At 49.2% G+C, this 138,674-nt stretch overlaps 5 protein-coding genes and 2 long non-coding RNA genes across 24 annotated transcripts; 4 read left to right on the plus strand and 3 right to left on the minus strand.

Annotated features, from left to right (window-relative positions):
* Positions 1-2,758: 2,758 nt before the first annotated feature.
* ZFHX2 (zinc finger homeobox 2) lies at positions 2,759-34,490 on the minus strand. 8 transcript variants are annotated; one of them, XM_042989428.1, is made up of 11 exons: positions 28,794-28,884; positions 14,436-16,525; positions 13,738-14,255; positions 12,952-13,192; positions 11,616-11,690; positions 11,157-11,215; positions 9,277-9,477; positions 8,784-8,910; positions 8,027-8,644; positions 5,186-7,258; positions 2,759-4,930 (listed from the first exon to the last, which is right to left on the minus strand). In XM_042989428.1, the coding sequence occupies exons 2-11, from the start codon at positions 16,474-16,476 to the stop codon at positions 3,951-3,953; spliced, it is 6,933 nt and encodes a 2,310-aa protein (XP_042845362.1). In that variant the 5' UTR covers positions 16,477-16,525; positions 28,794-28,884; the 3' UTR covers positions 2,759-3,950. The 8 variants fall into 8 exon arrangements, with proteins under 8 accessions (XP_042845362.1, XP_042845354.1, XP_042845359.1 ...); XM_042989420.1 differs by lacking the exon at positions 28,794-28,884 and adding an exon at positions 34,363-34,490 and having other exon boundaries at positions 5,186-8,644; XM_042989425.1 differs by lacking the exon at positions 28,794-28,884 and adding an exon at positions 31,818-32,107 and having other exon boundaries at positions 5,186-8,644.
* Positions 28,949-30,192, plus strand: LOC122239559. The gene is made up of 2 exons (XR_006218753.1): positions 28,949-29,028; positions 29,879-30,192. It is a non-coding gene; the product is annotated as an uncharacterized LOC122239559 (long non-coding RNA).
* Positions 34,491-34,585: 95 nt separating the features above from the next.
* On the plus strand, positions 34,586-37,828 carry THTPA (thiamine triphosphatase). Of its 2 annotated transcripts, none has more exons than XM_042989433.1 (3): positions 34,586-34,827; positions 35,315-35,887; positions 36,963-37,828. In XM_042989433.1, the coding sequence occupies exons 1-3, from the start codon at positions 34,767-34,769 to the stop codon at positions 37,106-37,108; spliced, it is 780 nt and encodes a 259-aa protein (XP_042845367.1). In that variant the 5' UTR covers positions 34,586-34,766; the 3' UTR covers positions 37,109-37,828. The 2 variants fall into 2 exon arrangements, with proteins under 2 accessions (XP_042845367.1, XP_042845368.1); XM_042989434.1 differs by having other exon boundaries at positions 35,315-35,866.
* A 165-nt stretch (positions 37,829-37,993) lies between these two features.
* Positions 37,994-46,361, minus strand: AP1G2 (adaptor related protein complex 1 subunit gamma 2). Of its 3 annotated transcripts, XM_007097996.3 has the most exons (22): positions 46,214-46,361; positions 45,648-45,852; positions 45,077-45,201; positions 44,794-44,935; positions 44,576-44,672; positions 44,329-44,405; positions 44,115-44,210; positions 43,623-43,703; positions 43,225-43,323; positions 42,994-43,049; positions 42,709-42,822; positions 42,372-42,512; positions 42,219-42,273; positions 42,013-42,135; positions 41,235-41,324; positions 41,020-41,147; positions 40,658-40,762; positions 40,205-40,325; positions 39,986-40,121; positions 38,512-38,675; positions 38,198-38,296; positions 37,994-38,095 (listed from the first exon to the last, which is right to left on the minus strand). In XM_007097996.3, the coding sequence occupies exons 2-22, from the start codon at positions 45,849-45,851 to the stop codon at positions 37,994-37,996; spliced, it is 2,355 nt and encodes a 784-aa protein (XP_007098058.2). In that variant the 5' UTR covers position 45,852; positions 46,214-46,361. The 3 variants fall into 3 exon arrangements, with proteins under 3 accessions (XP_007098058.2, XP_007098059.2, XP_042845363.1); XM_042989429.1 differs by lacking the exons at positions 37,994-38,095; positions 38,198-38,296; positions 39,986-40,121 and having other exon boundaries at positions 38,583-38,675; XM_007097997.3 differs by lacking the exons at positions 44,329-44,405; positions 44,794-44,935; positions 45,077-45,201; positions 45,648-45,852; positions 46,214-46,361.
* Positions 46,362-46,446: 85 nt separating this feature from the next.
* On the minus strand, positions 46,447-56,000 carry JPH4 (junctophilin 4). Of its 2 annotated transcripts, XM_042989431.1 has the most exons (6): positions 55,871-55,998; positions 54,791-55,340; positions 53,246-54,017; positions 50,089-50,207; positions 49,232-49,764; positions 46,447-48,303 (listed from the first exon to the last, which is right to left on the minus strand). In XM_042989431.1, exons 2-6 carry the CDS (start codon positions 55,167-55,169, stop codon positions 48,220-48,222), a joined length of 1,887 nt encoding a protein of 628 aa, XP_042845365.1. In that variant the 5' UTR covers positions 55,170-55,340; positions 55,871-55,998; the 3' UTR covers positions 46,447-48,219. The 2 variants fall into 2 exon arrangements, with proteins under 2 accessions (XP_042845365.1, XP_042845366.1); XM_042989432.1 differs by lacking the exons at positions 46,447-48,303; positions 49,232-49,764 and having other exon boundaries at positions 50,102-50,207; positions 53,202-54,017; positions 55,871-56,000.
* LOC102951063 lies at positions 55,651-74,316 on the plus strand. 3 transcript variants are annotated; one of them, XR_006218754.1, is made up of 5 exons: positions 55,651-55,760; positions 58,475-58,548; positions 62,643-62,889; positions 63,207-63,372; positions 73,647-74,316. It is a non-coding gene; the product is annotated as an uncharacterized LOC102951063 (long non-coding RNA). The 3 variants fall into 3 exon arrangements; XR_006218756.1 differs by lacking the exon at positions 58,475-58,548 and adding an exon at positions 61,034-61,101; XR_006218755.1 differs by lacking the exon at positions 58,475-58,548.
* Positions 74,317-84,021: 9,705 nt separating this feature from the next.
* DHRS2 (dehydrogenase/reductase 2) lies at positions 84,022-93,091 on the plus strand. Of its 5 annotated transcripts, none has more exons than XM_042987737.1 (10): positions 84,022-84,100; positions 84,626-84,756; positions 84,973-85,152; positions 85,321-85,498; positions 86,031-86,132; positions 88,975-89,045; positions 91,613-91,664; positions 92,172-92,306; positions 92,559-92,614; positions 92,861-93,091. In XM_042987737.1, the coding sequence occupies exons 2-10, from the start codon at positions 84,725-84,727 to the stop codon at positions 92,970-92,972; spliced, it is 918 nt and encodes a 305-aa protein (XP_042843671.1). In that variant the 5' UTR covers positions 84,022-84,100; positions 84,626-84,724; the 3' UTR covers positions 92,973-93,091. The 5 variants fall into 5 exon arrangements, with proteins under 5 accessions (XP_042843671.1, XP_042843674.1, XP_042843675.1 ...); XM_042987738.1 differs by having other exon boundaries at positions 84,027-84,180; XM_042987740.1 differs by lacking the exon at positions 84,973-85,152.
* Positions 93,092-138,674: the final 45,583 nt, after the last annotated feature.

The raw sequence follows: 138,674 nt of genomic DNA on the forward strand, positions 1-138,674 counted from the left end.
CCCTTTCTGATACTGGTTACATTTCCCCCTGACTGTTCATAAGCTTTTCAAACCCACTGTTTTTATGTGAAGAAAATGAGTATGTCCTGGAGGGTGGTTCTACTTATGTGAAGTGTAGGTGATAGGTCTGAAGGCATGTCCTTTGTGCCTCTGTGCCCATGGGGCCCTTCCTTAGGGCATGTATGTATCCCTGTAGCTCTCTCCGTGGTTTTGCTGCAGTTGCTGACAGTGTGTGTGCTTGTTCCATTGGTGCAGTTATACAGAGTTCTGTATTTCAGGTGCAAGTTCCTATATATATTTCTATTGGATGGAAAAATGCATCTTAAAACAGGCTGGTGGAGGTTTGGAGGATTGGTGATCTGATTGTTAAGCCCTGAAAGTGACTAAGGAACAAATAGAAGGAATTAAGTAGATGGGTGCTACCATGGCTGGAATGGTTGGCTTTCTTGGTTCTTGTGCATGCTTCTGTAAGTACACTCCAGGGGCTAGAGAGCTGGAGAAAGAATGTGTTTCTTTTAGTGGTCCTATTGCACATTCTACCCCATTTGGCTGCTGCAGCTTCAGATTTTGCCATATTCTTGCAGAAGACTTGGAGTTCTGTTCCTAGTTGAGAATGGGGTACCTTAAAGCCATCCCATAATGATTCTGGTTTAGAGCAAAAACAGCCAAGCTCATTTCCACCTCCTGTCTCCTGGTACTGATCCTAGCGGTAAGTAGGGTAGACCAGAATTTGGATGCCTTAGGACCCATGTGTGTCAGACCCTAGGCCTTTGCCCCAGGCCGTGGAAGACCAATCATAGGAGCCATGGATTGAAGCTCACTTTAGGGTTGTTGGGGTGGAGCCTATACTACAATATAGCTGTTGATGTGCCAGGTGCTTGAGTTGGGTCTACTGCTCCCCAGGAGAAGCAGCACGACCTGGTGCTCACCTCTAGCATTCTGCATAGGGCCTACTGACTTCTGTCTACCAGAGTGGCCCACTGCGCATTTCTGAAGCAGGAGCACTGCTCCTGTGGACTTCTGGTCTGAGAATGGGGTTAGGGAGGAATGCTTCCGGGCACTGGGAACATGGAATGGGAAACCTAACTCCACAGTCAGCCTTGCTCTTTTGTCTCAAACTGCAGGGTTCCTGGTTAGGACAGTTGCTTAGAGTCAGTTGCTGTCTACTGCTATGCATGTACATGGTGTCTCCAGACCAGGGTATCCAGGTGTAAGAGAACATGTTTGAGGGCAAGAGGAGGAGGAGGGATATCTGGCTCTCTTAACTCCCACTAAAAATATACACAGTTCGAACTGAAGCCAACCTGTCCTTGTTGTGAACTCATAAAATGCATGACACCACACCCCTAATCATCCCATACCAGGTGTTTGCCATGGTTTTCTTTAAAATGTTTCTTTTCCTTTTTTTTTTTTTTTTTTTTTTTGGTTTTCAACTTTTATACACAAGTCATATTCCCTGAAAGCACAGAGTGAAAAAGCTTCTTTCCTCACACATGCTGCTAAGAAAGTAGTTTTATACACAGAATCTCAACAGGAGAAGGTAAAGGATAGGGAAGGAGGGAGGTTGGGGTGCAAAAGAGATGCTGAGAGGTGGGAAGGTTGGCAGCAAGATTGAGACCACAGTAGGGCCTGCATTTATGCCTGACATCATCAGAGTGACTGGCTCTGCCCCACCCCAGTTTGCTAGAGTAGGAGCTTTTAATTTGAGAAATGGACCAGAAGTGCGATTCGCAGAACCTGTGGGCACTAGGGACTCAGCTGACTTTTCCCTCCCCCACTCTCCCCTCCCATCTTCTGGGCACATAAGCCACCGCTTTGGTATTAACCAGTTCACAGGGTGGAGTGACGGGCCAGGAAGTCAAAATTCTAGGGCTGACTGAATTGGTGTGTCTGCATATTAAATGGATGATGGTAGCGGAAGAAGCCTGAAGGGAGAAAGTTTGCAAAGAGACTCCCTTGAGAGGGGAAGTCTGGGGCAAGGGGAGTAGCAGAAATTACCTGGAGGACTAGGAGCTTTTGCAAGCTTTTCTTTGTTGAAATAAAGCACCTGCTTTTCTACCCTGTGCCAATTTAGCTGGGCTTTGGGGTGGCCAGTTACCACCTGATCCTGGCAGGAACAATGAGGTTAGAGGTGGGGGACTCTCTTCTAGCTCATTCCTCTTTCGTTGGTCCCCTTGGTGACAGCACCCTATCAGACATTCTTCACCTTGTGCTTCAGTCACCTCCTTGCCCACCCACCCCCTCATCTGTCATGAGCTCCAGAGCCGTGTGGGCCTCCCGGACAGCCTGACTCCTTTGGTGGCACCTCCAGCAGCTGCTGCTTGCCGGTGGGAAAAAAGGCAAGGGCAGAGGATGAGGGAAGAACACATATGGAGAGCAAGGGACCCCACAAAAGCAAGGAGTCCAAGAAGTGACCAGAAATGGAAAGGGAAATAGAAGGGTTTTGTGAAAGAAGCAAAAGGAAGTGGTGGTTAGCTGCACAAAAGAGAGGCTTACCCAACTGCCCTGTCCACCCCTTTCTTCCTTGGACCTCCAGGATACATCTGGTGGTACTGACTTTTCTAACTAGCAGCTAGGAATGAGGGGATGTTACCTGTCCTGATACTCAGTTCAGGGGCAAGGGTAGGTCTCCCCCGTGTCTGAGCCTGTCTCCCCATTACCAGCCCCCACCTCTGAGGCTGGGCATGGCCAAGGCCAGGCTGCATGGCTTTCCATCTTGAGGATCACCAAACCCACACAAGGACTTAAAGCCATTAGATCTTCCAAAGACCAGTGGTTTAAAGAAACCCTCAACACGGAGGGGAAGGTAACACAAACAGGAAAAAAACACTTGTTTGATGGGAGACTTTTCAGTTTTTTCTGTATTTTCCAAGCTTGTGTTTTACTTTAGTTCATTCCTCTGTCTCCATCTCTCTCCCGTGCACATGTGCGCGCGTGCTCTCTCTCGCTGTTTTTTTTTTTTTTGGTCGTGTATGTGTTTCAGTTTTTTTTTTTTGTTTTTTTTTTTTTAAATAAAAGAACTTTGGATTTGCCGTTGGTGGGCAGCGCCGGTCCCGGAGGCTGGACCCCCACGTGGCAGGGCTGGGACAAGGGGCAGGCCCACGGCTGCTGAGAGGATCTCTGTGTTTAAAGCCTTTGAGAATAAGTTACTGCAGTTCCCAGGGTGCAGGGTGGGGGTTGGCAGAGGGGTTCCTGGCGGCGGCTTCCCCTAGAGTCCAGGCCGCAGGGGCTCCCCTGTCAGGCGAGGAGAGGGTTAGGAGGGAGGGGTGTGGGGAGAGTGAGCTGCAAGCGCTTCTCCCCCTGCCAGCCTCCAGTTTGGTTCGAGTTTTGTGGGCTCCCTGCCCGTCCCAGGCTCCAACCTTGGGAGCCAACTGGGTATTTGGAAAGTTTGTGAGCTGTGTGACGCTCTAGACAAGGGGGTAAGGAGAAGGGGGAGTAGCAATGTTTGTTTTCCTTACCCCTTCTTTGCCTTGGGTTTTCTTTATTTTCTTCTTCTTCCTTTTTTTTTTTTTTTTTTTTGGTGTTTTCTCAGTCAGTAGAACAGCATGGGATAACATGTACTTGTGTGTTCGCGGGGGTTGACTGTGTTTTGTGGGGGGAGGGTGACTGGGAATTCAGTGGGGAAAAGGTTGTAGGAAGATGGACTCAAGGATAGATCTTGTGTGTGGTGGGCAGGGCAGAGATGAGTGGACCATCAGGATGACAAAGTGGGTGTGAAGATGGGCAATGAGCCGCAGAGGATCAGTGTGTGTCTGGGGGCAGGGGAGGAGGCAGGACTCTGCTGGAGGTGGGGTGTGTGAAGCCCACTGAGGGTGGGAATTTAAAGATTCCCGTGAGGTGGGCCGAGCTGAGGGTTGGGGTGAGGGATTTGAGCTCCCACCGAACACCCCTTGGAGTAAGGGAGGGAGCCCTGAGGCCCTCCCCTCTCCCCCCCATCTTGGTTTGTCTGTTTATAAAGCTAGAAGTGTAGAGGTAGTAGTAGTTTTTGGGTTGGAGTCCGTGTGAGGTAATCTTGCTTCCTCTTTGGCAAAAGCCACGGCAGCCGTGGCGGCAGTGGCGGCGTTGGTGACGGTGATGGGTGGGCCCCCTGGGGGTGGGGCCGCCTTGCGCCTGTGGGCCGAGGAGCGCAGGTGGGAGGCCAGGGCTTCGTGCCCACTCAGCAGCACCTCACATGCCAGGCAATGGTAGGTGCAGATGGGCACCCGCAGTGGGGGGGGCACAGAACCCCCCGAGCCCCGCCCAAAGAAGCAGAAGGATCTCTGATGAGCCGTGGCCGGGGCCTCCCCATCAAATGCCATCTTGCACTGGCGGCACAGATAGCGGTGGGTCACATCCACGGTGGAGATGCCGGTACTGCCTGACAGCAGCTCATCCGCCTCCCCGGCCTCCCCCTCCCCTGGAGCAGGCAGTTCGGGCGGCTTTGGAGGCGCTGTGGCTGTGGGCTCAGGGGGCTGGGGTGGTGGCTGGAGGAGGGCGTTGGGGAGCAGTCCGATGAGGGTCTGAGGTATCACGGGGTTCATGGGAAATAGCCCCTTCTTCATGCCATAGAGCTGTTGGAAGTAGGCCCCCTGTAACTGGGGGCCAAAGACAGCTGGTGGTGTTGCCCCCCCTGTGGGGGGCAATGTGAAGGGCAGAAATTGGCCCCCCAGCAGGGCTGGGACTGTAGCCTTCAGTGCTTTGAGGTTCTTGAGGGCGTCAGTGGAGGAGTTGGTGGGCGCTGCAACTGGCTTGCGCTCACCAGAGACCTTGTCCCCGGAGGGCTCAGTAGGGGGGCCTGGGGCAGGGTCAGTGGTGCCTGCTGTGGAGTTGTTAGTTTGTTCGGGCACAGGTCTCTGAGGTAAGGGGCAGCCTGGGCCAGCAGTCTGGACCACTGTGGTAGCAGGCAGGACTGAAGTGGCGAGGCTCAGGAGGCCCGAGGAGGCTGCAGGGCCTAGGAAGACGAAAGGAGGGGATGAAGGGTTAGCCACCTACTGGCCTGGTGTCCATCCTGCCACCTCCAGCCACACCCTCGCCCATTCCCACCGCCTAGCTGCCTTGCTCCCTTCCCTCCCTCCTCTCCCCCAAGAGCTTGAAACTAAGGAGGCGACAGGAGACTGGAGGTGGAAGAGTCCAGGAGGAAAAAGAGGGGCATGTCATTAGAGAGAGATGCTTTCTGAAGTCCAACCCCTCCCAAATGCCCACTCACCTGAATTGAAAGGAGCTAGGCTGCCCAGCGGGGGTTGGGCCAGAGCTGGACCAGACAAGAGGACCGGGGCCAGGCGAGGCAGGGCCGGGCCAGCCCCAAGGGGCACAGAGGCAGGTGTGGTGGCCGGTGGGGCCTTGGGAGCCGGGAGTGCCTCGGGTGCTGGGGCCAACTCGTAGCACTTGCTTTCACTCTTCAGTTGGGCTCGGACTGCCTCTTTGAGCTTGGCCAGGTGCTGGCGGGAAAAGAGATGGCCTCGGCAGGAGACATAGAAATCATACTTGACGTCACAGTAGGGACAGTCAGTGCGCTGGGCTCCCAAGGGGCCCTCACCGCTGCCCCCAGCCCCACCAACTACCGCCCCCTGCAGTTTGGCCTTCTTTTCCTTGGCACGAGCATTCTGGAACCAGACCTGGATGACTCTCTTGGGCAGCCCAATCTCCTCCCCCAGCACCTCGCACTCCTGCATGGTTGGGGTACGGTAGGCTTCATAGCAGGCTTTCATGATCTTCAACTGCAGGCTGCTCATCTGGGTCCTGTAGCGCCGCTGCCCCATTCCATCTGGAACCCCGACCCCACTTCCTGTTCCTCCACTGCTTCCCCCAGCCCCAGGAGACTCTGGTTCGGCCAGACTGGAAGCCGACGAATCGCTGAGATCCCCTGCAGATGGACTGCAAGCCTCGCTCTCTGGTGAAGCTTTAGAAGGTTCCTCTGTAGCCTCTTCCTCACTGGGTGGAGGGGGAGGTGGGAGAGGTAGAGGTGGCTCTGGTGTTGGGGTGGTGGCCTCCTTCCCAGGTGGTAGGAAAGCCAGGGGCCCGGCAGCAGGAGTAACTGGTGGGTAGGGAAAAGCAGGTGCTTCCCGCTTTGGGGCTTCCCTCCCAGATCCATCGTCTACCTTGCCCAACAAGAGGTTGAACTTGGGGAAGGCTGCAGGGGCAGGAGTGATGGGGGGCTTGACTGCTGAATTGGGCACCCCACCAGGGGTGCTTCGAAACTGGCCTTTCCTCTCCCGGGCCCTGGTGTTCTGGAACCAGACCTGCACCACCCGCTTTTTGAGTCCCACCTCCTCGGAGATGCAGTCAAGCATCTTGCGCGTTGGGTTGGAATCTTGCATGTACCAACGGTACAGGATCTCCAGCTGCTCGGGCAGGATGGTGGTACGTAGGCGCTTGTCCCTGGGGGGTTCGCCCTCCCCTCCACCCCCTGCTTCACTGCCCGTTGGGGACAGGCTGCCCTCCTCATGCTTCCGTTTCAGCAGTGGCCCTGGGGCCGGTTGAGCACCTGCCACCAGGGGGCTTCGCTCCCCAAACACCAGCAATGGCAGATCTAGGAGGTGGGGTGCAGCACCGGGCTGCAGGGATGGCAGGAAGTGTAGCCGGCGGTGACTGGTCAGGAGATCTTGGCTGGGGAAAGACATGGTGCACTGGTCACAAGTGTGGACTGGGGAAGGCGAGGGAGGGGCCCTCCCTTCAGGCTCTTTGCCTCCTGGGTTTGTTGCCTCTGCTTGGCTCAGCTCTTCCCTGTCTGCAGGTTCAGGTGACGGGCCCCCGGGCCGTGCGGGGGTTTCCAGGCTCTGTTCCTCCTCTGCATCCTCCTCCTCTACCTCTTCTTCTTCTTCCCCCCTCTCTGCCTCTTCCTCCTCCTCTTCAGGGGGCTGGTCATCATAGCATTTCTTGAGGTGCCGCACCAACTCAAAAACACAAGAGAAGGTGGCATGGCAGCGCCTGCAGCCAGAGGCTCCCCCGCTGCCCCCTCCGGTCGGCACAGGCCCCCCCTCGATGGCATTTTTGCGTGCTTTCTGGCGGGCATTCTGGAACCACACTACTACCACACGGGTAGCCAGGCCCAAGAGACTTGCAAGCCGCTCCACTTCTCCGTCCTTGGGGTAGGCACTGGTCTCGAAGAAAGACTGCAGGGCTTGGGTCTGGAACTCTGTGAACTTGGTTCTGGAGAACCTGCGGCCTGCAGGCAGTAGGGGAGGCAGATTCCCTCTGGAGCTTTCTTCCTCCTCTGGTGGCCAGCGTCCTCCTGCCCGGCTTCGCTCCTCAGAGGGATGGGCCCCCCCTGCCTCAGACTCTGGGACCAGGAAGGGAGGGCCCAGTTGGTGAGCTGCTGAATCCAGGGACCCATCAGGAGGTTTGGGGGGCTCTGCAGGGGGTGGGTATAGGCTATCGTAGCTCTTTCGAAACTGAGCAGCATAACGGCTCAGGGCCTCAAAGGGCAGAAATCGGCGGTGGACATGCTCCTCATGTGTCTTGAGGATAAGCATATTGGAGAAGAGTTTCCCACAGGCCCCACAGGCCAGCTTGTCTCCACCCCCCAGGGCCTCTGGTGGGGGTGGGGTCGGGGGAGGGGGCACAGCCTGCTTCCCCTCGTTGTACTGGATCACCAGCTCAAAGCCAAAGTTTTCTAGAAGGGCTTTGGCTGCAGTGCGGGCTGCTTCATTAGGCGTGGAGTTGGGGGGCGAGGCGGGCCCCGCCTCATTCCCCTCTTCCGCCATGGGGGGCCGCTCCCACTCCCGCTCAGCCATCTCAGCCTTAGAGGGCGGGGGAGGAGGAGTGGCAGGTGGCAGAGACAGCAGGGGTGTGGGCCCAGCCAATGCCAGCTTGGGCCCCACCTTGAGGTCATGGAGGTAGAAGGGCAGGAGCAGCTGTTGCTGCTGGAGCTTAAGCAGTGATTCCGGCACCAGAGGGAAAGGGGGCAAGACTGGTGGGGTGAAGAGGGGTGCTGGGAATCGGTGTAGGTCCAAGGGGGGTGGGGGAGGCGACAGGAAGGGCAACCCAGATACGAAGCCACCAGGGTCAGGGCCCTTCTTCTCAGTGCCAGTCTCCCCCTCAGTCTCACCCTCCTTGGGCTCTTCTTGGCCACGCTCTGGCCCCTCGGCCTTGGCGTCAGTCTTGGTCCCCCGAGAGCGAGTCTGGTGCAGAACTGAGCGCATATGGATCTCTAGGGTGGAGCTCTGGTTGTAGGAGACTCGGCAGACAGTGCACTTAAAGGGCTTGTCTGTGGCAGCAGCAGTGGGAGGCGCAGCACCTGCCTCTCCTCGAGCAGGGCCGGACGGGTCAATGGCAGCCTTCTTCATCTTGTGCAGGTGGGAGACAGAGTTGTAATGGACCAGAAGGATATTCTTCTGTGTGAAGGACTCCTTACACACAGTGCACTTATAGGGCCGGGCAGGGTCAAGAAACTTGTCCAGGGCAAAGTTGGTGGTCTTCCGATAGGTCAGAGGGTGGCGAGAGTCAGATGGAGCTGGCTCTGCAGGGCGGGGCTCCCCCACACGCCCCTCTTCCTCCTCAGCCATGGTGGGTGGAGGGGCCAATTCTTCCACCAGGACATCAGGCCGAGAGGCTGGCGATGGGGGTTGATCAGGGCTTCCTGGGGGCTTGTCTGGGGCCTCAGCTAAGGGCGGGGGAGGCTCAGGAAGAGGATCAGGACTGGCTTCTGGGGTCAGCTGAGGGCCTTCTGAAGGAAAGAGAAGGGTGCCATGAGAAGGTAACTGTCTGAAGTCAGACCCCACCCACCCCATATCAAGGACAACTGATCCCTGCCTCAGTTGTCTTCAGACCCTCTTGGTCCATGAAGCTCATGTCCCCTTTCTTACCTGCTCCTTGTTCTCTGCTGGGTTCAGGCTCTGGCCCCGGAGCAGGGGGCTCTGGGGCATCCCCCAGTGGGCATAGAGTGGGCCCAGGCAGCACTTTGGTTGTAAAGGTCATCTCTACAGTTGTTGCCTACAGTGGAAGAAAGCCCAGTGACTCCCCTGTGCTGACCCACCCTGCTACTCCTCACGCCCTGCTCTGCACCTGGGCTTGTGCCCAGATTCTGTCCAGGGCTCCAGTCTCCTCCTGGAAACACTCCCAGAACTTTGGCTTTTCCCCAGAGGGGAGGGCCTGGGCTGCTGCCTCTCCTGCTCCAAAGCCCATGCCTCCCCAGTCGAACAGCTCTTATCAGGACCTAATGGAAATGAAGGAAATGCTTAGCTTCCTCACCAACATTGTCCCCGCTAAACCCATACTTGCCTGGACGCCCCTGCCTCTTCTTCCCCTCCTGGCCCAAACAAGGCCTCCTGGATGGGTCCTCACCCAGCCAGTACTCACCACAAGCAGCAGCTTCTCAACGCACTCGGGCACCACATTGTGAAGGTGGCTAAGGTGGAAGTGCAAGGCAGGTCGGCCCACCAGCTGCTCCTGGCACAGCGGACACCTGTACTTGGGCTGCACTGCATGCTGGGAGAGGGTGTGAGCCCTCACCTGTTCGGGCTCGGGGCTCAGGAAGCTGCAGTATGGACAGCAGAATACCTGGGGGCACATGGGTCGGGGAGGAGGTGTCAGAGAATGATGGGGCCCACCATCACCCAGCCCTTTGTGTTCTTGGACACAGCATGATCCCCCACTCCCAATTTAGCAGTGAGCCGCATTCAGAGGCATCAAGGCATCACCACGGATCCAGCCAGAAGCAAGAAGCTGGCTCCTCCCTCATTTCCCTTCCACTGGGACAAAGGCCTAGGCTAGACTTTCCCCTTGCCTGCCTTCTTTGTCCGGCCCTCTCCCTCCATCCTGGCCTTTCCTTGGTCTTTGCCTCTCTCTGCTGCCTTGCTTAGTACTCCAGCTACAGTATGACCCTGTACCTATCTCCCCGGGATTTAGTTTTCTTACCCACCCACACCCTGCCCGTGTCTCCCCTGTGAGATGGCGCCCCTGCCCTCTGGCACATCTGGACCCAGAGGCTCCTTTATCCCTGCCCACTCTGCCTCCCCAAGGTCCCTAACCTGAGTGTCTCCTGAAGAGGGGCCCTCCCTACCTGTCTGCTCAGAAGCTGGCTCATCTCCCAGCGGCTCAGCAGCTCCCACTTTCTTTTCCTTTTCCCCTTCTTAATGTAAACAAACGCCACAGCTCCCCCAGCGGCCCATGAAAATTCTGTCCTGCTCTGCAGGCACATTCTCGCCCACACCTCTAGAGGGGTGGGGCCAAGGGAAGGCCCTGTCTCCACCTTAGTCACCTGACTGCCTGACCTCCAGCCTATCTTCATCTCCCTGGCTCAGTTCCTCTCCTGCCCCCTGTGCCACTGGTCCAGGCCTGCATACTGGGACAGGATGGCCATAAAGGAAGGGCATCCAGATGCTCATTTTAATGCACTTGGCCCTCGGAACAGACATCTGGAATCGGTCTGCAGGAGAAAACAGGAGTGAGGAGGGTCTGGCCAGCACTGCTGCAGTCTGTGGAAATGTAGTAATCCTGCCTGTTGAGGTCCCATTTGGAGAGCTGTGAGGGAGGGGCAGCATGGAGCCTCAGGGACCCAGTCTGGGAGTCCCCTCAGAATCCACACTCTCAGGCCACAAAGCTAAAACACACAGGTCCTGCCTAGGCCAGGCAGAGGCCCAAGGCTGGGAAACTTGGAGAGCTTCAGGGTTTGCTATCTGGGTCAGTCATCTGGGCTGGGGCCTCTACCCTCAGGAAGGAGGTGCCCAGATGGTTCCATGCAGGCTTGGGGCCTTCTGCAGGAGATGACCATCCGTGTCTAGTTGTCTTTCTGCTCCTGACAGGAATAGAGAGCTGGGCAGCGGGCTAGCCTTTTGGTTTGGGCTTTCTCTTTTCATTTCTTCACTTTTGTCTTCCCTCCTCCCCTCCTTCCTCCACCTGCTTCCAGCTTTTCCTACCTTGGGACAGCTTCTGTCTTCACTTTTCCCTCAAGTCCTGCCCTCCCTTCTTGTCTTCTCCCTCTGTGCTACACCCCTGGGGCCAGCTCTGCTCCCTGTATGGTGCTAAACATATAACTGGCCCTAGGTGGCATCTCTTAATGTGTTTTGAGACAAGTCACAAGCATGACAAAACTAGGTCTGCCATTAGTCTGAAATCTGGCTGTAAAGCTCTACTGATAAGAATTTCAGGCTTTAGAATATGAACAAATTTCAGTAAAACCAGGCCCTACCCCGCCCCCCACCCCCACCCCAGCTATTCCCAGTTATCCCAGTTCTGACCGTGGTCTGGTTGGCACTGTCTCCTCGAGAGCCAGACTTGTTCTCGACCTCTTCAGAAGCTGAAAGGAGAAGAGATTAAGAGACTCTGACAGCCTTCCCTCTTTCTTTCCAGACCCCCAGCCCTTAAGATTACCTGACTTGTAGCAAAGAGCCTCCAGGGTAGGGGGCTGGGCTGGGGGGAAAGGGCAGGAAAGCTGTACACAGTACAGGGAAAGGAGGCCCAGCAGGGCTGATCCCAGGTTAGCGGGATGGCCAGATTTAAGCCTTTTGTGGCTCCCCCTCCTCTCCCTCTGATGAGCCCTTTCTTGTATCAGTTTGGCTCCATGCACCTATGAGGCCTCACTGGGTGGCTGGATTACTGCAGAATCCCATGTGCACCTCAGAATGTATGAGGATGGGGCAGAGGGTGGGGGACAAGGGGCAGGGATAGAGGGAAAATGGACCAGATGAGCAACTCACCCAATTGCTCTGTCTTGTTCTGAGAGTCTTTTTCAGGGGTGGGCAGCTCAGCTAAGGGGGTGACAGGAGGCTTCCCTGTGTGGGATGAGGGGAGAGCCAACTTAGTGAAGCATCAGGAAAGGGAGGACATAGGGCAGAGGAAGCAGGACACGCAGCCAGAAGAAGGAGAAAATGGATGGAGGAGTCAAAAAGCTGCCAAAAAGAAACAGACGATGAAGAAGTGACAGGGTTGGAGGTGGGAGAGCCTAAGAGATTAACTCTAAGTACCCAGCCCCCATCATTTAAAGATGAGGAAACAAGTCTGGCCATAGACAGCGGAGACAGGCCAACTGGGCTCCCTGCCTACTGGTCCCAGAAACAGGGAGCCCAGAGACATAAAGGGAGGGGCACTGAAGAAGGAAAGTGAAGTTGAGTGGAGGCAGGTGCGGCAAGCAGGAGGCGGCAGGTCTAGCTGGGAGAGATTACCACTCAAGTAAGAATTGACAGATGTGTAGGAATTTATTTTCGGTGGCAGCCTAATTAAAGTGTTAAAGTTCCTTAACTCCATTCAGCCCTGCGCCAGGATCATTAGCTATTGATCTGGGCCCCTCCGGCACTTAACTCCAGCCAGCATATTGGCAATTCAATTAGCACCAGTCAATGCTGCCTGTTCCTGGTTCCTGCTGCCCGTACCCTCACCCTCGCCCACCGCCAGCCCCTACAAAGCCCCAATGCCCATGCCCACCTCTGACAGCCCCTTCCAGGCTCTTCTCCTGCACCCTCTGGATCAATGACGCCTGGCGGGCTGTTCCTGGTCTCTGCTGGTACAACCTCAGCTGCCTAAGGGGGACCCTAAGCCCAGCCTTCGGGCTGAAGACCTCCTAGGAGACAGGAAGAGGCTGGGGAACTTGTCAAGGGCTTCCTATCCCTGCAACCTTCGGGCCAGGCCCACAACTCCCATCTTCTTCTGACATACCCTAACCCAGCACGAAGTGGATTCCATTCTTCTGCTTTTCTAGTTCTCTCCTTCCTGACCAGCTCCTGCCACTCCCCACACCCAGTGTTGCTGGGACGCTGGTCACGATTCGGAATCAGCGGGTGATTCCTCCTTATCTACTTTCCTGTTCTCTGCTCTCCACCCAGCAAAGCCCTTGCCCTTCACTGCCTCCTCCCTCCAGCAGCCTCTTGCTCCTTGCTTCACTGGGCAGCCTCACTCTTCCCCAAGTCCGGTTTTATCTCCCCTTCACAGCTGGCCCCTTCCCACTTGCTCTTGACTGCCCACAGACTCACTGGTATCACCTCACCACCCCCAGCTCCCACACCTGCTGCCCGCCCTGCCCCGTCCCCTCTTCCTCACCGGGAGTCCGGAGCTGCCCATGGCTGAAGCTCAGGATGCTCTGAAGAGCCGAGAGCCCTTCCTCGGCTGCGGGGCCACTCTGCAGCAGCTGCAGACGCCGCTGGGCCTGGGCGTCGCGGTGGGCCGGTGCACGTAGGTGCTGCAGCACAGCCAGGCGGGACGGGGTCTCCCACGCACACAGCAGGCAGCGGAACAGCCCCAGCTCAGCCCCTGCCGCGGCCCCCTCCATCTCCAGCAAAAACTGGAAGCACAGAAAGAGGATGCTCAGGCCCAGAAGGGACAGACACCTCGAGATCTCACCTCCCCCAAGGGAGCCTGACCAGCAGCAGCCGCTCCCTACCCATCCCTTCCACCCTCTTCAGCCCCCTCCCCTTTCCCTCCTGTGGCCACCTGAATATTACTGCTTTTTCTCCCCTGTCTCCTTCTCTTCCTCCTACCAATACTGGACTCCACCCTAGTAGGTGAATGGAATCTGGTTCCAACCTCTTGAACGGATGACAAGATGGCCTGAGCAGACAGTCCCCTCCAGTCCCGAACATCAGAAAAGCCGAATAAAGTACTGGATTCATTTTATCAGAGTCCACCATCCTTTGGCCTCCCCTCCACGACTATCTCCAAAAAGTTGATTATCCCAGTACATACTTGCCACTATATCCAGTCCTGGGTCTTCCCATCGCTCTCCCACTCAGCATCTCTTTGATCCGTCCCCATCCCCTTCTCTTCTCTCCCCCCAGAGGCTCTGTGCTGCTCCCCTCAAGTCCCAGAGGCTCCCTGCCCCACTCTCACCTTATAGATCTGGCTATTTTCTTCATGGGCTGCGCCCCGGGCGTGCAGCTGCATCTTCTCCTTGCTGTTGGACTCAAAGTCACAGATGTTGCAGCGCAGGTGTAAGGGGGGAACGGAGCCATAAGGAGCCCCATCTCCCAGGGGCACTGGGGAGGGGGTGCCCACGGCCCCACCCCCCTCCCTCAGGTGGGCTGCCAGCTGGTACTTTTGAGCATGTTTGTCAGTCTTGAGGTGGAGTTGAAAGTTGGCCTTGAGCTGAGTGCCATAGCAGCAGAGCTTGCAGCGGTGGGTGTCACCAGCCACCTCCTTCCATTCAGCCTCCGGGAGGCTTCGGCCCACGCTGCAGTGGTAGAGCAGCAGCTCCAGGTTGTCTGTGCTGAAGGCCTGGCACACTAGGCAGCGGAACACCTTCAGGGACGGGCTTTCATCTGGGGGTGGTGAGGTGGGCAGGCTGTCAGACAAGGAGCCCAGGAGCTGACTTGGAGGCAGGTGGGTGTCCGGGGAGAGGCTGCCAGGGGCTGGGGGACAGAAGCAGGTTAGTGGCCCAAGGAAGGAATGGGGCAGTTAGGTAAATGGGGATAGCGCCGAGGGAGCTGGGGTTACCCAGTGGGGGGCTGGCCCTTAGGAGGGAGCAGAGGCTCGAGTCTGGCCCTGGGGAAGGGAGAAGGGGAAACAGGTGCAGACCCCAGGCTGCTTACCTGGTGGGGGGAACTTGCGAGCAGGCGCTCCGAGGTGGTGGAAGCCGTTGAGAAGCAGCTGGGCTTCCAGGGGCTTGTCTGGCCTCAGCCCGGGGCCAGGCAAGGGAGCCTGAGGCTGCCCCAGGGCCTGCGGTCCGAAGTACTGGAAGAGCTCAGGGGGGGTGGCGGGGGCAGCTCCTGCCGGGGGAGGGGGCCCCGGCCCTACCAGTCCAGGCGGCAGGCCCAGCGGCAGCCCCTGGTGCAGCATGAGGACATTCTGCATGTGCTTCTCAGAGGTCATGTGGATGCGCAGGTTGCGGGAGATGTTGGTCTCGTAGCTGCACACCTTGCACTGCCAGGATGATTTGGTCTTGGGCTCCTTGTCCCCGGCAGAGGACGGGAGTGGCGCCTCCGGGGGGCTGCCCTGCCCACCGGGGCCCGCCTGGAAGCCCTGCAGGTTGGCCAGGTGCTTGTCAGACTGCATGTGGATGCTGAGGTTGCCCTTGGTGGTGGTGGAGTAGTTGCAGACATCGCAGCGGTAGGGCTTGTAGCCACAGTTGTAGCTCTCTCCACGGGCGAGGCGGGGGTGGGCGCCCCCGGCACTGCAGTAGCTGCAGTGGCTATTGCTCTCCGGGTGCTTTTCCCGCATGTGCACATCCAGGGTCTGCTGGTACTTGTAGTGCCAGTTGCACTTGGGACACTTGAGCGTCTTGCAGGAGTTGCGAGAGTGTAACAGAGACATGTGGCTGGACAGGCTGAGGCCCTGGAAGGCCGCAGGGGCTGGGGTGTAGTCTTCAGCTAGGCGGTAGGGCTGTGGTGGGTCGCTGGGGTCTTCGGGGGAGCCGACTGGGGCAGAGAGAGCGCCCCCCTCCTTAGAGGCAGGTGAGCTTTGGTTCAGTGGGGGGCAGAGCCCTCCCTCCTCTTCTTGCCCCTCCGGGAACCAATCTGGCCCTGCCTCGCCAGCTGCCATTGGCGATTCTTTGGCTTGGGTTGGGCTGGGGTCCCAGGTGGCGGGAGTTGTTGCGGGGGAGGGTGGGCTAAGTGCCCTGACTTCTTCCGCAGGCAGTACAGGAGCTTCTGCCTCAGGGGGACCATCCTCAGTCTGGGCTACATTGGCCTCTGTGTTCACCATGCTGCTATTATCAAGGGGCATTTCTAAAGGGGGGCGAGCAGGTGGTTTTGGTTCCAGAAAGCTTAGGAGGGCCACGCGGTCCTCATCTCCCACCTGAAGCACAGCTGCATTACTGGGCAGGCCCAGATGTTGAGCAGGGGTTAGCTTCACCCCATGAGACTGTGTGTGACCCATAAAGGCCTGGGCCCTGCTGAAACCCAGGCGGCACAGGAGGCAGAGCCAGAAGAGTGCCCTGTGGTCTCCTCCCCTGCTCCCCATAGGGCCATCTTTGGGATCTCCGGGTGGGTTTGGAGCCAGCTGGTAGCTCCAGAAGGCTCCATCCCTTCCCTCACAGGTGGCCGGAGATGGCGCTGAGGTATCATGGGACAGAATTTGGTCAGAAGAGCTAAAGCCTTGGATTGGGTCAAAGCCATGTTGGATGTGAAGGGCAGTGAGGTGTGCAGAGGGTAGGTGGGCAAGGAGGGGCAAGCTGGGCTCCTCCTTGATTCCCACCTCGCCCTGGGGGAAGCCCTTTGGTAACAGGAGTTCACTGCCACCTGACAGGGACAGCTTGGCTACTAGGTAGGCCTCACCACCAGCTGCGAAGAATAAATGGTTGCTTAGGTCCACGGGAGGGAGCCCTCCTCCTTCCTCCTCCTGCTCCTTGTCTTCTTGCACTCCTAGGTCCTTTGGTGAGAAGCCACTACAGCCAGCCTCTTCTCGGGGCTCCCCAGTCTCCTGTGGTGGGACGAGGCCACAGCCTGACTCCAGGGCCTGTCCCCCTGGCTCTGAGGGCCTCATGCTCTCAGAGGTGGAGGGGGCAGCAGGGGGATCTTTGGTGACAGGATCAGCGGGGGTGCCAGGGGGGGAGGTGTCCGGAGGCGGAGACGGGGCATTGTGTCCAGGGGTGGGGGTGGTGCCAGTGGTAGAGGATGAGTTAAGGGTGGCCATGGCAGACGGAGGAGCGCTGGGGGTTCATTTCAGCGTGACGGCAAGTACCCTGCGGGGGAAACATGGAGAGAGCGGGGCTGTGAGGTGGCAGGAGACACCCAGACAGGCCCTTGACTCTCCAGGTACTCCAGCCCCACTCTCTTCCCTGAGCACCAGACTCAGCTACCCACCTGCCAACCTGAAGCTTCACCTTAGTGCTAACACACTTCAAACATAACATGTCCAAAATCAGAACTATTTCTCCCCCCGAGCTCGTTCTTCCCATCTTCCCTATCTCAGAACTTGGGACCACCATTTATCTGGTTGCTAGGCTAAAAACCTAGAAGCTTCCTCTAGCCCGCTCCCCACATACAACGGGACAGCAATCTCTCAGACAGACACGCGTCCTATCCCTCCCTTAGCATCGTCTCCAGTAGCATCGGCGTCACCCCAGCCACGGTCTTTCCTGAACCAGTGTGCCGAGCTCCACGGCGGCTTCCGTTTCCACTGCTGCCCCTACAGCCCAGTCTCCTTCCATCCAGCTGCCAGAATGACCTTTCATTTAATTCTCAATTATAAGAAATGCCAGACCTATATAAAAGTAGACCAAATAACATAAGGTACCCCTTTGTACTCATGACTCAGTTTCAACAGCCACCAACACATGGCCGATCTTGGTTCATCCATATCTTTACCCACTTTCCATTTTCCTGTATTGTTTTAAAGCAAATTTCAGATATCTTAAACGTCTTTTAAAAGGTAAATTGTGGGGCGCCTGGGTGGCTGAGTCGGTTAAGCGTCCAACTTCAGCTCAGGTCATGATCTCACGGTCCGTGAGTTTGAGCCCCGCATCGGGCTCTGTGCTGACAGCTCAGAGCCTGGAGCCTGCTTTGGGCTCTGTGTCTCCTTCTCTCTCTTTCTCACTGCCTCTCATGCTCTCTCTCTCTGTCTCTCTCAAAAATAAATAAACATTAAAAAAATTCTTTTAAAAAAAAGGTAAACTGTAGGGTGCCTGGGTGACTTAGTCGGTTAGGTGTCTGACTCTTGATTTCAGCTCAGATCATGATTTCGTGGTTTGTGAGATCAAGCCCCACATCAGGCTCTGTGCTGACATTGCGGAGCCTGCTTGGGATTCTCTCTCTATCCCTCCCCTCGCTCTCTCATAAATAAATAAACCAAAAAAAAAAAATGTCAATTGTACTATATCCTTAAGAACCCATCCATGATTTCTCACTGTACAATGAATAAGATCCAAAAGGATCCTGATCTACAAAAGGATCTATCTGATCTGATGCCGGCCTACTTCTGACACGTCTTAATACTCTCCACCCTGCCTGGCTGGCTGCCTCCAGCCCACTGGCCGCCTTTTTGTTCTTCAAACACACCAAGTCCATTCCCACCTTAGGGCCTTGCCTAAGCTAAACAGCTTACTCTGTCAGCCAGGAAGACTCTTCCCCAGACCTCTGCATGGTGGCAAATTCTCATTCAGGTGTCTGCTTAAATATCACCTCTTCCAACAGGCTTTCCCTTCCTATGGAAGCTAACATGCTCCGGGGGGTTACTTTCTTCAGAGATTTCTCACCACCTGATATTTCCTGGTTTACTTACTTCTCCCTTCTAGATGGTAAGTTCCATGAGAGTAGGAACCCTACTTTCTCTATCATTAGCACCAAGAAAAATGCCCGCCACATAGTCAGTGCATGTCTGTTGAATGAATGAACTCTAGGAAAGACCCTCAGATTTTCCACTCACTGAAGGGGTAATTTCCCTAAGTCAAGGTCCTTGAGCCAGAGAGGCCACAGTGAATTTCTGCTGGCCTGCAGGCCCGGTGCTGCTCTCACAGATGCCCTCCAGAGCCATCTCTGGTCACAAGCATGTGAAATAGGCGGAGGCTTCCCTGGCCAGTTGGAAGACAACCGATTCTATGTGATTAGCTTCCTCCCCCACAAAGAGATTAAAAAAAATAATAACAGTAATATTACTAAAAGCTATTAAGGTACATATGCCATGGTCCTGGCACTGTGCTAAATGCTTTCATCAATTATTTCATTTAATCTTATTTTGCAGATGAGGCAGCCAAGAAACAGGTTGAGTGAGCTGCTAACTGTCACACAACTCCAAGGAGGGGAAACCAGAGGACTGGCGGGGCACAGAGACCTGGGCCCTCCATCTACCTGGATCGTCCCTCAGACCCAGGAAAGGCCAAATGAGCCTCCAGAGGTCTAGCAGTCAGGATTCCAGGGCTCCCTCCAGCTACTAGAAACACCAGGCCTCCCACGCTGCTCCCAGCCTTTTTACCTTGATTACCACACCTTCCTCCCCCTCCGCACCCCCCCCCCGCCCCGCTTCCCGTCCCCACCAAACTCACCAGTTCCCCATGCTTCACCATCCCATACTTTTCCCAGTGTCCCAAGTGGCTTGCATCCACTCCAGGTCTTAATTATCAGCCAATCTCTAATGATTAAACCTTTAGCGTTCAAGCCCATGCTTCCAGAAGGGATGTGGTCTCTCCTTCCTTCCTTGGGCCACCTCTAATGCTCACCTTCAGATTCTTTGATTAGGAATGGGTCTTCGGCCTGGCCCCACCCAGCCTGCAGGCCCCCTTTCCCACTTCCCCCCCTCCTCCTAGGGGGCTAGCCAGGCGTGAAGTCAGAGCCATTAAGTAGCTCCGCGTGGGGCTGGATCAGCATGCTAATGAAAATGCAAATCAGCACCTGGGCAAGGGGTGGAGGGCTGGGGGGTGGGGGGAGGTAGCTGGAGAACCGGGAGGGAAGTAAAGGTATTAGATGGAGGGGTTATCCTAGATAACCAGAAAGCAGAAGCCCGAAACTGGGAGAAAGGTGTCTCTCCTACGGAATCCTTGGGGGTAGGGGGTAAATGTGCTGGCTCACGAGGGTCTGACAGTACACTGTTACCCCTCACAGTGGGGGCCCACCACCCTTTCGCTGCCCCACCTGGTGGGAAGAAGTGAGGCTGGGCAAGCCGGGCTTCTCCCGGGCCCTGCCACCGAGGGCTGACGCGGGTGGTGCTTCATCCCCGCTGGGCTACCGCGCCTACATCACATCGATCAGCTGCTTCCTCCTGGCTCCTGATTCACAACTCCAGATCTAACTTCAGAGGAGGTGCTAGAACGACCTAAGCCCCAAATCCTCTCTCCAAAGCTTCTACTTCCCAGGACTGGAAAAAAACCCAGCTGATTCTTAGAAACCAAAGGAGTTTAGCTCTGGGCTAGCTCGTGGGTGAGACCCAGACCGCCAAGGGTAGGTCGGCAGCTGTTTAAAATTGCAAATCTCTTCCCCACCTCCCTCCTCCTCCTCTACAGGAAAGAATTTCAATTGCAAATTTATCTCTGCCTCAGTGCACCCCCCAGCTCCCCCCCTTTTCTTCTCCACGCTTCTCCCATCACCCTCTATTTATTACAAACCTTTAACTGCAGCAATGATTTTTTTTTTCACCTTTTCTTTCCTCCTTCCATTTCCCTCCTCCTCAATCTTTTCCTCCTTCCCTCTCTGAATCTCTGTGTCCCTCTCTTTGCCCTTCCTACCTTGAACTCAGTTTTCAGCTCTTTCTGGAGATGATGCAGAGCCGGATGACAGACCAAGTCACCCTCCACCTACCACCTCCAGGCCAAGAGTCATGTTCACCCTCAGACCACTGCCATTCCTCCTGTAGTTCCGGGCTTTCCTTAAGGGCATCTCCTCTCCCTTGGGGCACATCTCAGAGGTGGGGAAGGGGAGAAGACCACCCTCAAGGGCCCTGGCACTCCCGCCTCTGGGGAAGGGAGGGAGGAAGAGGGCGGTCCAGGTGTAGGGTGGACGTGGGGGACAGTCAAAGGAGAGGTGGCTGCAAGGGCTGGGGCCCAGGAGGAGAGGGGTTGGGGAGACAGCAGGCAGTGGCGGCGGTGTGATTAGAGCGGAGATTGATGTGAAGGGGCGCCACAGACGGCAGAGAGAGTCAATAAAACGAGAGGATCACATTAGAGGCGACAGAGAGAGCTTTAAATTACAAGGCTGCTGCCACCGAGGGGGATGGGAGGAGGCAGGCCTGGAGCCAAGGGAGGGTGGAGAGTTCTGAGGGTGTAGTCATCCCCTGAGATGAATCTTCCAGCTCCAAAATGGCTCAGTCTCCAGAGCTCCCCTGCTGCCCCTTCATTCCATTTCCATCCCTAATGTTTCCTTCCCTCACAGGGGGAGGAGAGGAGTAAGGGGAAGATGGAGAGAAAGCTATGGAGGAATAGAAGAGTTTGTGTGTGTGTGTGTGTGTGTGTGTGTGTGTGTGTTTTGTTTTGTTTTGTTTTTACTATTGCCCTCTTCCTCTTTCCAGAGCCGGGTCCATGGTTATTGCTCAGGATGAGAAGAGAAGGCTGGAAGTGCTACTTTCAAAGCTCAGCTAGGGAGGAGTTGCCCCCCAAACATAATCACTGAACTGCAAACATTGTTCCATGGTAGGTGTGCAGAAATGCACCCAGTAAATAGCTGGACAAGAATTCCTCCTTCTTGATAAATGCTCCCTATTCGGGGGGCAGATCCACCGTGCTTAAAACAGGAAGAAGCCGGGGAGCTGGGAGGCTCCAAGACGGACAGTAGACCCAGAAAGTTACCGAGAGAGAGAAAGATGTTAAGAGATGGACTGAAAGGCTTGGATATGAAGTTACGGACGTCTGAAAAGGTGGGCTCTGAGACCGCACAAGGCAGGGAGAACACAGTGAGGCACAAGAGCCAAAGGAGCAAGGGCAAAGGAAGGACCGAAGAAACGCGGCCCGAGGACAGAGAGACTCTATCCCTCCCCGAGGAGGAACTAGGGCACGGGTGCAGCAAATGGAGGCAAAGCCAGCGACGGGAGCTCCCGTCTGGAGCCCGGCAAGACCAGGGCTACCCTTGGATGGCGCCCCCTTCCGCCCCAAGCAGGCCACCGAGAGGAGAAGAAACACTACTGCTCCCTAGTGGTTATGGAAGGAACATCACCAAGGAGAAAACATGCCAGGCTGGGCGAACAGATTGCCTTTCTCTTCCCCCTCCTCTCCTTAAACCAGAATCCCACTTAAAGCAAAATCCCACTCCCTTCTTTTCTCCAGACGCAAGGACATGGCAAAGACTTTCCCAGAAAGTCTACCAGATGCCACCAGCATATTTGCTTAAAATTTGCATACAATGATTTCCACATCAGAGCCTTCCAAACAGTTTTGCCTTTCACTTTTCCAACTGTTGGATCTATCCCCTCTCCCTTACTGAAGAGTCCATTTTTAGGACCTTTCCTCTTCTTCTTCCTCTGTCTGAAATTCTTGCCTAGGGCACTGCCCTCTTCCACACTCATTTTGCCTCTTGCCCCTTTTTGTCTCAACCTGTTGCTTTTAAGAGGCAGAAGCCTTGGAGAAGAGGGGAAAAGAAAAAGGAAATATAGAGTGCCCTGCCTAACAGGGATTGTTTGGTATAGACAATAAACTCTAACTTGATGAGCTTGATTTTTAAAGCAGTGTAAGAACATGGGCTATGGATTCATGCAGCCCCAGTTTCAGTGCTGGGCTGCTTCCCCCACTCACCAGCTATGCAACCTTGGTAAGTTACTTGCAACCTGGGAAAATGGGAAGAATGATCCCTTCCTTCCTGGCCTTCTGGGTGATCAGTCAGGCTGGTTCTTTTCCTTCTGTCTTGGCTAGCTCCTCCCACAGAGCAGAGTGAGGTGTTCCCAGGTGGGTGACAACTTTCCTTCTGCTTCGCTCCTTCTTGACCAGGACTCATCCTCTAATTTCTGCCCTTTTCAAAAACGGAGGGGAGAGTCTTCAGTGGCCAGGATTTAAAGCTAAGTCTGCCCAGCAGCAGAGTTCATTTCTCACTTGGCCCTCTCGATTGCCAGGCCTCGAGACACCCCATCATCTGAGAGCAGAGAATGGAAGCCTTGCCCAGGCTCACAGTTGGACCGGGTGCAAAAGCAGTTAATACCTGGATCAAAACTATATGGCCACTCCCTTCATTTAAAACTATCATTTTCTCAGGGCGCCTGGATGGTTCAGTCGATTAAATGTCCAACTCTTGAGTTTGTGGGTTCCTTGCTGACAGTGTGATGCCTGCTTGGGATTCTCTCTCTCTGCTCCCTCCCCTGCTCTCTCTCGCTCTCTCAAAATAAAAAAATAAACTATCATTTTCCCCCTCACACTCCCCCCCCAAAAAACCGAAAAACACTATCATTTTCTATCTCTAAATCTTCCCTTCCTATTCAAAAGGAAACAAGAGGTACTCCTATTCCTCCATTCTTTTTTTTCATATTTCAAGTTTTTATTTAAATTCTAGTAAATAAGAGAGGCGCCTGGGTGGCTCCATCGGTTGAGCGTCCGATCAGCTCAGGTCATGATCCCACAGTTTGTGGATTCAAGCCCCGTGTCAGGCTCTGTGCTGACAGCTCAGAGCCTGGAGCCTGCTTCGGATTCTGTCTCTCTCTCTCTCTCTCTCTCTGCTCTTCCCCCACTCATGCTCTGTCTCTCTCAAAAATAAAAAAATAAACATAAAAAAAATTTAAAAAATAAATTCTAGTAAATAACATATATTGTAATATTAGTTTCAGCAGTACCTATTCCTCCATTTCAATCCTACCTACCTCTCCTAGACCTCTCCATCTCCCCCCACCCCAAATATTTGGGAGTGTTTACTTTGTGAAATATGTTTGTCCAAAAGACAGAAAATGAGAGTTGGCAGGGAATGAAGCACTTAGGCAGGAGAAGGTGTGTCATAGAGGGTAAAGAAAGAGACAGCTAAGGTAGAGAGGAAGAGGGAAGAAGAAGGGAGGGAAAGGGAGAGGCAGGGAAGCTGGGGGATGGGGCCAAATCTTGATCCACAAGTGTGATTATTGAATCTCATGGAGGCCTCCCGGCTTTGTCATCAGATTGGGCAGGGGGCCTGTCCCCAGTGAGAGGGATGGAGCCCAGGAACTGTGTCTTACACCTTGCAAGATGCTTCGGGTGGGCATAATGGAACAATGTGAGGAGAAAGCAGAGGCAGAGAGGAGGAAGATGGGGATAGGCTGGGAGCAGACGGGTCAAAGGGAAGCTGTGGACTAAAACCACAACCAGCTAGTGGAACATCCATCCACATTTGCCTTACTTTGTTGAGTGGGCTGCAGGGTGTCTGCTGCTGGAGGGGTGGACGTGCTGGAGAGGAGTGGACCCTCTTGCCCATGCATCTCCTTTAATGACACCACAAGCGTTAGGACAGCCGTGTGGAGCTGTGTGATCTTGTAGGTGCCCCTGGGAGACTCAGGCTCGGACAACTCCACAAAGCCAGCTCTGAACCCTTTTATATGAGGGCAGGGAGTAGTGTTCTTGAGTTCAGATTCAGGAACCTATCTGCTCCTGGCATAGAGGACCTCTGTAGAAGGTCCCTGCACTTGAAAGGAATTACACACAATTCTTTAGAATTAATAGAAAGAATACCATTGTAATATAAATAAAACCTTCTGATTCTTGGAGTCTACGTGAACCTTGTCATAGTAATGGCTCCATTTAAATAGTGTTACAACAAGACAACTAATAATAATAGTATCCTTAAATGTTTACCATGTGCCAGCACTGTGCCGAGCCCTGGAAATTGCATCCCCTAATTCTCCACTACAATCTGATGAAATAGATACAGCCATTCATTCCCATTTTACAAACATGGAAACAGACATTGATGGGGAAAGGAATTTTCAAGGTCTCACACCTGGAAAGATGTGGAGTCTAGACTGGACTCCCATAGCCTGACCCCAGCACTCAGCTCTTGGGTTAATTTGCTAGCTTCTGAACTCTGGCTGCTGTGCATTTTGAATAAGGTCTTTGAGGTTTTTGTGTGTTACTCTGTCCTATGTGTGTCCCCTTGAGCATATAAGCTGTCAGGCTCCTCTTTGAGCTTGAAGGTGTTAGATGGCTGCTCTCAGTTTCTTAGTAAAAGATGAGCCAGAACAGGACCACTGCTTTGTGCAACTCCAGGGGGTGCTATTCACATTGCAGTCAATGAGGGGCTCTGGCCATTCCTTTTGTGTGTTTGTGTTTGGGGGGTGGCTGGAGATAGAAATCAAAAGGTAGGGGATATGCGTATTAATTTATGATAATGTCTCTTAAAGCTGGAGGTCTACACATATGCATCCATAATAACATATGAGCTTCAAGACAAGCAGCAGAGCATTGTTGTAGAACTTGGCCTTTAGGGTCAGACAGACCTGAAATCAAATTTTAGTTGTCTGCATTATGTAAATGACCTCAGGTGGGTTGCTTAAAAACTGTTTCGTTGTATACAGAATGGGGAATAGTTCCTCATGGAGTTGTGTCCGTTGAGATGATCATTATCCAGGCCAGCACTTTGGGATCAATAAATAGAAACGATAGTTATTCACTCACGTGCCTTATTTCCTGAGTTGGGGTGTACGTGTGTGTTCACTGCTTTCTGATTGCGTGCGTGGCTGAGGGCGTAGGTGTCTGTCCCGGCACATCTTCGGGGTTCGTTAAGGCGCTAGCTGTCAGACCTCCAGCTGGGGCTGGGTCTCCCCGGGCCCTAGTTCTTGCCCGCGTGGGCCCGGGGCTGCTCGCTGGGCCGCGGGCGGCGGGGCTGCCCGGTGCGGGTGTGTTGCCGCGTGTCTGTTTGTGCTCGGCGGCCCGGCTGGCGCGGGCGTGTTTGGGGTGGTGGTAATTACTGGGATGGCCCAGCCCTAATGAGTGTGATCCCGTTACACTCTCACCGCCTCTAATGGAGCTAACCTCATTTCACAGCCATTAGAGATGGAGATGAGGCCCCGCCCACTGGCCCCGCCAGCTGCAGCTCCCGCAGCCCCGGCCACGTTCTTTCCCTCCGGCTCGCCATTTCCCGGTGCCAGCTCTCCTTCTCCCGCCCGGTCTTCTGCTCCTCCTTCCAGGCTTCCCTGCCCTGTTCTCCATTGTTCTTTTCCCTCCCGTCTTGCCGCCGCTCTCTCCTCTCCCCTACTCTTGGCGCGTCCCCTTCCCTCGGCCTCCTCCCTGCCTGAGTTCCTCCTCCTCGCTCGGGTCCGCTCGGCCCCCGCGTCTCCACTTCCCGGTCCTCTCCTCCGCGCCCCTCCCCCGCCCTTCCCCGCCGATGGCCCTCCCCTCCCCCACGTTGCCCCGTCTGGCCAGAGGACAAATCTCAAGGGGAAACCAGCAAAGACAAACAAGGAGCAGTGACTTCATTATCGTCGTTAATTTGCCACTTCAGTTCCTCCCACAAGGGTCAAAGCCAGCACGGCTTGAACTCAGGACTGCCACAGAGGCTGAGCCAGAGCTGCCTTTTCCGCCTGAAGCCTCTCCCCAGCCACTCTCCTTCCCTCCTCCTCCCCACAGCCTTCGTTTCCCGGCAGGGGGTCAGGCTCCCGGTTTTGCTCTTCCCATTTCTTTACCCGGCCGCGCAGTCTACCGCCCTCCTTTCTTTTTCATTTAAATTGTGGCCTTCACGTCGGCTCCAAGTCACATGGTTTTTACCTCGGACTCCCTTCCTCGGTCATACTCAGCCTGCCCCCGCTTCTCCCACTCCTCCCTGCCCTTATCCCTCCCACACTCCTTTCTTGGCCTGCCTCGGTCTCTCTAACCTCAAGTGCACTCCTCTCCCGGAAGCACCAGGATTTACCTCTGGGTTTTGAAAATCCCGGGAGAAACAAGATGGAAGAAGGCATTCCGGCCCAAGTAGGCCAGTGGTCCAGAACCTGGAAGTGGCTGGACAGAAAGGAAGACAGTTGCCAGGGGGGGCGGACAGGCCCATGAGTCAGAGGAGGTAGCAGAATCTGGATTCAGACACCCCACACCCAAGACACACTGGGCCCCAGAGAAACAACCTCCCAGAGACCAGAGAGAAAAAGGAGGACAGAGCCGTAAGACTGAGCTGGGGGGGTGGTCACTGGCAAAACAAGGACTGAAAATTTTGAGGATAGAAAGGGCATGTATCCCATTCATTCCTCAGGGAAACCCCATCTAACACTTCTGTCCCACCCTCTGCCTTCCTTCACTGAGAAGCCAAATGACTGGCAATTGACTCCTAACCTTTTGTCCGATCCCAGCCCCAGAGGGAGAGGCTGAGGGTAGCAGGCTGTGACTGGAGGAGGCACTAGGGAAATGTCCACACATGAAGTAAAAATTTCTGACCCACACCCATCCTGCCCCACTGCCTGCAGGTCAACACACTACACTGAACTAGACACTGCATACATTTACCTTCTTCTCTGAGAAGAGAGCTCTTGCTACTATGTCCTCCTAATTGCACAGGCGCCTGTGCAAGCACCGTTCCAGTGTATGGCCCTGATGTGACTCCAAGGCTAGAAGCTTAGCTTTAATGTAATCCCTTATTCCTGTCCAAACACAGAGGCCGCTCCTGTTCTCTCACTTGACTTTGAAAGAAAAATTTTAAGGGATACCAAGCTGTGTCAGGAGGAATTAGTAAAAGATGTCTCCTTCCAGGGACATGCAGCCTGCACTTCAGTGGTATAGCTTGGTGACAGAACAGGTGGATCTTAGCCCTGTCCCCTCTTAACTGGGCATCCTGAACGACCTAACAGAGGCCCTGGTCTCTGGACTAGTTCCTACAAGAGGGGGCTACTGAGAGCCAATGGGATTACCTCGGTGGTGGGGGGGGAGGGAGTGGGGGTGCTGGAAGGCCCTCTAAATCTTTAACCCCTGTCACATGAGCCTGGGGTGGAGGAGGGGTGGGCAGGCAGTCCCCTGGGGCATTCCCCAGAGAGGCAAGGGGCTCTGGGAAAGTGAGTGGTGGGATGACTGAGAAGCCAGAGAAGAAAGATGGAAAAATCAATGAAATGAGTTTCTAACGGTGAGGTAAAGGACCGCCGTGTCGACAGCCTGTCGCCTGCTGCAAAATATGAGCTGCCCAAGTCCATGGTGGCGGCTGACAGTGCATCCAGCCGCCACTGCCCTCCCTTCGGGGTGCCCCCCTCCTCAGGACTCTCCAGTCACCCTAGCCTTTCTTATTATAGCCAGATTCTCTCCCCCAGGGCTCCCAGGTTGCTTGCTCCCTTCCAGGTCTTCTTTCCTAGAGTCCCAATCCATTCAGAGTCCTTCTGACTCTTCACCACAGAAACGGGACAGGTTATAATCCCTGACTAGTGCATCTTTCTCTAAACCTTCTGTGTATTGAGACCTCTCTGCAGATTTCATTCAGAGTTGTGGTGAGCTCTGCATCACTTGCCTCCCTCCCCACCTTCCAGATACCTCTGGACTCTTTCAACAGTGAGCAATCAGGCATCAAGGCCATCCCTCACCAGGTTCTTACATCCAGGTCTGTGCCTCCTGCTTGTTGGCCTACTTGGCCAATGCTGACTTCCTTGGAGTTGCCTGGATTGGGACAAGGTGTTTAGGATGGCCCTGGTGTTGCTTTATGAACTCTTTGTCACATGGCGGGAAGGGCAGGGGTATGATGGGTTCAATTGTGGTTTCATGATTGGGAATGCAGTCGGCCCGGGATGCCACTTCCAATTCAAATCCACCCACTCTGTCTTTGGAAACAGCTCCCAACCTTTTCTGGAAACCACCTCCTTTCTCCACCCTCCTCCACATCTTCCTCTTGGGCTCCTAAGATTGTTCATTCATGTTTTCTTCCTATTATCTCTACAAAGATTCCCTGGATCAGACCCTGGAGTCAACCCTCCAAGTGTGGCTGCCCTGAGCTGACTCCGGGTGTGCCCCTGACCTAGTCTCTCCTCTCTCTACCTGAGATCTCAGTGTTGATCAGAAAACTCCCCTCCAGACCTTTCCTTCAGTTTCTACTTTCCCGACTTGCCCACTTATGCAGACTTAGGCCTGAAGGTTGGGGTAAGAGGGAGGTGGGAAACTCTTTTCCCTAGCTTTTCCCTATTATTCAACATTCGATCAACAGATATGAAGCATCTTCTATGTGACAGACGCTGGGCGAGGTGCTGGGAAAACAGTCGGAAAGAAGATGGACAAGGCCCCTGCTCATAAGACCATCATGACTCACCCTGGGTCTCTCACCCAACAGCTTCATCTCTCCAACTTAAAGCAGCCCCAGCCAAATTCCACTGTGCCCGCTGCCATTTCAGAACCCTCCTCTTTATCCCTGCATCAGGTTACATTCACACAGCTCTGATCTCTTGTCTTTGCATTTACAGCTTCAGTCTCCACTCCTAAACCCAGAGCTAGGTTCATCTTACATTTTCAATAGCTCTCCTCCCTGCTCATAACGCCCGTCTCATGTTCTGTAACTGCCATTTCCAGTTTTCTTCCTTTTTTGCCTGTCTTTCAGTCCTACCACCCAGTCTTCAATGCCCCCTGTCTCCCAAGTTCCCTTCTCTTGCTCCTGCAGGATCTAGTGAACCTTGGGCAATCAAATACAAGATCTCACTCTGAGCTAAGACCCAGGAATCCTACAGATCAGATTCAGGCCCCGGCCCCATACGTGTACAGCTCCAGCAAAGCAGCAAGTTCTTCCTCTATGTGTTTCAAGGTAACACCAGCTGCTCTGACATCATGGAGGGAGGAACCCTGTCAGGTTGCCAAGGCAACACCAGCAATTTATGACATCAGAGGCTTGAGATCTTTGGTTCTCAGGGGGCTAGAAAGATTCAAGTTCCTGTCAGGTAAAGTAAATGGGATTTCTACTTTTTTCATCTCTTTGCTTGGGTCCCCCTGGCTTGGGAATGAAATGCAAAGGCCTCTGGTGGGGTAGTGAGGGATGTGCCCAGTGGAATGAATGCTCGGAAGCTTCTCTTTCTGTCTCTCTTCACCAGTATCTCTGAGGGCTCTCTGCCTCTCCTTTGGCATCTCTCTCTTGTGGGGCTTCACCCAGTGGTATTTCTGCTATGCCTTTTTCCAAATCACCCCTCCTGCAGCGCTCTCTTTGCACCGGTCACGCTGGGTCCCCTTCACACCAGAGGCATTTGTTTCCTTTGATACCTCATCCTCTCCTTTTTCCCCCTACCAAGCTCTGTGCAGCTCTGATCTGCTTCAGCACTCCTCCGCTTGCCTTCCATTTACCTTCTTTGTACCATACTCTTTTTCCACCTCATATTATTCTTCAGTTCCTCCCTTCCCCCACTTTACAATTGTATTCATTGCATATTGCCTTTTCTGTTGACCTCCTCTTGAGGAATACTCTATCATTTCTCTCCATCTTCTGTATCGCTATCAAGTCATGTTTTATTTCATTCTCCCAATCACCCCTCGGTTCCTTCCCTGCCCCCATTCCGCATGGATTTTCTTCCCTTCCTTTTGCACATCCCTCACGTCATGCATTTCTCTACCCCATACATTTATTGCACCCGGCCTCTCCTTCCTTTCTGGAACACTGTTCACCTCGGAAATCTTCCATCTTCTGCCCCTATCTACCTCCTCCTTTTACCCTTCCAAGCTCCAAGGGCTGGAAAACAATGATGGGCTTAACACAAGGTAAACTCCCCAGACTCTTTATCCACCTTTCCCATTCTTTAGGCTGAATGAACCTGGCCTCTTGCACAAGATAGCTTCTGTCATATGAATGAAAACGGCCACATAAAGGATCGTGCTGAATCCAAATATGATAATAACAGGGGGGCCAGGAAGAAGATGAACTAGAAAGTGAAGAAAAAGCCACTGATATCTAGAATGACCTGAAGGATGAGAGGCAACCAAGCAGGGTGGAGTTCAGAGTCCTAGAGAATGTCCCCTTACAAAATCAAAGTTGACAGTTAATGGACATAATGGCCCTGACTGATGAAGGGGTTATATGCCCCTGGAAGCCCATTAAATTGATTTCTTGGCCTGTTTATGTGCCTTCACAAACCATACTCCCTACCTCTCCCAGCCCCTTCCTCTCTGGTACCTTTTGCTGCTGAGGTTAAAATGCTCAGTGAGAGGATAAGGGATAAGAGGGAATTAGGGTGATCAAGGATAAAAGGTAGGCAGAGGGCAGGTTATGGGAACAAAGGTAAAGAATAGGCAAGGGAGACCACGGGAGATAGGAATGCAAAAAAGGGGGTGAAACAAAATGGGGAAATGAAAAAATATACAATGGCCAAGTGAGGGAAGGGAGGAAATCAAGTCAGCAAGGAAGAGGTTTGCGGTGGGAAGCTCCTGGAGAGGCAGATGACACACAGGAGACCAAAGGTCCTGGTGGGTGAGACAGGCACATGGCAAAGGAGACAGTCAACAATGCTAGAAGTTCCAAAGCTTCCCGGGTGAAGGTGGAAGAGGAGTCGGTCCTGGCTGTGCTGAAAGGGTACCTGAGTCCTTGGGAGAGATACATCTGCTCCATCCCTCAGACTCTTTGCAGGCCCCTGACCAGTGACTACCACAACCATAAGCATGAAAAAAGTAGCCTGAGAAGGCCAGAGATCTCATAAGGACCCCAAAAGAGAGGGCATGGAGTCCTAGATGGTCCTAGACAGACAAGTCAGGGAGCCAAGGCATGACAGTGACAGGGACACACTGCGAGAGGATCACTCGGATAGGAAGAGTCACATGCGGACACAGTGACACACAGACCCAGGGATGGATGGGTGGGGAGAATGAATGAGGTGAAAAAATGACAAAATCAAGAGGCAGGGACACATGGACAGAGATCAGCGGGGCTACAGGCACATCGAGACCACGCGTGGTCCAGCGCTCAAAAATGATAGGGTTACTCTGAGAGGGGGGCAGACAAGAGCGCATGGAGAGTTGGGGGGCCAGGAGAGACACACTTCACCTTGAATGGAGCAGTGGCCTCCCCTCACCTACTCGCACCTTTTTCCAAAAAAAAAAGGCAAACAAACAAACAAACAAACAAAAAAAACCCCAGCTCAACTTCAGGCAAAAACGAAGATCGAAGATTAAGAGTATCCATATCGCCTCCCACCCACCCCCACCCCCACCCCCACCCCCAGCACGCTAGCCCATCCATTAGCCCGTCCGCCTGCCGCGGTTCCCGATCCCGCAGCCGGCGCGGGGCGGCCGAGACCCAGGCCCCTCCGGGCTGACAGCTCCGAGCCCTCACTCACCCGGCCTCCCCTTCCCTCCGGGACCCTCGCTACCCGCACACCTCGGCGCGGTCCGTCTAGGCTCTCGTTACCCTCCGTCTGTCCGGCTGGCTCCTGGTCCAGCCTCGAAGCCTTTCCCTTCGGCGTCTCTCCCTCCACCCCTGCATCTCTATCACCCACCCACCACCATCCTCGCTCGCACGCCCCCTCCCCCCTACCCGTGCCCCTCCTCCTCAAGCTCTCGGTCTGTCTGTCCGTCCGTCCGTGTCCCCTCCCCCAGCCCCTTCCCGTCCCTCTCCGTGCCCTCCAGCGGCAGTCTCCGAGCGCCTCCTCTCCCCTCCGTCTTCAGCTTCCAAAGAGCAAGGAAAGGAAGAAGAGAGAGAGGGAGAGGAGAAAAAAACCAACCCAGCAGCATCGGAAATCGATGCACTTACACCTCAGCTGGAAGCAGGGACGGGAGTCGAACCGCGGCCGCCGAGCAGCGCGAGGCGGGGAGGGGAGGGGGCGGCTCTTGGAAGGGACTTCTCCGATGTGTTGATTCCTTTTTTTTTTCCCCTCCTCCTCCCTCCCTCCAGCGCTCACTCCGGGGCGTCGGGGACGGAGATGGAAAAAAATAAATAAATAAATTCACGGCGGTGAGGGAAGTGAAGGAAAATAATCAATGCTATTTGGCTGCGGCTGAAGTGTTTTCCCGGCTTCGTGAGGGGGTTTCCATTGATTCACCCTGGGCACTCGCTCGCTCCCTGCCTCCTCCTCCTCCTCGCCCTCCTCCTCCTCCTCCTCCTCGCCCTCCTCCTCCTCCTCCTCCTCCTCCTCGCCCTCCTCCTCCTCCTCCTCCTCCTCCTCGCCCTCACTCCTCCGCCTCATTCACTGGCTGGAGCCGAGGCGTCCCACACAATGGAATAATCAATACCCAGGCGCCCGGGGCGGCCCCACTGAGCAGGTGCAGCGGCCCGCCCGCCGCAGTGAATGCCGGTATTTGTAGTCCATCCTTCCCCGCTCCCACCCAGCGGCCAGCGAGCGCTGAGTGCCTGCGCTGGACCTGATACCCCAGGGCAGGCCAGCCGGCGGGCGGGGCCACTTTGCAAGATTGTGGCGCCGGGTCCAAGCCAGTGCTTGCAAAGGGGGCCGGAGCCTTTAAACTCTTTCTGGTGTTTTTCTCCTTTTTTTATCCTGCCTACAGAAACCATACATGTGTTTTGTTATTTTGTTTTAAATCAGCTCTAGAGCAAGCCCCGGCTTTTACCAGCCTCCCAAAGCCACCCCAGGCCTATCTCTCTTTTTTTTTTTTTTCCACTCCCTTCTTCCTGCCTTATTAGTCCCCCTCCTTTCCGGTTGGGTATTAGAAACTTCTCTTCCACAGCAGTTACTCTGAAGTCTCTGAGAGCTTGTCTCCACAGAGAGTTGGATGGGGGAAGGGGAGGTTCTGGCTCCTGGTCCTCATCTTCAGTTTATAAGCTCTTTTATATTGTAATAATAATAACTGCTAAGGTTTATTGAGTGCACAGAAACAGTTTCCAAGACCTTTTATGTATATTAACTTACTTAATCCTCACAACTAGTCCCATTTTACGGTTGAGGAAACCAGGACACAAACAAATTAATTAGGTGGCCCAAGGTCACATGGCCATTAAGTGACAGCTCCAGGATTCAAACCTCAATAGTCTGACTCTAGAGCTCACAATTGCTGCTATAACCTACTCCTCTTAAAAATAAAAAAATAAAAAGAACAGGAAGGAAGGAAAGAAAGGAGAGAAGGGAAAAGAAAAAGAATCCTTGAGTTCACAGGAAAAAAAGGAAGTAGAAAGAAAGTAACATTTTGAATCTCTAGGTTGTGACAGTTTATCATTGGATCCTCACACATAACTGTGGCAGTTCACATTTTACCATGGAGAAATGAGACGTTTAGGGAGGTGGAGTAGCTTGCCCAAGACAAAACAACTGGAAATCCAAGCTGGGAGTCAACCTCAGGTCTGTCTGGTTCCTGAGTCTGGTCTTTCAGTTAAACTGCTGCCTCTGCCCGACTGGACTGGACATTGTAACCCAGGGAAGAGGACCTTATAATTCAGGGGAAGGGGTCTTTTTCCCCAGGGAAGAAAACTGCAAAGCAAAGGATGCATGAAAAGTAGGCCAATGATTGGAGCTAGGGGCTGGAGGCCCTCCCCTCCCTGACTATTGGTGCCTGTTATGGGGTGGAGGAGGGATGCATCCAACACATCCCAAGTTCAAGATGTCATGTCTGTGAATCAGTGCCTTCCCTATAGTACTTCCCACAGGTCATTTGTTTCCGAAAAGATACTGGGAAGATGTCTGATGTTGAGAACCTGGCACTTCTCACCCATCGTAGGAGTTGACAAGAGCCACTGTTCCTCAGCAAGCTACCTGACCCAGAGTATCAGACACACAGTGACATCTCCAGGTTATCACAGTCCTCAGAGGGAGTAAGGAGAAGGAGCCTTCTCTATTTTGTCTCCCAAAGCAGTCAAAGGGTCACCCCAATGTCTTCCTGTATTTTAAGCGAACATGAGTATATTTCTCCCACTCCAGACCAAGCCTGCTCAGGGGCCACTGGCAACTCAGTGACAAATTCCTCAGTCTGGCTGGCACTCGAGGCCATTTCTAACCTACTCTTCAACTGTATTTCTAGCCTCATCTCCTTCTCCTTACACACTGGCCAGGTGCTCTCCAGCTTCTTGGTCTTTGCTCTTGCTGTTCCTGTCTCCATCCATGTCTCTAACTGTTGAAATCCCACAGTGTCTTTAGTTCCTATCCAAAATACTAGTTCTTCCTCTGACAGAACGTTTTCCACCCTTACCCTAAACTTTCATTCTAGGATGTATTATCCCCTCTAAACCTCCAGAGTAGTTAAACTGGCCTGAGTTATCCCCTTTTTCAACCCATTGCCACTGGCCTGTACTTGTGGGCCGCCATAATAGTCAATAAAATATCTGTTGGGACAGCAGCGTCTGAGTGAGTTACCTGGATTTCAGGCCCATCTGCCTAGGGAGTCAGGGGGAGGGAGACAGGACTTGGGCTCAGCTCCTTCCATCCGACTGTCCATACCGCCCCTTCTCAACTTTAGACAGTGTTGGGGCACTAATCACAGCTTTCCTGTCACCATAGCGACGAATGAGGCGAGAAAGCAAAATCTCCCTTTGGAACTACACCTCCCATCATGCACCTGGACCCCCCAGGGTGCCGGGCTCAGCCTGAGGCCTGAGACCTGGGCCGACCCACGGGAGCCGGGAGGGGTCGGACACGAGGAGCAGAGCGCGGGGGGAACCTCTGCGCTCCCGGCCCACCGCCGAGGTCGCGGCACCCCTATCACGTACCTAGCCTCTCAGGCCCCGGCCTGTCCTCGGCACCGCCACATCACGCCTAATATGGCCGCTCGTGCTGGGACCGGCCCGGTGCACAGAGAGCCGGGCCGAGGTCCGAGGCCAGGTACTGCTCCCGGCATTCCTCGCTGGCGTGGTGTGGGGTCCCCTCTCCATCTCCAGGTCCCGGGGGAGGGAGGCCCTCGGGCTTTGAGGTGAGACCCGGGGCTCCGCTACCCGGTGCTGTGGCGAAGGGCGGGGTTGTTCCGGGAAGTGAGCCACCGGCCACCCGGGGTAGCAAGGTATAGAAGACAAGTACTGAAAGGAGGACACCCACTACAGTTCTCTAGGAAGCCCTTTGAATTGACATCATGAACCGTGTAAGGGATTACCTGGAGATCTGTCACTGTTTCAGGGCTTTAGAACATCAGAGACAGAGGGGACCATCCATCACTAGGCAGGGAGAAAGGGCTGTAGCCCCAACAGAGAGCCCTGTGACAGTGTGTCCCTCATAAGTTCTTCCCCGGGGTGGGGGAGGGGGTGGTTACTGAATTGTCCCCCTGCAAGGCCAAGCATCCTTGGGAGCTCAGCAAATTGTTACTGACTGATTACAGGTATCATGGCCCACGCCTTGATTGAGGTGGAGCGAAAGTTCATTCCTGGGCCTGGCACAGAGAAGCGGCTGCAGGAGTTGGGGAGCACCTTAGAGCACCAGGTCACCTTCCGGGACAGATACTATGACACGCCTGAGCTGAGCCTCATGCAGGCTGACTACTGGCTGCGGCAGCGAGAGGGTAGTGGATGGGAGCTCAAATGTCCTGGAACAGCAGGTGTCTCAGGACCCCACCAGGAGTATGTGGAACTCACAGTTGAGCCTGCAGTTGTGGCCCAGCTCTGTGAGGTGCTGGGGACTGAGGTCCTGGGGGCAGGAGGTGTGGCAGCTGTGCTGGGCCCACTGGGGCTGCAGGAAGTAGCTAGTTTTGTGACTAAGCGTAGTGCCTGGAAGTTGGTGCTCTCTGGAACTGATGAAGAGGAGCCTCCGCTCAGGGTGGACCTGGATACAGCGGACTTTGGCTACACCGTGGGTGAGGTAGAGGCCCTGGTGCACGAGGAGGCTGAAGTCCCAGTTGCCCTGGAGAAGATCTACAGTCTCAGCAGCATGCTTGGTGAGGGAGACAGGCCCTTGTGTGCGTTCTTTGCCTTCATTATCTGTCTTCTGGGTGTACCCACTGAACGGGTTCATGGGGACGGTTCGTGGGGAGGGTCTCGGGGTTATTTCTGTACTGGATATTGTTTGAGCAGTTTTTTGGAAGACCCAGTTTGCTTTTATAGTAGCTGCCTAACCTGAGTCAAGTCCTTCCAGGTCTCTAATCTCTCTCAGTCCTTGCCTCATTTAGTTCACACACCTCCAGCCACTCCAAGTTTCCATCAGTTCTCTGCTTTAATCCATCCACCCATCCTTCTCTCCCCCAAATCCCGTCCTCTTATTTTTACAACTACCTGGAGCCCTCATTTAATTTGTCCTGTTGACTTTGACTAAAAGGCGAGAACAGTGTATTTATGTGACAGGCAGCAAGACAAGTGTTGGCTGATTTCTTTTTCTGTAGACAGTTCATCCACAGAAGTATGAGTTTGTGCATCCCATGAAGCCTTAAAGCCGTGGAATGCTGTTCTCGCTATCTCAACAAACATATGCTGAGTTCACCACTATATGCCCAGCATGCTGCCAGGCACTAACAATAAGATACTGACTTATTATGGTTCCATACCACCATTCTAGATGCTAGAATTCTATGTGAGTCCCACCCCACGGCTATAGCTACTTTTGTCATTTCTTCTATATCCCTTGGGTTCTCTGTGTGTATCTCTGCATGTGCTTCATTACCAACCCAATGAGCTTTGGCCTGCCTAGACGGGCTTTAATCTCAATTGAGGGACGGAGCAATAACTGAAATGAGTGGATATTGAGGCATCCTCTTGTCTTCATGGCACCTGAGCGCCTCCTCACCATTTCTCCTTGCTGGAGGAGAGGCTCACGCTTGGCTTCCCAGCCCCACTCCTACCTGAAGTGGTCCTTGTAGGCCCCACTTCCACAGGCCAGTCAGGGTGAGGGCTGGTGGGTTATAGAAGCTGGTCGGGTGGCATTCAGAATCCCAGTGCTGCCTTGGAAAGAATTCTGGGGTCTGGCTATCTGGACAGGGAGCAGAGTCAATGCATTTGAAGCTCTGTCTGGTTCTCTCCTCCTTCCCCTTTTGCCTGTAGGTGTGCCCGTACAGGAGACAGCACCTGCCAAGCTGATGGTATACCTACAGCGTTTCCAGCCTCAGGACTATCAGCGCCTGCTACAAGTACACAGACCCAGAGAGAAGCCACAGGGGACTAAAGATCCTGAAGGCAACTTGGGCTAGGGTGTCACTTCCTCAACAGGGAAGAGTCTGAATCTAATAGGGTTCCCTCCTGGGCTCACTATGCCTCTTCCCCTGGCCTCCTTCTCACACTGACTCCCCTCTCTCCAGCCCTTCCTGTTCCTTCACCTTACCCTCAGCTATCCTTCCTTGAGCCCTCCCTGGCTGCCTCCTCTCCCTCATCCGTCAGATGCAATCTGTGGGCCGCCCCTCTCCCCTGGCCGCTAAGCAGCCTCCATTGATTTCCGCTCGTGTTTATAGGATTTCCACTTAGCTGTGATCAGTAGTTAAGCACAGGAAAATCCCTTGCCACCCCCCTCCCTTGGTCGATGCCATTGATTCTGCCAGCGGCTCCTAAACCGCCTTACAGCTGAGTTAGAGACGAGGGGAGGGATTTCCCTGCCTTGGGGTATGGGAAATAGCAGCAGGTTGGGGAAGTGGGTGAGAATCTGTCAGAAATCTAGAAGTTCTGGTTTTACTTTTTGCTCCTGCGCCCTACTCTGGCCCAGATGGTAGAGTGTCTCCTATGGAGGTTTAGGGGCAAATTTGCTCCCCATCCTGGAAGGGGTAGAAAGAAAAGTCCTCAATTGTTAAAACAGGTTCCTAAGGCTCAAAGGAAGATACATACTTTAGTTTCTGGATAAGAAAACTCTTCCCTTCTATGATTCATAAACACTTTCTATCTCAAATATACCCAAATATGGCTTTTGCCCCTCAGGCTTTATTGGGCTTTCATTATTGGGAAGGCAGCCCCCACAGTTTTTGCAGGGGCAAGCACAGGCCCAGAGCACCACCTGCTGGTAGCCAATCACCAGGCTCCAAGTGGCTGGGACCCTAGGGGGGGTGTTCAGGACACAGGAGGATTTCAGACCGTGAGTAGAGGCTGAGTTACTGCCATGTCTCCACAGGCAAGTTGTTCACCTCAAAGATCTCCTGCACCGACTGGCCAAAGTGGTTGTAGGTGAGGCGCAGCTTTAGCCTCAAGGGGGCCTAGGAGTATGAGAGTGGAGACCAAGGTTAGCACCTGTGATTTGTCCTGTCCCTGGGCCTTATCAACAGGAAGGGGTTGTGGGTGGGTGCTCTTGAGCTCACCTTGTTAGGATTGAGGATTCTGAGGAGCTGGGTCACTGGAAGGCCACCTTGAGCTGGAAGTGTGTCCCCACTGGGGGCCTGTAGCTGCAGCTGGAAACTCTGAACACAGGAGATTGGGCAGAGCACAGTAAGGCAGCTAGCTGGGCTCAGGCAACCCCTCCACACCCGAGAGTCTCAAACCCTCTTCCCATAACTTCCCAAGTGCTTGTCCCTGCATTGTCATTTCCTTCTCGTTCTTCCTCCCACCCACCCCCTCTACTTAGCCTTTTCTCCTCAAGTGCCCAGGCCACCTCAAATCCTGGTCTTCCACAAACCTTGGGCACAGCAGCCTGGCAGATGAAGTGGGTGACATCAGCTCCTGAGGTGTTGGTAGCAGTGACCATGATTAAGAGCAAAGCAGGAGTTCCAGAGGGTCGAACAAAAGACAGATGCAGCTGTAGTCCTTCCCGCTCAAACACTCTGAGATTTGGGATGGAAGCTGGAATATGGAGAGACAAGCAGCTCAGTGTATGGGCGAAGATAACAAGCTCATTCATTCATTCAACAGAAATGAAGTGAACACCCACTGGGTGCAGGGCAGTGCTTGAGATGCTAGTGACAAAGTGGACAAGAAGATGAAACTCATAGTCCAGTGGGCAGAAAAAAACAATAAACAAGAAAACAACCAAGATAATCACAGACCAATTTGTGCTGTGAAGAAAATAAACGATGTCAGAATAACTGGGGAGAACTAACTTAAATAGGAGTGGTGGGGGAAGGCATCTGACATTGTGGCTGAGGCCTGAGAAATGAGAATGAGCCAGTCGTTTGGTGTGCTGGGCAAGAACATTCATGTAAAAGGAACACAAACTGCAAGGGCTTCAGATGAGAGGGTCTGAGATGCTGACGGGCCAGTGGAGGGGGTAGCGGGGAAAGAAGATGAGATGCGCTGGGAGGAAGGCGGGCCCCACAGGTGAGGGTAAGAAGTCTGGAACAAAGGGAAGGCATTGAGGGGTATCTGAGAGGGAACAGGCACAAGCTAATGAACACTTACCTATCAAGAGGGGATGTGATTTTGGCAAAGAAGGAGAACCAGCACATTTCCACCCCTCCTTTTCTTAAGATGTCTCCCATCTCCCCCTGCTTTCTTTTTTTAAAGTTTATGTATTTATTTTGAGAGAGAGCGTGTGTGCGTGCATGTGCAGGAGGGGTAGAGAGAGAGAGAATCCCAAGCAGGCTCCACTGTCAGAGCCTGACATGGGACTCCATCCTGTGAACCTCGAGATCATGACCTGAGCCGAAATCAGGAGTTGGACACTTGGGGCACCGGGTGGCTCAATCAGTTAAGCAACCAACTCTTGATTTCCACTCGGGTCATGATCTCACGGTTCATGGGATGGAGCCCTACGTGAGCCCCGCATCGGGCTCTGTGCTGACAGTGCAGAGACTGCTTGGGGATTCTGTCTCTCTCTCTCTCTCAAAATAAATAAATAAACACTTTTATTTATTTTTTTAATTAAAAAAAATTTTTTTTAACGTTTATTTATTTTTGAGACAGGGAGAGACAGAGCATGAACAGGGGAGGGTCAGAGAGAGGGAGACACAGAATATGAAGCAGGCTCCAGGCTGTCAGCACAGAGCCCGACGCGGGGCTAGAACTCACGGACTGCAAGATCATGACCTGAGCCGAAGTCGGCCGCCTAACTGACTGAGCCACCCAGGTGCCCCAATAAACACTTTAAAAAAAGAGAAGCTTAACTGACTGAGCCACCCAGGTGCCCCTCCCATCTCCCCTTTGCTGAGGCTTACGTGGGGGTGGAGGTGCACCGGGAAGGTTGAGGAGGTGTACTAAAGCGCCTCCTGGGGAGGGATCCAGAGGGGGTGGGGGCTGGGCATCCCCAGAAGTGCCATCCAGGAGATCTAAGAGATCCAAGAGCTTGGAGGCCTAGGGGAAAGGGCAGAAGGAGCAGGGCTGGGTGTGGAAGCCCGACCAAGTCCTCATCCCCCTGCGGCTTCCGGCCTCCTCACCTGGGGCTCTGTGGACACAAGGGCTGTTTCCGAAAGCTGGGCTTCTTTGCTTTCCTTTGCTTCCCCATCAACCTGAGACCTGCCTCTCTCCACAAGAGGCATCTTTTCCAGGATGGCGGCCCTGAGAGAATGGAATACAGGTGTGTCCCTCTGAGTGGACCCTGGGCTTTTCATAACAAGCATGGGGGAGGGAAGGGTGAGACCATGCAGAACCCTGGGCACATGGTGGGTCAGAGTGCCTTTCTGATTTCCTAAGAGGGCACACGGTTGCCAGTTTTCAGATGAGCAAGGAGGGTTGGAAGCCAACTTAGCTTCAGTGAACTACAGGCAGGAGGCTCTGACTGTGGAGGAGTAAGGACGCAGGTGAGAATGAGACCCTTGTGCCCAGAGAGGGGCACTGGGGAGAGGACAGGTGAGGAGAGGGCAGGGGTGTGGGTCCTACGCCAATCGCACCTCATGTGGTCATACTTCTGGAAGAGCGTGTTGTACTCCACAGCCCGCTGCTGCAGCTCCACGTCCAGGCAGCTCCCGTAGATGGACACCACCTGGCGGATGCGGCTGGGCCACAGGGTGGTGTGTGAGTGGGGATGCAACCTGCCCTGCCCTTCAACTCCAGGATATGGCAGGGAAGGGAAAGGCCCCACGGAGCAGGGGGATGCCCACAATACTTGGCTCAAAAAGAAGAACCTAAGGATTGGGGGAACTGGGATGTGTGTATGGAGAGAAACTCAGAAGCCGGTGGGCACAGTGAAGGGACATCTGTCCCTGGAGACACGAAGAAGAAGGTCTCTGGAGGGGCTGGGACCCTTTCTTACTTGCTGTCTCCACGGAGCCGGGTGCTGAGCTTCATGAGGGCTGTCAGGGCATATCCTCGGGTGGCTGGCTGGGACATGTGGGACTGCAGCACCTTTTCCAGCAGTGCCAACACCTCCTCTTCCTCCACCTTCAGCAGGGACAAAGGTAGTAGCCCTGGGGCATCTTGCCTCTCCTGCTGAGTCCCTCCTTGGTGTACTCCCAATGGAGGTCTTACCTGAAGGGGCTCTGTTTCCTCACAGCTCCCTTCCAGCAGGAGGTCCCCGTATTCTCCAATGCACCAGGCTGCCACTTGCACCAGTGGTTGCTGCATGGGATAAGAAACATGGTAGGCCAGGTTCTGGGTCCCCTCCTCAGCTTCCAACACCTGTGACCTCCCTTTATGCAGCACAGAGGTAGTGGGGTTTGGAGGGGTGGGGAAAGGGAAAAGACTTGCCCTGGAACAGTTATGTAAGTTTGTTTCCCCGCTGGCTCTGCCCTGGCTCTTGGACAACTTCTGCCCTCTGGTGGCCACGCATGAGAACTACATGGCTTCATCAAAAGGGGCTCAGCGAGAGGGAAGCAAGAGGGTCCTTCCCTCGAAGGGGTACCATGGTTTCTGCCCATTCTATTTGGATAATATGGAGAAATGACTACTGATAGTGGCTGGCTTCTGTTAATCCACTCGGAATTCAAGATAATAAAGCCTGATACATGAAGAAAGAACTCTATCTCATTTGACCCTCAAGACTGCTCTGGGAGGTAGACAGCTGAGTACACTGAGCATAAGGAGACTTAAATAAGTCATCTGTAGTTACACAGCCAGTAGATACCAGAGCCAGTTCAAAAGTCTAGGTGTTCTAACTAAAAACAGGGCTGTGTCCTTGAGTGTCTCTGCGAAGTAGGTAGCTGTGACTTCCAGGGAGAAACAGTAAAGACTCCGGTGGAGGGAGTAGGTGGCCCAGGAAGGGCTAAGAGGGTTGGGCGGCCCTGGGTCTGGGTGGTGGGAACAGTACTTGGGAGATGTCCTCTGCCAGGGCGCTGTACAGGCGGCGCACAGAATAGGCATGTAGCTCCTGGGCACCCCCAATCAGCTGGGTCAAGTTGGCCACTGCATCATCCCGTACATAGATGCCTGCCTGGAAGAGGTGAATGGGGCCAAGTCAGGGTGGTGAACCCTGCCCACTCCCTCCCAGCTCTCTTAGTCCAGTCCCTGCCTCACCGTTGTCAGCACGCGCAGGATGGTATCTATGTGCCATCGCTTGGTTGGGGCAAACCTAGGGGACACATGGCTCTTCAGCCCTGGTGCTGACCCTCCCCAGATTCTACCGTCTTTGCCTCCTGGTCTTTGCCTACTGGGCACCTGTCACCTCACCTCTCTGCTGCCAGCAGGATGCCTGAGGCACAGTCGGCCCGTAGATCTGGGGGGCAGGATTCCAGAAAGCTCTGCAGCTCTTGTGTCATGGCTCGCACGTTGGAGCTATTCACCAGAGCCAGGCTCAGTTCCAAGGCCCGCCTATCAAGAGAAAGAGATCTGTCTATACGGAGTAGCCAGGTCACCCCAAGACATATCTCAGGCCCTCCCTTCTCCAGGCACTGGAGCGGCACCTGTCTCCTTAATCCCCCTACTTCAGCTGTCTGATCCCATCCAGGTCTTGGCTACCAGGTGCTGGGCCCTCTGCCCCATCTTCTCTTTTGTCTGTCCCACTCACCGGCTGAGGGAGGCATCAGGTTCCCGCAGACATTCGACCACAGTGGGCCGGTGCCGCTGCACAGCGCTGTGATCAGACTGCACCATACGCAGCAATGACGTCAGGGCTACATACCTGGCCAGAGTGGGAGAGGCCCTATCACACCATGGCCATCAGCCCCCTCCCTGCCCCATCCTGCCCTGAGTATTGGAATAAGAGGTAGGTGAATCAGGAGGCCCTGGAAGAAGCAGGGGCGAGGGCCAGGTGCTCAGTGGCACAGCCCAGCCAGACACCTGGGACTATCACCTAATGTTCTTGTCATTGTTGAGCAGGAAGCGGCCAAGAATGTTGACGGCTAGAACCTATGGGAGGCAAAGGTTGAGGACAGTCAGGGAAGGAGCAACTGTCCTTGTTAAGGAGTGGGGAACTTCGTGGCACGGGATGATGGGTGGGGAGGAGAAACCGGTGAATAGGACCCATCTGCCTGGCTGGGGCTGGTGAGTGGGGCCCCAGTGGGAGAGGCATATGGGAGGATACCCGAAGGCCAGGTGCAGAGCGGATGTCCATGATGGTCAGCACTGTCTCAAACAGGACTGCACTGCCCGCATTTCGGCTGGTATCTGTGTTAGTGGCCACCTGAGTGGGTGGGAGAGAAGGTGCAGCTAGAAGGGGCTCTGTCCTCTCCTCAGGTTTCTGGAGGGTATCCACCGTGTCATCCCTCCATCATCTAACGAAGTTCCCTGAGCCCCCACCATGTGTCAGGGACTACCACACTGAGACAGACTGTGTCCCTCTCCTCATGGAGATCCCAGTCTAGAGGGAAATGGAGATGTGACTATACAGCCACCACAGAATGGGTGGTCACGTGAGGGATGCCCGGGGCTGGTGGGATCTCAGAGCAACACACCTAACCGGTGCCCCGCTCCAGCCCCAACCTGAGCCAGCAAGTCATTCATGGTCTCACTGCTCTCTTCGTGGTTCCGGCCCAGAATCCGAAGGAGACGAAGTATCCGGACCTGAAGTTGGGTTAAAGGTTGAAAGGTGGAGGGGTTCAGAGGGTGAGAAGTCGGGCTGAGAAAAATCCAACACTGAAGAAAGTATCATGAGGGGTCTGGCTGGTTTCCTAGAGCTTCCCTGCCCCTGCCCCTCACCTTGGGTCCCTTGGGTCCTGGGAGATCAGACGTGTGTGAGGCTCAGGGATTTGGAGACAGGCTTTTTTGTTGTCATTGTTACCAAACTGGATTTTCTGACCTTTAGGTATCCCCATTCCAGCACTGGTCTTGGGATGACCTGTACAATCCTGTGTCTGCCATCTTCCTGCCTAAGACACTGACTGACCCAAAGGGTTCTCTGGGAGGTGACCGATAGCCATGGGCTTACTGCTAAGCTCTCTGTTCCAGGGATACAGCAGGAAAGGATCGGCCCACCTGCAGGAAGGGGTCGCTGACTCCAGATATACTGTGTTCTGTGGAATATCCCGTTGTCACCAGAGTCCGGAGGATCTTCACCAGCTGGGGCACCACCTGGAGGGAGGGCACAGCCTTACTGGGCATTCTTCCTCAGCCTTTCAACCTTCAGCCCCATTCCAACCCCATTGCCCCTCTTTTCCTGGACCAGGGCCTGCCCCTTTCACCAGCCCACCTTTCGAAAATGCTTGAGGGCTGCAGGGCTTCGTTCACAGAGCTCCGTGATCAGCGTGATGGTGCCCAGCAGGATGCCTGGTGTGGGGGTAGGGAGTGAATGGTGGGCCAGGGGCACAGGAGAGCCTACTGCGTGTGTTTGTGTGCACATGCTACCCCTTCTCCTATGGGCTGGTGTTCCTGTCCCATTTTTCACTTCCGTCCATAGCCAGAGGTAAGGCAGGGGACAGGGAGCCCTGTGACCTTACCATGGTGGCGTTCATGAAGCAGTTGGGCACAGGGTGGGAGGAAGATGTTGGAGAGCTCAGGGACCTTCCGGATCATGTGCACTGCAGTCAGAACAGCCTGCAGAGATCAGGGGGCTCAGAAGAGGGCAGGGGTCTGCCAGGATGGACCTCCCACCTTTAACACATGGCCAACAGGACAGTTTCTGGTGGGGCAAGGGCTTGCAGTCCTGCCATCTCACCTTCTTGCGCACGTAGGAGCTAGGCTGCAGGAGCAGTTTCTCCACCTCAGTGGCCAGGTCCCGGCACATTTCAGCAGAGCCCATAGTGCTCAGAGTGCACAGGGCCAGGCCTTGTACTGCCTGAATCCCCTGGCTCAGATCACTGCAGAGTTGGGGAGGGTGGTCAGTCAAGTTCTGAGAAATCTACCCTGCCCAGTACCTACATTAGGCAGCCCCCTGGGATTTCCCAGTTCCCCACTCTTCCCATCTCCCTGATTCCAAGTGGTTCCCAGAACCCTCTCACTTCTTGATGCTGTTGGTAATGAGCAGGTGGGCATCCTGCCTCTCATCCAGTAGAAGCATGGCCCCCAGGTAGCCCACCCTCTTGTCTGTGAATCTGGGGGAGGCAATCAGTTTCAGGCACTCCATCTACAGGGAAGGAGGGAGAACAGGAAGGGGCAGGGGTGAAACTGGGAGGCACTAACATCCCTTTTCTATCTTCTTTACCACCAGATTAACTTATGGTAGCACCATTTCCCATCACCCTCCCTTCAACAAGAGGAAAGGCTTAGGAAATTCAGAGTTCGTGGGTAGTTTCGAGGAACCAGGAGTCGAAGAGGATGGGAGAAGAAAGGAGGTGACTTGAATGGGGCTGGCCAGAGAATGAAGTGTTCAGTCCAGCTTATGACCCATAGGGGTTGTAATAAGGACGGGGGTCAGCAGTGCATGCTGTGAGGGAGGGCTCAGAATCTTTGTAGAATTAAAAAAACAAAAAACCCCACAACAACCAGGGCACAACTAGGTGAGGGTGTCCAAGACCCTGCTCTATTAGACTTCCTCATCAAACTCAGAAGGGAGGAGGGCCTGCCCAATACCTGCCCAAAGTGGGCGGGGTAGCCCAACATGTGGACGTAGAGCAGTTTGGCCAGCTGGCGGTGCCTGTGCAGAGGGTCCCCATCGCGGAAGGAGGCGCGGATGTGGGCGCACTCCTTTTGGATCACCTCCCGCTCCTGGGCCTGGGTCTTGGCCCCACGTATCTCCTCGATTAGATCTTGAAGCTTCAGTGAAGGTACCACCATCCTGAAGGAGCAGAGCCCGGAAATGGAGAGGGCTTTAAACCCCTCGGGCCGAATACCTGGCCTTCTAGTCCAGGCTTGCCCTGTGCCATCTTGAGGGACCGGGCCCCGAAGCTACCCTAAAACCGAGCCCATATTTACCTTTACCCACGTGGATCTCCACATCCCACCCCTTCCACACTGCGGGAGGAGATTCCCCATCACGCATGCGTGCCCGCCCCACCTCTGCTCCCGTTCGTACTGAGCATGCGCCAGACCCCGCCTATTTCCCACCCCCCCCCCCTTCCCCCCAACCCAGCCTCAAGCCCCACCTGGTTTCCCATCCCTAGCTCGGCCATTCATTTCCTTTCAGGGCCTCGAGCTACCTCTTTCGTGGTATTCTTCCCCAGGGTCACACCTCAGGCGGCTTCAGCTTCACACCAGGGCGCCAGCCCTAAAGACAGCCTCACCTGGCTGGTCTCAACTCCGCTTCTTTCCCCCCAGCGCTTCCGGGTACAGGGCCCGATAGGGGTTGGTCCTTCGACTGGTCCTTCCCTCTTCCCGCCCTCTTCACGGGACCCCGCCCCTCCCGGGCAGCCCCACTGAGCCGTCTAGAGTATAGAGTACTCTGACCTCAGGCCTTGGGCTTTGGAGTGGGGGGAAGGAGCTCTTCTGGCAGCAAGACTGCATGGCAGGCCTGGGGTTCCCCAAGAGGGCTCTTTGTACATTCTCATCACCCAGAGAGCCTCAGAGAGCTTGGATTTGAAGCCATCGCACCCCAAAGGAGATGACAGTCCCCCCCTTTTTTGAACTTTTTTATTAATATATTTTTTGTTAAATTTCTTTGTATTTTTTTTCCTGCAAGACTTGGTGTTGGCGGCACTGTTGTAGTTTAACTTCAATCCCAAATTCCATGAAATAGAAATCAGAAGTAAAGATTTAGAGGGGAGGGAGGGAGGCAGGCCAAGGAGTAAACAGAGTTTGACTAGAAAAAAAGAAGAGGGTATGTATGGTGGGCATTCCCAGGCAAGGCCATTCCTTGAGGGAGGGGGTTGGCAGGCAGCTTGCGTCTGCCTCATGCAGGGGAGGGAGGAAAGATCCCCTGGGGACCCTACAGAGGGGTCCCCCTCTTCCTAGGGCTTCCTGCCCCCAGGGGAAAGCTATTAACAGGGATCAGCCACAATCTCAAACAGGGCTCTCCACCCACCTCTCACCCTGGTTTGACTGCCACCTCTGCCCTGCCTGGAAAGTGTGTGAGAGATTGGCTTCCTTCAATCCCTCTTTCTGTTGTTTTCCCATTTCACAAGATCCTGATGTGATGGGGGGAAGGGATATAACCCATTTAGACTACTAAACTTGTCACAGCTTCTGCTGCTCTGAGTTCCTCTTACCTAGGCTGGTTGTGTTCCCCAAAATGCCTCCCTGCAACCCGCACACCACAACTGCCAGAGTTAGGGAGTGGGGTCCTAGCTCAAGTGCCTCTAACCCTCAGCAATAGAAATGTCTTCTTCAGGCCCCTTAGAAGTCTAATCAAAGGCCACAAGTGAGTCCAGACCAACCAAATAAATTTTAGGGGGGGGGAGAAGAGGGTGGGAGAGGTCAGTGGGTAGACGTGACTGCGTTAGACATTTTCTTTCCTTTACACATTGCTCTTGACAAGGCATGCCACCCTAGGGGGGTTGGACGAGAGGCTGGCTGTTGAGGAAAGGAAGAGGGAGATCCTAGGGAGTCATTCTACTTTTCATCTCCCCTATCTCCTTCAGGGAAGGATGGAGTTAGGCAAGAACCTAGTTCAGTGCTTGGAGGTGAGATCGGATCCTCCAAGGTCAGAGATGGAGGCCATACCTCCTCCAGCTCTTCCACTAGGCCTCAGAGGGACACCAGGCCCCTTGGGTCAGGGAGCCACAGCAGCTCAGCCAGTGCCTTGCCCAGTATACAGTCATCCCTTCTCCATTTTCTTCTTCCTTCCCACTCAGCTTCCAGGAGACCCCTCAGGATACCAAACCCCCACCCTCACCGAAGTTCAGGTCTAAAGAAAAGGCGGGGAGGACATGGGGCAATGGTCTGACTTAGATTTGTGTGTCTCAGAGAAGAGAGCAACTCTGAGTGAGAAAAGCCCTTCATATGTAAACAATCTAGAGAGAGAGGTGGGGCAGGGTGGGGAAGAGAGTGGGGAAGACAGAGACAGATCCAGAATAAATGAGAGAATCTGAAAGGACAGCTGGAAAGAAAAAGCAAAAGACAAAAACAAAGGGGGAACAGAAAAGAATGGGAAGGGAGAAGAGAAAGAAAGAGAGGAGAAAAAAACAACCAGGAGGAGGAAAAGAGAAAAAGGCAGGTCAAAGAAGTGAAGAGGCAGCAACCGAAGCCAGAACTAGGCTGGGCAGGAGCCTCAGGTGAGGAGCTGGGAGAACAGGAACGCCAGGCTGAGGTCCAGGAGGGCCACGGCTCCCACCACCAGGGGGTTGGCAGCTCCCTAGAGAGATAAGGGGAAGGAAATGCAGTCTCAGTCCCTAAGGACCGTGTCCAGCGACAGGTCCCAACTTCCTGCCCTGGCAAGTGGCAAAGCTGAAGGGTCCCAGGCACCTCTCTTCAGAGGTCAGAGCAGGGGCGTGTCCAACCTTTGTTTTAGATTGCAGAAACACCTCTCTTCTCCCAGGCAGGGCCCCGCCTTCTCTCAGGCTCCCTCAAGTCGGGAACAGCCCTTCCTCCCTCCTCCCTCGACTCCCCTCCCACTAGCAGCATGTCACGTGGCCCAGGCAGAAGGTGCCTGGCCTTAGTAGCAGACGCTGGCAGCAGCAGCCAGTACTGCAGTAAAGCAGAGAGGGATGAAGGGGTGAGGATGTAGTTGCTAGGAAACAGGAGAGGCCTGGCATCCAATCAGAGTAGAGGGTTCTGGGGAAACTCCACCCCTCCCAGTTTTCTGCCTCCTTTCCCATTTCCCTTCTTCCCAGGAGAGGGAGGGAGACTCAGGGTAGGGAGGGAACAAGCTTTTCCTTTTTTATTTCTGGGCACCAAAGAGAGAAACTGTGGAGGTGGGGGTGGGGGTGGAGTAGGAAACCAGGAGCTGGAAATGATATGGAAGGAGAACAGGGAAAGATGTTTTGGCTCTACCATTACTTATTGGTAACCTTGGGCAAATTACTTTAAGTGCTCTGGGCCTCAGTTTCCCCATCTGTCAAACGAGGGAGCTGGAGATGAAGGTTTCTAAGGTTGCTTGCAGTTCACAAGTTCCCTTTTTTTTTTTTTTTTTAAGGTGGGATATGGTCCAAGACTGGGCAGGCAGAAAGGAATCTGAGTCCAAATCAGAGCCCCTAAAGGGATCAGAGAGATGTCTGGAAAGGATGACAGGCAAGGCTTTGAGGAGAAAAGGGGCCACAAAGCGGGGATGGAGGGCATCTCACCGGCTGGATGGGCCTCTCCGTTGCAGCAGGCTCCTCAAACTCTTCCATCAGGCACCCGGCTTCAGGACCCCTTGAGAATGGGCCCCTCAGGACTGGCGTGGCCATGGGCTCAGGCTCCAAGCGCCCTGGGGTTCTCAGCTGGGGCAAGGGCTCTTCGTCTTCCCCTTCCTCCTCTCGAAGACTTCCAGAGCTGTCACTGCAGCCTCCGAGGAGTGGGGAACCGTCTCTGGGCCCTGGCCCCTGCATCCCAGCCTCATCCTCGGCCTCATAGCCAGCTAGTTCCTCTGCCTGCTCACCTGGCCCCCCCCACTCCTCAGGCCAAGCTTTGGGGCTGGAGAAGGGACCCCGGTCCCCTCCAGGAGGCAGTGGGCTCCGGCGGGCAGGGGGTCGCCAGGGTTGGCGGGAGGAGGCAGGACTGCTGGGCAGTTCAGGGGAGCCCTCTGAGGGGGTCAGTCCATTCTCGTATACCCCAGGGCTGTCCTCATCCAAGGGTTCTGTGTCGGAACCTTCTGAGTCTTGCCGGGGTCTGCGGCCTGCAGCAGGGATAGCTGAGAATCAGAGGGGCCTAACTGGCCTTGGGAAGCAAGAGCTATAGCTTTATCCCTCTCTCTGGGCACCTCCCAGGACTTTGCATCCCCAGGCTTACAGCCTCTCATAGCCAGACCCCAAGCCCCTAGTCCTTATTACTAAATTTCATAAGTTCCCGGTTGCACTCTCCAAACAACTGGGTCTGGCCCCCCTCTTCATCCCCTTGGACCCTCATACCTTGGCTTTTTCATCCCCAGTCCTCTGTAGGGACTTCCTTCCCTTTCCCCACACCTGAGCCCCTCCAGCTCCCCAGGCTGCCCACGCCTCACCTGGGGCCTCTAACATGGGTTGCAGGTCCTGGGCTATCAGTTTGGCCATTCGAGCTGCCTCCACAGCCTTCTCAGCGACGCTGCTGGCTGCCACTGCCTTTAGAAGGGCATCTGCCGCCCTGTCGGGTTCCAGGGGCAGGGACTTAGCAGACCTGCTCCGATGCTCCAGCCCCCTGGCCCATGTTCCTGCCACATCATGTCCTCTGGATTTGAGCTCACCTCTGGAGTCCTCACTCTTGCTCACACACTGCTGGCTGCTCCCTTCCCTGGCCTAGCAGGGCAGCTGGCTTCTGGTTTCCTCTCCTAGACCTGGGCTGTGACTGCTCTCATCACACTTTCTTGCTCCTTTCATACCTGCCACCATCATGTCCTGTAGTAACACCTTCCTTCTTCCAGCAACAGGGGCCAGGCCCTCCCTGGCTGCCCTCAACTCTGTTATCCCAGCCCCATCCTGCTCCCTTCCCAGGGACAGAGGAGACCTCATGCTCTTAGCACATCTCTCTGTAGTTGCACCTGCTTGGTACTTCCCAGCAGCTTTCCCTGCCCTGCCCCTTGTTCTGGGCCATCTGCTCCCTGTGCTAGGAGCCTTTGCCTCCTTTCCCCTTACTGCTACTAACCCTGCCTCTTCATTGCAGACTTCCTAACATGAGAATTTCACAGGTTGCTTTTCTTCAGCCTCTTCTGTTATCACACTGTTCTTGCCTCTTGGTCATTGCCTCTGTCTCCCTGCACCATCACCTCCTTTCTGAGTTCTGGAACTGGGATAAGCATGGGTCTCCCCTTTCTGTTTTTCCTACTTCTTCTCCCAGCTACCATGCATGCTTTCTCACTATAGTGTTTACATCTTCTGAGGAAGCTCTTAGTTTCCTTCCCTTTCACATGTCTCTCCCATTGTGCCCTGCTCTGTGGGTACAGGCCACCATGAAGCATTATCAGTCCTTTCCCCATGGTTGTTTCCCAGTTCTCCCTCTGATGTCAGATGCTTCCTCGATTTACCTTCCCTTTCAACTTCTGCTGTTAATCACAGATGCCCTGTGATCATTAAATTAGTTCTGTAATCCTGACTGAAGGTGGGGCACAAAGGAACAGAGATAAAGGTAATCAGATATACTTGGGCTTAAATGGATCAAGACCCCTCTGGCCCCAGGCTTGTTTCATCTGGCTTAGGAAGGCAGACTGGGTATGGGGGTAGAGAGAAGTGTGGTGGTGTTCCTTGTAGTCTTAAGTCTATCCCCTCTTGACGTACCTCAGGAGATATGGTCAGCCTCCTCCCCTCAAATCTGCTGGGTTAAGGACTTTTAGAGCCTGTTTGGAGGGACCTCAGATGACCATGTTCTTCTGTCTTTGTGCTGTTAGACTCTATATGACTAGTCCCTTCCTGAAAGTAAGCTGGTCTCAGGGTTTAGGGCAGGGGATGACGATCACAGTCTTGGGTTGCATGGAATTCTATCGGTGGCCAAAAAACTGCAACACTGACAACTCGAGCCTGTTTCTGAGTTTGGAGGGTGTCGATGAGCAAGTCCTAGGCAGCAGAATCAGTCATCAGGCTACCTGGCAGAGGCACCTGCTGCTGAGGCTCTGCTGTTTCCATGGTAGCTGGCAACCAATCAGGTTTGCCAGGCCTGTTGCTGGGGAGAATAACCAGCCTCCTCCCACTGACTGATCTCTCAGCTCCTGGGATCAGTTTTTCCTGCCCATGCCTGTTCTTCATCTAGGCTAAAGTGCTCCCTGGTGCCCTGCCCTCCCCCCCTTCCCTGGCTTAAGGCTCTGGACTCTAACCACCCAGACACTGAGATGTATCTACAGATAGACATCTCTGGCTCAGGCATCTACTTTGGAAATGACACGTTCCTACACATAACTTGATCACCCATTATACAAACTCACTGAAGCATATTTGGACATATCTTGGCCTCTGATCCTCTGAAACAGTCTCAAATTTAAACAAAATCCTTCAACTGTACACTCCCCTTTAAAGAAAATCCAACATGTGAAAATTTACATGTATGAGTTATATAAATTAGGGGCCTGTGAATCGCATTACAAATGGGTTTTTGGCTTTCTTTAGATCTGTGCTATCGAATCCAGCATTTAAAATGTAGCTAGTCTGATTTGAAATTATGTGCTATACATATAAAATATATATATTAGATTTCAAAGGCTTAGTAAAAAAAGTAATGTAAAATCCCTCATTAGTAATTTTATGTTGATTATATGTTGAAATCATCAAAATTTGGCTATACTGGTTTAAATAAAAATGTACTATTTAGGGGGCACCTGGCTGGCTCACTCTGCAGAATGTGCGATTCTTGATCTCAGGGTCATTTGGGTTCAAGCCCCGTGTTGGGCCTAAGACTTACTTAAAAAAAAAAAAAAGTACTATTTAAATTCAATTTACCTGTTTCTTTTTATCTTTTCACATGGCTACTAGAAGATTTAAAATTATATATTTGGCTTACATTATATTCCTACTGCACAGTGCTGCTTTAGATAATAAGGTCCTCAATGCATGGAAATGTAATCTGAATTACAGAAAGAAAATTTCATTTACAGGCAAGCCTCCTCCCCTCAAACCTTTATCAGTTGGGTAAAGGAAGGCAGAGGAGGCAAAGGTGACAGGAACTATCTTTTCATGTGGATAGATCAGCTGTACAAACTAGATCTCCCCAAGGCCCAAGGCTGGAATTCTATCAGTCTGGTGGGCAGGCTAGGAGGTGGCTAGGAATGCACACTCCCTGTCTCCCTGACCCAGGCTGCTGCCCCCAGCTGCAAGAGGAAGACTAGGGACATGTCTGACTTCCAAGAGGTTTCTGAGCCTGTATAAGCCAGCGCTCATTGCTACTCCCACACACAACAATGACACACATCCCCACAAAAGACACTAAGACACACTTATAGTCTAACACGGCTTCCCTCAAATACCCAGCCACCCACAGTTACACCCACATCCACCTGTAGCCTCAGATATAAACACTCCTGGTACCCAGGGCTACAACTGCTTGGCCCTAGGCCTGTTCTTCCCCATCAAGCCCTAGGCCTTTGGTAATGGCCCTCCTTTAGGCACTAACTACCCATCCCCACCCCACCCCCCCCCCCAACTGTCCCCAGGGTACCTTCTCCACTTAGCCCAGCTTTGGCCTCTGCAGCGGATGCCCACCTGGCAGCGGCGATCTCCTGACGCTGGCGGGCAGCGCTCACGGCTCGACGGGCGCCTTCGACAGCCCTGTCCACCTTCTCCTTGACTTTGCCCCGCCGAAGGGCCAGAGGCAGGAGGCTGCGCACGCGCCCCCCGTGCACCAGCCGGTTGCGCTTGTACTTGCCCTCCTCGCGGGAGCCGTCCGGGCGGGTGGTTCGTCCGTAGCCGTGCCGCCGGTTGCCCAGCCACTCGCCCTCGTAGCGCAGCCCGTTGGAGCGCTGGCTCACACCATAGCCGCTGCGCCGGTCGGCGCGCCATTCGCCCGCATACACCTCAGTGGCAGAGCCCTCAATGAGGGCGGGCGGAGCTGGGGCCGGGGGCCCGCTGGCTTCGGAGCCCGGGGGTCCTGTGCTGCCCACCTCACTGCTCACCTCGCTGCGCAGGGAGCCCCGCTTGCTGCCCAAGGAGCTGCGGCGCCCGCCAGCCCGGAGCCCGCTGAGCAGCAGCGAGCGGCGGAAGAACCCGCCGGCCGCGGGAGTGCGCTTGCGGGTGGACGCGCCTTCAGCGTCCCCCGGACCGGCCAGCACGAAGCCGCCCCGGGAGCCTGAGGCCGGGCTGCCTCCCTCGTCGCCCGGCAGGGGCAGGGGTGGGGGCGGTGTCGGGGGGTCGCTGTGGCCGGAGTCCAGGGAGGTGCGGCGGGGCGAGCGCAGCAGCGCCGCCTGATGGTAGGGCACACTCTGGCGCACCCCGTAGCCGTGGCGCTTCCCGGCCTGCCACTGGCCCTGGTAGGTGCCTGTGGGCGGGGTAGGACGGGGAGAAAGGGTCAGGACCCGCTGCTTCCTGCACCTTAGGCCCCAAGCGCCCCCGAAGGCCCAAGTGTAGGGAGGGAGTGGTGGGGACAGTTAGCGTGGAGGTCGGGGAAAAGCACTAGGAGCTGGGACAGGCCAGGTTGGGTCAGAAGGTGTGGGAGAACACGGTGAAGACCGACAGGTAGTAGGAGATCTGTGGATTTGGGGCGTGCAGGTAGACAAGGGAAAGGGGTAGGGACGGGCAGGCTGGGGTGTATGAAGGACAGATAGTCCAGAGGGTGTGAGGGACAGGCTGACGGGGTGTTTAAGATAGTCATGTGACAGGCAGACAGGACTATGAGGAGCAAGCTGAGGAAATGTAAGGGGACAGGCGGAGCAGAGGTGTTATGGACAGGCAGGTGGAGAGGGGAGGTGTGGGACAGGCAGCAGGGGTGGAAGGGACAAGCAGATGGAGGGTGTGAGAGTCAGGTAGATGGGGGGGGGGGTGTGAGGGACAGGCAGACAGGGAAGAGGTGAGGGCAGGCAGACTGCAGACTGGGTAGAGGGAGAAGCAGGCAGGGGCCAGACAAATGGGAGAGACGTGTGCGATGGGAGGAGAGGGCAACAAGATGGGAGCACGGGGCGCATATGAATGGGGAAGACATACAGGAGGACAGCGGGGCACGGGTGCAGATGGTGGGGAAGGCGTACGCGGGACAGGCCGACGGGAAGGCGCACGCGGACGAGCAGACAGACAGTAGTGGGCCGGGCCCCGCACCTCCGTCGGAGTAGGTCTCGGTGCCGTAGCCGTCCTGGAAGCCGTCCTTCCAGAGCCCGGCGTAGCGCAGGCCCGACACGCTCTCCCACACGCCGCTGCGCCCCTTCAGCCCGCCCAGCCACTCGCCGCGGTACGTCCAGCGGCTCTTGCGCTCCACGCCCAGCCCTTCGCGCTTGCCCTGCTGCCAGTGGCCCTGGTAGCTGTGTCCGCCGGGCCCCGTGAAGACGCCCAGTGACTCGAAGCCGTGCGCCCAGCAGCCGCTGTACTCGCCCTGGGCGCCGGGCCCCGTGCACACGCCGTAGCCATGTGCCCGCCCCGCCTCCCAGCCCCCCACGTAGCAGCCCCCGTCGTCAAAGTCGAACTTGCCCCCGGGGGACATGCATGTAGTTGGCGCGGCCTCAGCCCCCCGGCGGCTCAGCGCATCCTGGGGCTGGAGAGCCGGCTGGGGGCCTGCGAGCGGGGCGAGGCCTGGGGGCGGGGGCAGTTAGACCGGGGCCGGGCGGGGGGGCCCCAGCGCGGGCTGGCAGGGCCGGACCCTCATCCTGAGTGGCTGCGGAGAAAGAGGGGGGAAGTGGCGAGCGAGGCCCCTCCTCTTTGCCCGCCGCTCCCTGGCCCAGAGGCTCTGGGGCATCAGCACCGCCCCCCAACCCCCCACCCTTCGGCAGCATCTTCCAGCAGCTCTTAAGCTTTGGGGGCATGGGGGCTCCCCCACCCCTCCTTCCTGTTGAGAGCCCCTCCCAGGACTTGGGGCCCCAACCCCAAGCAGGAGTCCCGTTTCTCCAGCCTGGAACCCCAAAGTGTCGGGTGTGGATGGCAGTTGCTGGGGGGGGGGGGGGGGTCCTGAGAGGGGGTTGGGCAGAGTCGTAGGCCGTCCGCTCCTCAGGCTGCTGTCAGGACCCTTCTGCCCCGATTTTCTGGCATCCCAGGCAAGGGGTGGAGGATGAAAATGTAGGGGGGAGATCGGACCAAGGTGGGCAGTGGGTTTGGTGGGGGGAAAGATGGGGATGGAGGAGGCTCCGCAGGGAAAAGACGAGGGTGGGGATGGGCAGACAGGCGGAAGGGAGGGGGCAGGTTACTCACCATGTGGGCTGGGGCTCAGGCTGCCTCCCCGGCACAGCATCCATGGCAGGATACCTCCACTCCCACCTCGTCCCGGCAAGTCAAAGCCCCCTCCCCTTCCGGAGAGACCGCTCCTACCCAGAGAGCGAAGGTGGGGGAGCCGCAAGAGAGAGTCCCCTCTCTCCCCAGCTGGAGGAGCAGGCGATGGGGGTGGGGGGCGAGGTAGTGGCAGGGGTGGGGGGGGGATGAGAATAGTGGAGGGGAAAAATTTTGCCTTGGATGGAGATAGGGAAGAGGAGCTGGGAACTGGATGGGAAAGGAGAGGGGGCTATCAAAAGGAGGTGTTTTTTATTATTTTTTTCCCTTCTTATGGTTGGGAAAGGAAAAAAAAAAAATCAAAATTCCGATTCCATCCCAGCACAAATCAATGTTTGCTCCATCCCAGCATCACGGGGGAGGCTGGGCCAGGCAGATTTAAAGGGGCAGGGAGAAGAGAGAAGAGAGGGTGGGGAGAGAAGGAGAGGAAGAAGACACAGTGGCGATGTTAGCAGTGTGTGTGGGGGACCCAGGCAGGAAAGGATGGGTGCCGGCTAAATCTGAGGTGAAAGTAGAGGCAGGTAGAGAGGAGAATGAGGGGCACAGAGACCCCCCCCTAGGGTGGAAAGAAACCCAGGGATGCCGGCGGCGGGGAGTGGGGTGAGACCGAGGGTTGGGGGAGAGGGGGAGGGGAGCACAGCGAGAGGGAGGAGACTGAGCTGAAGATGGGGAGGCTGGGGGAGGCTGAAGGCAGGCGGGGGAGGAGAGATACAGGCGAGGCCGGGAGAGGGCGAGAGGAATACAAAGAAAGAGGTGCAGGGGTGAGAGCTAAGGAGGGGGAGATGCTGTGGGGGAGGGAGGGGGGACCCATTCTGGGCCTGCTGAGGGTTGGCAAGGAGGAGAGAAGCAGGGGAGGAGGAGGAAGGAGAAAGAAATAGATAGGGAGAGTGAGAGTGAATAAGGGTTGTAAGGGAGAGCGAGAAAGCTCTGCACAGGGAAGGCCTGGCATGGGCATAGAAATCCAGGCAGCTAGAGCCCAAGCAGAGACAGGAGGGCCGGAAGTGGTGTTCGTGGGGCTCTAGGGAGAAGGATGAACCTGCCAGCCGCTTGGACTGAAGCCAGGAAGCCTTTGGGCATGGATGCCTGTGTCCACCAAACCCACTGTCCTCCAGAAGTAACTGCTGCAGGGGGCCAGAAAGCTCCACTACTTGCACTTTCTGGGGAAGCCTGAGATGGGGCCCTGCAGGAAGACTGGCTTCACCAGTGCTTTTCCAGATCTCACCATCTTCCACCTCTGCTGACTATTTCTCCCTGGGTTGTCTCTCCGAAGGGGGAAGGGTGGTATGAGGGGTGTATTGTTTTTGAATGGTGAACAAGGGTTCGTCCTTGGTAGTGCCATGAAGACTCTGGGGCTTTGGAGCCTTTTGTAAACCTAGGGGCTAAGACACATAGACATGTTTGGGTGGGCCCTTATTGTGGTAAGCCCCCCTTTGGTCGACCACCACTCCAACCACTCACTAGAGGGGGAGCGCATCCTGGGCCTTCCTTTTTACAGACTGAAATAGGCACATGCTATCTTTCTGCCCCTCAGCTTACTGATGCATCTATCCTGCACCTAAGCATTTATGAGGGAAGATACTGTCCAGTTACATACAATGGGGTAAATAGTCAGATATACCCAACTGCTTTTATTTTCATACAAAGTCAGGCCCATCCATTTTACAAAGAGAACTGAGGCCCAGAGGGGAAAGTCATTCACTGGAGGTTACACAGCTGAGGTGGCAGAGCTAGGATTAGAACACTAGACTTCAGACCTCTGAGCCCTATAATTCTTCCCAGGATTCCATGTACTTGGGAACCTCCCTCAGACTCAGGAGCTCCGTTTTGAGTACTTTAGTAAAATAAAGAGCATGAGGTTTGGAATAAACAGGAATTACCCTTGCAATGTATTTTCCCAAAGATGGATACAAAGTTGGAGAAATGTGTATATTTTAAGTCTCCAGGGCAGGGATCACATCTTCTAAGTGCTTTGCACAGAACAGGGCAGCTGTGAGTCTACTTGGGCCAAGACTACCAAGTCTACTTGGTAAAGAGGACTTTCCTCCCTCCCTCCCTGCCTCCCTCTCTTCTTTCCTTCCTCCCTCCCTCCCTTCCTTCCTCCCTCCCTCCCTTCCTTCCTTCTTTCCTTCCTTCCTTCCTTCCTCCCTCCCTCCCTCCCTTCCTGCCTCCCTCTCTTCTTTCCTTCCTTCCTTCCTTCCTTCCTCCCTCCATTTTGCCATTTAGCAGACATTTACATAGTTTACTGTGTACCAGGCACATTGCTAGGTGCTAGAGACCGAGTATCGTCCTCATGGAGCTTACTAGCAAAAAACTAACCAACTCACTAGTAAACTAACAAGTAACTCTAGTGTAGTTAGTGCTATAACAGTTTCAAGGGGTAGAAGTAGAGAGTAGAGATGGAAACTAAGTTAGGCTGGCTCCCTAGGGAAAGAGGTATCTTAAAGGATGAATCCAGAAAGGATTCTGGAGCAAGCCAACCACCCTCGCATTCCTCACCCTCAGATATTCAGGACTTCCTTCTCCACACAGGGCCTCATCCTACTCAGCCCCTAAGATTTTCCTGTTCTCCAAGAAAAGGGAAGAATAAGAAATCTACAGGACTGGTGAAACCTGTGCCCTGTTCTTTAGGGAGAAAGGGTGGGAGGGGTAAGTGGAAGGTAGGAATTGATGCCTGCTCGGTGGAGTGACTCTGGACGGAATTCCAGGCTGCAAAGCAATGTGTAGAGCTGATGAAGCCCTGAAGAAGTCACTGGCAGAACTATCCTTGAACTTGGCACACTGTCCCAGCCCCCAATATCTCCCTGAGTGAGGCAGTCTTCCAGCCCCAGTCTGGTTTGTCCCTGCAGATCCTATAATCCCTTCTTTTAAATCAGAGGTGCTTCTTTTTGGAGGGTGCACTGGTTTGTTTTGCCACAATGTACCATCATGCTGAGGTCATAGAAAAGGGAACCAACCAGTAGAGCAGCTCTGTGCTTGGAGCTGGGCACTGTGTGTGGCACTTTACCTGCATTACTGCATTCAGTCCAATGGAAATGTAACTGTAGGGGCGCCTGGGTGGCTCAGTTGGTTGGGCATCCGACTTCTGTTCAGGTCATGATCTTGTGGTCCGTGAATTTGAGCCCCGAGTTGGGCTCTGTGCTGACGGCTCAAAGCCTGGAGCCTACTTCAGATTCTATGTCTCCCTCTTTCTCTGCCCCTCCCATGCTCATGCTCTGTCTCTCTGTCAAAAATAAATATATATATAAAAGAAAGAAAGAAAAAAGAACTGTAACCATAAGCAGACCAGGCTGGAGGGTCTGAGAACAGGGCTTTCAAAGATGGTCAGATCTATGTCTGAATCCCACCTGTACTGTTTATTAGATGGGTAAAACTGAGCACATTCCCTAATTTTCCTGAGCCACAGTTCGTGTAGTTCTTAAGATGGCAGTGCCCTAATCTACTCCAGAGCTTATTGTAAGGATTGAAATGACCATGTATGAATGGTGTGTGTGATTGTATATGCAGAAACCCCCCCCAAGCATACTGCCTAGGACATAGTGAAGACCCAGTAAATGGTGGCTTGAAAAATAGGTTGGTGTTATGCCAGTTTTATAGGTGAGGAATCTGGGACCCAGATGTGAATTTGCTCAATGTTGCATGGCTAATACATGGCAGTCCTTGGAGCTGAATGTATCTCAGACCCCCAAGTTGGTATACTTCCACAAAGGCAATTTGGGGACCTATTTATAAAAGACATGCTTATTGTAGAATTAAGAAAATAAAGGACAATATCAAGAATAGAAGTCACCCCTAGTCTCACTGTATAACAAACATGTTAGCGTATTTTCATATGGTTTCCTTCTATGCACTTTTTATTTTTTATTTTTATTTTTTTAGAGAGAGAGCCAGCATGAGTGGGAAGGGGCAGAAGCAGAGGGAGAGAGAATCTTAAGCATTCTCCACCCTGCCACATGCCTTGATGTCACAATTTGGGGATCATGACCTGAGCCAAAACCAAGAGTCAGACACTCAACCAACTGAGCCACCCAGGCACCCCTATGCACTTTTCATTTAACATACTCAGTTAAATACTACATATGCAATTTTGATTCCTACTTATTTGCTTTGCATCACATAAGCATTTTTCCACATCATGAAAACACTCTTGCGTTTTTAATGGCTGCATAATATCCCACTATTTGGATGCAGCATAATTTGTTTAACCATCCCAGCATAGCACTTTTTTTTTTTTGCCATTTGCACAGTTTTTGCTATTAAAAATTAACATCTTTTATACAAATCTTTGCATCTCTGATGCTTTCTTCTAAAAATATCATGGCAAATTCATAGCATATAGCAAAGCAGACAAAAACAAAACAAAACAGAATAAAGAACTGTCATGTAATCATCATCCAGCCTCAGTGATGATCACGCTTGGCTTATCTTGTTTTTTCCTCTCCCATTTATTTCAAATTTTGGGTTTCATGTTATTTGAGTATTGATTTTTTTGAAGCTGGATTCCTAACAGAATTACTGGGTCAGAGGATAGAATGCTTAGTAAGATTTTGGATTTATTTTGCTCGGATCACTTGCAGAAGGGTTATACAAATTTGTACTCTCACGAATTGTGCATGAGAGTGCTGGTCTTATTGCACGCCGGCCTGCATTAACTTTTAGTTATAACACACACACACATTCACACAGACACACACCTCTTTTTTAACACACCTTTTGCCAACTTGGCAGGTGAAAGGGCTTTCTTTATATACATTTGTTTAATTGGTCTCTGGACTTACATTGAGAAGGCACCTGGTGACCACAGTGGAGTAAACCCTCCTGAAAAACCCCTAGGAAACACACTTGTACTTCCTGGGGACCCTAGCCAGGACCTGTGGGGTGGGGGATTCATTTTTCCTGCTATGCTGGGACCAGGGCAGGGAGGAGCTTGGGAAGAATGCTCACCTCATCCCATGGGCAGCCACCAGGGGTCAGGATGGGGCCAGAGATCCTGATGGTGGGAGCGAGGGTAAGAATGGCCAGCAGCCAGACCCTGCATTTCCTCTGTCTGACCACGGCTGGCTGCACACACAGCTCCCCTCTGCTCCTCAGATGGTGATTCCAGAATGTTCTGGATGGCTGTCCCCTGCCTGATCGCTCCTGCCTCTGGCTGCTCCAAGGTTTGGCTTGCGAAAAAGAGAAAGGATGTTTGAGAATTCTATTCTGTTTCTCTCTCTACACACTGTGAGACCAAGTTCACCAGGAGCAGGGCTTTTTAACCGGAGGGCCATAGACTAAGGGACTCAAATAAAATGGGCAAGTGGGGCATGAATATCCATTCCCCACCCCTCCCTTGGGGAGAGCACAATATTTGTTTTGTGAGATTCTGAGAGGGGGATCCATGCCCCTCTAAGTCCAGCATTTTCTGGTACCCCCACATGCCTCCTAAGCCCATTTGCTTCCTGTGGGTGCTGTGAAGGGAGCAGGTTAGTGTTGAAAACAGGGGTGGTCTTGGAGGTTATGCTAAGGGGTTGAACCTTCTGTATTATGCAGTGGAGCTGAGAGATAAGAGTCTGGGGGAGCCTGGGTGGCTCAGTCAATTGAGCGTCAAACTCAATTTTTTTTTTTTTTGAAAGAGAGAGCAAGAGAGTGAGAGCCGGAGAGGGGCAGAGAGAGAGAGAGAATCCTAAGTAGGCTTTGCACTGTCAGTGCGGAGAGCAATGTGGGGCTCGAACTAATGAACTGCAAGATCATGACCCAAGCTGAAATCAAGAGTCAAATGCCTAACCAACTGAGCCACCGAGGTGCCCCAAGCATTCAACTCTTGATTTTGGCTCAAGTCATGATCCCAGGGTCGTGGGATTGAGCCCCACATCAGGACCCACATTGAGCATGAAGCCTGCTTGAGATTCTTGATCTCTCTCTCTCTTTCTCTCTCCCCATCTGCCCACCCCTCTCTTTCAAAATGGGGAGGGGGGAGCTGAATTTTTCCTAGGGTGGGGTGGGGTGGGAGAAGGGAGGTGGGCACTCTAACCATCTGAGCAGTCAACGGGGCTGCACTAGATTTGGGTACATACCGATGTACCCTGCCTCACACTGTGTTTATGTGCATTAAATGACTGGCATGGTGAGCAGAGGATCAGGAGAAGGAAGGCTGATCCCAGGCCAGTGGTGGCCAGTGGATCTTGGAATCTGTACCTCTGAGCCATGGGTGGCAACAGGCACAAGATGTCCAAGGGGGAGAGAAACCAGTCAGGTTACTATCTGCCAGGGCACTGCTCTGAGTCTTACCTCAGCACTGCTGGCTCTCACAGCCCCTGCACCTGTGCATCTGCGAGGTGGGGTTAGGGCCCCCTGGGATTCTCAGACCGGTGCTGGCTGGCCCCATGGGTGCAGCTGGGGTCTTGGAGAGGCTGAGAGTCAAGGCCAGAGTTATCCAGCACATCAGATATGAAGGAAAATTCATGAGCATTCCTAAATCCCACGTTAGCACTCCATTTTATTTCATAATAATGGTTTCAATTTGTATGTAAAGATAACCTGAAGATACAGCAAATTGTGATCATTACCCACATCCCTGTTTGGCAGCCACGGGAAGGGAAGGAGGCAACCGTTTAAACCACAATGATCATACTTATGTGCATACAGGACATTCGGCTTCAGGCTTCCTGGTGTCTGGTCTTCATTCTGGACTTAGCAGTTCACCCGTCTTATTTTCCAGGGCAGAATTTCACCTCTCGAGGCTGCAACTGCTTCTTCTCACAGAACTTCCTTATTAAATGGGGAACGAGCACATGTGAAAGGCACATTCACATCTAGTTGACTCTTTCTCTATGATGAAAATAGAGAAATTGAAAAAAATATTTTAAAACTGACATCTTTGAAGTAAACTGGGAACGACTGTTCAAAATGCTGTGTGCCAAGAATAAGTGAGGGGAGATTTCCACACCTGGGAAATTTGTTTTCAGGTAAAGAGGTTCCTCCTTCTGGCCTGGGGAGCCTGCAGGGGCCCCACCCTCTCCTCCCTTGCCCTTGTGTGAGGCCTCCTTCCAGACATGGCAGCCGCAGACCCGGTTCCTGCTGTTTACACTCCAGGTTCTCCCTGGCAGGGCTGCTCTTGGTAACCATAGAGACCAGGAGGTGCCCCTGCACTGAGTGTTAGGTGGAAGAGAACAAGGGCTTTCACAACACGAGGTCACCACCCCCCCCACACACACATACCTCCCTAATGAATCTCTGTTTACACGAGCACATTTACCTGTCCCATCTGTTGTTTGATTCATAGCTTTCCAACCACCCTGGAATAGGTCGAGATGGTGCAGGCCGATCATCATGTGAGGCACGGAGAAGTTGAAGGCAATTTCACCCTTCAGTGCGGACTAAGCAGCCAGCATGTCCCTGTTCCGTGGTGTGGATCGCTCGCCAAGCAAAACATGGGGTTGTATGCCTAGGTCAGCTCTAGAGTTTCTTATGTGGTATTATTTGTGATTGTGCTGCCCTCCACCCCCTACCCCTTGGCTCTGGAGGGCAGGGGCCCCAGTTCAGTGCTAAGCAAAGCCTGAGGAGCAATAAGAAGCCAAAGGCAGTCACATGACCTCCGGTGTTGTTAGCCCCTTCCCAGGTCCCCCTGGGCTACTGGGTTCTCTGGATTTGTTCTAAAATTCAAAGCTCAAGCTACTCCAGCCAAATCCCCACGCTGGTGAGGAGGAGGCAGTCAGGGAGAGGGGAGATGAGGTGTGGGGGCGCAGCAAAGCTGTGACGAGCTGGGGACTGTTCCTTATGCTAGGCTCCAATGGCGTGGGAATCTGCTGCAGAAAGGAGAGGGAATGTTGGTGGGAGGCAGACAAAGAAGCCCAAAGCACTAAAGGTTGGGACAAACCTCTAGCAGCTGTGGTAGCTACGACTGGGCTGGACCCCCCTCCCTTTGGAATGCATTTGTACTAGTAAAACCCATTATCCGATGGGTTTGGGATGTGGCCAGCTTAGGGTGAGAAGGGCAGAAGGGTGGGGGTCCCTGTAGGAGACCGGGGTAGAGTGAGGGTAAGGGGTGAAGTCACTTGACATTCAACTGTCCAGTAACTCCTCATGATAGACACGACTTGGATGTTAGGCCTGAGCTTGACCACAGGCTCCACACAAGTATCTGGGGCCCTTGACAAGGCTGCAGGGGCTTCTTCCCAGCAGCCTCGGTGTCTGAACAGGCTCTGGAGTCTGTAGATTGTGTGTTTTGGGGAAAGTTGTGTGACCTCTCTGAGACTCAGATTTATTATCTATTAAGTTGGACATAGTCCTGCCTCACGAGTGTGAAGAGAGTTAAGCTGCACGGCCCGGGGAAGAGCCTGGCAGAGTGGTTGCCACAAGCCTGGTCCAGCAGTCCTTGCTCCGGACCTCCCCTTCCTTCCCGGCCTCTCGCTCCTGCCACTTAGAGGCCATGCAGCTAATACACAGCTCTCTGCCACAGCTTCTGGGCCAGGAGCTTCGTCCCCAGCCCCTGTGGTCTCCCAGAGCCTTTGGCTGTTGTGTCTAGTCTCCAGGACTCTGCCTGGGGCTCTGGAGCAGGAGGCTGGACACAGAGCCACAGACCTTTGGGAATCTGCAAGGCTGGCATCTCCAAGCTCTGGAGAAGGAAACTTTCCCTGCCTCTTGGCAGGGTAGAAACTGGCTCCAGTCTCTGGTCCAAATAAGCCACTTCAAGGTTTCATTCTCATTGGACCCAAGGCTAGACTGGGCCTCTCTTCTCTGTTACCTAAGAGGGAAGGAGATAGGGATTGGCTGTGACCCTGGCCCTGCTCTGACCATGTAGGACCTGAGCTTGCCAGGAAAAAAGGCCCTGTTTGGAGGTGGGACGGGGAGAAGTTAAAGAGCCCTCGACTCCCTGCACCATTCTGCCAACCCTGGCCCTGTTTTTCTTCACCTGAGACTGAGACTAGGTTGCCAGTCCTGACCCAAACTGAAGCCAGTGATTTTGGGCTGTAGAGAAGTCCTTTGTCTGGCAGGGCAGACATTCCAAGAGTGCATCTGTGAGAGGTGGAGAAAAAGCCCTCAGTTAGAGGGCAAACCAGAAGGGGCTAACAAGAGAGATTTGTGCCAACAGCAGACAGAGCTCTCTAGGCGCAATTAACAAAAGATTCAAGCTCCAAGTCCTTATCAGAGACTCTCCTGTGGCACTCTTCATTAAGTTTTACACATGGTAGTTGCTGAATGAATGACAGCATTAGAGGCACAGCCAGAAGAGAAGGGAAAACAGTGGGAGAAAACAGTTATGGAGAGAACAGGCCTGTGTGCAGCCTGGGCTGTGGGACAGGTGGAAAGCATTGCAATCATAAGGCAACTGTGTGCTAGGGCGCCCTGTATAGGCCAAACGTGGCACAGAGTCAGCGTCCTAGTCTTCATGGGTCAGATGTCACATATTGCAGGATTGCCTGGTTTACCACACTACTGTCTCATGGTTGGGGTGTAGACAACTCTGACCTATAGCTTTTCTTCTATTATTCTTGGTACCCAGCCAGTTGAGCACCAGCCTGTATTTGTGGGGTTTGACTTTTCTTCCTATCTATAGTAATATTGTTCTAAGAATGGAGGGATCATCTCAACCCCCTATAGTGTCTTTTCCACACACTAGTCACTGTCAACCTTTTACAGTGAATATCAGATACATCACTTCTCTGCTCAAACCCTATTCTTATCCTCCCCTTCAGTCCATCCACTCTAGCTACACTGGCTTCCTTGCTGTTTCGTGAATGATACCGCGCACCTGACTCTGCCTTAGTGCTTCCTGCTGTCCAGAACATTCTGTACTCTCCCACTTCCTTCAGGCCTTTGCTCACTTACTGCTTTATCATCTTTTGCTTGACCTGGCCTGATATGAAACACCCCATCCCACATTCCCCAGCCTCCTCACCTTGTTTTGGTTTTGTTTTGTTTTCCAGAGCACTTGTCAGCACCTGCCCTTTTGTGTTTCTTTCTTGATTACCTGTCTCCCTCCACAGAAATGTAAGCTCCTCCTTGAAGGAATAGACTTTTTGGTTTAATTTTTATTTTTTTCATTTTTTAAAAGTTTATTTATTTATTTATTTTGAGAGAGAGTAAAAGAGAAAGAATATCAAGCAGGCTCCACACTGTCAGCATGGAGCCTGACAGAGGGCTTGGGCCCACAAACCATGAGAGCATGACCTGAGCCGAAATCAAGAGTCGGACGCTTAACCGACTGAGCCACCCCTAATTTAATTTTTAAAAAGATTTTATTTTTAAGTAATCTTTGCACCCAGTGTGGTGCTCAAATTTACAACCCAGAGATCAAGAGTTGTACATTCTACTGACTGAGCCAGCCAGGTGCCCAGAGGAATAAGTTTTTAAAAACTCACTGTTGGGGGTGCCTGGGTGGCTTAGTCGTTTGAGCATCCGACTCTTGGTTTCCGGTCAGGTCATGATCTTGTGGTTTGTCAGTTCCAGCCCTGCATCTGGCTCTGCACTGACAGTGCAGAGCCTGCTTGGGATTCTCTCTCCCCTCCCCCAGCCTCCTCCCCCCGCCCCCCGCCCCCCCTCAGCCCCTCCCCCACACTCGCTCGCTCGCTCTCTCTCAAAAATAAGATAAATATTAAAAAGAAATAACTTACTACTATATCCTTAGCACCTAGAGTAGCACTTGGCACATAAGAGGTGCTGAATAAACATTTGCTGAATTAATAAGTCATGAAGATTTTGAAAACACCCCTCTTGCAGGGTGTTCCTGGCTGCCATACTATGGTTAGTCCTCTGCAGGGGCTGAGAGGTGGCCGTTGGCAATCTGCCTGTGTTTGCCTATCCATAAGGGTGTTACCAAACAAGGGGCCATTGCCCAATGCCCAGTAAGCCAAACACCTGCACGGATTTTGTGGCACCACATCAGACACTTCCCTCAAGCTGCCTGCCCTTCACAGTCTCCCAAGAGGAGGCCGAGTCTTTCTCTAGCTTGTTCCTACCCCCGCCATTCCCAGGGGCTGCTTCTGGAAGGTCTGGCCATTCTTCCTGCTCCTCTAATCATCAGCCTCTTCTCATGCTTCCTCCTCTCTCAGGGTCAGTGACTCCTGCTCACCATTCCCAAACATTTTTTCCCTTTCATTCCTTTTTTTTAATGTGTATTTATTTTTGAGAGAAAGAGAGTGCACATGAGAGGGGGAGTATCAGAAAGAGGGAGACAGAGAATCTGAAGTGGACTCCACACTGTCAGTTCAGAGCCCCGAACACACCAACCGTGAGATCACCACCTGAGCCACCCAGGCGCCTCTTCCCTTCAGTTTCGAGACACACTTACTTTGCCTCTTGCCTCTCTGGCTCCTTTTCAGCTTTCTTTTCCTCTTCCCACCCCTAAAACAGAAGGATTTCTGTGTCAGTCTGGACCCATCCAGGAAAATGAGCCCACACAAGGCACTCCATTTAGGCTGTGTGTGCAGGGAATGGCTAGTCCAGTGTTGGAGGGCTGGAAGAGCAAAGGGAGGCACTGTGGTGACCAGATGTGGTGACTACAGGAAGCACTATTACCCCGGGCTGGAGGAACAGAGAGAAGAGGTGGTGTCACCAGAACCCCTGGGCCCAGAGGAGCAGCCTCCCAAACCACAGAACAAGGAGGCGCTGTGACTCCTGTGTGGGTCTTTGGTGGCATGCACTTGGTGACCGTGCTGGTGTCTCTAAGGAGGTGCCCTTCAGTGGCTGTTAACGCCTAAATTGGGAGCCAGAGCAGGGCGAGCTACAGCTCCTAGGCCAAGTCCGGCTGCCACCTATTTCTCTATGACCCGTGAGAATCTTTTTTTTTTTTTTACATTTTTATTTAAAAAAAATTTTTTTTAAGTAAGCTCTATACCCAACATGGGGCTTGAACTCAGAACCCCAAGATCCAGAGTCACATGCTCTACCGACAGAGCCAGCCAGGTGCCCCAAGACTGAGTCTTTATAAGATTTGTGATCATTTTCCTCCTCTTTCCCTTCCCAGAACCATCATCTGGGGTTGAGCCACCGTTACCTTTTGCCTAGGCTACAAATATGGCCTAATTACGGACACTACTCCACGTGAGTTTCAGTCTAGTTCACCCCCTCATAGTCACCACGTTCATCTTTTGAATCATCATGTTCAAAGTTCCTCCCAGCTTCCTTTCGTATGGGTTGGCCAGGCATTTACAGCTTTCCATATAGTCCAAATGACTACAATTTGGTTTCCCAACTTCGTTTTCTATTTCTTCCTTTCCTATACTTTGATATACACCTTTCCCCACCCAGGTTCTGTGCCCTTTACACTCTCCCCTCTGTGGGAATGGCTTTGGTACCTGTGAAAATTAGTTCAGCTATGAGTGACCGAAAACCCAGTATAAGGGGCCTGTTGAGATTGTACTGGATCCCCTTGGACCTGTTTATCATTTCCCACAGCTTCTGCATATGCAGAGGGCCTGGGAGCAACCTTTAGCTTGAACTAGTGAGGAAGGACAAAAGCCCAGTCCCTTGTCTCAAATTAAGACAAACTCTGAGGTGTAATTTGTGCTCCGGAGCTCCCTTTCAGGATAAGCCTGAGGCTGGCACTTTGCTTGAAAGCACACCCTTGTTTTCCCCTTTCCTGTCTTGCTTCCCACACTCCCTTACTTGTTCCTCCTGGGAACATTTAATAGTTCACTTGCAAGTGAAGCCTGGTCTCAGGATCTGTTTCAGGCAGCCCACCCTAAGACATAAACACAACAGCAGCTTAAACAAGACCACGGTAGGTCTCATATGGTCTTTATGATTTTCATGGATCCGGACTGATTCAACCCTATAGTGCAGCATTCTCAATGTGTAGCTTCCTCTTAGGTCAAAGGTAGCTGCTCCAGCTCATTATTAAGTTCACATTCTAGCCAGCAGGAGGGAGAGAAAGAAAGGAAGAGCATGCCCCCTGCTTTGAAGAATACTTCGTAGAAATTGAATACCTCACTTCTGCTATATCCTTTTATCCAGAACTTGGTCATGTGGCCATGCCTGGCTGAAAGGGAGGCTGGGAAATGTAACCTTTATTCTGGGTGCCCAGTTGCACAGCTAAAATTTTGGGGGCATGATTACTGATGGAACAGATATTAGGGGACAACGAATCATCTCAGTTACCCCCTCCTTCTTATCTCTGCCTGTCCAGATTGTTCAAAAGTCAGTACAAATGCCATTTTCTTCATGGATCCTTCTGTTAAGAAACAAAATTCAACTGAGTAAATTTGAAGATCGAATTGGCTTATTGAAGGATTCATGAATCAGGCAGCATCTCATCTAGCAAGTAGAGGAGAGCTCCACTGAGCTAAACAAAAGAAGGGTTTTCAAAGGCATAAGAAAAAAAAGAAAGGAATTTATTAGCAAGGAGTGCATTGTTTAGGCAATGTTGCCCTCCTAAAGGGAGGGGAAGGGAGCCATCAGGAAATTTTCTAGTATTGGCCAGGAAATTCTTTGTTGATTGGTTAAACATTACATTCCTGGAGGGTTAAAAGTGCAGTTAGGTTAGGCTTTAAGTCTTGGCTTACTGACTTGGGGCCTTAACCTGATTGATGCCCTTTGGGTCCTGTGTTTTGTTTTGTTTTTTAATGTTTATTTATTTTTGAGAGAGAGGAAGAGAGAGAGAGTGCAAGCAGGGGAGGGGCAGAGAGAGAGAGAGGGAGACAGAGAATCCCAAGCAGGCTTCACACTGCCCAACGTGGGGCTGGAACTCAGTAACCATGAGATCATGACCTGAGTTGAAGTTGGACACTTAACCAACTGAACCACCCAGGTGCCCCTGTGGTTTTCTTTTTAACGTAGCCCTACTTGAGGATAAAATTACTCTTTTTTCCCTCAACAAGAGTGCATCTCTGGGGGGTGGCTGGCTGGCTCAGTTGATAAAGCATGTGACTTGTAATCTCAGGATTGTGAGTTCAAGCCCCATGTAGGGCATGGAGGCTACTTAAAAAAAAAAAGTGCATCTGTCATACCTTGTCTTAATGAAAAGATATTTTATTTTCCCAGGAAGTAGAGATGCTTATCTTACTTTTAGTAGCTTTTATTACATACCTTAATTAGAATTCTTAACCCTTAATAATAACAACCACTAAAGAAGTAAGTAATTGTGAACTGCCTGTTATACTGATGAGGTTTTGGGGTGATGGTGGGGTTTGGAAAAAATTCTTGATGTCTTTGGTGCAAAGATTTTATTGAAGTGGGGATGGGGGAAGTGGGAGGGGAACAAGAGTTACCCTGGGGTTGTGGAGAGTGGCTCATTATATACTATGGGGCTGGGGGAGGTAAAGACAAGAGGAAGTTTCCAAAGAAACTTTCATATGCTAAAGACTCACAGATTATTGGAGGCCTAGCTATTGTCAAGCTAAGGTTGTTTTTCCCTCTAGCAAAGCATTAACATTAAGACAGTAGGGAGTTCCTGGAGAAATGTTTTACTCTGCCTGCCTCAAGTATTTGTCAATGGGCTGCAGGTTACAAGGAAATTTAATTTTGTCTGCCATTTCCTTCTTGCCTCTGTTCCCCACATCACTATGGAGGGGAGGGTGATGTTGGGGTTCCAGGAAACTGAGTCTATAGGTTTCTGGAGATTAGGCTATTGATAAGATTGCCTTTTTCTTATAATTTACCAAGACATTTGTAAACTGATGGAGACTCTGTCAGTTTAACCATTTGTTTTCTTTCCTTTCCTTTGTTTTGGGCAGCCAGGAGTGCCTGAGGAATACCATACATATTCTACCTGGGGGGAGAGAGAGTGGTGTGCTAGCTTGTACTTTGTCCTCAGCCCACCTTATGCTCCCTCACCAATACCAGCATTCTTTAAATTTGCAAATGTATAAATACCTTTCATAATTTTTAGAAGCATTTGTCTTTTAAAATTTTCTAATATAGCACTAACACATCCCAATATCTTTTAGTTTCCCTGTAATAAGAAGTCAAAAGTAGATAGCCTATGTTCAGTAATTATGATGAAGTTTTGGTGTGATGGCGGGGGGGCGGGGGGGAGGGTGGTTTCATGGGGTTCAGAGCTGATGGTCAAGAAAGAATTCTTGAAGACATCTTTGGTGCAAAAATGGTGATTTTATTAAACCATGGAGACAGGACCCATGGGCAGGAAGAGCTGCACTGGGGTCGTGAAGGGTAACTCATTATATACCCTCAGGTTGGGAGGGGGTCAGGGATTAAGTAAATCTCTAAGGTATTTTGGAAGCAAGGTTTCCTGGACCTTGAGGGGCTAGCTGTTGCTAGGGAAATACCATTTATCACTATTTAATAAAACCCCAGTCATGAGACCCCTCAGATGCATATGGGGGGCATGGGGCATAAACTTGGAGCTTGATTGCCAGCATATATCCTGGGGCAGTTGAGATAAAGGAAGTTGATTTACAGGATTCTCAAGGTTGGAACAATATTAAGCCAAAATTCTCTTTTGCCCCTAGCAAAGTGTCATCTTTGAGGCAGCTGAGCTCCTAGAGGGAGGTCAGTCACTCTGTTGGTCTCAAGGACTTGTCAATGGACTATAGGCAGTAAGGGAATTTAATTTTTCATTTGCCTTAGTTTCCCACATCACCATGGTAAGCACTTAAACCCCTTTCCTTTGTTCTTGGGTAGCTAGGAGTGTCAGAGGAATATCACACGGATTCCACCTGGGGGTGGGGGGATGGGGTGCCAGCCTGTATTTTGCCCTCAGCTTGCCTCATGCTCCCACATCAATTAATGATTTATTATTTTATCTTCTTGAGAAATGGTCCTGAGATGGGGATATTCAATGATGTTAAATGAACTCACCACTTAACTTTTAAGTTTTAGGTTAGCAAAGATTTTAGGTTACTAAAAAGATTTGGGGAAACTATTTAAGTAGACATAAATATTGCTGAAAAGTTCATTGATAAACTTTTATGTTGCTTACATCTATTTAATTCACTTGTTTTTAAGAATTGTTTAGGTTACTGTGGTGCCTGGGTGGCTCAGTCGGCTAAGCATCTGATATTTGATTTTGGCTAAGGTCATAATCTCATGGTTGTGGTACTGGGCCCCCCACCCTCCCAGTCAGGGTCTGCTCTGACAACTGTGGAGCCTGCTTGGGATTCTCTCTCTCCCTCTCTTTTTCTGCCTCTCCCCTACATGCACACACATGCCTCTCTCTCTCTCTCTCAAAATAAATAAACATTAAAAAAAAAAAAAAGAATTATTTAGGGCACCTGGGTGGCTCAGTTGGTTGAACATCTGACTTCAGCTCAGGTCATGATCTTGCAGTTCACGAGTTCAAGCCACACATCGGGCTCGCTGCTGTCCCCCTCTCTCTGCCCCTGCCCTGCTTGCACTCTCTTGCTCTCAAAAATAAATAAATATTGAAAAAAATAGAATTGTTTAAATTACATACAAAAGCTTTATTAAACATTAGACAAAATCAGTCATTATCCCAAGCTATTTTTTTGGAAGATCTTATAAGAGATAACATGAAATTATTTGGCTAATAAACTCAAGTGGAAAAGAAGTTTTATATTTGACGTTAACCCTAAAGACATGCCTGTTTTAATTAAACCAATGAGCTTATACTTTAATTTACTGAAGATTATCCTAGATCACGTGAACTTGAAAGACATTTGGATTAGTTTCTATCTTTTTGAGAATTTTATTTTATGTTTAAAAATTTTTTTTAACATTCATTTAATTTTGAGAGACAGAGCACAGGTGGGGGAGGAGCAGAGAGAAAAGGAGACACAGAATCCGAAGCAGGCTCTAGGCTCTGAACCATCAGCACAGAGCCCGGCATGGGGCTTGAACTCATGAGCCACGAGATCATGACCTGAATCGAAGTCGGATGCTCAACTGACTGAGCCACCCAGGTGCCCCTTTTTGAGAATTTTAGAACCTTCCAGTCTTACAAGCGCTTACTTTCAAACCAACTAGAGCTCTTTAGAAATTAATTTTAGTAATGCCATCCAGAGGTAGAACAAGACCTCACATGTACAACATATGTTTATAGACAAACACACAAACACATAGACAGATATAAAGACCTTATAGTTACTAATATTTGTGGATAAGATTTTTGAAGATTTGTATGTGTCTTTGGACAATGAATCTTAAGGAGGCTGTGCTAGTATTTGGAGACCACAGCCCTTTTAGAAGTTTGTGTTTTAAAAAGGCCTTTTCCCTCTTTTCTCCTTCAGTCTCAGGTGATTGTGGGCTGTGTTTACATATCCTTTTTTTTAAAAAACCTTTTTTAAAAATGTTTATTTTTGAGAGAGACAGAGACAGAATGCGAGTGGGTTAACAATGCGAGTGGGTTAGGGGCAGAGAGAGAGGGAGACACAGAATCCGAAGTAGGTTCCAGGCTCTGAGCTGTCAGCACGGAGCCTGACACGGGGCTAAAACTCACGAACTGTGAGATCACAACCTGAGCCAAAGTCAACGCTCAACTGACTGAGCCACCCAGGCGCCCCTGTGTTTACATTTCAAAGACGTGATAATGGATAGAGAAAGAATAGAAGTTCTTCAAGAATGACTTTGGTTTGCTAAGGCCAATGATTTCCAAGTCTTTTGCATTCAACAAGGGAAGTTTTGGGATTTGTAAAGAAGTAGGTGAATTTTGAATTGCCTCCTAGAGCTGATTTTTGTTTTGTGAAAGATTTGTTGCTCTCACATCCTCAAAGAATCGGGTTGTAATTTAAATGATATCATCCAATGACATTATCTTCAATTTGCTTCTTTCCCTCTGGGTACCTAATTTTAATTTTAAATATTTCAGGCAATATTGAATAACCCTGCTTGGATCCAAAAAGATGGTGCAAAGGATATTAACTTCTCAAAACTCGGAGTCATTTCCAAGGATAGCCAAAAGAAAGAACCAACAATCTGCTAATTCCAAGCCAGCAGAAAGCCAAGTCCAGTTATGCAAACAAGAAGGCAATAACTATTGTTGGGAGAGAAAGAATAAATAATGGGTCTGGATTTGCAAAGGGAGGGATGTGACATTTTATTTTCCTCTCTGGACTGGGTGCTCCAGACAGAAATTCAGAAGAATTGATTCTGGTAAGCATTTTTACCTTTGGCTGGCCTTTGCCAGTTTTTCTAGGATCCCCTCTGAAAGATCTGGTATCTACCAGCATTTTCCCTTGGCTGTTTAAAGGAATAATATAGCAGTTTACCAGGAAATCCTTCAGTTTGGACAACACTAGAAGGGGTTCAAATGAGGCGTCCCTTGAAGGTAGATATGGGGGTGTCTATAAAGCCATGAACTTGGCAGATTTTTGTTTATGGTTGTGTAGTCTTTTCAGAGTGGAAAAACAAATCAGACAATGAATACTTGAAGGAAGGAAGAGGGGAGCAGTCTTTTCCCTTATGTGCCTTTTATATCTTTACTTTTTCTTTAGCCTTTTGCAATGAATCTTTCAATAAAACTGCTTTGGAATTTTGAAGTCTTTGGAGGAGTGTGCTTGCCAATTTAAATGGGTATTCCATTCTGTTTAATTTGGGAACCCTTGCTTTCAAGTGCATGTCTTAAATGATAGAATTGAAACGTTCCCCATAAAGGCCATTATAATTCCATGTTATTTTTAGTAAAAATTTCCATCTTGCTAGACATCCACAGATTCTAAAATGCTGGTCCTTAGACACAAAATAAGCAGGTGTGCCAGATAGGAGCTGGCCATGGAGGGGCGTTGGGATTTGTGGGGTGTTTATAGTGTGCCTCATTACATGGAAACTTTCTTGAGATTGGCAGATGACCTAGTGTCAATCTAACCCGTTTAATCAGCTTATCCTAACATGGGAGTCTGAGTTAGGTGACAAGTGTTCTAATAGCTCTTAAATGCCCAACCTGAGCCCACCAAATTTTGCAGCTTTTGGCCTCTGAGAGCCCCACTAGCGGTGGCTTTTATTTACACAAAACAAGAGAAGCAAACATGTGCAAACAAATCTTAACTCACCTCAGTCACCAAAACATGTCATTCAGACTGTCCAAGAGAAGACCATGCAATTGTGAACGTAGACTAACCCAGCTGACTCCATTATGTAGACTACAGACAGGAAATGGGGAAAGGGCTAATGCAGCAAACCCCAGTAAAGGGTAACTCTGGGCTGGAACTAGGACAGGGTCCCAACGTGGAATTATGGACTGAACCAAGGGTTAAGGAATGACACTCTGTTAGAGGCTCCTGTCAGTCTACATTGACCCGTTAATCCTGGGCTGGAAAGCCAATGAGATCGGTAGCCCAAACACAACAAGAGGATTTGAAACCCAGAGGACTTACCAACGGCCTCATTGGGAGAAAGACTGAACTCAAAATGTTTCCTGGGGCACCACCCCTGTGTTTCTCATTGTCCTCAAATGCTGTCACAAGTTTGCATTAGATCTCAATGCTGCTGCCAATCTGTTAAAATACAAAATTCAGGGGTGCCTGGGTGGCTCAGTCGGTTGAGTGTTCGACTTAGGCTCAGGTCATGATCTGATGACTTGTGAGTTCTAGCCCCTCATCAGGCTCTGTGCTGGCAGCTCAGAGCCTAGAGCCTGCTTTCGGATTCTGTCTCTCTCTCTCTCTGCACCCCCCTACCCGCTCTCTCTTGCTCAAAAATAACATTAAAAATAAATAAAATAAAATAAAATAAAATATAAAATTCAGCTGAGTGAACTTGAAGACCTTATTAGCTTTATTAAATGATTCACAAATGGACAGCATCCCATCTAGCACGTAGAGGGGGCTCTGAGGACAAGTACAAAATGGAAGGTTTTTATAGGAAGCAGGGTGGGGCAAGAATGTTGCTAGCAAAATAAAAGAATTGTTTCAGGCCTGATAGCCTCCCCATAGGGGGACCAGCAGGGGGTCTTATCATGCAGATTACCTCAATTTGGTAGGGGGCAGAGAAGGAGAGAGCCCAGGAGGCAGATTCACTGATACTGATCAGAAAACCCCTGACTGATCTGTTAAGATTACATTTCTGGAAGAGGTTAAAACTCCAGTTAGGTCAGGTATTAAGCCCTGGTTTGGGGACTCGGCCCAAGTGATGCCATTTGGGACCTGAAGTTTTCTTTCTAACAGTTCCCTGAACTTCAGTGAAAAGTTATCAACCCCTGAGCAGAACCTCATGGCACTTTGAGTGTCCCTCACTTGTGGTACTTATATTTTGCTACTTTGCTTCTTTGTTATTTGCATATGCATTTCCCAGGAGATTGTAAACATCTTTAGGGGAGATGGCAAATTTCAATGAATTTCTGGTTTGAAGCTAGTAATTCTCCAGTTCCTATACTCTGGAAACGAGGGTTTGGAGTCCAGACCACTCTGGCTCAAAAGCAGGCTTGTTTTGCAGCATTCATTTGTGTATCCTAGGGAGATTAATTGGTGCTTTTTCTCTGCCAGGCTCTGTTAAAGCTGCTATAGACATGGCAGAGGACAATACAAATAAGGGCCCCACTCTCTTGACGGTCATAAAGCAGGAGGGTTAAAAGCACACACTTCACAGCCAGATTACTTGGGCTTGTATCCTAGCTTCACTGCTTACAAGCTGTGTAACCCCTGGGCAAGTTACTTTGCCTCTCTGTACCTGAGATTCATCCTCTGAAACATGAAAATGTTCATAGTGCAGCTATTCAGGATTACGGTGAGGATTAAGTGAATGTACATGTGTAAAGAGCTTACAACAGTGCCTGGTGCAAAAATAATTGCTACATAAGCATTACTTATTATTATGAGTTCTGCAGAGCTTGTGTCCTAGTAGGGGAGGTAATAAAGAAGAAGAAATATTAGGCAGTGATAAGTGCTATGAAGAAAATAAAAGATTTGCAAGGACGTGGAGAAAAGGAATCCTCATGTGCTGTTGGTGGGAAAGAAAATTGGTGCAGCCACTGTGGAAAACCGTGTGAGGTTTCTTAAAAAATTAAAAATAGAAATACCATATGATCTAGTAATTCCACTACTGGGTATTTCCCCAAAGAAAACGAAAACACTAATTCAAAAAGATATATACACCCTTTTTTTATGGCAGCATTATTTGCAGTAGCCAAGATATGGAAGGAGCCCAAGTGTCCACCAACAGATGAATGGATAAAGAAGATGTGGTATATATACACAATAGGATATTACTCAGCCATAAAAAGAATGAAATCTTGCCATTTGCAATGATGTGGCTGGAGCTAGAGAGTATTAATACGAAGTGAAACAAGTCAGTCAGAGAAAGACAAATACCATATGATTTCATTTATGTGGAATTGAAGAAACCAAACAAACGAACAACCAAAGGAAAAAAAGAGACAAACAAAAAAACAGACTTAAATACAGAGGACAAACCGGTGAGTGCCAGAGGGAAGGTGGGTGGAGGGTGGAATGGGTGAAGGGGATTAAGAGAACACTCAATTATCACCAGGAACATTGAGTAATGTATAGAATTATTGAGTATTACATTGTACACCTGAAACTAATATAACACTGGATGTTAATTATACCTAAAAAAAGAAAAAAGAAAAGAAAAGAAAAGAAAAGAAAAGAAAAGAAAGAAAAGAAAAGAAAAGAAAAGAAAAGAAAAGAAAAGAAAAGAAAAGGAAAAGAAAAGTGGAGAGCCTGGGTGTCTCAGTCAGTTAAGTATCTGACTTCAGGTCATGATCTCATGGTTCGTGAGTTTGAACCCAACATCAGGCTCTGTTATGACAGCTCAGAGCCTGGAGCCTGCTTCAGATTCTCTGCCCCTTCCCCTGCTCACACTCTGTCTCTCTCTCTCTCTCTCTCTCTCTCTTAAAAATAAATAAACATTTAGAAAAACTAAAAAAAGGAAGAAAGAAAGAAAAGAGAATGGTAGGAGAAGTGCTTCTGAGGGTCTACCTTGTGCCGGATGATCAGGGAAAGTCTCTACAAGGAGGTGACATTTAGGGACCATGAAGTGTAGGTGGTGAGAGTTTTCAGGAAACAGCAAATGCAGAAGCTATGAAGGCAGGCCTGAGCTGTCAGGTCTGGGGTAGAAAAAAAGCCTGTGGGCCAGAGCATGCGGGCCAAGGGGAGAGCAGAAGAGATGGTCTCAGAGATACCTGGGAACCAGATTCTTCAGGGCTTTGCAAGATGGGAAAAAATTTAAGTTTTGGTTCTAAGTGCAGTGGGAAGACATTGGAGAGTTTTAAACAGAAGAGAGTTCTTTTTAAAAAGATAATTTTAGCTGCTCCTGCAATGGTAGTATGGATGATAGAGAACAGAGAGGATTTGACACATGTTTTGGGGGCGAAATCAACAGGAGTTGTTGATGTATTGAATGTGGGACTTAAGGTGAAGAGAAAACTCAAAGGCAATTCTCAAAGTTTTGATTGGAACACCTTCCTGGGATAGGAAGGTGTGGAAAGACAGATTTTAGGGTGGATGGGAATTAAGAGTTCTACTTTGGCTGCATTCAGTTGGGCAAATCACTTAAGCTGTCTGTTATTTAGAGTATGAAAAGAATACTAATGTCCCCATAGAGAAGGGTATTGTGGTTAAAACAACAGATACCTGGGATGAAATCCTGACCCTGCCATTTATTAGCTCTGTGGTCTTGTGTAAGTTATTTTATCATTTGTAAAATAGGGATAATCATAGATAGCACTTACTTCAAATAATAGTTGTATAAGGATGAAAAGAATTAATGTTTACAAAGTGCTTAGAATAGTTTCTGACACATAGTAAAAGCAATACCAGTGTTATGGAAATAAAAAAAAACAAATAGGGCAGAATCGAGCCTTGTATTAGATAACTGGCTTGCCTCCTCAAGATAATCATTAACTATGTGGAAGGAAGGAAGGAAGGAAGGAAGGAAGGAAGGAAGGAAGGAAGGAAGGAAGGAGAGAAGGAAGGAATGAAGGGAAGGAGAGGGGCAGATGGACCTGTTCCTCTGAAGCATGGTATATAAATTCGACCAGTTCGACATAATCTCTTGTAGAAATAGAAAAGGAGGGGAAAGTTCTCCAACTTATTTTATGAAGCTAGTATGATCTTGATACTAAAATCAGAAAAAGACAATATTAAAAAAAGGAAAAAGAAAACTACAGCCCAATATCCCTGAATATACGCACAAAAACCCTTAACCAAATATTACCAAATAGAATTCAGCAATATATTAAAATTATTATACATCATAACCAACCAGGGATGCAAGGGTTCTTTCAATATTCAAAATAAAACCCATGTAATTTACTGTATTAACAGGCTAAGGAAGATTCTTCTATGTTTTCTTCTAAAAGTTTTATAGTTTTATGTTTTACCTTTAAATCTGTGCTCCATTTTCAGTGAACTTTTGTGTATATATGAGATTTTGGAGGAGGCTGACTTACTAGATGTACCTGGAGCTGGGAACCCAGGAGGGGTGGGGAGCACCAAGGGTGAGCAGAGTCCCAGGACATTCCATATATTACATTGTAAATTAAACACTTCACTGATTCCTAGAGAATAATTTATGACTCAGCAACAATTTGTTGAGTCAATACCTAGAATTAACAGGGAGATTATACCCTCAGGAAAAAGGAGGGTGGAGATAAAATCTCCTAAATGTCAGTTGGTATTGAGGACATGTCCTCAGTCATTTCCCTAGTGACCTGTAATCTCCAGGAGCCTGGCCTGTATTCAACTGGGAAAGGTCTTGGGGTAAATAGGCTTTGATAGACCTTCAGTTAGGGTAGAGTCTCCTAGAGGAGGAGGTTGGACCTTCTTGCCTGTGGGGGTTGGTAGGAACGGGTAGATGTGTGGGGAGCCTGTTCTCTGAGTAATTTCCCTTGTACAGGACCTGGGTGGTCAGGATCTGTGGAGAGTTCTTGTCAAGGGGCCTTACTCCTCTGCCCCTCAGCTGGCAGAGTGGACCTCTCAGATCTGAGAGACAGGGTGGGAAGGCTGGCGGGGGCATGGCTTCAGGAAGTTTCAGGCGGGTACAGGCTGGCAAATAGGATAAAACCTGAATGAAAATGGAGACCCCCCCAAATAGGCCTCAGGAAGTTTGGGGTAATGGCACCAGATTCCCTTCTCAGATCTTTTGTAAGGCAAGAGATTGCATCTTCCTGTCATTGCTACTCCCCTGCAGGGAGTTGGGGACTGGGCCTTCTCTGTGCTCCAGCATTAGGTGTCCCGAAGTATTGAGGCAGGCCACACAATGAAGGGGAAAGCAGGGGAAAGGGAACTGGCACCTGATCAATGCCTGGGATGCCTGCAAGCATGCTGCTTGGCACTTCACAGATATTACCTGACGAACTCACTGCAGTAGTCCTAGATGACATCTTCACCTCCATTTGCAAGAAATCGATGTGCTAAGAGTGTGAATATGTTCATTTTATCAGCAGTGTGTTCTGTTTGCCTGTGCCAACATCACTGTGTCTGATTCTGCAAGCCTTGTCGGAGTGGGTCCAGCATAGCCTTTCTGACCACGCTTTCTATTGATGGTGACAATCCCAGGGAGTTCTTGATTTATCCACATCCAGCATCCGAAGGGCACTGTTACCCTGGCCTTTCACTCTTACCCACGAATCAGAAAGACCTATGATAACCACTAATTACTTTGATTTAGAATGCTTTTCTTGATTAAAAAGATTTTCTTGTATTGTATACAAAGAGATATGTACAAAGATGCTTATTACAGCATTGCTTGTAGGAAAATAAGGGAATAAACAAAATGCCCATCAATAGGGGAATAGTTATATAAACTAGGGTAAGCAGCATTCTCAAACTTTTCTGTCTCAGGGTCCCTACATGTTCTTTTCTTTTTCTTTTTTTAAGTTTTATTTATTTATTTATTTATGTATTTATTTATTTATTTGTTTGTTTGAGAAAGGGTGAGAGCAGGGAAGGGGGGCAGAGGGAGAGGGAGACAGAGAGAGAGAGAGAATCCTTAAGCAAGCTCCAAGATCAGCATTGAGCCCAACATGAGGTTTGATCCCACAATCCGGAGGTCACGACCTGAGCTGAAATCAAGTGAGAAGCTCAACCGACTGAGTCAGCCAGGCACCCCAGACCCCCTATGGTCTTAAAAATTATTGAGGACTCTGAAGAGCTTTTGTTTATGTGAGTTATATCTGTCAATATTTACTATAATAGAAATTAAAACTAAGAAATTTAAAAATATGTATTATTTATTAAAAACAATAAACCCAAGGGGCGCCTGGGTGGCTCAGTTGGTTAAGCGTCTGACTTTGGCTCAGGTCATGATCTCTCAGTTTGTGAGTTCAAGCCCCGCATCAGGCTCTGTGCTGACAGCTTGCTCAGAGCCTGGAGGCTGCTCCGGATTCTGTCTCCCTTTCTCTTTGCCCCTCCCCTCCTCACACTCTGTCTCTGTCTCTCTCAAAAATAAATACACATTAAAATAATAATAATAATAAACCCATTGTATGGTCACATAAATAACATTTTCCAGCTTTACTGAGGTATAATTGACAAATAAAATTGTAAGATATTTAAGGTGTGCAGCATGGTGATTTGATACATGTATACACTATGAGAGTTATGTATACATTATGAGAGGGCTTGTCCCATCGAGTTAATTAACACACCTATCACTTCACATAGTTTTCTTTTTTTGTGTGTGAGATTAGTTAGCATATAGTGCAATAATGATTTCAGGAGTAGATTCCAGTGATTCATTCCCTATGTATAACACCCAGTGCCCATCCCAGCAAGTGCCCTCCTTAATGCCCCTTGCCCATTTAGCCCATCCCCCCTACCCACAACCCCTCCAGCAACCCTCAGTTTGTTCTCTGTATTTAAGAGTCTCTTGGTGGGGCGCCTGGGTGGCTTGGTCGGTTGAGCGTCCGACTTCGGCTCAGGTCATGATCTCACGGCCTGTGAGTTCAAGCCCCGCGTCGGGCTCTGTGCTGACCGCTCAGAGCCTGCAGCCTGTTTCAGATTCCGTGTCTCCCTCTCTCTCTCTGCCCCTCCCCTGTTCATGCTCTGTCTCCCTCTGTCTCAAAAATAAATAAAAACGTTGAAAAAAAAAATTAAAAAAAAAAGAGTCTCTTGGAGTGCCTGGGTGGCTCAGTCGGCTAAGCATCTGGCTTCGGCTCAGGTCATGATCTCACAGCTCGTGAGTTTAAGCCCCGTGTTGGGCTCTGTGCTGACAGCTCAGAGCCTGGAGCCTGCTTCATGTTCTATGTCTCCCTCTCTCTCTACCCCTCCCCTGCTCATGCTGTCTCTCAAAAATAAATAAACATTTAAAAAAAATGGTCCCCTGATCTGGCCAGTAGGGCCTGTTTCATGGCTTTGGGGCTGAGGCCTGCAGTCTCTTCTCTGTGCTTGTAGAAATATCTTCGTGGCTTTGTACCCAGTGCTGCCTCCCCAGCCGGCTAAGCCTGTAGGCCCCACAGGTTGGAGTCTGTCTGCTTCTATTGTGTGAGTGTCTGGGGACAGGTGGACTGATAGGACTGGCTTCCTGGTGAATGGCGTGAGGGGAATTCAAGTCCTGCATTTTCCCCCAAGCCACCCCTGAGGAGCTTCCTCGCCAGCTGTGGGGGAGGACTTTCCTCATCACCACCTTTCATAATTCTAGGAAGGTAGATTCCCAGAATCCTTGAGTTTTTCAGTTGGAGTAACAGTGCCTGAAACTCAGCCTGTTGTTTCCTCACATCTTCACACTCAGTCAGCTGCAGGCTCCACAGCAGAAGGGCTCCTGACCTGCACTCAGGAACGACGACGAGAGCATCGCCAGGTAAGACCAGAGCAGGGACAATGTGGCCCAATGTAAGGCTGGCTGGGCTGGGGTCCCTGTCACCACTACTGCCCACCTTCACTCTTTTTTTATTTTTTGTGCTGATGCTTCCTTCTCCCTGGCTCTGTCTGCAGCTGTCTTTATTTCTTCTTTGATTCTCATAATAAAGCTCTTGGGGGCTATCAGAGCCCTTAGGGCCACCCAACTCAGCACCTCATCTTACCCAGGTGCAGATGGAGCCAGAGTGGGGAACAGACTTGCCCAAATCATGCACCTTCTGTTGAAATCTCCCTCATCTCTCTCTTTCCTGATTGTCAATGTTTCTAACTACTAGCTCTCCCCTAATCTTTTCTTTGCTTTTCCCTTTCCTTTTCTCTTTGGTGAGGGCCATCCATCTCCAAGATGGGACTAAGTTGAGGGTGTGTCCACTTGGCTTTCCCACCTCCACTTCTGGGCAACTGAACTGATCAGCATGGTAATGGGCATCAGAGTGGGCAGTGCCAGGCTCAGATACCACTCTAAGCTCCCGGGACCTGTGGTTGACTCTGGCCTAGCTGGCCCAGCTGACTGCTCCAGAGGAAAGCAGAAGTGAGGATGAGGGCAGAGTGAGTGGGAGCCCGGACCCTTGGAAGCTGCTCAGTCTCAGGGAAAGAAGGACCTGGAATGGGAAGGGGAACCAAGACAGACAGATGGGGCCTGATCAGTTTCTCCATGCTCTACCTGCAATAGGCCACAGCTGCTTTTCCCTACCAGTAAGGAAGCTTTCCTGCAAACCATCTCGTGGCAAGTTTAGAAAGGAGCAGGGTTTGGTAAGGACTGTTGTAGAACAGAGGGGACAGCCACGGACTTGCTGGTATGGGAACAGCATCTCAGACGTGCCATAACTCTGGTCTTCCAGCAGGGGGCGGCCCGTCCTGACAAAATTCGAGTCCCTCTTTTTCCTGCTGCCCTCCCAGCCAAGGAGACCAATTCCCTTGACACTTGGTGGGGTTAATCTGTGCTCACAGCTGGGGGTAGAGAAGTCCCCCAGGGGTCATAACAGTGTTTAGAATCTGGTGTCCTGTTTAGGAAAGGTAGAATAATCAGAAGCTGAAACCCCTCATCCTCTGGAATGGAAAGGCTGTAGGTATGACCTTGCAGAAAAGAGACAGCATGTGAGAGAGAAGAGAATGACAGCAGCCAGGACAAAAAGGAGAGGAGGTCAAGGACCTGCAAAGGGTGTCTTTGGAAATACGGTATCCGAAGAGACATAAATTTGAAACCAAGGCTGTCTCTCTTAAAGCAGAGCATTTGGTTACCTTCATTATGGCTCTGATACAGACTGATATTTAATCTGAAATTTCTCCCTAATTCCTGAGCAGCACCCATTCATTTGTTATTATAGATAAGGACCCCTAACTGGAGGGAACTGGGTTATGTAAAGGTTGGTTGCTAAGGAACAAGGGAGATGCAGTAGGTATGGCAGGGGTTGCTTAGTAACAAGGAGTCCCTTGGTGTTAGAGTGGCCAAGGCAGGTCTGGAACAGATGAGGGTCTGCGGACGGTCAGCCCACACCAGAATCTCCTGAAAGTGCGTGTCTGATGGCCCCTGCAGTCCAAGCTGCCAGAGACTGCATCTCTTCAGCTTCCTGGCACTATCTTACATGAAAAGTACATCCCGAGTCGCTGTGTATCCTCAGTGACCCTTTTCTCCAACCATTCCTTCCCTCCCGCCTCCGCAGGAAACAGATCACACTCCTAGATTTGGGACCCCACAGGGCTCCTGGGCAGGCAAATGGGAATCTCACACTGGGGGGAGGCAGGAGCCTCTGGGCTCACATTGATGTGGAGCTGGGAAATTTGGGGTCCTGGCGAAAGAGGATCCCCTACACAAGCATCTCTCCTGTATTTCCAGTTCATACACAGTGTCTGCATATGTGAGTCTCCCACGCCAGGTCCTCACCCTGCCTTCACACTTGTGTAGACCTACCCCTACCCACACTTGCGAAAGGCCTACCCCTTTCCTTCCTGAGGGTGTCCTGAGGGTCTGCACCCTGCAGCCTGGTGTGGGGCTGCCTTGTCTGGCTCAGGCTCCTCACAGCCTCTATGCAATTAGCTTCACTTCAGCACAGCGTGGTGAGGACGTTACGCAGACGCTCAGAACCTTGGTCTACTTTCTCTGGCATGTTGCAAGTGCTCAGTGCTTGGTCGTGGAATGAATGGGAAGATAACCCTGTCTGCTGAATGGTGGGTCTCATACTCTAATTTGCCTGTTTTATAAATAGAGAATTTTCACAGAGAGTTTGCCTGACCTGAGGCTCACGTGTTTGAAATTCACCCTGACTAGCTCGACTCTCTCTGGCTCTCTGCTGCTGGCCTTGTCTGTCTGAAGGAGCTGGAGGTAGATTGCCATCACGCTCACTAATGGCATCAGTGATAGTTGAAGTTGATTCTCTCCTCCAGGGCCAAGTTCAGCAGGAAGCAGAGACAGAAACTGGCCTCCATGCTCCCAACAGTGGCCTACATCCACAGAGGCTTGTTCCATTCCTGTGCTGGACTCTCTGTGCGCATGACCAGCAGTGGGATAGGCCAAAAGGGCATCCTGGCCAATCGGGTGGCTGTGGTCACGGGGTCCACTGATGGGTAAGTGCCCTGATTGCCCTATGGGTCTTGACCCTTCACAAGGATTTTCGCTTCCACAGAGAGACCTCAGGGTTGTAGATTAGGACACAGCCTTATTGGTTTCCGTGGGTCGAGTGACCATGGTGGCAGGAGGCTGAGGCTGTCTTGTTCCCTCCATTTCTGCCACAGGATCGGCTTTGCTATCGCCAGGCGCCTGGCCCGGGACGGGGCCCTCGTGGTGGTCAGCAGCCGGAAGCAGCAGAACGTAGACCGGGCAGTGGCGGCGCTGCAGGGGGAGGGGCTGAGTGTGGTGGGCACCGTGTGCCACGTGGGGAAGGCCGAGGACCGGGAGCGACTGGTGGCCACGGTGAGGGGCCACAGGGGTGGAAGGACACAGGAAGGAGAGTGCACAGAGCCTTTCCCACTCTGCTCAGCCCTGGGTGGGGCAGGGACCCGGATCGGGGTTGGGAGGCCCTACAACAGTCTTGAAACCAGGATTGTTCATGGTCTAAGCGGGTAGACCTCATTGTTCACGCTGGCTTTCTGGAAAGTGGCTTGTTCGTGAAAGGACCCTCACCCCCACCCCCACCTGGAGAACTGTGGTTGAGGAGGAATCTAAAGGGATTCCCCATCCCGGGCATATAGACGGATTCCTGGAGAAGACAGACCTTCCTCTCCTGAGGCCCTCAGCTCTGCAGAGCCGTCCTTGGGCCTACCTAGGGCATTGCCTTCACCAGTATTTGGTTCTCACACTGGCTTTGTGACCATTCCTGGTTGAGACAGTATCTAATTAGCAAGTGTTGTCTCAATGCCCTGTGCACCTGGCAGCAGTGCGGGGTGGGTGTGGCCTCCTTGGGCCATCTCCACACTTATGCCCTTCGTGTCACTCTTTCCCCCAGGTCGTGGAGCACTGTGGGGGTCTCGACTTCCTGGTGTGCAGTGCAGGTGTCAACCCGCTGGTGGGAAGCACCCTGGGGGCCAGTGAGCAAGTGTGGGACAAGGTGAGAGGCCGCTGGGAGGAGCTGGCAGAGGGTCTGAAGTGCTCCCCGGTTGAGCCTCCCCTCCCAAAGTTACTGTAAAAACAGGCACTGACCGCTTGTCCCCTGGAGTGTGCTGCGGTGCTCCTTTCCAATTTGTGTGTTTTTAAAGTGGCTTCCTACATTCTTTCTGCCATCTTTTCTCTTCCCATCCTTTTTGCATTTATTCATTTAGCAAATATTTACTGAGGGTTTGCTATGTGCCAGGCACGGTTCCAGGCTCTAGCTTTACAGCTGTGGGAGTAGGTCTCTGCTCTTTGTCAACAGCAGATATATTTTCCTTTTTTTTTTTTTTTTTTTTGGTGATTTTGCTCCTTTTTGGTGACCTGTACCTGCCGCTGAGATTCTTTCTTCACCCTTCCTAGATGAGGCTTCCTTACTGTCCCTCAGATGAACCTGCTACACCTGTCAGGCCTGGGCCTGGCCACTGGCTTCCTATGAGCTCAGACATTCCACCCACTGCGTCCACCTAATGATCCTGCCACCTGAGCCACAGGGTCCAGAAGAGGCCTTGCAAAATGTCTTGAGGTCCATTTTGGGCTTTGTTATCCTATGACTTCTGTTCCATTCACTCCTGTCTTTGGTTCCTGAGTCTGTCAGACAAGACGGACTGCAATGAAATCACCTTGTTAGCACCCCCCTCCCTACCAAGCACTGGCCAGAGCATTCCCTTCTGCCTTCCCCAGCAATCCGCGCTCTGTAGACATCGTTCTCGAGCCACCTCTCCTGTGCATCTGCCCTTGGCGGCTTGCCCTTTCCTCCATCCTCAGAGATGGCCTGAAATCTGAGCTCCCTGCAGCCGCTGCTAGCAGCCTCCCCAGGCTCCTCAGATTCCTGATGCTGCCCAACGACCATTAGTGATTAGGTGGCTGGGACTGCATGGCTGACCATCTCCTAACCCTCCTGAGTCATACCCTCTTTTAGTGTCTTAGTTCATGGGATCATGACTCTCTTTTTCTCAGAACCCATTTCAAATCTTCTCTCCTGAAGCCGAGCGCACTTGCCCACGGCCCAGCCTTACTTTCTCTGCTGCTACCCTGTTTTCCAAGGTCTGCCCCACTGGGCAGGAGTCATCTCCAGTCACATCCACCACCACCTCAGAGGTGAAATGGTTACAAAACGAGTGTGACATTGACCTGCTGCTCTATCTGCATGCGGTTTTCAGCAGGTGTCCTGGGAGTTCCTTCTTGTTCACCTTATCCCTGGGCCGGTTTGAGCACCTCCCCAGGCAGACTCCCGTTTTCTCCAGCTGGTTGGGAAATCTCCCATCTCCCATTCTACCGCCTCTCCTCCACCCTTCTCCTGCCTGAGGACTCTCCAGCACCCATCCTCCTCAGGCCCACAGTCTCTACTCAGGACTTCGTGGCACCCAGAGATACTCTACCCAATTTTCTAATAGGGCAGTCCTCTTCAGCCCGGGAGGAGCTGTAACTTTTCCTTGGCTCATGTTTGGTTGCCAAGTCTAGGAGTGGCCTTGTCTGAGCCCATCACCCAGCCTGACATACATGGAGCTTAGGGCAGACATCGGTGGGGTGGCGGGGGTCTGTTTCGAACAGAAAATGACCAGGAATACCCTTAGTCTAACCCTCAATTCCTTCTTATTGGGGATCTCATGCTGGTCCGCCCTTTAGACATCTGAGCCACTTCTTACAGTCTTGGGGGTCATCCCCAACACTGGCAAGTTGTCATCACACTGGCCTCACCAGCTCTCCATTGAAGCATTTCCCCTGCCCACATCCAATGGGGTGGTTGGGTGTGGGATGAAAACGTGGGAAGGCATTGCAGATGTGCAGCCTCACTCCCTAGAGACACAGACGCACTGACCTCACTCGAGGTGGTGCCCCACAGGAGGGATCCTGCTCCCATGTTAGTCCCAACTGGTAATCTGGCCTAGCCCCCAGCCCAGTTTCTGCGTCTTTCCCTGTTGGCTCCTCTCATACTTTTCCTCTGTCCCCAGTGCCACCAGACAGAGTTCCCAGACAGAGGGTCAGGGACCCTTAAGTCTGAGCCCAGATCCAGGTTTTAGCTGCAGGCAGGCCCAGCGTGGGCACCCAACTCCCAGAATGGCAATTCTCTGTTGTGTCTCCCTCTTTGTGGTGGCCGTAAGAAAGCTTGGAGCCAAGTTTGCAATAAACTGGCATGCATGTAGGCCCTCACAGCTTGCATTTTTGTGAACGAATAATAGACTAATGTTCAGTCCTTACCACATGCTGTGAACTGTGGGCACCAACCTTACTCTTGCTTTTTCTTATTTTTCTACACTTATTTTTTACTGTTCTCCATTTCTTCACACATAATACCTATTTGATTTGTTTTATGCTGTTGCATTGTGAGTACGCCTTTAATTCTATTGGGACAAGACAAGGACATAAACAAGTAAAAACACAGACAGACAAAGACAACTCTTCTAGAAATCTCCTTTGCTCCCAGCACCTACATTCCCTCCATCTGTTCTACTTTCAGTCTTTTTCCAGTGGCCTCTGCTTACAGCTTCTGTCTGCACAACCAGAACATAGTCCAGTTTCTTTAAAAGGCCTCAACGTTGCCTTCCTTCACCCCAGTCCTGAACAATTCACATTTTCAGGGCTCTGCTCACAGGCCTGTCACTTAGCCTGCCTGCGTGTTAAACCATTAGCAAGTGGGAAGCACCTCTTGTCCTGATCAGAAGGGGAAGTGATCTCAGATCTGCACATATCTGGGTTTACCGGACAAATTCTAGGACCCCATGTGTCTTATGAGAACAGGTCCTGGGCTGAGGGCTGACTATGTGTTTCTGCCCTCCACCATGCCTCTGCTCTGACTTCAGATCCTGGAAGTGAATGTGAAGGCCCCGGCCCTGATGCTGAGCCAGCTGGTGCCCCACATGGAGAAGAGGGGGTAGGTTGCAGGGTGGGGGTGGGGACTGGTGGGGAGCCAGGGCATGAATTGAGTCTAGAGAACATGGGGCCATAGCCGGGAGGGGAGGACAAAAGAGGTGTCCCTGAGGCCTCCACATCCCCCTCCCTCTGTTCTGCCTCACCTTTTGTACAGCTATGGCTTCTTTTTTTTTTTTTTTTTTTTTTTTAGTTTTTTTTTTTATTTATTTATTTATTTATTTTTTAATATATGAAATTTACTGTCAAATTGGTTTCCATACAACACCCAGTGCTCATCCCAAAAGGTGCCCTCCTCAATACCCATCACCCACCCTGCCCTCCCTCCCACCCTGCCCTCCCTCCCACCCCCCATCAACCCTCAGTTTGTTCTCAGTTTTTAACAGTCTCTAATGCTTTGGCTCTCTCCCACTCTAACCTCTTTTTTTTTTTTTTTTTCCTTCCCCTCCCCCATGGGTTTCTGTTATGTTTCTCAGGATCCACATAAGAGTGAAACCATATGGTATCTGTCTTTCTCTGTATGGCTTATTTCACTTAGCATCACACTCTCCAGTTCCATCCATGTTGCTACAAAAGGCCATATTTCATTTTTTCTCATTGCCACGTAGTATTCCATTGTGTATATAAACCACAATTTCTTTATCCATTCATCAGTTGTTGGACATTTAGGCTCTTTCCATAATTTGGCTATTGTTGAGAGTGCCGCTATAAACATTGGGGTACAGGTGCCCCTATGCATCAGTACTCCTGTATCCCTTGGATAAATTCCTAGCAGTGCTATTGCTGGGTCATAGGGTAGGTCTATTTTTAATTTTCTGAGGAACCTCCATACTGTTTTCCAGAGCGGCTGCACCAATTTGCATTCCCACCAACAGTGCAAGAGGGTTCCTGTTTCTCCACATCCTCTCCAGCATCTATAGTCTCCTGATTTCTTCATTTTGGCCACTCTGACTGGCGTGAGGTGGTATCTGAGTGTGGTTTTGATTTGTATTTCCCTGATAAGGAGCGACGTTGAACATCTTTTCATGTGCCTGTTGGCCATCCGGATGTCTTCTTTAGAGAAGTGTCTATTCATGTTTTCTGCCCATTTCTTCACTGGGTTATTTGTTTTTCTGGTGTGGAGTTTGATGAGCTCTTTATAGATTTTGGATACTAGCCCTTTGTCCGATGTGTCATTTGCAAATATCTTTTCCCATTCCGTTGGTTGCCTTTTAGTTTTGTTGGTTGTTTCCTTTGCTGTGCAGAAGCTTTTTATCTTCATAAGGTCCCAGTAATTCACTTTTGCTTTTAATTCCCTTGCCTTTGGGGATGTGCCGAGTAAGAGATTGCTACGGCTGAGGTCAGAGAGGTCTTTTCCTGCTTTCTCCTCTAAGGTTTTGATGGTTTCCTGTCTCACATTCAGGTCCTTTATCCATTTTGAGTTTATTTTTGTGAATGGTGTGAGAAAGTGGTCTAGTTTCAACCTTCTGCATGTTGCTGTCCAGTTCTCCCAGCACCATTTGTTAAAGAGACTGTCTTTTTTCCATTGGATGTTCTTTCCTGCTTTGTCAAAGATGAGTTGGCCATACGTTTGTGGGTCTAGTTCTGGGGCTTCTATTCTATTCCATTGGTCTATGTGTCTGTTTTTATGCCAATACCATGCTGTCTTGATGATGACTACAGCTATGGCTTCTAATTCTAGTGGCTGTTTGATGAGGGTGATGTCCAGTGGCTCAGGCATGCTCTCGTTGGCCTTGACATCACCATGTTTGGGAAAGGGCTGTGCTTTTAGCTCCTTAGCCTTGGGCAGGTCATTTTCACCCTCACCTACTCTGATTCTCTCACAGCTGGACAATGCCTTTTCACCAGCTTACAGTCTGGGACAGGGTCTGCCCCTTTGCTCCCGGCAGGGAGAGGTCCATCCCACGCCCCTCCTCACTCCCTGCTTCTCAGTCTCCAGGGAGCCTGCTGTTCTAGGCAGGACCTGTTCTAGGTCCTGCATATCTGACTGCACTCCACACATAGTCTCAGGGGTCTGAGGTTAGGGACTTGGGCCACCACCTCCCTCAGCACGTAGCTAGTCCTCCAGTATGTCCTCCATGCAGACATACCCTTCAGGAACTGGCCTGGGGACTGTCTTGGATAGAAGGAAAAACTCCTGACTCTCATTTCTTGTCTCTTCCGGCCCCATCTACTTGTCAGAGGCCGCCCATTGATAGGCATTCACTGTCACCAAGGCCACTCTGCCCCCTTTCCCAAGCACCTGGCTGTCTGTTCTTCACTACCCCAGGGATAGGCAGAAGAGTGTAATGGTTCAAAGTAGAGACATTGGGTCAGAGAGAGATAGGGTTGGAGTCCCAGCTCTGCCACCTATTGGCTCTGTTGATAAGCCCTGCTGAGCCTCTGTTTGCTCAGCTGGGAAATGGGGATAATAACAGGAACTGTATGGCTGTTGTGAGGACTGCATTATTCAATGACTATAATCATTAAAATGTTATAATTATAATTTTTTATCTTTTAAAAATAATAGTGGCACCTAAGTCCGTGGTAAGTTATTGGTTTCCTGTCTCCTCTGTGTCTGTCTCCTCTCAGGAGGGGGGCAGTCGTCCTGGTCTCCTCCATTTCAGCATATGTACCACGAGTGGTGAGTTGTTGCTTATGTGCTCCTGGTAGGATTAGGGGAAGGGGTCCCCACAATGCCACAGGGACAACGTTTGGGATAGACCCACACTTTACTCCTGCTGCCCTAGGCTGAGCTGATGCCCATGTGGCTGCTGAGTCCCTCAGATCCAGCTTCTGTTCTCAGACCAGGCTGGGGAGAGTGTGTCTGAGTTCTGTGCTTGGGCCAGGGTGGGATCATCTGTAGGAGAGAAATCCAACTGATGTGTTCCTCTGCTTCCCTATATCCTTTAAAAAAAAATTTTTTTTAAGTTTATTTATTCATTTTGAGAGAGACAGTGTGGGAGGGGGAGAGAGAGAGAATCCCAAGCAGGTTCTGCACTGTCAGCACAGGCCCTGATGTGGGGCTCAAACCCATGAACCATGAGATCATGACCTGAACTAAAGCCAAGAGTCAGACACTTAACCGACTGAGCCGCCCAGGTGCCCCTGCTTCCCAATATCCTAATCACTGTCTTGATTCCCTTCCCAGGAGCTGGGTCCCTACAACATCAGTAAGACGGCCCTGCTGAGCCTCACCAGGACACTGTCATTGGAGCTGGCCCCCAAGGGCATCCGGGTGAACTGCCTGGTTCCAGGAGTAATCAAGACTGACTTCAGCAAAGTGGTGAGGACTGGGGCATGTCCTCCATTTCTCAGCCTGGCTTGGCGAAACCTCCCCAGTGACTAAGTGATGAAGGAGTGACTGGAGCCTCAGATCAGCATCCTTAACAGCTGAGGTCCTTGCTGTCCTCTGAATTCAGCCATGACTCAGTCCCTCTCCCCTGAGAAAGGCAAATCTGCTATGGGATCACCTTGGTCCCTGCTCATCTCCTTGTTTTAGCTAGCACTGACTCTTTCATGTTTTCTCTTTGCCCAGCTACACAAAAATGAGGTTTTCTGGAACAACCTCAAGGAAGATCACAAAGTGCAGAGGCAAGTTGGGTTTGGAACTTCGGTAATCTGGGTACAGTTGGGGAGGAGGGGCTGGTCTATCTCACTAGCTGACCCCTCCCTGGGCACTGGTCATTCCTTTAGCTGAAGTCTGGTTTCTGCAGAGCCCTGGAGGATGCAAGTAGCCCTGCCGGGTCCACCCTGTCCCCTCTTGGAATCCACTCCCACCAGAGCAGCAAAACCAGAGTCTGAGATCATTGACATGTGTTCTGTCCTCCTTCTGTCCAGGATTGGGCAGCCTGAGGACTGTGCAGGACTTGTGTCCTTCCTGTGCTCTCCAGACGCCAGCTACATCACCGGCGAGAACATCGCGGTGGCCGGCTTCTCCTCTCGTCTCTGATGGGGCTAAGGGGGTCTAGGCCTAGGAGCCTGGGGCCCATGAAGGTCTGAAGCTCTGCCAGACAATAAAGCTGGGGGCTTGTTTGTGCCAGGCTCGAGGAAGGACCCCCAGTATTCTCATCTGCGTGACTGTTGTTGATTTAGCTGCTGTGATTCGACCAACATGTGGGTTCTTGGTGTGGGGCTGTGGAGCTGACTGAATTCATGGGGCTGGGACTTTGGAGGAACCGTAAGGGAAAGGAACGGAGACTCCTCTGGCAGCAGGGCAGCAGGCCCCTGATGTATGCTGGCTTCTTCTCTCTGCCTCTTGTGCTTTAAACATTTTTTTCCCCAAATAAACTCAAATTTATCCTTGAGCCTGGAAACTCCTGGTAAGGGCAGAGCCAAGGGGAATGAGGCTGAGGACAGGCCTTTCCTGTCTCCTGACTTCTGCCTGAGCGCGTTCACAGACCCATGGTGGTGGTCAGTGAGTGTTCACAGCAGGCTCTGCTCCATTCTCTGAGCAGGCTGGTGGGAGTAGCGTGAGTGGCGGGAGGGAGTGGGAGAATTCTGGAACTCCCGTCGGGATTCTCCAGGCTAGCGGTTCTTAATGTTTTCTGGGCCATACAGGCCTTTGAGACCCGAAGAAAAAAGTCCCACCAAATCTTGCATACGATTCCAGGTTGAGAACTTCTAATTTAGACAAAAGAGAGAAGTCAGTGTGAAGTTCTTCTTAAGGTTGTCTCCTCTTGGCAAAGGTTCTTTTTATTGTCCTGAGTCATGTTCATGGGCACCCTCCTACTTTGTGTACATGTCCAAGGCTCAGCGGAGTTGGGGAGGAACAGTGGCACTGAGAACGCCTCTCCTCCTCTTTTGCAATCCATAAGGGGTGCCCAAGCGAGGGCCTGAGACAAGGCTTCCACCCTGCCCACCAGCCTTCACCTCACAGAAGCCCCTCACCACCGCCCCCTCTCTGGACCTCTTGGGCATGGGTCTTTGTCTTGAGACTGATTCTATTAAAAGCTTTATTTATCCCTACTTTGTACATTGGACCACACAACCTGGAGAACATAAATATAAAAAAGACCCAACCTCCCTCAAGTTCCTTCACTGTGGTAGGAAAACAAGGGTTTAAAATAAGGCAGAATGTATTCATTCATTCATTCATTCATTCATTCATTCATTCAATGAATTTAGTGACAAAGCACCACTCCCTACCAGGCCCCTGATGTATGCTGGCTTCTTCTCTCTGCCTCTTGTGCTTTAAACATTTTTTTCCCCAAATAAACTCAAATTTATCCTCAAGCCTGGAAACTCCTGGTAAGGGCAGAGCCAAGGGGAATGAGGCTGAGGACAGGCCTTTCCTGTCTCCTGACTTTTGCCTGAGCGTGTTCTAGGAACTCAGGGGGTGACTGTGAACAAAACAAGGATCATTTCCCTACAGAGCTTACACTCTCGTGGGGGAGGGGTACAATAAGCAACAAGCATGTTAAAAAATAAATTATATAGTGTCTTAGTAGGTACAGAAGAAAAAGACTAAGTAGGGTAGGGGTACAATTCTGTAGCCAATTTTTTTTTTCTTTTTTAATCTGTGTAAATTTTTGTGCTTTTTGTTATTTTTTTTAGTTTGTTTATTTTATTTATTTTTTGAGAGAGACAGAGACAGTGTAAGTTTGGGAGGGGGAGAGAGAGGAAGAGAGAGACTCCCAAGCAGGTTCTGAGCTGCCAGTGCAGAGCCCAACTTGGGGCTCAAATTCATGAAACTGTGAGATCATGACGTGAGCTGAAACCAAGAGTCGGATGCCTAACCAATCGAGCCACCCAGGTGCCCTTGTACCTAATTCTTTTTTTTTTTTTAATGTTTATTTTTTTTTTGAGAGAGAGAGACAGACAGACAGACAGAGCATGAGTTGGAGAGGAGCAGAGAGAGAGGGAGACACAATCTGAAGCACGTTCCAGGCTCTGAGCTGTCAGCCCGACACAGGGCTTGAACTCATGAACTGTGAGATTGTGACCTGAGCCTAAGTCAGACACTTAACTGACTGAGCCACCCAAGCACCCCCCACCTTGTACCTAGTTCTAATGTGTGGGCTCTTCTCCCATACCAAGCAGTTCTCTAACACCAGCTGCATGTCTCACAATTCAACTTAATTCTGACACCATCTACCTGGAGATAGGATGAGATCCCATAGGTCAAGGGTTCAGTTCTACAAGACCAGCCTTCACCCCACTAGCCAATCACAAGTCCCTGTTGTCACCTGTGCTCTGACTATAGCTTGGAGATTCCAACAGCCTCCTCCTTGGGTTTGATTAGTTTGCTGGAGTGGCCCACAGGACTCAGAGGAACATTTTTCTTACTAGATTACCAGTTTATTATAAAAGCTTATCGCTCAGAAACAGCTGGATGGGGGAGTTCCATCGGGCAAGGTATGGGGAAAGGTATGGAGCTTCCATGTCTGTTGCCACTCTCCCCAACCTAAAAGCTCTCTGAACCCTGCCCTTTAGGATTTAATGGAGGCTTCATTAGGCACAGTTGGCAATTGATTCAACCTCCAGCCCCTCTCCCCCCCACAGAGGTCAGGGGAGTGGGGCTGAAAGTTTCAACCCTCCAATCATATGGTTGGTTTCCCTGGCAACCAGCCCATCCTTAGGTGTTTTCCAAAAGTTACCTCATTAACATAAACTGAGGTATAGTTGTGAGGAGGTTGTTATGAATATTGAGACACCTTTATTACTCTCATCACTTACGAAATTCCAAGGGTTTTAGGAATTCTGTGGCAGAAACGGGGACAGTGAGGTCTCCCTAGGGTTGGCACTTGTCCAGGCCACAGGTGCAGGGCTAAGGTGCCACCAGAAGTGCCCTGAATGAGGCGTCTGAGGTGGGGAATCAGAATACAACAGTAAGGCGAGAGCATAAAGCTCAGGCTGAAGGCTTTGGTTGGGGAAGGTGGGGGGCTTGGGAATCACGGTGTAGTGGGAAGATGCAGACAGGCAGAGCAGGACAGGATTCTACAGGTGAGAAAGCCAGGCCCCAGAGGGGAGACTCTGGAGGTTCCCACAGCTCTAGAATAGCCAAGGCAGAGGGCAGAAGCTTGTTATGGGTTCTCCAGCCCCATGACCCCCTCTACACTCTGTGGGGGCAGAGTTAGAGAAAGACAGGGAAGTGGCCAGGCAAGCAGGGACAGTGCCCTTTAGGCCGGCAGGGAGGACACCCAGAGTGGTGCAGAGGATGACAGGGACCCCCAAGGGGAGAGAGCAGCCTGAGGGTGGGGCAGGGGCTGCTGAGCCCTCTCCCTCCCAGGATGAAAGCAGTGGAAGAAGGTGAGGGTATGTTACTGGGAAGGAAGGCCCTAGTTCTGGACCCAGTGCTGGAGGCAGGGCGTTGAGGCCGAGGGAGAAGAGAACTTTGCTTGCAATGGAGCAGTGCTCAGAGAGGGGATTTGGTGTCCCAGTGATACATGCTGTGTGTTTGTTATAGTGAGTGTGTGTCCCTGGTAGAGTGCAACTGACCTCAGCAAGGAGAAGGGGCTGGGAGAGAGAGCAGGTGAACATATTGGGGAGTGAAAGGATGGTTGGCACTCAATTTATGGCTCTTGCCCTTCTTCTGTTGAGAAGTGTCTGGAAAAGCCCACTCTGGGCCCACGTTGCCCAGGGCATGCCAGGAATAGGAGGGTGCAAGGATGGAGAGAAGGACAGGCCCGTTGCTCTGCTCCCATGCTATTCTTGCCTTACAGCCACACAAGTGGATGGGGGCTCCGGACTGGGTTGAGTAAGGACCAGGGCCAGACTGAGTCTCCCCCTCCTGTCTCCTCAGGCTGTTTCCAGCCAGGAGACAGCAGGTCACAGACACCCGAACATAAGTTCTTCCTTGGGATAAATAACCTCAGTATTTACTGGGTTCCCAACAGCCCTTGGGTGGCACTGAGATGCTTTCACCTGGGCTAATAAATGAAAAACAAAACAACAGCAGCCAAGCTTGGCTCATCAGAGGGTTTCTGCTGGCTTGGAGTACTTGTGTGCTTGAGGGACGGGGAAGGAGGGAGAGGAGGAAATGGAGCCGGGTGAGTGGGGACTTGTAATATCTGACTCTCCACCTGGGAGCATTTTGTCTGTATTTATACATTTCAAGTTAACCCCTTCATCTCTGATTCTTAAGGAAAGATCTGGAGGAAAAAAGTATCAGGATACTGGGGAATTCTAGGGTATCCAGGGATGGCCATAGATAAGGATTATGATAAACTGAGTGATGGCAATCCAGTCTGAGGATTCTGTGTCTTATGACTCTTGAGGGTACCCAAACTTGATTGGATGCTGTGGCCCCACAGGAATAAAAAGCTGCAGTCCCTGGCCTGGTTTTTTCTTATTTATTTTCCAGACCACACTGTAGTGGGTCTCTTGTCCCACCACACTGTGTATCACTCACTCCTGCAATGAACATCCAGGCTGTGTCTGTCCAGGCCTCACCTGTGGGCTGGGCTCACAGGTGGGAGGGCAGTTTGAAGGGCAATGCCAGGGCAGAGGGTCCTGGTGCTGCATTGGAGAAGAAGGGGTGGTTCCAGAGTGGCCCGAAGCAGTAGAGCTAAGCGGAGGTTTTGTGGAGGCTGGGTTTTGTGGGGTGAGGTGAGGACAAAAAATGGGTGAATGCCCAAGGCTATGCTTGTTCACCGCTGACTCCACCAGTGAAGGTCTTGCATTAGATTTTACCAAGGAGATGAACTCTTTCCATCTAAAGCAAAAAGTCCCCTTGGCCAATTAAACAATGGGGTAAACATTACCAGAATAAACGAAAGATTGAGAGTAGGATGGAAATGGAGGAAAAGAGCAATCAGATGACACAAGTGCCCTTGGGTTTCCTCACCTGTGGGGCTGGGACCCTGGGAGCAGGGGTGAGGGGGGCACTGAAGTTGCTATGCAGGGCTGGGCTGCTGTGTGTACCCTCAGTGGCTGGACTCAAGTTTACAGTTTCTGTTCCTTTAGCCCTTGAAGGCCCAAAGATGTGTTCCTCCATGTAGGAAGGGTCCTCATGAATCCCAGTGGTAAAATGACTCCATATGCTGATCATTTTAACGGGGACCTTTGACATTTCCTAATCGCTACCTGCTCCAGAGAGGTTAGTTTGTGTAGATATGTGCATCTTGTAGGAAGGCATTGCTGAGATTTGAATCCGAGTCTGTCTCTCAACCACTTTCCATGACAAAATGATGGCCAAGGCTCTGTCAGCCTAATTCTCTCTGGCATATCTGTTTCCAGTCAAAGAGGAAGGTGCTGTCCAAAGTGCAGTGAGTCAGGCCTACAAGAAATGGCCCACCCCAGCCATGTCAGAAGTCATGCAGGTGACAGCAAGAGGGCCTGAGTCAGGACACCGAAAGTGTCTGATACAAGGTCTCTAGGATGTAAGCACCCAAGGTCTCAAATTTGTTTAAGAATGAAAACTCTCAGGGTGTCTAGGTGGCTCACTCCACTAAGCGTCTGACTTTGGCTCAGGTCAGGATCTCAAGGTTCGTGGGTTTGAGCCCTGTATCAGGTTCTGTGCTGACAGCTCAGAGCCTGGAGCCTGCTTCGGATTCTGTGTTTCCGTCTCTCTCTCTGCCTGCCCCCCCCCCCCCCAAAAATAAACATTGAAAACAAAACAAAACTCTCAACCCTTTTGCTCTTGTGAAGCCCCAGGGAGAAACAGTCTCTCCTCTTCCCAAAATAACAATCAATCCACTTCCCCCAAGGGACGTCCATCAGAAATTTTCACTGAGGCTTTCAAGCTGCCAGATCTTAAATCTCCAGTTACTGGTTTGAGTGGTGCACGTGACTATTCCGCAGGGTTCCCAGAAGACTGAAGAGAGAGGAAGGCAGGAAAGGAAGATCAGAGAGGAAACTCTTAATAAACTAATCACACACACAAAGAGCTTCGGTCTCTCAACAACTGGATGTTCTACTTGTTAAAAAATGAAAATTTAAAATGCAACACTCAATGTCATTAAATTTACATACCAATTTAAAAACTCTCTTTACTTCTCCCTAAGTAAAAAATCAGGATGGTTTTAGAATGTGAGGTCCTGGGAGGGAAGGAATCCAGGGTCACCTTTGTCCCATTTCTGGCAACCCAGCTTCTGGAGGCAATTGACAAAAGATGCTGGTGGTAAAGATGGGTCCTTGGTGACCTGAAACACCACAGGTGTGGGGATGAGATGTGGGGCCTTGGAGTTTAATGAATTGATACCTCAGTGGCCAGCCCAACCCAAACACCAGACATTTTGGGTCTTGAATGTCCTGCATCAGATTCTACCAAGAAGATGATGGTCTTTCATCCAAAGCAAGTGGCCCCCTTGGCCAATTAAACAGCTTACAGACAGCACTGTTAGCTCACATCTAGAGAGTGTCTTTCAACTGGCAGAAGGATGGAGTATGGAATGCCAAGCAAAAGAAGCTATTACCCAACCCCCAACTTCAGAATAGCCCACCTCAGATGGAGCCATTTCCAGAATTCTCTTCTACCTCCTTTCTTCTCTTCCCTGTCCTGAAGTTTGTCAGCTAACTAACTCCATGACAATCCTTTAGGGGACGCTCAATGCTCCTCCTGTCTTGCTTCATTTGCTGGGGGTTAAGAACTGACGCAGGTGTGGGGAGGTGTAGCTCTCTGAGTCCATGAGATCTAAGCCCACTCGCTTGTCATGGAGGCTATGTTTTTCCTGCCAGATATGCTGGCTTCTCTCCAGTGCACCTGGTCTCTTGCTTTTACCAGAAGAGGTTGAAATGGGCTCATCACCTGCCTTTGGAACAGTTGTGCCCCAGAATCACAGAAAAGGTCATACAAATGATCTGGTTTACTTCCCCCTTCCCTTGCCCTGCCATTTTACAGATGAAGAGACTGAAGCCCATGGAGGGGAAGGAGCTTGGCCATGTGGTGGGCTGGTGGGAAAACTGATCCAGAGACTAGATTCCCTGATCCTCAGTCTGGGCTTGCCATGAGAAAGTCCTGTGCCTGGTTCACTTGACCCATTACCTGTCCAACTGATGATCCCCTAAGAAGTTCTCTTTCCCAGGGCAGGAGTTTCTGCATTTGAACAGGGAGTGCTGTGGACTGAAAGCCTATCTACCCCTAAAATTCATATATTGAAATCCTAATCCCTAATATGATGGTATTTGGAGATGGGCCTGTTTTTTAAAGTTTATTTTTATTTATTTTGAGACAGAGATAAAGAGTGAGCAGGGGAGGGGCAGATAGAGAGGGAGACCGAATCCCAAGGAGTTGCCACATGACCAGCACAGAGCTTAATATGGGGCTCCAACTCAAGAACCATGAGGTCGTGACCTGAGCTGAAATCAAGAGTTGGAGGCTTCATCGACTGAGCCACCTGGGTGCCCCAGGAGATGGGGCCTTTGTAATTTGGGTTAGATGAGGTCATGAGAGTGTAGCCTTCATGATGGAGTGAATGCTCTTATAAAAGGGACATGAGGGGCGCCTGGATGGCTCAGTCAGTTAAGTGGCTCACTCTTGATTTTGGTTCAGGTCATGATCTCACGGTTCATGAGTTTGAGTCCCACATCGGGCTCTGTTCTGACAGCGTGGAGCCTGCTTCGGATCCTGTCTCCTTCTCTCTGCCTGTCTCCTACTTGTGCTTGCACTCTTTCTTTCTCTCTCTCTAAAATAAATGTTAACAACAAATTTCAAAAAGGGGGTGGTGGTGGTGGGATATGAGATCTCTCTCTCTCCACCAGGTGAGTATAGAGCAAGAAAATGGCCATTGGAAACCAGGAAAAGTGCTCTCACTAGATCCTGACTAGGGAGGCACCCTGATCTCAGATTCTGAGCCTCTGGAACTGTGGGAAATAAATGTCTGTGTTAAGCCAGCCCATCTATGGTATTTTGTCATAGCAGCCCAAGCTAAGACTGTGGAGCTGACACTAACCCCTGCCCACGTGACTTCGCTATGGTGTTGATGGGTCAGAGAGCCTGGCCATCTATGCCAGCCACCAGTGGTCCCATTTTCAGGGACCTGCCCCAGCTCAGGCTTTAGAATATACTGTATTAAAGCTTGCTGGTATCTCATAAAAAGTTGTTAAAGTGATCCTTACTTAGTGTTGAGTCCATATTAAAAAAAAAATTGGCCCAATTTCTATACTACTCAGGCAGTATAGTAAAAACAACTAGTTGAATTAATATCTGTACTCTTTAGTTTGAAGGGTGCCTAGAAAGAGAGGAGCAGCCGCTGCTAGCCTGGAGCTGACTTGGCATAATTAGCCAGGCCTTGGTGCTGATGGCCTGGCCTCCCAGCTAGGTGACGGTGTTCAGTTAGACATAAGCAATTCTGGGGGATACCACCACCAGACAAGCCCACTCTGTTCACTTGATGAATGAAGACAAAAACAAGATCACTCTGTAATCATGTCTGAACACAGACAAATTATTTTTTCAAGGGAGATTTTTTAAAATAGTTTACTTATTTATTTTGAGAGAGTGTGAGAGAGAGTTAGCAGGGAAGGGACAGAGAGAGAGAGGGAGAGACAATCCCAAGCAGGCTCCATACTGTCAGCACAGAGCCTGATGTGGGGCTCAAACTCAAACTGTGAGATCACAACCTGAGCCAAAATCAAGTCAGATGCTTAACCGTTTGAGCTACCCAGGAGCCCCTGAACACAGACAAATTATTGTCCAAACTACAAAAATCTGAACATCCATCCTCCATCCTGAATAATGAGTGACAGCTGCTGCTTTGTCAACAGCTCCCATAACTTTGCTCTTTTCTTCTCTCCTTCTATGTACAAATTAAGATACTTATGATTAAGATTCTAGTCACAGAGTTATCCCAGTATCCAATCCAGAGCAAAGACTTGCTTCTTTGAATCCTCCTCAAAATCACCTGAAATAAGCCTGATCTGATTAAGTCCTTTCTAACATTCTGTTAGTGAGACACCCCACGTCCCCACAGGGTATGTTCTCCCTCATTTGCTAAGAGTCAATAAACCCAATTTTATTTGACTACGGTTGTATTGGTGGTGGTCTTTGGCTGGAGGGTATTGACAGTACATGCATTTATTTTTAAGAAGTATTTTATTTATTTATTTATTTACTTATTTATTTATTATTATTATTTTTTAATGTTTGTTTATTTTTGAGACAGAGGGAGACAGAGTGTGAGTGGGGGAGGGGCCGTGAGAGAGGGAGACACAGAATCCGAAACAGGCTCCAGGGTCTGAGCTGTCAGCACAGAGCCTGATGCGGGGCTTGAACCCACGAACTGTGAGATCATGACCTGAGCCGAAGTCGGACGTTTAACCGACTAAGCCACCCAGGCACACCTTTAAGAAGTATTTTAAATGAACATGGTAACAAATTGAAGTACTTCAAAAGGGTGAGAAGTGGAAGGTGAGTCTCCCTTACCACACTTGAACTCTAGAATCTGCTTCCCTTCCACTCAGGCCATCGCTGTTCCCAAAGACAGTCTGGGCACGTACAAGCACATATGTGTATTTATCAGTTTCAGTGCTCATCTCACCTATCGTTATTACCACTGTTTGGCCTTCCTTTCATCCACCTGTCCACCCAATATTTATTGCACCTGGGACTCCACAGCAGTGCTATGAACTTTCTCAGTGGAATTATAAAGGTGACTCAGGATACTGAGTGGACGATTTTTCAGTAAGTAGAAGAAGAGGAAGAAAGGGCTCATGGCTGGCCGTGTTTTAAGCAGAGGCCCAAACTTTATTGGCAGAGAGGTTTGCTTGTTGCTTTCCATTCTCCCTTCACTTCTAAGATAGTCGGGGATATCATCGTTGATGCAGGAGCTACAGCTTTTACAATGATGAGGGGCTACACAGAGGGGTATGGAATAAGTCCTGTGGTGGAGATAGCTTTCCATCAGCCTCAGGATGAGAGCCAAATTTCTCTGTGTAGGGAACACCTCCTCAGATCCTGACCTCTGCCTCCTTTGTCACTGTTTTTTCATTTTGTTTTGCTTAAAAAAATTTTTTTTTAAGTTTATTTATTTATTTTGAGAGAGGGAGAGAGAGCACACAAGTGAGGGAGGAGCAGAGAGAGGGGCAGAGACAGAATCCCAGGCAGGCTCTGTGCTGACAGTGAGAGCCCCCTGCGAGGCTCGAACTCACGAACTGTGAGATCATGACCTGAGCCAAAATCAAGAGTCAGACACTTGGGGTGCCTGGGTGGCTCAGTCGGTTGAGCGTCCAACTTTGGCTCCGGTCATGACCTCATGGTCCATGAGTTCGAGTCCAGCGTCGGGCTCTGTGCTGACAGCTCAGAGCCTGGAGCCTGCTTCAGATTCTGTGTCTCCCTCTCTCTCTGCCCCTCCCCTGCTCATGATCTGTCTCTCTCTTTCAAAAATAAATAAATATGAAACAAAAAAATCAGCCGCCTAACTGACTGAGCCACCCAGGAGCCCATCACTCTGTTTTTTAAACCATCACTTGCCCTCGGGAGCTTTACTCTTGCTGGTGGAAGGATTCACAGTTCCCTATGGGCTGTGCTCTCTCTTGCTTGAGGTCTCCACACACACTGCTGCCTTTGTCAGAACCCATCCTCCAAGGGCAGCCGCTCCTGTGGCACTTACTGCAGTGCGTGGGCATCGTTGTCAGTGTGTTCTGTTTTCTTCTTCAGTTGCCCAGAGATGGTCTTGTATCTCTGAAGCCCCAGCCTCTAGCAGAAAGCTCAGCACCTAGAAACTTTTCAATGCAGGTTTGTTGAATAGTTGACTGGATTGTGAATGAATGAATTCCTCTTCTGGAGGGTGAATCTGGTGTGTCTAGCTCTTCCTGCTTCTGGGAACTCCTTCTTAGACCCTAAATTCCTGGAAATGGCAGAGGCAAACCATATAAGGAAATGGTTCCTTCTAGAAACAGCAAGATTTTCCTCTCCAGCCACTCTGAAGCTACAACCCTTTCTGCCTCTTGCACTCCAGAAAAAGTTTGTCTTCCCTTTGGGAAAGGAAGGAAAAACTCTTAAGAGTTTTCTAGACCCAGAACTCAGGCTGCTTCCTCGGGATTCATCTCCCAAATGACTTCCAGTCCTGCCCAATCTGGGTCCTGCCAAAGAGAGGGGGTGGGGTGGGAAACAGACCCCCAGGCCCTTAGTGCAACATAGGTGACCCCCACGGTCCCCAGTCACAGGAAGAGTAGTAGCTGCCACTTACTGAGCCTTATTCTGGATCAAGAACAGTGCTAAGTGCTTCTCAAGAATTCTCTCTTTTAAAGATAGTAACAACTCTGTGAGGCAGGGCAGATCTTAGCCCCATTTTACCTGTGGAGAACCTGAGATTCTAGAAAAATTCAGTAACGTGCCAAAGTGTGGCCACATCCCCTCAGTCCACCTCAGATGTCAGCCACAGCATAGATGGACAGTACTCGCCCCACAACACCTACCATGACTCATCTGCTTTTCTGCCCAGGGGAGTACACAGGGAGTCCTGCATGTCGGGGGTGGGGGGGTGACTGCCAGGGGCAGGGGCAGCCTCGGCCAGTGGGGAACCTGTGGGAGGAGGAACAGGAAGGCATCCTACTTTCTCAGTGAGTCTGTGTGGAGTCCATTCCCATGGCCCAGAGGCTGCCCTGTCTCTCTTCCCGCTCCCTCACTTCTGTGCCCCATGACCACATCACAAAGGATTTACTTAAGCTTTGCTTTTGGAAGGATTCAAGTAAAGACAGTCACGTAGCGAAATAAGTGGCACAGCTGGTACCTGAACTGAAGTGTACTTGATGAAGTCCTTTCTGATTTGTTTTCAGGAAGTGAGAAGTCCCAGAAGGAACCCAGGATTACTGAGCAGAGGAGGGGAGGGGAGGAAGGGTGGGGTGCCTTCCCCCCTGCAGGCTGTTCTGTAGGTGTGGTGGTGGCTATGAGGCTGTGCTCTTGGGTTGCTAACGAGGAAGCAGTGATATCAGGCAGTGAACATAAAGTCCTCTGTGGTGACACCACACCTAGCTTTAGTGTAGCAGAATTTTATGAAATCACACTCCTTGGCTTAAGAACTAGAAGTTAAAGCAAAACAGACCCTTTATTGTCCAAGGGAGTCAGCAAGTGCAAAGAAACGCTTTGGAAGAAAGAAGATCCACATCACTTCTTTCTTTTTCTAAGAGCAAAGTCCAAACTCTACTCTTATGGCACTTGTCCTTTGAACTGGTGGCTGAAAGTCCACTTAGGAGCTCATTCCTTACAATTTAACTTCTGACCTCCCTGAGAGAATCTGCTTTTATCTGTCATTGCTCACATTCAAGTGTGAATGCATTTGTGATTCCTCTGTGAGAACAAGGATTGATGGGGAGAGGGAAGGGGTCACTGGGTACCTGAGGTAGGTGGGGGAGACAGATTCCTGCCTGGGAGGCTGAGGTAGAAAAGGCCATATCTTCTAACCCAGCCCAGCCTGATTCCAGTTGTGCAGGTGTCGGGTTAGAAAGGGATTAGGAGCAGGGTGCCTGGGTGGCTCAGTTGGTTAAGTGTCCAACTTCGGCTCAGGTCATGATCTCACAGTTCACGAGTTCGAGCCCTGTGTCAGACTCTGTGTTAACAGCTCAGAGCCTGGACCCTTCTATGGATTCTGTGGCTCCCTCTCTCTCTGCCCTTCCTCTGCTTGTACTCTGTTTCTCTCCCTCTCAAAAATAAATAAAAACATTTAAAAACTTAAAAAAAATAAAGGGATTAGGAGTTTCAGAGAACCCTAGTGCCCTCCCTGTGGGAACCATGCCAAAGCTGAGATTCGTGGTGTGAAAAGCAGGAGAGAAAGGCACACATGCAGGGCAGAAATGTCTCCCAAGGACTGCAGTGGGCTAGTTGAGATCTGTTGTTCTTATTATGGAAGATCCTATGATAACACACAAGCATCTGGGGGCAGGGGAGGCACTGTTTCATCTGTATCTGCTCACACCTTAGCAAGGAGGAGTGGGCCCAGGGTCCTGTCAGATGGGAGAGAGACTTCGAGAAGAAGCAGAGCGGGCAGGGAAGCTGGCTGTGCGGCACAACCGGGTCAGGCATTCTCCACACCAACCATGCTGTCCAGAGCAGCAGTTTTTATGGGTTCAGCCAGGGATCTGGGTTGGGCTTCCTCCATGGCTGGAGGGTAGACAGAGATGGTGGCATCGCTGTTGGAAACCTGAGCTTCCCAAGGCTGCTGGAACGGCTAAAGAACTTTGTCTCCACGAGGGGCATCTCTCCTGACCTCTCAGGAAGAGCTAATTTCCCAGGAGGGTTCTTGTGAGTTCATTTCCAAGGCCAACGTCCTTCCTCCACAGATTCTTTTCATTGCCATGGAGACAGTCTGCTGCTCTGTCCAGTGAGGAGTCTGAGCAGCAGACACCATGACAACCTGTGGGGGTTGGAAGGACAGCTCTAAAGCACCTCGCAGACCAGAGCAAGGACAGAGGGCCTGGGACATTATGATTGTCACAGGTGCAGCTGATGAAAGGTGGACAGCTCTATTTTTTTTAATGTTTATTTATTTTTGAAAGAGAGAGAGAGAGAGAGACAGAGAGACAGAGCATGGGTAGGGGAGGGGCAGAGAGAGAGGGAGACACAGAATATGAAGCAGACTCTGGGCTCCAAGCTGTCAGCATAGAGCCTGAAGTGGGGCTTGAACTCACGAACCGTGAGATCACGACCTGAGCCGAAGTTGGACGCTTAACTGACTGAGCCACCCAGGCACCCCAGGACAGCTTGATTTTTTACCTCCTTCTTCTCAGTGAGCAGGGAGGGAGGGATGGGCATGGTGGATGGGCCCGGGGCTGGCAGCACTGAGGTCTTGTGCTGCCAAAGGCAGTCAGCTTCATTCTTTTTCTGACTGCATGTTTTGCTTGTCCAGGCCAGGCCAGCAGATTCGTGCCTGGAGACATGTCAAAGCCAGAGAAGGGCAGATCTGTCTAGCCCCGGGTGGGGAGAAGGGCTGGGGAGGACAAAGTAGTACATTCTTAGGAGATGACCCACAGCAAAAGCAGTGCTTTTCTGCAGAAATCACGCCACCCCTCCCAAGCTGGTGGAGGCAAAGGGCTTGCTGTCAAGTTGAAATGAAGCAAATCCCATTCCCATGTTGGGACATCCCAGCTTCTCCAATGAGGGAGGTTTGTTTGTAGTATGAAGCCGGACACCTGCCACACCCTCCACATTTGTCCCCAGTGTTTGCCTGACTCCTGCTGGAACCTGCCCGACATAGGGGGATCCAGTGACCTCTGTGTTCGGCCCATAGCTGGTTACTTTGCAGAGCCCATCTCCTTCCTTCCTTCTCAGCTGTCTTTCCATTCCATCTGCCTCAGCCCTGAGCTTCCTGACTCCTAGGTCAGTGCTCTTACTCCCACTATTCCATGGTTGGGTATTCAGAGAAGCGGCTTATATCTCTACTGCAGTCCAGCCCTCACTCTGGAGGGCCACGGTGGAGCAGCATGGTACTGAGATCTGCCCATTCCTAGACGGGTTTAGGAAAGTCCCATACATGGCCATCATCCTGCTGGGGGTTATCCTCATGAAGACCACATCTTAGTGCACAGAAGGTGATCTGTAAAAGCATCCCCTAGGGTTAAATGGATGATCAAATTTTGATAATAGATGCAAGTTACGTGACTTCAATTCTGGAGGGTTAACCTCTCTGTGAGTCAGTTTTCTCTTGTATAAAATGGGGATAAATTTGCAGGGCTGTGAGGGGAATCAAATGAATTAATGCCTGGCATGGTTATGGTAGATATTAGCTGTTATTATGACGTCTTATTCCCAAGTCCTTATGCAGAGCTTGGAAACATGACTTACTGTTCAGTTATTCCCTGTAGATGCCCCCACCCCTGCCCAGCAAGAGATTTACTTGTTCCCAGCAACTCCAGCACTAAGGAGAAGCTTTTTCCCTCTTCTGCTATGCACACCCATTGGGCACACCCATTGGCCATCCCACCCCAGAACTATTTCTCCTCATCTCCCAGGGATCTCCAGCTAGTAGCGCTTACACTTCAACCCATCTGGATAAGAGAGCATCTTCTTCAGATGATCCTTAAACTTGACTAGGTTCCCAGCTCACATTTCTCTCTGTGGCATCCTCTATCTGCTCTCTACCAGACATGGACAGAAGCTTCCAACTGTATACCATAGGCTCTTTATATTCTTATATAACCAAAGGTTGGTTCTGCATTCAGAGCTCTGGTCTGACCCCGGCTGGCCTTGCCTCCTCGAACATTACCCTGCCTAACACTAGAACATGCCTCCATTCCCTCCAGCCCAAGGCCAACCCAATTAGCCTGCATCCACTAATGGCATGTCTTCCGAACCAGCCCACAGGGAACGCCTCACATACATCACCCACAGTTTGCCTTCAGAAGCTCCTCCATCCTGGGTCATCCCCATTTGGTTCATCCCATGACCGTAATCATGTGATATCTTTCTCTCCTCCCTAGGTCAGAACGTCATTCAGATGCGTGACTTTTAGGACTTAGACACTGAGAGTTAAGACATCCAGGGAGCCACCCTTAATGCGGTAGACTGACTGCATGCTCATAAACACACCTGATGGTGTGCCACAGTGAATGCTGTTGGTCGTCACCATCACCACTGTCACTAGTAATGTTTATAAGCACCAACTATGTGCCGGGTAAGATATTTGGCCATCGTAGAGTATAGTGGCCAACATTTTTACTGAATTTCTACCTCATTTGTAACCAAAATTCCAGAAGGACCAAGGATTTGCATGGAATGTAATATAACTTATGTTGAGATTTGTGGGCAAGGATACACTTTTCAGCCCCATGCATAATAGCAAAAGACAGGAAACCACCTAAATGCCCACCAACAGGGGATGATTAAATAAGGTAGAGTAGATCCATTTATGGAATACTCTAAATCTGTTAAGAAGAATGGTTATAGGTCTGTAACTAGTGATAATGGAACAATCTCCAGGAAATAAATTAAAGGGAAGAAAAGCAAGGTGTAGGACAGTATGTAGAGTATGCTACTGCATGTATAGTGAAAGCAACTCTATAGAAAGGAATATGCACATGGCCTTGAGTGAATCAGTTACCCTTTTCCAGTCTCCTCCTCTGCAGGAGGGGAGTAATGGCACCTACCTCTTGGGCTATGGTCAGGATTAAGGGGGATAGTGCCTGTCAAGTTCTCAGCACAGTGCCTGGCCCAAAGCAAACCATCAGTCGTGAGGTGGTTCACATAATCATCTCTAATTATCACTCCAGGTTCAGTGCATTCAACTAAGTTATGTGCTGTGCATCAGCACCCAGCAAAATCTGCCAATACAAAAGCAACGGGAGTTGGACAGTGGACAACCAACAATAACCATCCAGGAACAAAGTGCTATAGGACTTCAGAGGAAAGCATGTCTAACAATGCCAGAGGGATATAGGCTAGGAGTCCAGGAAGTGTTCACTAAAGAAGTAACACCTGAGATCTGATTTCACAGGACGAGAAGGAACAGCTCCAGCAGACAGACCTCACATGAAAAAAGGCACAGGTGGGAAGGCTTGGGGCTCGGGGCGCTCTGTCCCTGCCATTAGAGTGCAGAGGGTGTGGAGGGAGGGGCAGAACCTCAGTGTTGGGGATAGAGGCAAAGGGCATCAGTTCCTCTCAAAAGCAGTACCTTGTTCCCCTTTTGCCTATGGTCATCTCCTTGAGACCCTAACCTGTTTCATGTTGCTGTAGTGGAATCTAGGGCAAAAGTACTGGGGGCCTTTATGCAAATGTGCTTTGGGGACTTCTTTTGTAGCCACAGCCCCCATCTCACGTTAGCTGGGGAAGTAACCCAGTGACCTGTGTTCTTTAGGGCAGGAGTGTTTCTATCCCACACGCTTCTAATAGTGCAGTCAGTGCCCAGAGACATTTTTCTCCTCCAAAAGATTTACACACGGGAATCGTGTGGATGCTCTGTTTTCTCTGTCAATTATGTATCTGTCTATAAAATATAGATATGTTTCTCCCTCTCTGCTTAAGAAGGGAAGGATCACACTTCTGGGAATAGGAAGAGCCAGAACAACCGATGGGCTCTGGTGGTGACCCTACAACAAGAAGAGAGAGACCTGAGAGTGTATTGTCAGATGATGGATGAGCCACGCCTACGGAAGACAGCTGAGTGCGCAGCTCCCCCACTGTCTCCTGGGCAACGAAGCCTCCAGATGACCCCGCCAACAATAATGAGATGAAAATGAAGAGCACTGCAGTATAATGAGCATGACAAAAATAGAGACATTGCTAAGTAATGGGTTGGCCATGGTTGAGGAGCGGGAGGAGGAAGACAGGACCCTCCCTGTGTGGTCTCCTAGCCAGACTCCGCTGAGTGTAGCTGAGACTCAACCAGGCCGAGGCCGGTTTGGACTCCGCAGTGGCAAGGATGTCAGAGAGGGATTAAAAAGTGGGCCTAGATGAAAAGCACAGCAGACTCTATCCTGCTCCCTGTGGGGGAGGGACGTGTGGCCTGCTGATGGCGGTAGTGAAGTTGTGGCCTTTAGCATGAATCCCTTACCCGCCTGTGAGTATCAGGAAATGGTCTAAGAGTTAATGTGCCAGATTTCTTTCAAAATATTGCATCTCATGTCTGTAGTGTATAGTGGGAGAAGCTTGCCAGTTACGGTTTTGTTCAATTGGCAGTTTGGTGTATCTGCCAGGGAAGGTGGCCGTGCCCGGGGAAGGAGGGATTTGGGTGCTGCAGGGACAGCTGTCTGGGAAGCCTTCTGGCACGGAGTCCCTCTGCGGTCTCTATTTTTCATTATTTTCTAAAAAATTCAATTAAAAATTATTTTTGAGGAAGGGCGGGAGCAAAATAAAAATTCAAAGAAATGATTTTTGAATAAGCAATACATGCATAAAGTACATAATTCAAAAGGAACAAAAAGGCTAACAGTAAAACTAGATATTCCTTCCTGCTGCTCTCCACCCCCAGCCACCGCTTCCTTCCTAGAAGCAACCACTGTGAGCAGCTTCTTGTGCAGTTTCCTAGAAACACTAAGCACACATTAAGTGCATGTGTCCCCCTCCTCAACAGACATACACTTTTATTATTATTATTATTACCTAAAATTTTTTAAAATGTTTCTTCATTTTTGAGAGACAGAGCACGAGCGGGGTAGAGACACAGAGAGAGGGAGATGGAATCCGAAGCAGGCTCCAGGCTCTGAGCTGTCAGCACAGAGCCCCATGTGGGGCTTGAACCCACAAACCATAACATCATGATCTGAGCCAAAATCCAACATTTAACCGACTGAGCCACCCAGGCGCCCTTATTATTATTATTATTATTTATTATTATATTTTTACCTCAGTGCTAATATACCGTATCAGTCAGAGTCCTGACAGAAAACAGATGGCCCACATAAAGTGAGTCATTTGAGTCAAACATAACAAATGGACTGTTTACAAAAGCGTGGGCCAGCCACAGGAAAAGCACAAGAGATAGTGCAATAACCCAGGGCCAGCAACGGTGGAGGGAGACAGCACAGTGACTCCTGTGAGCAGCACAGCCAGCAGGGCGTCACAGGGAGGAGGCCAGGGGCATATGCCCACTCCTCCTCTCCTCCCTCTGTCTGCCCTCCTGCTGCTGTACTGCAAGGGCTGAACCCAACATGAGCCAGAGAACAAGACAGTCTGTTGATGTCGTTTACAGAGGTCACTCTCAGACAGGAGAGAGGGGGTGAGTGAGGAGAGCAAGCGGTGGCATGATACCCACACACGCGCTCAGCACCTTGTTACACATTTCATTGTTTTCCACTTAGCAGTCTGCCTGTGCCTATAGCCTCATTCTTCTGCTGGCCTAGAGCATTCTGTAATACTTCTGCTGTGGAATACTCGATCACATATATAGTATGTGTAACATTTATATGTATATAATATATAATAAACTGCATATATATGTTCATATATATAGAAAACGAATCCCTCACTGATGGACTTTTATGATTGTTTCCAATCTTCTGCTATTACAAACAGTGCTGCAAGGCATATCCTTTTACTTACTCATTTCACATGGCCAGGATATGTACAGAATAAATTTCTGGGGAAGAGATGGCTGGATCAAAGAGTGTATGCTTTTAAAATTTTGATAGACACTGCCACATGCCCTGCATTGAGTTGGTACAAATTTACACGTGCATCAGCAACGGATGACATTCCTGTGCAGTGTTTAAACATCTGGGTTATGAAGACATGGGTAAACTTATTAGAGCATCTCTCCAGCAGTGTCTGTCACCTTCACAAAGTATAAATTCCTCTTTGGGGGGGGGATTATGAAAATCTACATTTCCCCTGTGTTTCTGTCATTTCTTTCAGAATGATTCAACAGGGATAAAATTTCTCCATTCCTGAATGGAGTGCTGCTCACTCTTCGGGAACAGTCTTGTGTCAATTTAAGTTATACATAACAGCCTCAATTTAAAAGTTAAAAGTTTCCAGTTTATCTTCCTAGGCACAAAACACATCAACTGTATTTTTATTTTTATTAAAATGTTTTAAAAAATGTTTATATTTGAGAGAGAGAGAGAGAGAGAGAGAGAGGGAGAGAGGGAGAGAGCGAGTGCGCCAGTGGGGAAGGGGCAGAGGGAGACCGAGACAGAATACAAAGCAGGCTCCAGGGTCCGAGCTGTCAGCACAGAGCCCGACTCAGGGCTTGAACTAACAAACCGTGAGATCATGACCTGAGCTGAAGTTGGATGCTTAACTGACTGAGCCACCCAGGTGCCCCCATCAACTGTATTTTGTATTTATTTATTTTTAAATTTTAAAAAATGTTTTTATATTATTTTTGAGAGAGACAGAGCACGAGTGGGGAAGGGGCACAGAGAGAGAGGGAGACACAGAATCCAAAGCAGGCTCCAGGCTCCGAGCTGTTGTCACAGAGCCCGACATGGGGCTTGAACCCAGGAACCATGAGATCATGACCTGAACCGACGTTGGACGCTCAACCAACTGAGCCACCCAGGCGCACACCCTCCCCCCCACCCCCTGCTTCAACTGTATTTAAAAAAAATTTTTTTTAATGTTTATTTATTTTTGAGACAGAGAGAGACAGAGCATGAACAGGAGAGGGGCAGAGAGAGAGGGAGACACGGAATCTGAAACGGGCTCCAGGCTCTGAGCTGTCAGCACAGAGCCCGACGTGGGGCTCGAACTCACGGACCGTGAAATCATGACCTGAGCCAAAGTGGACGCTCAACCGACTGAGCCACCCAGGCGCCCCTCAACTGTATTTTTTAAAGAAGACATCTTGGAGACAGTTAAGAAAACCATATATGTCTTGGGCATCAGGGGACTCCAAAAAAATCGCCATTAATCCCACTGTGGGCGACGGTGTTGCTGGAGCATACAAGAAAATGTTCCTGGGGATGCCTGGTGGCTCAGTTGGTTCGGCGTCCGATTTCAGCTCAGGTCATGATCTCACAGTCTGAGAGTTTGAGCCCTGTGTCAGGCTCTGTGCTGTCAGTTCCAAGCCTGGAGCCTGCTTCGGATTCTGTGTCTCCCTCTCTGTCTGCCCCTCCCCCACTCATGCTCTGTCTCTATCAAAAAATGAATAAACATTAAAAAAAAATTAAAAAAAAAAAAAGAAAAGAAAATGTTCCTGTTCTCTGAAAAGACGGTGTGGAGTCCCCAGGAATGTGAAATGACAGATGTTCTGCAATTTACCCCAAAAAACCTTTGGAAAAAAAAGATGGAGCAGATACACAAACATTAACTATCATTAAATCTAATGACAGACACCTTCCCACATGCTCAGAAACCCTTGTAACAAAAAAACTTAACAAAATGTCCAACCAAGATAATAATCAGCATTTCACCCTTTATCCAAAGGTAAGACTTCTTGTCCTTCTCCTTTGCTTCTTCCCCCTCTTCCTCTAGCTTCCGTTCCTCTGGTTGCTGCACCCATGTTGCTCCAGCCCTGTTCTTGTGGTCCACAGCACACCAGCAAACAGACACTATTCACTCTCCCCACGGTCTTCTTGGAGGAGAGTATAAAGTGGCTCCAGCCTGGGTTTCCCTCTGCTGAGTGGCAAACACTTGTTGCATGGAAAGGCCTCAACTCTCCAACAAAATGTAGGCTCCGTGTCCTGTCCCACATGCCACAGCTTCAGCTTCCCCAAGCCTGAGTTAGGCGGGTGTCAAGGACCACCCCCATCTTCAACTGCAGAGAACACACACCAAGCTTTCAGTGTGCCCTGAGAGCCCCTTCTCAGTATTTGTGGTTTATGTTGGAAAGTAGCTTCCTGTCCTCTCCCTGGAGATGGGGGAGTGAGAAAGTATCAGCGTTCCCCAAAGAAATCATATAAACCCTCCCAATATATCTCTTGGATAAGATAACTTCCCCCACCACAATGTTCCCTCCCCACCCATGATATTGAATATATCTTAGTATAATTAATCTTTTACTTTCCATCACATGTGTTTAGAGATTTGTCCATATTTACATAGTAGGGTTTATGACATTAAACTCCATTTATTTGTAATTGTGCTAGAGAACGTTATTTTATTATCTATTGCTACAGTGGCTTAAAACAACAAACATTTATTATCTCAAACAGTTTCTGAGAATGAGGAATCCAGGACTGGTTTATTTGGGTGTTTCTGGCTCAGGATCTCCCATGAGGTTGCAATCAAGATGTTGGCCAGGACAGTAGTCATCTGAAGGCTTGACTGAGGCTGGAGGATCCACTTCTAAGAGGGCTCACTTACATGGCTGAACCTCAGTTTCTCTCAGCTTATTTGGAGACCTCCATTTCTCACCAAGTAGTCTTCTCCATAGGACTGTTCAAAATATGGCAGCCAGTTTTCCCCTGAGCAAGAGATCTGAGGGAACAAGGGAGAAGGCATGATATCTCTTATGACCTAGCCCCAGAAGTGACATGCCATGCTCCTGCTATTGGTCACATGGATCAACCATGGTGCACGTGGGAGGAGACAAGAATGTGAATACCAGGAGGCAGGGACCACTGGGGCCATCTTGGAGGCTGGTCACCTTGCCTACTGACATCATCCTGCGTGTCCTCAGAGCTGTCAGTGTAAGTTGTGACACATGGATCCATTCCCCACAGAGTCGTATTCCATGGCGGGGGGAAATTCCTACAAGGTTTTGAGTGTGGCACTTGGTCACCGCGTACCAATACTAAGTAAAGTCTGTGTCTCTCAGAGATCATAGTGAAAACAGCACCATCACTCTCTGTGGTGAGTCTGGGCCAGAGGATACATTTTCCAGGCAGATCCTGTTCTGTGCTTCTAATCTCCTGTCATAGTGCCCCGTGCTCTCTTGTGCCCTTACCATCGAATCTCTTATAAAAGAAGGCCCTGGGGGCGGGGGGGGGGGGATTGTGCCTGGGGGGCTCAGTCGGTTGAGCATCTGACTTCGGCTTAGGTCATGATCTCACAGTTTGTGAGTTCAGGCCCCGCGTTGGGTTCTGTGCTGACACCTTGGAGCCAGGAGCCTGCTTCGGATTCTGTGTCTCCTTCTCTCTCTGCCCATCCGCCACTTGTGCTCTGTCTCTCTCTGTCTCTCAAAAATAAGTAAATAAACGTAAAAAAATTTTTTTTAAAAAAGAAGGCCCTGGGGGGCCCAGCATGCAAACATGACTGAATCCTAGCAGAGATTAGCCTCAAATCAGGGTATTCCTAACTGCTCCCTCCCAACCCTGAAGTACCCTGGGATAAGGAGCCTTATCTGCAGTGATCAGTGTGAGAAATGAGACAAAGCAAGGAGGGGAGTGGCATTCTAGTTGGGGCAGAGGGTGTCTATCTTCCTGTCACAGAAGTGAATCCTAACACAGGAAGGCTTCAGTGGATGAGAAGAGAAGGCACCAAAAGCAAAGGCACAGAGTACACACGATACTCCCTACAGAGTACCTTCAAAGAATCTATGAATTCAGTGGCCCTGCGACATCAGGAGAAGAAAGGGGTAATAGAAAGGAAACTTTCTTTTTTTCTTTGTTTTAAAGATTTTATTCTTTAAAAAAAAATTTTTTTTAACGTTTATTTATTTTTGAGACAGGGAGAGACAGAGCATGAACAGGGGAGGGTCAGAGAGAGGGAGACACAGAATATGAAGCAGGCTCCAGGCTCTAAGCTGTCAGCACAGAGCCTGACGCGGGGCTAGAACTCACGGACCGCAAGATCATGACCTGAGCCAGAGTCAGCCGCCTAACAGACTGAGCCACCCAGGCGCCCCTTAAAGATTTTATTCTTTTTTTTTTTTTAATTTTTTAACGTTTATTTATTTTTGAGACAGGGAGAGACAGAGCATGAACGGGGGAGGGTCAGAGAGAGAGGGAGACACAGAATCTGAAACAGGCTCCAGGCTCCGAGCTGTCAGCACAGAGCCCGACGCGGGGCTCGAACTCACGGACCGCGAGATCATGACCTGAGCCGAAGTCGGACGCTTAACCGACCAAGCCACCCAGGCGCCCCATAAAGATTTTATTCTTAAGTAATCTCTATACCCTACATGGGGCTTGAACCTACATCCCTCAGATCAAGAGTCACACACTCTATTGACGAAGCCAGCCAGGCACCCCAAAGAAAGTTTATTTTTGAGTCTAGAGAGAAACTGTCTGCTTGGCACTTATACTAACTTAAAAAAAAGAAATTACATTTGTGTTTGCATATCAATTTCTTACAGTTTTGGTTTGTGCAAATTCATTTCCCTGGGGGTAAAAATGAGAAGTGAGAAGTAGGCCATGGGCTGAGATGGTACTGCCTGTGGAGAGGGGCAGTACTGTGTGATGACGGGTCTTTGTCTTAGTTACCAAAGGCTCGCCATGTCCATACTCTGGAATCTAGTTTAGCCAGCCCCCAAACTTGGAGAGACAGCATTGCTCTTTTTATTCTATAGGTGAAGAAACAGGCCTGCGGAAGAGAAATAACTTGCTAAGTTGCTCTTAAAACTCGAGAGGAGGTTCGTATCCAGACAAAGCTCCCATGATTTTCACCAGTGTTTTTCACTTTCTTTACAAACCATTATCAATTGTCCCTTCTCAGCAATACCTTTCAAGTTACTATGAAGAAAGAGCAATCTGAACTGATGCACCCACTTTGTGGGTCATTCTCATTTCCTGTCCTGACCTCCACTAGCATTGGGCTTACTGCCATTAACTGTTGCTGCAGGTGCTGGCCAATGTGTAGTTTCCACAGGGGCCATTCCCAGAGAGGTCACAGTGAAGCCAAAAGAATAAATGGTGTGCTTTTTCAAACAGTATTTATTTGGATTAAAAAAAGTCGACCTGAGGCACCCCATTTTTGTAAAAAAATGTTTAGTTTGCACATTTTTTTTTTTTTTTGCAATTCCTGTTGTATGTATTTGGACATATTTCTCCTTTACCAAGGTTTTCCTTCCCATTTCTTTTCTCCTATCTTGCCTTTTGTTGGATTAATGAAGTTTCTTTGGTTCTTTCATTGGTTATAAGTACTACATGGTATTTCTACATCTATTTTTGGGACTCGGTGAAATTTTTTTAATTGTTTTTATTTATTTTTAAGAGACAGAGAGACAGAGCACAAGCAGGGGAGGGGCAGACAGAGAGGGGGAGACACAGAATCCGAAGCAGGCTCCAGGCTCTGAGCTGTCAGCACAGAGCCCCATGCAGGGCTCAAACTCAAGAATCGTGAGATCATGACCTGAGCCGAAGTCAAACACTTAACCAACTGAGCCACCCAGGCACCCTGAAACTTTTTTTTTTTTTTAATATCCATACTTAATTCTATTTTTCTATATAAGTCAAAAGTTCATTAAAGGGGGGATCCTGCTCCTCAACTAAAGACATAGAATACCTTATTTTCCCTCTGCAATTTTTTCTTTCTAAATTCCTTATTGTAGGCCTCTGGTATTTTAATACCCCTATGCTTTTAACCTCTCAATAGTTACGATTTACCATCAATCAAGGATTAGATTTGCCAACATGTTTTATCACTCTTGGCCACTACTGCTTCTCACAGCCCATTCTTCCTTTCTGGCTCATTTTCTTTTCTGCTGAAGTAATACTTCTGAAGTTCTTTCAAGTTGTTCTTTTTCTTTGATGTTTTGTGATAAAACTCTGATGTCTCCAGCCAAGGTGAGGATTGTCTTTAATTATGTTCCTTAATGTTTGGTGTATTCTGTTAATTCTGGAAACCCTCAGCCATTATTTCTCAACAGGGCAATGTCATAGAAGTATCAGGAAGTGGAGACAACATGACATGGGATGGTCAAGGAAATGTCTCTGAGGAGGTGATGTGGGAACGGAGATCTAAATGATGAGAAAGAGCCAGCCCTGGTGAGAAGAGTGTTCCAGACAGAAGGAAGAGCAAAGTCAAGGGCTTGGCAGGATTTGGGAATTGAAGGAAGGCCCCTGAGACTGAGGTGTGGGGAGTGAGGCGTGTGGTATGTGGCCGGAGGTTAGGTTAGATCAGAGAGGGAGGCAGGAGCCTGCTGTGTAAGGGTTCCTGAGCTCTTCATGGGAGTTTGAGTTGAATGCAACCCAGAGGACCTTGGCAAAGAAACCTGAAGTCCTGTGGATCACATGAGGGAAGGCTTGAATGTTTAGGGTAGTATTAGATTTTACAGACTAATAGTGCCTTGCTGAGACAGAACAGCTTGCTGAGGGGGTAGTGCTCTTCAACACAAGAAGCAATCACGACCCAGAGAAATTAGCTGCTCTGCCCAAAGACACTCAATGGCAAAGATCAGATTATAAACCAGAACTCCCAGTTTCTAGTGCAGGTTCTGTTCTGGGGACAGCAGGAAGGGAGATGGGGAGAGTTGGAGGAAAGAGGTGAATGAGTCTGCATTTAGATTCATTGGTCACCTACGACTGCGCTCTTCACTGGTGCTTTAGGACACCTCGGCAAGAACTTTAATTAGCTGCCTCTTGAATTCTCTGGACAAGTCTATTCTCCCTCCCCGTGGCTGAGGACACTTATATCCCGAAATGATGCTTTGGGCTCTGTATCAGTTTAGAGCCTTAGCAGGAAATGAGTAACAACTCAAACTGGGTAATTGTAAATACCCCTTTTATTAAACTCCCTTCAAAGGTATGGTAGGGTTTAAGAAATCAAGTAGGATGGTGCAGTGCCCTGGGGCCTGTGATGGTGGAAACCATTGTCTCCTGTAAGTCTGAAGGGGTATATTGATTTCCCATCAGTGCTGTAACAAATTACCACAAATCAGGTAGCTGGAAACAGCACAAATTTATTCTCTTACAGTTCTAGAGGGTCAGAAGTCTAAAATGGGTCTCACTGGATCAAACTCTAGGGCCATGTTTCTTTCTGGAGATTCTAGGGAAGGGTAGTTTCCTTGCCTTTTGTAGCAGCTTCTTCTAGAAGCTATCTGTATTCTTTGGTTCATAGCCCCCTTCCAACTTCAAAACCAGCAGTGGCTGGTCAAGTGTTTCTAATGATGCCATCTCTCCACTTCTGACTCTTATGAGTCCTTCCTCCACATTTAAAGGACCCTTGTGATTACATAGGGCCAAACTGGATAATTCAGTATAATTCCCCTTATTTGAAAGTCAGGTGGTTGACAACCTTAATTCCATCTTCAAACTTAATTCTCCCCTTGCCATATAACCTAACATAGTCACAGGTTCTGGGAATTAGGATGGGGACATCCTTGGGAGCCATTATTCTGCCAACAATAAAGGGGCAGACATGAAACAGTTACTAGAACCCAGAGGATGTAGCTGTGTGAAGTCATGTGACTAGAATGTGACCTTTGGTAGAGAACAGGGTCCCCCAAATTAGGAGTGGTAGATATCATCTGGCCAGTTTTCTATCTGGCCACAGTGAACCAGGAAGCAAAGGAAAGACTTATTGCACTGGTTAGGTAATCAATCCTGATTAGCATGAGGAACTAGGGTTACTGCTACACAAGGGGATAGTAAAGAGAATTTCCAGAACTCAGGGCCTTTATTTGGGTGTCTCTTAGTACTTCTATGTCCTGTAATAATCATGGGAATGCAGATACCACAACCCACCAAAGGCAGGGAAAATCAAGGGCCAAAAGGTCTCAATCAACTTGCACCAGCCTAAATGCTGTCAGGGGAGGAGGGAAATTTAGAATGGGTGTGGAAGAGAGAGATGATGAAAATCAGATACGACCAGGGACCAGCTTACAATAACAAGGACTCTTGTTTCTGAATTTTTCCAGGAGTTTGCAACTAGGAACCACTTTGAGGGACTCTGATTCAGACCCAGACCTCCCTCTAGGGCAAGGAATAGGATATCTTGTACTCACGAGAAATGAAATCCCTACAATAATATAGAATAGGAGTCAATACAATGGAGAATGAGTAGATTGTAGTGGTAGGAGAAGTGGGTTGTATCTGATGCAAATCTATGTTCGTCCTTAGATTTCCTCAGCACTAATAGCCTCCATGACTCTGTTGACACTACCAGAGTTTTGATCATCACTCTCTCTGCGAACACTAAGTCCTTCACCTTGACCTCCATCATACAGGTAGGCCAAACATCTATGAACCCAGAGTTTCTGGCTCCTCCCACAACTTCTAGACTTAGGTGAAATGCCACATTGATTCTTGCTACAGAAAAGGCCACTTGGCAACCCGTGGAAGTGCTGGGAAGTTAACTTCCTGTGGAGTGAGTCTACTAATGGAAAACAGGAGATGAGAGATTGGCAGATAAATTCCCCGTCCTCCTCCCTCCCATGGCCTATTCCAAAGTGCCATTTCTCTCTGCAGCCTGTTTGGAGCAGAACCATCTGCCAACCAGACACGCTTGCTGAGTAACCTGCTGTGATCTTGGAGGCTTCTCATGAAGTGTCAGCCAGAATGACAACGTACCATTTCACACTTCCTCATGTCTTTTTTGCTTCACTTCCCCTTTCCTCATCTTTGCTGCCTTCCTTGTACTTCCCAAGTGGAATGGTTAATTTTATGTGTCAATTTGTCTGGGCCATGGTGCCCAGATATGTGGTCACACATTTTTCTGAATGTTTCTGTGAGGGTGATTTTTGGATGAAATGAACATTTGACCGAGTGGACTTTGGGTAAAGCACATCATTCCCCATATGTGGGTGGGTTTTGTCTAAACAACTACAGGCCTGATGAGGACAAAAAGATGACTTCCTCTAAGCAAAAGAAAATTCTATAGCAGATAGCTTTCGAATGTCAAATGTAATATCAAGATGTCCCTGGCCTCCAGCCTGCTGGCCCACCCTGCAGATTTTGGACTTGTTAGCCCCACAATTGCATGAGCCAATTCCTTTTTATTTACTTATGTATTTATGTATTTAGTTAGTTATTTTATTTTTTATTTTTTAATTTTTTTAATGTTTATTTATTTCTGAGACAGAGAGAGACAGAGTATGAGTGGGGGAGGGGCAGAGAGAGAGGGAGACACAGAATCAGAAGCAGGCTCCAGGCTCTGAGATGTCAGCACAGAGCCCGACGCAGGGCTCAAACTCACAAACCGTGAGATCATTACCTGAGCCGAAGTTGGTCGCTCAACTGACTGAGTCACCCTGGAGCCCCAGTTAGTTTATTTTAGAGAGAGAGAGTGTGAGCAGGGGAGAGGGACACAGGAAGAGAGAGAGAATCTCAAGCAGTCTACATGCTCAGCAAGGAGCCTGATGCAGAGCTTGGAATCATGACCCAAGCTGAAATCAAGAGTCAGACGCCCAACTCACTGAGCCACTCAGAAACCCTGCATGAGCCAGTTCCTTAAAATAAGTCACTTCCTATACAAATATACATTCTACTGGTTGTTCTTGGGATAACCTTGACGAATAACACCAAGTAAGGCTCTAGCTCTTTCATCTTTGCTTTAGCCTATGTTTTAGAGGGAATCAATCCAGACAAGACAAGGTCCCTACCTTTCATGGACCTGAGACTTCATCTCCATCCCCATGTGAATATTAAAACCCCAGGCCGTAGACCCTAAGGGTCTATCTCCAGGTCTATACTCCACTGACTGCCCTAGTTTCTTCATCTTTCTTACCACACTCGCTTTGGGTTCCTTATTTTTTTCTGGGACTTGAGAATTTCTTATTATTTTATAATAAAATTTCCTTTTATTATTTCCTTTATTTTATTCCTCAACTAATAACGTTATACACTATTCAGTATCTCTTTGTATTTGTAGCAGGAAGGTAACCCTGTCTCTATATAGCACACTGACTGGATTTCCTCATGCAATTTGTCTTTGTACATATAAAATTAGTAAACAATCACAAATTCTGTGTGTGTGTGTGTGTGTGTGTGTGTGTGTATGTCTCACAATTTCCATTGTATGGGATTCCTTTTCGCTATTTCACTAGTGTTGGATACTTAGATTGATTTTCATTTTTACTATTAAAATTCATTTTCTGCTGAATATATTTATGGATAAAACTCTTTAGTTATGTGGCATTATGCCCCTAGTATAGATTCCAAAAAGTAGAATCACCACATCAAAGAATATAAACATTTTAAAATCCAAATCGCTCTCATCAATTATGCCTTCATGTGACTTCACTCTAGACATCTTGATTGAAGTTTGGCATTGACTTGTCTCTTCCGACTTTGATCTGTTCCTTAAGGTGAATTCTTTAGATAGATACTCTCATCCATTAAAGATTTCTTTTCACTGGTTTAAATCTCAGAGGGCAGTCATCTGCAAGTTTTATCTTTTTGGTTGTAAAGACACAGTTATGTTAATGAACAAAATATTCCACATGCTCTTAACATAGCTATTGCTTTGGATTACACCTTACCACCGTGATATGTGTGTGGACATTTTACTTTTGTTTGCTAGAAAACACACTTCACAGCAGCATGGTTAAGGGTCTGAGCTCTGAGGTCAGATCTGCCTGGATACAAATCATAGCTCCACTGCTCACTTGTTTTGTCACTTTGGCAAATCATTTACCCTCACTGAGCTTTAGATTTTTTATCTGTCAAATGAGAATAACAACAGTACATAATTCAAAAGGCTGCCATGAGAATTAATTGAGATAACACACCTAAAGCCACATCCATTAATTGGATACACACAAAAGAAGGACCACAACAAGCCCCCATAAGTGTAGCACTCTTTAAAAGTGTTTATTTACTTATTTTTGAGAGAGAGTGAGTGGAGAAGGGGCAGAGAGAGATGGAGAGAGAGAGAATCCCAAGCAGGCTCCATGCTGTCAGTGCAGAGCTCAACACAGGGCTTGATCTCACAACCGTGAGATCAGGACCTGAGCCGAAATCAAGAGTCTGACACTTAACCAACTGGGACATCCAGGCACTCCAGGAGCTGTTATTAACCATCAGACTTCAGCACATGATGAATCTCCCTGTGGCCCCGGAGGTATCCTAGTGGTAGACAGTGGCCGTGGAGAGCCTGACTCACCCCCCAAGGCTCAGTTTGTCATCCCTCTTTTCTGCTTCTGCTTTTTTAATGTTTTTATTATTTATTTTTGAGAAATACAGAGTGTGAAGGGGAGAGAGAGGGAGACACAGAATCTGAAGCAGGCTCCAGGCTCTGAGCTGTCAGCACAGAGCCCAACGCAGAGCTTGAACCCATATACTGCGAGATCATGACCTGAGATGAAGTTGGACACTCAACCAACTGAGCCACCCAGGCACACCCCTCTTTTCTGCTTTACAGATTAACTAAGTGTAACATAATTATTTGTCTTATTCTATTTTCATTTTAGTGTTGTAAATTTTTTTTTTAGTTTTTTTAAAAGCTAAGACATTATAAATACCACTAAAGTCCCTTTTTTTCTTAGGTTTTTTAAAAATTTTTTAAATGTTTCTTTATTTTTGAGAGAGAGAGTGAGTGCACAAGAGGGGTGGGTAGAGAGAGAAGAGGACAGAGGATCCGATCATGATGTAAGCCAAAGTCCAATGCTTAACCCACTGAGCCACCCAGGCACCCTCCAGAACTCCTTTCATCTTGTAAAACTCAAACACTATACCCGTTAAATAGCTCCCATACTCCCTACTCTAGCCCTGGCAACCACCATTCTACTTTGTCTTTATGAAGTTGACTCCTCTAAGTACCTCATATTAGTGGAATCATACAGTGTTTGTCTTTTTGTGACTGGCTTATTTCACTTAGCATGATGTCCTTAAGGTTCATCCATGTTGTGGCCAATGTCAGAATTTCCTTCCTTTTTAGGCTGGATGATATTCCACTGTACACAGTTACCACATTGTGCTTATCCAGCCACACTAAAGCCACTTTGACCACCCTCCTACCCTCCAACCCCTCTCCCTCATACCCAAGTTGATCACACTCATAAACTCAGTTTTGCCTTCCAGACTTAAAAAAAATTTTTTTATTCAACTATTTGTGCTCACAGAAAATGCATAGAATATGTGTGGTGTTTTGCATAATCAGTATCAGACCCCATATGATATTTTGCATCTTGTACTTTTCACTTAATGGTTTTGAATTTATCCATGCTGATACGTATGGATCTAGTTGCTCCATTTTAGCACTGTATAATTTTCCATTTTATGTATACACTCCATGCTTTATTTACCCACTCTCCTATTGATCCCTAGGATTTGAGCCCAGTAGTTTTTGATGGCTTTCTGAAACTTTAAAATACATTAAAAATAATTTGTCCAGTTTTTTTAGTCCTCAGAGGGAGAGCTGGTCCTGGCTTTGTTTGTGGCTCTTCACTCTACAAAACAAAGGTTCAAGAATGTACACACAGAATGTTTTACGATGTCAAGCTCCAGACAAATTTTCTGCCAGAGAGCGAGTCAACGACAGTCTCTGACTTCAATTCAGCAAAATTAGAAATGGAAATAAATTTTAAGGAGCACATCATAAGTACCAGGCACAAATCCAGACTCTAAACATACTAAGCTATCAAATCTCATTCAATTAGCACAATAAGCCCACGGAGTGGGAAAAGTGTTGTTATCATACACAGATGAGGAAATGGCAGTGAAATGACTTGCCCAAGTCCTCACAGGGCTTTATGGGTGGAGCAAGGATTCAAAACAGAGCAGCTGTCTGATTCCATTGTGCTTAATCATTTCGTTATACTACTATATTGAAAGTAGAATTAGAAAAAAGAAATAATAGTTGCAAATTAAAAGTCAAAGGAGAATAAGTGGATTGGAAGACACTATGGGAAATGTTGTAGCACAGAGGGGCTCCTGGCTGGCTCAGCTGATAGAGCATGCAATTTTATTTTATTTTATTTTTTTAATTTTTTAAAATGTCTGTTTATTTTTTATTTTTATTTTTTTAAAATTTTTTCCAACGTTTTTTATTTACTTGTGGGACAGAGAGAGACAGAGCACGAACGGGGGAGGGGCAGAGAGAGAGGGAGACACAGAATCGGAAACAGGCTCCAGGCTCTGAGCCATCAGCCCAGAGCCTGATGCGGGGCTCGAACTCACGGACCGCAAGATCGTGACCTGGCTGAAGTCGGACACTTAACCGACTGCGCCACCCAGGCGCCCCTCTGTTTATTTTTTGAGAGACAGACAGAGAGACAGAGAACAATCAAGGGAGGAGCAGAGAGAGAGGGATACACAGAACCTGAAGCAGTCTCAAGGCTCTGAGCTATCAGCACAGAGCCTGAAGTGGGGCTCGAACTCATGAGCTGCAAGATCATGACCTGAGCCGAAGTTGGACGCTTAACCCCCTGAGCCACCCAGGTGCCCCTAGAGCATGCAACTCTTGATCTCAGGGTCATGAGTTCAAACCCCACATTGGGCATGGAGCTTACTTAAAATAAAGATTAAGAAAAATTTTTTTAAAGAAGATGCTGTAGCATAGAGAGGCAAAAAGAAAAGAAAGAAAAGAAGACAAAAATAGACTAAAATACTCAAAATACATCTACGGGACAACTGGAGGCCTAACTTACTAAATGAAAGTAAACTAAGAGGGAAGATGTAGGAAACAAGAAGCAATGGAATTATTGAGTTTTGTAAAACACTTTCATAAATGTAATTCTAAATTGACAGTAAATTTCTTAACATATTTGGTGTGTTATTCTAAAAGTGAAAAGAATCTCCATACAAGTAGTATCCAAAATAGGGTGCATGTGTCCCAGAGGGCTAGCAAGGTAATCTTTTTGTGCTCAGAAAGAAAATACCAGAATTTTTCATCTTTATATTTATCTATTTTTATCTTTTCACATATATTTTACAATTTACATAATACATTGGAAAGTGACGTGTGTCTATAATTTATAAATAAAATGAATGAAGAAGTAAATATTGCAGATGGGTGCTCAAAGTTTATTAATTGGGTATTGAAAATTTTGGACACTATTTCTAGGCAAAATAACAAAAAAAAGGGGTGCCTGGGTGGCTCAGTTAAGCATCGGACTCTTGATTTCAGCTCAGGTCACGATCTAACAGTTCATGAGTTTGAGCCCCATATTGGGCTCTGAGCTGACAGCACAGAGCCTGTGTGGGATTCTCTCTCTCCCTCTCTCTGCCTCTCTCCTCCTCTCGCTCTCTCAAAAATAAATAAAAAATAAACATTTAAAAAATAACAAAAAAGACTGGGTTCAGGTTTATTCAGTGGGAAATAAAAGTATGCTAATTTGGGGGATCTTTTCTGTGAAAGAATGGAAATACCAAAAAACCACAGAATTTATTAGAAAATTTTATGACTAAAAAAATAGTTTAAAAAAAGGGGCACCTCAGTGGCTCAGTCAGTTGAGCATCTGACTCTCGATTTCGGCTCAGGTCATGAACCCAGGGTCATGATCCCAGAGTCGTGGCAATGAGCCCCGAGTCAAGGGCCAGGTTGGACTTGGAGCCTGCTTAAGATTCTCTCTCTCTCCCCCCCCTGCCCACCCCCTCTCTCTTTCTCTCTCTCTTTTCTCTCTCTTTCTCATGTGAGTGTGCACAGGGGCTCTTTCTCTCTCGCTCAAAAAAAAAGGTAAAAAAATTTTATCACTATATGCATGTTAAAATTTAAGGATACTTACCGAAATTAATGTAAATATTTAATACTTTCTGAACAACTAGAGGTAAAAAGATAAACCTTTATCAATCTGACAGTCAAAGAAAGAGGGGGAATAATAGAAGAATAAGGAATAAAGATGGTGTACAGTGGGTTGAGCCCCTTAAAAATATGTTCACATCCTAATCCCTGGAACTTGTGAATGTGACCTCATTTGGAAAAAAAGTCTTTGCACATGAAATGAAGCTAAGGATCCCTAGATGAGATCATCAGTTATCTGGGTGGGCCCTAAATCCAAATTAAATGTAGGGAGTGGAATGCTGGTCATATGAAGACAGAGGCAGAGATCGGAGTGATGCACCTGCCAGCCGAGGAATGCCGATAGCCACAGAGGCTGGATGAGGCAAGGGACAGACTCTCCTCCAGAGCTTCAGGAGGGAACTCAGCCCTGCCGACACCTGGATTTCAGACTTCTGGCCTTTAGAACTGTGACAAAAAAATTTCTGTTTTTTTGAGTTCACCCCATTTTGTAGCAATTTGTTCTAGCAACCTTAGGAAATTAATATAGATGAGAGAAAACACAGTAACATATGGTTGAAATAAGTCCAAATTTATCGATAATCACAAGCAGGTAAACTAATCTATTCAGACTAGCAGATTGGATGAAATAAAGCAATACAAAACCCAGTTGTATGCTGATGACAAGAAGCTGAGTGAAAAAAGTGGTTGCAAAGGTTGTAAATACAAGGACGGAAAAGATATAGTGGTCCATTATTAACCGAAGGAAGCTAGAGTAGCAACATTATATAAGTCAGACCATATAAAATTCAAGACAATAAAGAATTAATGAGAATAAGAAATGATAGTACATAATTATATAGGGAGGACTCCACCAAGAGGGCTTTATTTATTTGTAAGTAACTTCAAAATACAAATAACAAACTGGAGAAAAGTATTTGCAACCCATAGGACAGGCTAAGGCCTTATCTTCCTAATGCATAAAGAACTTCTACAAATTAATAAGAAAAAGACAGAAACTCTTAGAAAAAAAATGGGGAAGGGATATGAATAGATGTTCACAGAAAATGCTCCATTTCAGCAGTGCGGAAATGTAGTTTCAAACTATGCTGAAATACCATTTTTATTTCATTTATTTATGAAAACATTTTTATTATTGAAGTATAGTTGACATACAACATTTTATTAGTTTCATGTGTACAACAGAGTGACTCCATGATTCTGTACATTACGCAGAGCTCACTATGATGGGTGTGGTTACCATCTGGCACCACATTATGTTATTGGAATGCTATTGACTGTATTCCCTATGCTGTACTTTTCATCCCCATGATTTATTTTGTAACTGGAAGTTTGAACCTCTTAATCACCTTCACCATTTTAAAATGATCAGATTGGTAAAGATCCAATAAGGTGATTCAACACTGGTTTAGCCAGTGTTTAGGGTGTGATGACACAGTTCCCCTCACACGTCGTAAGCAGCAGGGAAAATCAATACAACATCTGTGGATGACAATTTGGCAATACAGAATAAAATAATATCAGAATATTCCTCTTGACCTATCAATTCCACTTCTCCTAATTTATTCTACAGATACAAATAAAATGATGTATGAAAAAGGCTATTAATTATACTATTTATAAAAACGAAAGATTGATTACAATTTAGTGAACAGTCATAAAATACAAATACTGTCTGTAACTATTAATAAGAACAAGGAGGCGCCTGGGTGGTTCAGTCAGTTAAGTATCCAACTTAGGCTCAGGTCATGATCTCATGGTTTGGGGGTTCCAGCCCTGTATCGGGCTCTGTACTGACAGCTCAGAGCCTGGAGCCTGCTTCGGATTATGTGTCTCCCTCTCTCTCCGCCCCTCCCCTGCTCACACTCTGTCTCTCTCTCCCTCAAAAATAAATAAACATTAAAAAAATTTTTTTAAAGAATGAGGACGAGGGTGCCTGGGTGGCTCAGTCGGTTAAGCATCCAACTTCAGCTCAGGTCATGATCTCGCAGTTTGTGAGTTCGAGCCCCACGTGGGGCTCTGTGCTGACAGCTCAGAGCCTGGAGCCTGCTTCAGATTCTCCCCCTCTCTCTGCCCCTTCCCTTCCCTGCTCATGCTCTGTGTCTCTCTGTCCCTCAATAGTAAATAAATGTTAAAAAAATTTTTATAAAAAAAAAAAAGAATGAGGACCCTCGGTATGTAGTGATTCATAATCATCTCCAGTATGTATCATTAAATGAAGAAAGTAATGGACAGGACAGTGTGTACAATATGCCACTCTTTTATAATAAGGAGTTACAGCTACACAAGTACGATTTATAAATGTCCATAGCTGCTCATACATGCACAAAATCTTGCTGAAATGATAGGTAAAAAACTAACCGGTAACACTGGTTTCCCTCCAGTGGAGGGAAACCCAGAGGCTGGTGGAGGGGAGTGGGAGGGAGACTGAGAACGAACCAACCCCAAACCAAACCACAACTACACCAAACCACCACCATCATCCTCCCATCTCCATAGAATGGAAAAACTGTCGAGGGGTGCCTGGGTGGCTCAGTCGGTTAGGTGTCCGACTTCAGCTCAGGTCATGATCTCACGGTTCGTGAGCTGGAGCCCCGCATCAGGCTCCGTGCTGACAGCTCAGAACCTGGAGCCTGCTTCGGATTCTCTGCCCCACCCCTGCTCATGCTCTCTTTCTCTCTCTCTCAAAAAAAAAAGTTAAAAAAAAAAGAAAAAAAACTGTAGAGATAATTGGCAAAACTGAGAGCTGGTTCTTTTTTTTTTTTTTTTTTTTTTGAGAGAGAGAGGGAGAACACACATGAGCATGTGAGCAGCAGGGGAAGGGGAAAAGGGCAGAGGGAGAGAGAGAATCTCAAGCAGGCTCCACGCTCAGCACAGGAACCCAACTCAGAGCTCGATCCCACCCCGGGATCATGACCTAAGCCAAAATCAAGGGTCAGACGCTCAGCTCACTGAGCCACCCAGGTGCACCAGGGCTGGTTCTTTGAAAATGACTGATAAAATAGAAAAACCTATGGGAAAAGCTGATAAAGGAAAAGAGAGAATGTACAAATAGTATTTGGTGAGCTGTGTTCATTGTTAGTCCCCACCTATTGTGTGTCAAGGCTGTGGGTGACTTCCATGTCACCTAGAACAGGTCAAGGCTTTCTTGGTAAAGGGATCACTTCCAAAACCAAGCTGTCAAGAGAAGGCAGGAGTCCCCTCTTCTTCATCCCACAGAGGCATGACTCAGTCCCCACAGTGTGCATCTCTTCCCCTTGTAACCTTCCCTTAAAAATGCAAATGTAGGAGCAACCTTATCAGTGAAAGAACAAACGGATCATTCGGCATCAGGAAAACTTGAAAAAATAAAAAATTATTAGAGAAAAGGAATCAATAGTTAATCAAACTCTGTCTTCTGTCCTCTCTCAATAAAAGGCGAGATGGTTTTAGAGATGTGTTTTACAAACTAGAAATGGATCATTTAAAAAAAATAGAAACTGTTTTAGAGAAGAGATGGAGTCAGAGAGAGAGAGAGAAAGAGAGAGAACTATGATACTCATTTATATCCCCCCAATTTTGACATATTTGTGTTTTCATTCAATTAAAATTTTTCTAATGTCTCTTGTAAATCACTGTTGATGTGTGAGTATTTAGCAGAGCATTGTTTCATTTCAAGATGTTTAGAGATTTTCCAAATATCTTTGTTATTTACTTCTAGCTTAATCCTGTCGAGGAGGCCAGAGGACATGCTTGTAATATTTCAGTCTTGTTAAATGTGTTGGGATTTGTCTTATGGTCCAGGATATGGTCTATCATGATGAATGTTTCATGTGTGCTTGGGGAAAAAATGTATATTTTGCTCTTGTTGAGCGGAGTGTTCTATATATGTCAACAAGGTCAAGTTAGTTGATAGTATTGTTCAGGTCTTCCATATCCTCATTGATTTTCTGTTTACTTGCTCTATCAATTACTGAGAGAGGGGTGTTGAGGTCTTCAACTATAAATGCATATTATCCTATTTCTCCTTCTAATTCTAACAGTTTTTACTTTATCTATTTTGAAGTTCTGTTTTCAGATGCATACACATTTAGGACAGTTACATCTTCTTGCTAATGTGATCCCTTTTTCATTGTGTAATGTTCCTCTTTATCCCTGGCTTTGTTCTGAAGTCTGTTTTTTTTTTTTTTTAATACTAATATAGCTCCTCCAGCTTTCTTTTGAGCAGTGCTTGCATGATTTTCCTTTTCCACCTTTTTACTTTCAAACCATTTCTTGTTTTTAGAATGAGTTTCTTGTAGACAACATATTTGTTTTGTCAGAGATCTGGCAATCTCTGTTTTTTAATTTAGGGTTCTCTCTGCCACTGTCCTTTACATCAGTACTAGGTGAAGGCCCTTGGAAAAGAGCTTGTGAGACACCCTGTGTCTGGGTGTCCACTGTTCTAAACCACTGGCTCTCAATCAGGGGCATTTTGCCCCCCAAGGGATATTTGGTAATGTCTGAAGACACTTTTGATTATCACAACTAGGGGAGTGGGTACCACTGGCATCTAGGAGGTAGACGCCAGGAATGCTGCTAAATATTCTACAATGCCTGGGACAACATTTGACAACAAATAATTATCCTCCCCAAAATATCAATAGTGCTAACGCTGAGAAACCCTGTTCTAAACTGCATGTTAGCCCATACTAGGCCATAAGGAATTCATTAACATTTTAGCTGCTTTCTTCCTACCCACTTTTATGGCAGCCACCTCTTCCTCCCCTGCTTTAACAAAAGTGAAACAGTTCATGTATCCCATGTTTCTTTCGAGGGTCTTCTCAGTCTTCAGAATTCAGTTTGCATGGTTGCTTCAGCTTTCTGATGGAATCTAGGAAAGTTATGATTCTGTAGATGATCTATATTTTTTCATTCCTAGGGTGGGAATTGATGTTTTCTTGTGCCTTTGTGCATTCTAAGTGGAAGCTAAACTTCCATTTGTTTGTTTTGAGAGAGAGATGGCACAAGTGAGCGAGGGGCAGAGAGAGAGAGAGAATCCCCCAAGAGGCAGAAAGAGAGAGACAGTGAGAGAGAGGAAGAGGGAGGGAGAGCGAAGTGGGGCTCATGTGAAGCAGGACTCTAACTCATGAGCCATGAGATCATGACCTGAGCTGAAGTCAGATGCTTAACTGACTGAGCCACCCAGGTACTCCCCCACCATTTGTTTCTTAAATAATCAATTCTAAACCAGGATAAGGACAATTATCAACCAGTCTCAATGAGGAACATAGATGTAAAAATTCCAAAGTTGTAGTAGCAGTATATAGTATATACAAAATAGAGAACAGCAGCTGGAAGTTGATCTCATCCCACGTTCAGAGATAAAAGGGTTAACCATTAATTCCATTATTTTCTGTGGATGAGTCCTTTTTTCACACTGAAATCTGATGGCAACTAAATTCTGATATTTTTCCAAGCTACTGTATGAAGGGGACGCTGAAGGCCATCACTATACAGTATACTGCAACATAAGGACTCTGCTGTTCACCAGTCCCGGTGCAGTAGTATATACAAAATAACTCTTGGCCATGTAGAGTGTATCCCAAGAATACAAGGATGTTCACCAACAGAAAATTTATCACCATAATCCAGTTTCTTAGGTCAGAGGAGCAATCCATATGATCATTTCAACAGAAGCAAAAACATTTTTTCTATAGAATTTAGTATCTTTTCAGGATGAAAAAAAAAAAAAACCTCTTAGCAGACTAGGACTAGAAGGGAATTTTATTAACCCGATATAGAATCCTAACAAACATCTATAATAAATAGCATTTAAAAATGAATCCTAACTATATTCCCATTGAAGTCAGTAATAAGACAAGGATGCCTGTGGCAGCCCTACTATTCAACTATACTGGAGGTTTTAATCAATACAATAAAATAAGTGGAGGTAATATGTAAGAATTCATAAGGAAGAGAAAAAGTCAATATTTGCCGATGCATAAAATCTATGACAAGATATTAGAATAAGTCAGCAGTTTTCTAGCTGTAAGATCAACATGCAAAATCAGTAATGTCCCACAACATAATAACCACTTAAAAATATTAAAGAGAAAAGGTACCATTAATAAAATCTTTAAGATATCTAAGAATAAAAATAACATAGAATTTTCTCTTTAAAAAATATACATATAGAGAGAGTAAGCATGAGTGGGGAAGAGGGGCAGAGGGAGAAGGAGAGAGAAAATCTCAATAGTCTCCACACCCAGCGCACAGCCCCAAGTGGGGATTGATCCCACAACCCTGGGATCATGATATGTGCCAACTGGACACTCAACTGACTAAGCCACCTGGGTGCCCCAGAATTTATTCTATCTTTATGGAGAAACATATAAAATCTTTTTGAAGAATAAAACAAAGATCTGAGTAAGAGGGGAGATATGTGTGGAAAGGCTTGGTAACATGAAGATGTCCATTTGACCCCATTTTAATTTATGAAGTCAATGTAATTCTGATCAAAATTTCAATAGGTTTTTTTAAGTGGAATTCAAATGGAAGAATCAAACTTCAGGAATAGCAAAAACAATTTTGATGAAGAAAAAAAGATGGGAATACTTGCCTTACTGTATATCAAGACTTACTAAAATGCTGTGGTAAATAAAATAGACAAATAGACCAGTAGAACAGCATAGAGAGCCCAGAAACAAACTTTCAGATGGATGAAAATTTGGGAAATGACATGAGTGAGCTTATACAAGTTTATGGAGGAAAGGAAAGACTAGCCAATAAATACCAATGGCATGATTCGTTTTCCACATAAAAACAAATTAGATCCTTATTTCAAATCATATACAAAAATAAAGTTGAATTAAAACTACATTTGAGAATACAAAACTGTAAAACCTTTCTATCTTCCTTCCTTCCTTCCTTCCTTCCTTCCTTCCTTCCTTCCTTCCTTTCTTCCTTTCTTTCTTTTCCTATTTATTATGTTTTAACTTACAGCCAAGTTAGTTAGCATATAGTGCAATAATGATTTCAGGAGAGGAATCCAGTGATTCATCCCCTACATATAGCTCCCAATGCTTATCCCAACAAATGTCCTCCTTAATGACCCTTGCCCATTTAGCCCTTCACCCCACCCAAAACCCCTCCAGCAACCCTCAGTTTGTTCTTTGTATTTAAGAGTCTCATATACTGTGTGCCCCTTCCTATTTTTATGTTACTTTTGCTTCCCTTCCCTAATGTTCATGTGTTTTTTATCTTAAATTCCACATATAAGTGAAGTCATATGATATTTTTTTCTCTAATTTCACTTAGCATAATACACTCTAGTTCCATCCATGTTTTGCAAATGGCAAGATTTCATTCATTTTGATTGCTGAGTAATACTCCATTGTGTTTGTGTGTATATGTATGTGTGTGTGTGTGTGTGTGTGTGTGTGTGTGTGTATACACACACACACACATACCACATCTTCTTTATCCATTCATCCATTGATGGACATTTGGGCTCTTTCCATACTTTGGCTATTGTCGATAGTGTTGCTATAAACATTGGGGTGCATGTGCCCCTTCGAAACAGCACACCTGTATCCTTTGGATAAATACCTAGTAGTGCAATTGATGGATTATAGGGTAGTTCTATTTTTTATTTTTTTTAGGAACTTCCATATTGTTTTCCAGAGTGGCTGCACCAGTTCGCATTTCCACCAGCAGCACAAAAAGGTTCCTCTTTTTTCCACATCCTTGCCAACATCTGTTGTTGAATGAGTTGTTAATTTTAGTCATTCTGACAGGTGTGAGATGGTATCTCATTGTGGTTTTGATTTGTATTTCCCTGATGATGAGTGATGTTGAGCATTTTTTCATGTGTCTATTAGCCATCTGGATGCCTTCTTTGGAGAAGTGTCTATTCATGTCTTTTGCCCATTTCTTCACTGGATTATTTGTTTTTTGGGTGTTGAGTTTGATAAGTTCTTTATAGATTTTGTATACTAACCCTTTATCCAATATGTCATTTGCAAATATCCTCTCCCATTCTGTCGGTTTCCTTTTAGTTTTGCTGATTGTTTCCTTCACTGTGCAGAAGCTTTTTATATGGATGAGGTCCCAATAGTTCATTTTTGCTTTTGTTTCCCTTGCCTCCAGAGACATGTTGAGTAAGAAGTCGCTGCAGCTGAGGTCAAAGAGGTTTTTGCCTGCTTTCTCCTCTAGGATTTTGATGGCTTCCTGTCTTATCTTTAGGTCTTTCATCCATTTTGAGCTTATTTTTGTGTATGGAGTAAGAAAGTGGTTCAGGTTCATTTTTCTTCATGTTGCTGTCCAGTTTTCCCAGCACCATTTGCTGGAGAGACTGTCTTTATTCCATTGGATATTCTTCTTGCTTTGTCAAAGATTAGTTGGCCCTACATTTGTGGGTCCATTTCTGGGTTTTCTTTTCTGTTCCACTGATCTATGTGTCTGTTTTTGTGCCAGTACCATACTGTCTTGATGATCTCAGTTTTGTAATACATCTTGGAGTCTGGAATTGTGATGACTCCAGGTTTGGTTTTCTTTTTCAGGATTGTTTTGGATATTTGGGGTCTTTTCTGGTTCCATACAAATTTTAGGATTGTTTGTTCTAGCTCTGTGAAGAATGCTGGTGTTATTTTTATAGGGATTGAATTGAATATGCAGATTGCTTTGGGTAGTATAGATATTTTAACAATATTTGCTCGTCCAATCCATGAGCACAGAATATTTTTCCATTTTTTTTGCCTTCTTCAATTTCTTTCATAAGCTTTCTATAGTTTCCAGTGTATAGATTTTTTTACCTCTTTGATTAGGTTTATTATGAAGTACTTTATGGTTTTTGTGCAATTGTAAATGGGCTCGATTCCTTGATTTCTCTTTCCGCTGCTTCATTATTGGTGTATAGAAATGCAACCTATTTCTGTGCATTGATTTTATATCCTGTGACTTTGCTGAATTCATGGATCAGTTTTAGCATTTTTTTGTTGGAATCTTCTGGGTTTTCCATATAGAGTACCGTGTCGTCTGTGAAGAGTGAAAGTCTGACTTCTTCCTTGCCACTTTGGATACCTTTTATTTCTTTGTGTTGTCTGATTGCTGAGGCTAGGACTTCCAAGACTATGTTGAATAACGGTGGTGAGAATGGACATCCTTGTTGTGTTCCTGACCTTAGCAGGAAAGCTCTCAAAAAACTGTAAGAAAAATAATTTGTCCATTTGTTCATTCATTCAGCAAATATTTATTGAGCTTCTGTTACATACCTAGCTTCATATTGAAGATATAGCAGTGAATAAAATAAAGTCGATGCTCTTGTGATTGTTTACATTCCCAACAAACAAATAAATATATGTCAGGTGATGGTAAGTGCCAGGGGAAAAAGAAAGTAGGATAATGGGATAGAGTATAGAGTGGGGCTGCTATTTTATAGGGGTGGCTGGGGAAGGCCATCTTGATAAGGTGAGTCTGGCATGTGGGAATCCAAGAAGAAATTTTCAGGCAGAATGCCCAGGCTGAGTGGTAGCTCTGAAGCAGGAGTATACCTGGTCTTGAGGAACAAGAAGGCCAGCGTATCTGGAGGAGGTAGGGGGAAAGAGTGATAGAAGATGAGGTAAAAGAGGAAATAGGGGGACTGGGTATGCTGAATCTTGAAGGCCATTGATAAGGACATCTGAAAAGTGTGGGAAACCACTGGAGGATCTGAGCTAAGGGATGACAAGATACAGCCAACAGTTTATAGGTATTACTCTAGCTACCGTGTGGAGGGTGGACTAGGGAGGGGTAACGGTGGGGTAATGGTGAGTAAGTCATTCTAATAATCCAGGCAAGAGACAATGACTTGCCTCTGGATGATGGTGGTAGAGGTACTAACAAGTGCATGTGTTCTGATGTAATTTGAAGGTAGAGAAGACAGAATTTGCTGACACAGGGTGGGAGAAAAGGGGAGAAGTCCAAGTGTAGAGACTCCCAGGCCTCAGCAACTGGGTTAACAGTGGTGTTGTTTTTTTTTTTATTATTTATTTTTGAGACAGAGAGAGAAAGAGCATGAACGGGGGAGGGTCAGAGAGAGAGGGAGACACAGAATCTGAAGCAGGGTCCAGGCTCTGAGCTGTCAGCACAGAGCCCAATGTGGGGCTTGAACTCACAGACTGTGATATCATGACCCGAGCCGAAGTTGGACGCTTAACCGACAGCCACCCAGGCACCCCAACAGTGGTGCTTTTTAATAAGATGGTGAACTCTGCAGGAGGAAGAGGCTTGTGGGAGAGAGCATTAAGAACCTGGCTGAAAGAGAGGTTAACCTGGTTGTTAAGTTAGAGATGCTTATCAGACATCAAGTATAAGTATCAAGTAGGCCGCTAAATAGTATGTGAGTCTGGAGTTCAGGCAAGAAGATGAAGCCAGAGATGTCAATCTGAGTGGTCAAATTCACACACATATGGTGTGTGAAACCGTGGGCTGGATGAGATCCCCTAATGAAATACTGTTCATAGAGGACAGGAGGTCTGAGCCCTGAGCTCCAGGGTACTTTAGTTTTATATTTTTATTTTGGTATAAAGCTTATTTATTTTGAGAGACAGTGCAAGCAGGGTAGGGGCAGACAGAGAGGCAGAGAGAGAGGATCCCAAGCAGACTCTGCACTGGCAGCACATAGCCTGATGTGGGGCTCGAACCCATGAACTGTGAGATTATGACTTGAGCTGAAACCAAGAGTTGGACACTTAACCGACTGAGCCACCCAGGTGCCCTGGGATATTTTTGTTTTAGACCTGAAAAGGAAAAGAAGGAACCAGTAAAGGAATATTCAATGCGTTTTGAAGAGAACCAAAGAGAAGGAGGCATTTCAAGAAGGAGGGAACAACTATGTCACATGCTGCTGAGAGGCTGAGCAAGATGAGGATGGAGCATTTGTCATTAGATGTGGCAAAGGGGAGGTCACCCACAGCACTGCTGATAGTTGCAGCGAGTAGCAGTAATGATAAAGCCCATTGGGACTAGTGTCAAGGAAGGACAGAAGAGCAAGCAGAGAGGATGAGTATAGATGATCTTTTTGAGGAGTTTCCCTGTAGAGGGAGGAGGGAAAATGGGATGGTAGTTGAGAGAGGACATGTATTAAAGGAATTTGGGGTCTTGTTTTTCATTTTTTAACATAGGAGACATACAGAGTGTATGCCAATGGGAATGATCAGTACAGACAGTATCTTTGAGGAAGTGAGAAGGAACAGGACCCAGGGCAAAAGTGTAAGCATTGGCTTTGCATGGGAGCGCTGACAGTTTATCCACTGTAACAGAAGGGAAAGAAGAGGATTGGGGTTGGTAATACATTTTAGATTGCTTCTATATGCTTCGTACATCCAGAAGCAAGGTCATCAGCTAAAAGTGAGGACGTGGAAGGAGTTGGAAATTTGAGGGAAGGGGAAAAGTTACGAAGTAATTGTCCTTGAGGATTCGAGAGAGTGAATCAATTAGGGAAGTGGAGCAGGACTGAAGGACAGCACTGAAGACCCTCCTGAGGGAGGTCATGAATTCACTGTGATTGTGTGTTTTTCCCTAGTAAATATCATTTGCTGTTGTGCTATTGGGGAGTGAGTGGAGAGTTATATTTGTTCAGTGTTGGGGGTTTTCCAGAAAAGTTTAAGGGAGAAAAAGAGAAGAAAGGGAACAACCACACAAATAGGGAATGGACTATAATGATGGATGGTGGATTCTAAGCCAGACAAGATCAGAGGTAAGGACTTGAAGGGGTGTGGGATATTAAAAATTGGCACGTCAATGGATACCAGGTTCCATTAGAGTTGAAGAATTATTGAAGGCAGGCTTTTGGAGGCCATGTGCTGAAACATAAGTACTGAAAGAGGGGGATGCTTGTCATCAAGATAACAGAGGGAATGTGATTATTGATAATTGGCGAGGTCAGGCATGACTGGAAAG

Source organism: Panthera tigris, chromosome B3 (assembly GCF_018350195.1).
Source record: "Panthera tigris isolate Pti1 chromosome B3, P.tigris_Pti1_mat1.1, whole genome shotgun sequence".
Classification (NCBI taxonomy): Eukaryota; Metazoa; Chordata; class Mammalia; order Carnivora; family Felidae; genus Panthera; species Panthera tigris.

Excerpts from the sequence above, each read along its gene's own strand:
- ZFHX2 (XM_042989420.1), bottom strand. The coding sequence starts at position 16,476 with ATGGCCACCCTTAACTCATCCTCTACCACTGGCACCACCCCCACCCCT. Across the intron at positions 13,193-13,737 it reads AAAATAGCCAGATCTATAAG|TTTTTGCTGGAGATGGAGGG; the intron begins GTGAGAGTGGGG and ends CTGTGCTTCCAG. Across the intron at positions 8,645-8,783 it reads CAGCAGAGAACAAGGAGCAG|AAGGCCCTCAGCTGACCCCA; the intron begins GTAAGAAAGGGG and ends TCTTTCCTTCAG.
- THTPA (XM_042989433.1), top strand. The coding sequence starts at position 34,767 with ATGGCCGCTCGTGCTGGGACCGGCCCGGTGCACAGAGAGCCGGGCCGA. Across the intron at positions 34,828-35,314 it reads GGGCCGAGGTCCGAGGCCAG|GTATCATGGCCCACGCCTTG; the intron begins GTACTGCTCCCG and ends GACTGATTACAG. Across the intron at positions 35,888-36,962 it reads TGAGGGAGACAGGCCCTTGT|GTGTGCCCGTACAGGAGACA; the intron begins GTGCGTTCTTTG and ends TTTTGCCTGTAG.
- AP1G2 (XM_007097996.3), bottom strand. The coding sequence starts at position 45,851 with ATGGTGGTACCTTCACTGAAGCTTCAAGATCTAATCGAGGAGATACGT. Across the intron at positions 44,673-44,793 it reads GCTCCTACGTGCGCAAGAAG|GCTGTTCTGACTGCAGTGCA; the intron begins GTGAGATGGCAG and ends TGATCTCTGCAG. Across the intron at positions 43,050-43,224 it reads GCTCTGCACCTGGCCTTCGG|GTTCTAGCCGTCAACATTCT; the intron begins GTATCCTCCCAT and ends TGCCTCCCATAG.
- JPH4 (XM_042989431.1), bottom strand. The coding sequence starts at position 55,169 with ATGTCCCCCGGGGGCAAGTTCGACTTTGACGACGGGGGCTGCTACGTG. Across the intron at positions 50,208-53,245 it reads CAGGAGATCGCCGCTGCCAG|GGCGGCAGATGCCCTTCTAA; the intron begins GTGGGCATCCGC and ends GGAACCCGACAG. Across the intron at positions 49,765-50,088 it reads ACCCATGTTAGAGGCCCCAG|GCCGCAGACCCCGGCAAGAC; the intron begins GTGAGGCGTGGG and ends TCCCTGCTGCAG.
- DHRS2 (XM_042987737.1), top strand. The coding sequence starts at position 84,725 with ATGAATGGGAAGATAACCCTGTCTGCTGAATG. Across the intron at positions 84,757-84,972 it reads ATAACCCTGTCTGCTGAATG|GGCCAAGTTCAGCAGGAAGC; the intron begins GTGGGTCTCATA and ends TCTCTCCTCCAG. Across the intron at positions 85,499-86,030 it reads GGGAGCGACTGGTGGCCACG|GTCGTGGAGCACTGTGGGGG; the intron begins GTGAGGGGCCAC and ends TCTTTCCCCCAG.